Source organism: Balaenoptera acutorostrata, chromosome 17 (genome assembly GCF_949987535.1).
Source record: "Balaenoptera acutorostrata chromosome 17, mBalAcu1.1, whole genome shotgun sequence".
NCBI classification, from domain to species: Eukaryota; Metazoa; Chordata; class Mammalia; order Artiodactyla; family Balaenopteridae; genus Balaenoptera; species Balaenoptera acutorostrata.
This window is the reverse complement of record NC_080080.1, coordinates 60,312,368-60,456,546: the sequence shown is the minus strand read 5'-3', so window position 1 is coordinate 60,456,546 and position 144,179 is coordinate 60,312,368. Positions and strand designations below refer to the sequence as shown.

Genomic DNA, 144,179 nt, shown 5'->3' with positions numbered 1-144,179 from the left:
CAGCTGTTAGAATGGCTATTATCAAAAATACAAGAAATCACAAGTGTTGGAGAGGATGTGGAGAAAAGGGAAGACCCTACACTGTGGGAATGTAAAATGGTGCACCACTATAGAAAACAGTATGAAGATTCTTTTAAAAAATAAGAATAGAACTACCACATAATCTAGCTATTCCACTTCTGAATATTTACCTGAAAAATACAAAAACAAAACCAACTGGAAAAGATACATGCACTCCTATGATTATTGCAGCATTATTTACAAAAGCCAAAGTAAAGAAACAACCTAAGTGTCAATCGATGGATGAGTGTATACAGAAGATGTGGTAAATAAATAAATAAATAAATAAATAATCCATGGAATGCTACTAAGCCACAAAAGAGAGTGAAATCACACTGCCATTTGGGTGGGCAAAATGGGTGAAGGGGGTCAATTTTATGGTGATGAATGGTTAACTAGACTTCTGGTGGTAGTCACTTTGTAGTGTTTACAGATGTCGAATTATAATGTTGTACACCTGAAACTTATTTAAAGTTATATACTAATTTTACCTCAATAAAATATTTTTAATTAAAAAAGTGAATATGAAACAAAAAGCAAAAATGTGTCCCCTCAAGCAAAAGACAAAGACAATATATCTTAATTGTGTCTGCCACAAGCAAAATACATTACTTCTCCCAAATGTTCTACTTCTCCCAATACTAACTTCTTCCCAAAAATGAGTTAAACATGACAAAAAAGAAATATTGTCATGTAACAGATATATAATTGGTTATGTACATGTGCAAAGAGACGGACATTTTGAGTTCCCTAATGTGTGTGTTCCCATCTGAAGCTGAACAAGGTGAAACTCTGCCTTCTTGTTTCAACTCTCATACTGTAAACAAGTGTCCATTTCATGATCTGCTCAGTATCATGTTTTCACACTTGGGGGTTTTTCCTTGATAATTTTGCTATTTAAAATGGCCTCCAAGCACAGTGTTCAAGTGCTGTTTACTGTTCCTAAGTGTAAGAAGGTTATGATGTGCCTTATAGTGTGTTAGATAAGCTCTGTTTTGTCATGAATTATAGTGCTGTTGGCCATGAATTCAATATTAATGAATAAACAATGTATATTAAATGAGGCGTCTTTAACAGAAACACACTCAAAACAAGGTTTGTACTAATCAGATGATGGATATATTGTGACTGGAGGCTCACAGGAACCTAACCCTATGTTTTTCCTGGGGGCAATGGCTCAGAATTGACTAATTCAATGCTCACACCAACATAATATTATAGACTATAACTACTGTAAATAATGAGGACATACATATGGCAAAGGTACTTTTTTATAATATATTTAATTTGAAAATAATTTCTTCCAGGCTGTGATTATCTTTCCATGTTCTTATCAATGTCTTTCAAAGAACAAAATGTCTTCATTTTTATAAAGTCAATTTACATTTTTTTTATTTATGGATTATGTTTTTGGTGTCTTATCTAAGAAATCTTTGCCTAACCTAATTTCACTTTCTCCTCTGTTTAGTTTAGAAGTTTAACAAGTTTTGGTTTTATGCTTAGATCTATGATCAATTTGGAGTAAATTTTTGCATACAGTTCAAGGTATTAATCAAAGTTCACTACATGTGGATATATATTTGCTGAAACAATATTTTTTTGGAAAAGACTATCCTTTCTCCATGGAATTGCCTTTGCAACTTTGTCACACATCATTTAACCATATAAATGCAGGTCTATTTTTGGACTCTATTCTGTTCCTCTAATGTATTTGTCTAACTTAATTCTATCCTGTTTGTTGTAACTTACTAAGTCTTGAAGTCAGGTGATATAAGCACTCCAACTTTTTTTTTTTTACAGAGGTCATTTTGTTATTCTAGATCCTTTGCCTTTCTATAGGCATTTTAGGATCTGCTTGTCAATTTCTAGGGGAAAATAATGCCTGCTGGCAGTTTGATTGGAATTGAATTGAATCTGTAGATCAATTTGCATAGAATTGACATATTAACTATACCCATGTTATCCTATCCATTAACATGGTACATCTCTCTATTTATGTCATCTTTCATTTATCCAGCAATATTTTGTAGTTTTCAGGATAAAATTCTTTCATATCTTTTGCCACATGTACCCCTAAGAATTTCCTGGTTATCATGCCATCTCAAATGATGCTGCATTTTTTTGAATATTTTGGTATCCAGCTACTCATCTTCTATGTATTAATCTTTTATCCTGGAACTGTGCTAAAATCACTTTTCAATTTTCAATATAAATTAGTGTCAAAGGAGGAATTCTAAATGATAACAATATGCAAAAATTCAGAGTGACTACAATGTGCACATTGAAGCAGCACAAATGCAGTGTCTTGACAATACACACATTGTCAGAGGATGAGAAAAGACAGTGAGTTTACAAAGAGATTTGTTAACAAAATACAAACAGAAACATACTTTCATATGATGGCTGAATACATGATGAAGTGAGTCATGTGATGATTGAGTGCAACAATTTTGTTTCCAAATTGTGATAGTTCATTAATAGTTATTAATGAACAAATTAACCCAGATTGTATATTCAAGTCAAAATCAATAATATCCACCTTCAAACACTGATTTATTTACATGATAAGCTTTTTTTGTCAATCAAAATCTAGCTCTTGCAAACTTAGAAAGAGAGGAATGTCAGACAAGAGGTAGTAAAATCTCAGAAGGAGCTACCTTCAATAGTGCTACCAAAAGACATAAAATCAGACAGAAAGGGAGGAATTGGAGAGGGATAGCAAGACAGAGATACAGAAAGATAGAAAAAGTTCTACTCTGACTAATTGATTTTGCGGGGCAAGGGCAGGATCAAAGCTTCCAATATATTAAGCCTGAAGTAATAATGGTCCCTGAGTTATATACATATTTTCCCAGGTCACCTATTATCACATAGTTTCACAGAATCATCACCTGTAAGAAGGGAGGAATCTACTTTCCAATCACCTCTATGAGAGGAAAATATATAATCCCCTACTATTCAACCTTTATTTGTGGCTTTACTAGCCAAAATAGCATTTGACGTGATTTGAACTTGAGCACTTTACAATATAGACAAGAGGAGAATACAGTTCTAGGATTTCCCTAGGCAATCTGGATACAAATCAACTAAGTCATTTTTTAAAGTTAATTAAAAATAAAGAACACAGAAAATCCACAAGATGAAAGACATCACTTAAAATCGGTTAGGGCTACAGAACAATAAAATAAGATGGACTGAATAATTTTCTGTATTTAGGAACATCATTTTTTCTTTATAGACATATATTTTATTGTTCTTCCCACTTTTAAAAAGTTCAAGGTTTTGTTTTTTATGTGAATTTTACACTTGTTTACATGCTTATTTATTTAATAGAAATCTGATCAATTCTATACATGTAAATAGTTGTACACTCCAGTTTCTTTCCTTCAAATTTAGAATCAGTCCTTATATATTCAGATATTCTTCTTCAGCATGGTAGGTAGGATACAGTTTTATAAACTAAATTAGAACTTCTTGATCCTTGTTGTATACCAAATCTCTAAGTGCCTTTCAAAATATGCTCATGTCCAGGTCTCATTCTTGATCAATTGGTACAAAATATCTGGGGGAAGAGTTTGGACATAAGTATTTTGGAAAAAAAATTTGAGTTGATTTTTTTTTTAACTAATTATTTATTTATTTATTTTTGTCTATGTTGGGTCTTCGTTTCTGTGCGAGGGCTTTCCTTTCTAGTTGCGGCAAGCGGGGGCCACTCTTCATCGCGGTGCGCGGGCCTCTCACTATCGCGGCCTCTCTTGTTGCGGAGCACAAGCTCCAGACGCACAGGCTCAGTAGTTGTGGCTCACGGGCCTAGTTGCTCCGCAGCATGTGGGATCTTCCCAGACCAGGGCTCGAACCCATGTACCCTGCATTGGCAGGCAGATTCTCAACCACTGCGCCACCAAGGAAGCCCCTTGAGTTGATTTTTATGTGCAATGATTAATGTAAATCTTCAAGACCAACATCACCTATATGCATTGTCATCCATGACAAATTACTTGTTGGCTTATGCATAGCCTTATATCTTGGCTTAAATAACATATGAGGAAGGTTGCCTCAACAGGTGTCCTATAATGAAATCCAGATACCGCTAGGAAAATAGTAGAATGCAGAGACCTGACATGATGAAAACTGGGAGGATATGTCTGAGAATCTTGAACCCAGGATCCTCTTTTTTAACCTTGTGGAATACTTTTCCACTTGCTAGAGGAGAATAGCCTCCTTTCTCCTAGAAAATAAGTAAAGACCGCACATGAGTTGAATACCTTACCAAAAGATGCTTGTTATTTTCTTAAACCACCCTAGCTCCCTTCAGAGCTTCCAGGCAATATTTAGCATTACAGCAGAGCAGGGAAATCATTTCCCTACTAGGGGAAAAAAAACAGTTTAGTCAACAAATTATTGCATGTCTTGGTTAATATATATACAGTCAGAAACTAGGAGGAAATGAGAAAATAATAAGACTGAGTAGTGGAGACTTTATAGACATGGTAATACTCTTTTATATCTCAGAATTTAACCTGAAGTTGAGCTTAATACAATGTGAGAAAGGCTTCTTCAAGCTTAAAGATGATGGTAATGTGCAGTAAATGACACAAGATGGTAGATCTGCCTTGGCAGAGAATTGAGGAAGGTGTCAGAAGAGTCAAGATGGTGGGTAAATTAAAATAAATGTGTTACACAAGAACAGAAAATCCACCATGGGACCATGATCCCCAGAAGGGCCCAAAATGTATTTCCTTCACTAAGGCAGTAAAAAGCACACCAGTGAAAGGGGCATGGTCATCGCTGAGAAACCCAGTGCAGCTTGTCTTTTCATACTAGGGTTGACAGTTGATGATATTGCCACATTATTGGGTCCTTAATGTGAATAAGGATGATAGATTCTTGGAATAGTCAGAGGCCCAGTGTAAGAGGCATGTAAATATCAGAGGCAACATGGCTATAATTACCATAACAGGAAACAAAGCCAGAATAGTACTTTGGCTGAAGACTTCTTTGGTATTTACTAATAAAACATCATGTTCCTAGATGTGAGATAGATGGGAAGCAGAATACAATATTTCACGATTTATATAACAAAAAAAATCAAGAGTTGGCAAGCAAAAGTTTGATGTTATCCAAATAAAATATGAAAACCATTCACCTAGCTTCCAGATCTGTCATTTCTCATACTCAGTGCTCATCAATTGAAAGGAGTCTAGAGTCTCTTGAGAAAGGATTCTGTAAAGCTGTGGCAAATATAAACAATAGCATGTTCAGTCTTTATTTTCAAATGGACTGGTAGTAATTGCACGCAGGAGAAGAAGAATACCAAGATCTTTTGAGTTCTACTGAATACAATAGACTGACTGATAGTAAGAGAACTGAAATGTCATTATAGTCTTCAAGTTAGAGTGTGGCTTATGGAGACAGACAATAAATGGAATTCTGACCTTACAATATTACTAATTGGTCTGTGGACCTATACTGTGGGCATTTTTTCTGGTTCCTGGATTCAAAATTGGGAGAGATATACTTACTGGATGACATATACCTCAGGTTAGTCCTCAGGTATGGTACCAGAAATGGTCAAAGGGAAGTCCATAGAACTTCCCCTTGCTCAGGAAAAATATTGTCACAAACTATATGGTATCCAGATGGAATTGCAGACATCATATACTGAAATTCTAAAGATTTATAGGTTTCTGGGGTAGTGATCCCCTTCATATGCTCTTTCAATACAACTGTACCTCTGCTGCAAAATGAGCTGGACTGAGGAGATTGACAATAGCCCACCATAAACTTGATCATGAGGTAGCTCTAATCACAGCTGTTGAGTGGATATGTCATTGTTTTCGGAACAAAACAACACAGTCTCTGATACTTGATATGTGACCAATAATCTGGTGAATGTGCTCTGTTTAATCCCCATGAACAACAACAACAAAGATAATCAAAGAAGTTTGCATTTACCTTCACATGGGAAGGAGAGCAGTATACATTCACTGACCACCGCAAAGCCGTGCGGACTTATCTGCTCTTGCGCTCAGTATACTCTCAAAGACATTAATTATCTTGGTATGTTACACCTGTTATTAGACTTTAAAGCACTTAGTTCCTTTAATAAGATAAAAAAATTTTAATGATTTTTTAGCCCAACTGCTGTCCTTTGAGAATTTACAACATAAAGCATACGTATTTCTACAAAGACAAATGAATAAGAGAGCATAACTCTATCTTCTAAGCAAAACCCTACTCAACATTTCCTCATTGTCTTACTCATTACCACCCTAGCCCAAACCACTTTCCTCTCTTGCCCAGATGAATAAAATACCTCCAACTAATCTAAACATTTGAAGTCAAACCTTCAGACAGGTGCCAGAGTGATCTTTGCAAAAGGAAAATTAAAATACACCATTCGGGACTTCCCTGGTGGCGCAGTGGTTAAGAATCCGCCTGCCAATGGAGGGGACACGGGTTCGAGCCCTGGTCCGGGAAGATCCCACATGCCACACGGAGCAACTAAGCCCGTGCGTCACAACTACTGAGCCTGCACTCTAGAGCCCGTGAGCCACAACTACTGAGTCCGCAAGCCTAGAGCCCGTGCTCCGCAATGAGAAGCCACTGCAATGAGAAGCCTGCTCATTGCAACGAAGAGTAGCCCCACTTGCCACAACGAGAGAAAGGCCACGCGCAGCAACGAAGACACAATGCAGCCAAAATAAATAAATATAAATAAATAAATAAAATAAAATACAGCATTCATCTACTCAAAACCTTCAATCATTCTCCATCCTCCTTAGAATAAAATTTAAATAATTCACCATGGTCCTGATGTCCACCTTCACTGAACTCTTCTACTATTTCCTACTTCTCTAACTTATCTCCTACTACTCTCTCCTGATTTAGCCTTCTTTAGCCACATCCTTCATTCCTTCAAAAATGAACCAAACTTGTTCCAATCTCAGGGGTATTGCGCTTACTGTTCTCCTTGCCTGGAAACTGTTGCCCTAGATTTTTCATGACTTATTCAATTATTTTTTTCAGGCCCCTGTTCATATGTCATCTCCACAAATAGACCCTTCCTGGCCCTATCTATATTATGCACAGCCTTTTCTCGCCATATATTCCATCGCTTTTTATCCTCTTACCCTGCTGTTGAAGTGATATTATATTATATATTTGTTTATTTTTAAAAAATCTAATCCACCTTCTAGAATATGAGTTCCATGAAGGTATGAAGGTATTGTTGATTTTGCGGTTCATCACTGTATCTCTAGGGCCCAGGGTAATGCTTAGAGCAAAGTAGGTGCTCAATAAACATTTGTTGAATAAATGAAAGAATTAAGGTTATTCTGTAACAAAGTGAACACAGTAGACTTAAAAACTTACATAGGCTCATATTCAACATAAACTTAGACAAAAATAAACATGATCCATTTATGTTTCACATGATATTTTGTTCTTGTCTACAAAAAATCCTTTGGCTAGTATGATGATTAGGATTTCAGGATGGAAGATATCCCTTTTCCCTTCTGAGTTCCTTGTTGAGGAGGAAAAATACAAGAATCATCAATGTAACTTGGACCAAAGCATGAGTCATTAAAGACTTGAATGAGCATTCTAAAATTTCTAACCTAGGACTCTGAGAAAAACTACATTGGAGAATATGGCTTGGTTAAGAGGCTAAGGTGGAGTTCTCATACCTACAGCTCTGACTCTATGTGTTGAGACCCACATTCCTAGGTGTTTTATTTATTTATTTATTTATTTATTTGGCTGTGCCGGGTCTTAGTTGCGGCACTTGGGATCTTCATTGCCACGTGCAGGATCTTTAGTTGCATCGTGTGGGATCTTTAGTTGTGGCGTGCAGGATCTTTAGTTGCATCATGCAGGAATCATTTAGTTGCAGCATGCAGGCTCTTAGTTGCAGCATGCGGAATCTAGTTCCCTGACGAGGGATCAAACCCAGGCCTCCTGCATTGGGAGTGTGGAGTCTTAACCCCTGGACCACCAGGGAAGTCCCCCTAACTGTTTTTAAATGATGATTGTGTGTTGGTAGAGCAAAGTCCATACACACACCTCACGTACCCAATAACCAGCATATTGAAGGAGACTGTCGGTTTCTGCCAAAGTAAGCCATGTCAATTTCAAACATTTCATTCTCTCTTCAAACATGTAACATACCCCAACTCCAAACTTACTTTCAGAAGATGACTTCACTTTCTAATTTATAGAGAAATAGAATCCATATGACAGAAACTCTCTCAAAATCTTTTACCAGATCTGTAACTTTCCCCATATCTATATACATTTTCTACACCTACCTCCTTCTTAAAGTAGACAAGGTGTTCCTTCTCAAGTAAATGACTCAGGTTGTGATTTGAATCTCTCTCCATTTGGTTTCCCAAAGAGACTTACTTCATCATTTAACTGGTCTGTGTTTTATGTAATATTTTCAGTCATTTCTGTTAGATCTTTCCCAAATCCAATATGTTCAATTCTATTCAATATTTTAAAAAATAAATAAATAAACTATTTTATTCACATATTCCTTCTTACAAACTCCATTCCATCTTTTTTTTCTTCCTTAACAGTCAAGCTCCTAAACAATTAATTTTATTCACTGTCTCTATTTCCTTCTCCTTATTCCTCCACATACTGTAATCTGGTTTAAACCCCTTTCCCTCCATCAAAGGAGATCTTGTTAAAGGAACTGAACCCTATAGACTTCTGTCAGTCCTAAATCTCAGAAAACTCACCACTGGTTTTCCTCTCTCTTCTGCTTACAGCAGCCATCTTTTAGTTTTCTTCTGTAATACCAGTTCTCTTGATTTTTCTCCATTCTGGATATTTCTTCTTCATCTTCTTTTCAGGCTCATCTTTCTTTACCAAATCAATAAATATTGCAGCTTCTCAGGTCTCAGTCCTAGGCCATCATCTCATGCTCCAGTCTTTCTCCCATATGATTTCAGCCACCCTCATGATTTCAATTGTCCTGTTTAGTGATAACTCCAAAATGTATACCTCTAGCACAGATTTGTTCTCTAAGTTCCATATATCTATATCCAGCTGCTTATTCAACACCTCCACTCAGGTAAGATGCTTAACTAAACATGTTCAAAACCAAAGCCATAACATTTTTAGCCCCCAGATCAAATCCACTACTACAGTTTTCTTTCAGCAAATCACCATAACTACTATTCAGCAAGCCAAATATCTAGCAGCACATCTCAGTCTATCTCATTCCCCGTAGAAGTCTGGTCAATTTTACCTCCAAATTACTCTCAAATCTGTACTCATCTATTTCCACTGCTTTTACCCTAATTGAAGTCACCCACACACCTCTCACCCAGAAAACTGCAGAAACCTCTTAACTCATCTCCCCACATCCACTTTTGCCTCCTTTCAATTTGTTTTTCATGTTGCACCCAAGCGATCTTTTCAAAATAAAAACCTAACCATGTTTCTCATTACTAAAACCTGTTTTCAAAGACTTCCTCTTACTCTTAGGGTAAAAATCAAAGTACTTAACATTCCCTCTACCTACTTCTCTAACCTCATCTTGTGCCTATAAGCCCCTTACTATTTATGCTTCAAAACCTTGGGCTTTCCACTTTTCAAGTGCACCATTATCCCTCTTGTTTCACAGATATTTCCTCCCACTTCACCCAGTCAGCTTCAACTCATCCTTCTTACCTTATTTCACTTGTCCCTTCTCAGGAAAGCCTACTCTGATACTAGCACCCTATGTTAGGCATAGTATATGGTAAGCACTCAATAAATATTTGTTGAATAAATATATAAATAATACATAGACATACCAGATAACAGGAAACAAGACTATCTGCCAAACCTGAGGCAGAAATGAAAGAAAAAAAGCAAGGTGACATTTCCTGAAAACGCTTAGGTACAAGGATCCCACCACTAAGTCAATAGTTCAAAAAACATCAATCTCGGACCAATTACATACTGCTCTCTCAGAGAGGATTAAGTATGCACTTGGAGCTAGGTGCTAAATTTTTGCAGTTTCCTTCTTTTCTAGGATGAGGTAAATTTTTGAGTGGAATGCACATTCTTCTCTTTAATAATAATTATTATGATGATAATTCTCATCTGTTGGGGTGTTCTTGCCTGAAAGTTACCCCCAAAACCCAACTAAAATAGTCTAAAATGTAGAAAGAATTATTTCACAAAGCAAAAATTAGGGAATTTTCACAGTTAATATAGTGGTTTTGAAATATCATCAAGCCCTGGAATTGTTCTATCTTTCATTCGGTCCTATTCAGGGAGTTAGCTTTTTGCCTCATGAGACGGCACCAGGAAAAACAAGATATATATATTTATATAATAATATTAAAGGTTGAAAAAAGAAAACTCTTGCTTTTTACTCTTACTTAAGGAGCAAGAAAGAACTTTTCAAGAAATCCTTCCACCACTCAGAAGACAACCCCCTCAGGCTTACTGATCAAAATCATGTCACAAGTCCATTGCTGAACCAATCTCTAGAGAGAGAACAGAATAATTACAATTGGTTAGGACTAATAGAGCTTCACTCCTAGGGCTGGAGAAAGGTCCTGAAGCACATGGCCTGCTGTCAACTGAGCAAAATGAACACTCTTTTATCCAGGAAGGGGGAGATTGACAGCGAACTCTGCCTGCCACCCTGTCATTTAGTGAGGAACCCCTATGAACCCATTATTCTACTGTATTTAATGTGCATCTTTTATAATCCTAACAATAACCCAACAAGACTGGTATGATTTTTACAGATGAAGATATTGAGACTCAAAGGTTGAGCTCTAGTACACTAGGTTATATAATTAATGATGTGGGCAAGATTTAAATGCAGGCCTGACTGACTTAAAAATCTGTTGTAAGGAATAGCACGATGATGATTACTCACATGTCTGCTGAAAGCATATTATCTACACATTGAGATTCCAATAATAAAATTCTAATTGCTGTTCACTAAAATATTCAATTTCAAATACTCCATGTTTACTATTCAATAATCAATGTCTCCTAAAGTTTCTGACACAAAGATAGGTGCTCATAAATATATGTTAAATTTTTATATTAGACATATAACACTAGGTTGTTTACTTTAAAACTTAGGCAAATTACATAACCTCTCTGTGTCTTAGCGTCCTTATCTATAAAAAGGTTTAATAATAGTAGCTTCCAGTTCATAGGTTTATTGTGAAAAATAAAGGAGCCTGGTACAGAGTAAGCGCTCAATGTACATTAACTAATATCATTCCCAATTCAAAACTGATGCCTAATCAGTATTAAGAACATTAGACAATAGAAAAAAACAATTAAAGCAAAATAAAATCAGAATTACCTCTTTTTTTTTTTTACTTTGTTTGATGACTTTTCAAATGTGTTCTTTGAGATATGTAACCAATTTTTATTTATAACAACCTTTTATAGGTTTAATATAATAGTCACATTTAAATGGCCCATAGTCTTTTTCCAGGTTTATTGAGATATTATTGACATATAGCGTAAGCAAATTTAAGATGTGAAATGTGATTTGATGCATGTATATATGGCAAAATGATTACCACAATAAGGTTAACACCTCTATCCCCTCACATAATTACCATTTTTTTTGCGTGTGTATGTGTGTGTGTGGTGATAACATTTAAGTTCTACTCTCTTAAGTTTCAAGTATATAATACAGTACTGTTCATTATAGTCACCATGTTGTAATTAGATCCCCAGAAATAACTGGAAGTTTGTACCCTTCCACCAACATCTTTCCATTTCCACCCTACACCAAGCCACTAGCAACCACTATTCTACCCTCTATTTATTTGTGATTTCCACCTTTTAGATTCTGCATATAAATGATATCATACAGTATTTGTCTTTCTCTGTCTTATTTCAGTTCCCATAATACCCTCAAGGTCCATCCATGATGTCACAAAAAGCAGGACTTCCTTCTTTTTGATGGCTGAATGATATTCACATTTTCTCTATCCTTTTAGATGACATGTAGGTAGTTTCCCTATCTTGGCTATCGTGAATAATGTTGCACTGAACATGGGGTTGCAGACGTCTCTTCAAGATAGTGTTTTCATTTCCTTCAGCTATATGCCCAGAAGTGGAATTGGTGGACTCTACGGCAGGAGTCAGCCTGGTGCTGGGCAGCCAGCTCTGGGGCTCAGGGTAATGTCTGGCACTCACTTCACTCTTCTTCTCTCTGGATGGTATCTCTCTCCTTGCTGGCTGCTGGGGCTTGGGAGAGAGGTAACGTGAGTCGTGAACCTATCTTTCCTACCATCTTCATTGTATCCTTTCATATTTCTGTGCTTCACCCAGGTGCTGTAATCCCTTGCCTGGAATCCTTGGCTCTTGTGAAGGTATTTTCTTGAGCAGATAGTTACTCAAACTGATGTTTCTGGCAGGAGAGAGGGGAACTTTGGAGGGATGGGGACAGGTAAATGAGTGGTAGAAATTCCTACCCCACCAGTTTTTAGCCCACACTTTTAAATAGTCCTCGTTTTGAAAGCTGAGAACTAAGGTAGCGGCTAGAACACAAACTACTTCCCACTGCCTAACCAAACTCTAACACTTTATTCAATTCAAGATATATTCAATTTCAAAAGCTTTTTTTTTTTTAATATGACAAGGATTTTGAAGTGAGATCTTGCTTTTCATCAAGCTTGTCTCTTCACCATGAAGTTTTGGCTTATTCATTCTAACTCCATATTCTTTTTAGTCTCGGTTTTCAACCTGTGAGTTTGTCTTACTTTATCCAATTCTGAGTGGGCAATAACCTGCTTTATCAGGTTTACTGAATTGAAAAATCAATAAAATACACAGTGGTAAATCTTCCCAGACAGGATAAATTCATAAACCATCATAGACTCTCTGCCCCATGAGACAGCCCCAGCATAGGTCAGTAATAAGAACCACTTATACCTGAATGCAATAAAAACATTTTCACTGACCCTACAGAGCTCAAGGCCCTTCTATTTCTTCCACTATAAGTGAGGGTAAAAACCCAAGTCAGATAAGTTCATAGGAATTGAGAATTTCAACACATCTTAGAAATCATTAATTCCAGCCCTTTCATTTCATAGATAAGTAAACAGTATCCAAGAAATTAAACCACTTGTTCAGTTCTGCCAAATAATTAGTGATAGAAATGGAATCAGACTACAAGTCTCTCAGTTTCCGGGCAAGCACGTTTTACTTTTTCTGGGTTTCCTCTCCACAAAAACCTCTTTTACAATAAATAAATAAATAACAAATTCGGGTTTTTTTAAACTTATATTTGCTTGTGTGTTTTTTCTTGACTTGTATATATATTTTTCATACATTCACAACAATTCCCTCACCAGTGATAAAAAGCTTCACTTGCCATGGAATTATCTTATTATTGCTCTTCAAATAACTCCTCTAAAATTGCTTTAAAGCCATTTCTGCTATTAGAAGGTGTATACCTCTGACTATAAAATAGGTTTTTTTATTCATTTATTTGACATTATTGAGAACCTACTCTATGCTACATACTGCAATTGGTGCTTGGTGTTCAGACAAAAACAGAGAAGTAGTGTTCACCCTTATAGTAATGCAGGTCAAGTGAGGGAAACAGATAGATACTAAAATGATTATCATAAAAGTAAATACATGTAATAAAGAGTCTGACTCCATTTTTGATGTTTGATTGCTGGCAGCTTTCAAGACGACCACTTCCTCTTCCCTTTATGTCCCACATCTGGGCAAGCAGATACGAAAGCTCCAGTATTTCCTCCTTTCTTTGATGCCAGTGTGTGTGTGTATATATACATATATATATACATATATATGAACCAGTGAAAAATATATACATATATACATGTATATGACTCTATAGAGGCATCTATATTATTTATAAGTATTTATATAGTATAAAAATGAAAAGTGTCAAAAAGAGAAATGGATTTAATTTTTAGCAACCACTCAATTATTCCAGAATATTTACTGAGTACATTTTATGTGCTAGAGACAGTACTAGATATTTGCAATTAAACAATAAACAAGACAGATGTTGCCCCTACCCTTACACCCATTCCCACACATTTTCCCCAGATTTCCACTTGTATAAATTAGAAAACTCAAGTAGTTCTTTTGGAGTGTAGCTACCTTTTTGTGGGTCACACTTTACCTCACCACTAAGGGCCTGTTGGGACTCGAGTCTAGTTATAGGTCTAGAAGCAAAGAAGGACGGTGAGGATGGGTTCTGAGGAGAATCAGCATTGTCTTGGATGGCAACTGCCTCAGGGAGGCCATTACATTCCCTCAGGCAATGCAGAATTAATCCCCTCAGACAGAGGTGGAAAGCTGCAAACCACTGGGGGAGGGATGCCCCTTGCCATTGAGGATGGGGAGACCTCTCCCACTGGCACAGAAGACTAATCATAATTTAGGGCTCAGCTTCACGAGGGTCTTCCCACAGATCCCCAACACAACTTGAAGAATCCCATTTTTTCCCAATCAATGCTCTAACTTTAACAGTAGACGCCTTAGGAGGCTGGGAGCTCAACTTGAATTTCAGCAATTTCAGCCCTGTGGTTGTAGGAGATAAGGGTCTCCTTCAGAGCACTCATGGAAGCTCTTAGGTCATTTCTGTGGCTTGAGTTGGGAAGTCAAATACCTGAACTCATTCTTTTGTTTCACCACCTTGTCCAGTGGCATTAGTAGCAACCAACTAATGTCACTATATTACTTAGTTTTCCAAAATGCTCAAAAGTATCATATATGGAGTTACTTAGCTCCTTGCTTCTTGTAAGTGGTTGATTAGGAGTAACCAAAGCAGATATTTTGCATATCTCTAAACAATTCAAGTCAAGGACTCTCAGTGCTCTCTACTGCTGGAGATAGAGTCATTAGCATCTAATCAGATTAGAGAGCCAATATATCATACTATTACTGAATGTCTTACTCTTTGTGGGTATATTAGATTCCTCCATGTGTCTTCAAAAGATTCTTAATTATAACAGAGTCAATAAAATTTTGCAAACCTATTTCACAAGTTCATCAGGAAGTATTTATTTAGTTATTTATTTATTTGGGGCTGTGTTGGGTCTTCGTTGCTGCATGCGGGCTTTCTCTAGTTGCAGCGAGCAGGGGCTACACTTTGTTGTGGTGCGCGGGCTTCTCATTGCAGTGGCTTCTCTTTGTTGTGGATCACAGGCTCTAGGTGCGAGGGCTTCAGTAGTTTTGACACGTGGGCTCAGTAGTTGTGGCTCACGGACTTAGTTGCTCCTCCGCATGTGGGATCTTCCCAGACCAGGGATCGAACTGGTGTCCCCTGCATTGGCAGGAGGATTCTCAACCACTGTGCCACCAGGGAAGCCCCAAGAAGTATTTAAATTACAGTAGAACTATAGACAATCAAAGGGCATGATAAGAAGTTTGATAAAAATGTTAAACTCTGTTTTCTTTTGAATCAACAAAGATTTGTACAATTGTTTGTTGTATTGTTTACTTTGCTGGTCCAGTGAATTTGGCAGAGAAACAGTAAACAAGAGATTTTTATTCATCTATTTATCAAGACAGTAATGAATTCCCTTATTGCTTCAGGATGTAAAGCACGTTTCCTGTGAAGGATTCATTAACAAACACATGTATGCTTTTCTGCTCTATTGACAAGCTTTTAAATGTAAAGTAAGAATTGTCCTCTAAAATTTATATTTTGATTTGACAAAGAAAAATAAGCTATTTCAGGTTAAAATTTAAACTTATTTTCAATGATCTTAAGGTCAGCACACATATCCATCTAAATGATACTGTGCTTGTCCATTAGGATAAGTAGGAATAAAATATAATATCACATGCAAATATTCACAATTAAATCATATATATTTTATATAGATGAGCACAGTTTGAAACAGCATAATAAAGGAAAGATAGATAAAAGATGGTAAAAATTATTTGTCTACAATAATACTATGAGTTTTATTTTCCATTAATTGTTTCATGTTGAATAGGAAAGTGTTTTAAAGTTTTTAAGTTTGTTAAAAAAGCAAGTCAATACAAGAAAACAATCTTAATGTAAACCCCAGATGGCAATATAGATAATAAAAATAAAAATAAGAATATAAACAAAGTATAATATAAACCTCATAAAAATTTAACATCATACAAATTTATCATATAGAGTCTGTTCTCTACCAAAAAATTTTAATGATTGGAAATTGAATAAACATGAATTTGAATCCATCAGGACATATAGTTAAACATCCCTTGGGCAGAACAATAAACTTTTCTTAACTTTATTTATTTTCATCATCCATACAGTGATATTAATCACTCCAACCTTAAAAGACTGGTGATTAAAATACATAATATATATCAAACACCTGATTGATAGTAGTCGCCTAACAGGCACGGTTCCTTTTCATTAATGAGGATGCAGCATGACTCAAATATTTTAAAGTAGAGAGTCCATTCTCTCTTGTATTCATAGTCATTCATTCTTTTTATCATCCTTTCATGTACTTATTTATTTATTCACAGGTGTTTCTAGAGTGCCTATTATGTGTCAAGTCCTGTTAAAGACACTGTGGAACCCTGCAGTGTAGAAATGCATTCAATATAAAATTTGTTGACATATCCTAACATGCCCTAAAATCACATTGTGGTAACCCTCTAGAACTAGAAAAGAGGAGGAAAAAGAATAAAATTATTCAGATGAATATAAGATTTTAATAAATGAGATTCATATAATATGCTTTTTAAAAATATTTGTCTCCAAAAGATATCAAAGCTCTTTAAAATATAATAACATAGTACAAATAATTTTAGTGGTGTGGAAAATGAATAATATCAGCTGAAAATATTAGGGAAACTACAGAGGCAACATAACCTCATATATTTCTGTATAAAATTTAGTATAGATTCAGCCACAAATTGTAGAAACCTCAACTCAAACTATCTTAAATTATAAGGAAATTAATTACTTTACATAAGAGGAAATCCAGAAATATGGCAGCCTTCTAATTTGATTGACATATTGGATTAACAATGCGATCGAAGAATGTAGTTATTTCCATTTTTTGACTCTGTCATTCAGCCAGTTTTTACCTGTTGACTGTCAGCAGACCTCTGCACTACCTTTGTACTCCACTCTGTGTTGCAGGGGCCTGGAGGCCTCAAACTACATTTCTAAGGTACCTATGTCAATTGGAGCCCCTGATGGGGGATTGTAAAATGGGAAGAGAAGGAAATTTATGTGTCTTCTGATGTTGCTTTTTGCTGTAGCAACATCCGTAAGTGTGCTTTGAAGACAACTGACCAGTGCAGAGAATTCCAGGCTTTATTGGCATTTGTGGGGTTTTCAGCAGTGAGGTCAACAGCACAGGCTCTTGTGTTACTGCTCCGTGGCACTAGCACTGCCTTCAGCAAATGGCTGGGAGGTGTAGGGTCGAGGGCTTCAGCCAAAGGGTGAGAGCAGCATTCTGATATGCGTTCCCACTTTCTTCTTCCTTTTGCTCCTCCAGCCTTGCTCTTTCTTTCTTTGCTATTGCAGTCTTTCCAATGACTTGCTAATTAATTTCCTGCATTAAATCCTCCTCTGTTTGAACCTTGAGTCACTTCCATTTTCCTGACTGGACTCTGATTCACAGAGCCAGCTTCAAGGATGACTTTGTCCTTAGGCTGCAGCAAGATGACGAGAGCAGTTCCAGGCATCACTCCGGATATGACAATCTTCACAGTTTAAAAAAAAAAAAAAAGCTCTTCCTGCAGCTCTCTTAGGATCTTAGGAGTGAGGACCTTTTTCCTAGAATATTCATACCAGATGGCCCTTCATGACACACTGGACTGTACTGAGTCTCAAGCTGTGTGAGAGTAAATTATGCTACATATAACAGACCCAAAATACATAATATGTCTCTAGAGGCAGATTTTTTTATCTCTCTCACTTAAGCATTCAGATGTGGACAGTTCAAGACTAGTACAGTGGCTCTGATGTTGTACAAGACAGACTCTAGTTCAGCTTCTTACTTCACTGTGCCTAGGATGTGACTCTGATCGTCATAATCTGAGATGACACTCCAGCCTTCATAGCCATATTGCACCAGGATAGAGGAAGTGGAGAGGAAAGAGCATCGTCCTCACTTTTAAGGACACGTCCCAGAACTTGCACAAGTCATTTCTGCTTATGCGCTATTGGCCAGAACATAGGAAAAGATCTTTATTATGAGTATATTTGTGCCTGGGTAAAAATGGGGAATTCTATTAAGGTATAAGAAGAGAATAGATATTGTGGGAAAACTATTAGTCTCAGCCAATCTTCCTCTTTAGCCATTCAAATATCAATATGCATCCTTCTTTCTACCAAAAAGAACGTTTTCAGGGCTTCCCTGGTGGTGCAGTGGTTGACAGTCTGACTGCCAATGCAGGGGACACGGGTTCGAGACTTGGTCTGGGAGGATCCCACATGCCGCGGAGCAACTGGGCCCATGAGCCACAATTACTGAGCCTGCGCGTCTGGAGAATGTGCTCCACAGCAAGAGAGGCTGCGATAGTGAGAGGCCCGCGCACCGCGATGAAGAGTGGCCCCCGCTTGCCACAACTAGAGAAAGCCCTCGCACAGAAACGAAGACCCAACACAGCCATAAATAAAATAAATAAATAAACATAGAACAAAACCTGTTTTAAAAAAAAAAAAAAAAGAACATTTTTCACTCTTTTCCTGAGAGAAACAAGCACCAAGCCCTATGACAGTAGTGCATTCACCAAGAAATCCAGGATCCCTTCGTGATTCAGTCATCTCCACAAAGTGCAAATGTAACTCCTCACGGGCCAGTAATCTGTAAACTAAAGCTATCTGCTGCCAAAACAAATAATGCACAGTAAAAGTTCACATTTGGAAAAGTTCCACAGTAATTTTAACCCTGCTGGGCAGTGATAACGAACATGCTCTTCTCTGTAAGTAGAATCAATTCCTTCGTTGACTCCTTTCTCTGCAAAGAACTTTTTGTTCATTATCCTCCATAGTCCTACTTGACATGAACTTTAAAGAGAAGGGTATCCTAGAGACTTTCATGGGCCATTTCCTGCTGGTGCAAGTTTAGGGACCAGACAGTATTTCAAGTCAGGCTTGGGGGTTCTTTGTGAAACAAGTCCATCAAAAACTCGATAGAGTTGAGGTTTGTTTCCTGCCAGCCCCATGTGTGAGTTACCACTGTCAAAGTTTTCATCTAGTTATAACTATTCAGCCTCACAGCTGTGGTTGTGCGCTGACTGATCTCTGTGTGGTGCTCATTCCATCCTATCTCAGCTCTCGGGGAGCCCTCTCAGGGTACGGGTTTGGGTGGTGTTTTAGATGAGGTCGCCCTTATACTTAACACAGAGCCCACAAGATTCTTCTGTGTGCCAGTAGTTTATTTGGGAGGTCTGTTGGCAAGGAGCAGACATGAGGGATTGGAGACTGAACAGGGGAGAAAAGAAAGTGGTTTCACTAGAGGCAAGGCCGATGACTGGTTTTATGTGTGACTTTCTAAAGAACCTCATGAAATGATTCTCAAAACTTGTCAGTCTGAGGAGACATGGAGAAGCATTCAACAACTGGCTCACATCTCCTATTAGTTTAAGGTCACCCCAAATTTCCCCAAGTTGTAAGGCTGAAGGGGTTGCCACTGGGGTCTCATGCCAAAGAGTTAGAAAAGCCCTGGGGCAGGAAAAGAAAAATACCCTGTACATGCTTTGAGGTAGGGTACTGTCAGGCAAAGAGAGTTAAAGCCTGCACAGGATTTTTCACTATAGCTTTGGCTATAGTCAGAGGTGAAGTTCAGAGGAGGTAAGGCGAAGTATAGGAGATGACTGGGCACATGGGAATGTATTGTCCTTAATCTAGTCTTTAGCGTTGGAGTGGCTTCCACTGTCTAAAATATAATAAAATATAAAGAAAGATGCTTGAAAGAGACTTGCAGTCACAGTCAAATCTCCTGCAATGGCTGCTGTTCTGCAGCCATGTCTTGTCACCACTTCCGTTTCAAGCAGAGAAATAGTTGGATTTTTCTACCCTGCATGGTCCTAATTTACCATAGTCTCAATCAGTTTAGATTACAGGCCACAGGAAATAGCACCTCCATTATTAAAGCAACATTTCCTTTCATCTTTGTTTGCAGGTTGGTTAACTCTAGCCTGAGTTCATCTCTCTTCTAAAGACTATACTGATAGCAGCAAGAAACAGCAATACAACAGCATTCTGAAATTTCCTTCCATATAGGAAATGCAGGTTAAGCCAGTCCATGGCTGCCCTTCAAAATATGGGTAGCAATAGTTTTACCGAGAACGTTGCCTCAGCATAGCAAATCTTACCAACTCTCCAGGAGACCGCACGGGTTACACAGAGCAGGATTGCCGGGTAAAGAGAAGAGGTCTTAACGTCTGGAAGAGGAAGAATGTCTAGTATAGGAGACACAGATAAAATGATTAGTGAGGCCAGAGGAAAACTAGGAATGGGGGTTGTATCAAAGCAAGTGCTTCAAGGAGGGAGTGATTGTGTCCAATGCTCATAACAGGTTGTAAATTAAGTTCTGAGAACTGACTATTGGGCACAGACAAACATAAGGGATAGTGATGGGAAATACTTCTTCTGAAAATAGGTGCCTAGACTTCATGTTTTTCAGAGAATTTCCATCCTTCCCATAGAAACTTTCTACACAGTCTCCTTAAAAATAGAAAAAAAAGAGCCCTTGCTTTTTAGCATAAAGGGGATGATTTCGAACAAACAGCACTAACTGACAAGATTAGTGAAAAATTAGGTCAATCCTCAAACCTAATGGCCTTATTTACTTAAAATATAATTTCAAAAGTTTCATATATTTAAAATAAAACTATTGTTTACTGAAGCGTTTTGAAAAATAAATATGTGCAAATAATGGGAAAGAGCATCAACTTCTAACTGTTAAAATTATAAAATCATTAACGTAATCTACATAAATGTCACAAGAACCTTGTCAATACTCAGAAAATAGGAGTTTTAGTAATAAGTAATTTTGACAGCTTCATGAAGAAAGTCAATGAGTAATCATGATCCTAAATTCTAATTTTCTAATATTCCTCTAAGTTCCTCAACCGTATTGTGATATGCACAATCATTTATTTCACTTCAATTAAAAATGACTATCACCACTCAGTATTTGGAAAGGAAGGAGAAATATGTCACTACAGGGAGCCTAGTCAAAGAAGTATAGATAAGATTTCTTGTTGATGTTATATACATATATAACTGTACATTACATTCAAAAATTACATATATAATAACAAATTATGGCAGACTTTGAACTGGACCTTTAAATGAGTATGATTTAGACAGTAGAGCTTCCCTACCAAATGCAAATAACTCACTTGAACTCTCTTTTTTGTAAAGGACAGACCAATTCTTCCAAGGGGAAATCTTGAACTCATTAGATATATGATATTCATTATAATTAGTTTCATTTAACACCACAAAAAGGACTTGATCAAAGGTTATTTTACTCTCTTCTTCCTCACTGGATGATTAGCTAAGTTCATTTTTAAATGGAAGATATACTCTAGATATTTAAATGTAGGGCATCTCTTCCTTTCAAATCTCAGAAAGAAAGGTGTGCTTCAGTTTCCCTACAGAAAGCTCTAGTATCTTGCCCCTCTTTTGAAAGAGGAACTAATCCTTCTATCTCTATTCTTCTTTGTCTTCTTCCCTTCATCAGCAATGAGCCTCTTTATCATTTTTGTCAGCCCAAAGAATAATTTTTCTCTTTCCAGGCCATTCAAATATTGTACACTACAAAGTAAATGGAAATAGCTTTATTTATAAAAATAAAACATCTATGGCATTAGTTCTTAAAGAGTATAAAATTTTGATCCCTCATTCCAAAAAAAAGTCTTCTTAGCATTTAGGGTTCAATGAGAGGCAATAAACAAAAATGTTTTGGTGACTCATTTGACATCTTTACTAATAGGTTTTAATTCATAATGGTGAATATCAGACATATTTGTGTTAGGCAATTAAAATTAAATTATATCTAGACATATTTTAAATTACTGTATTAACATTAACAATTAATCTTAGAACTCATCGTGAAGGTAAAAGGTACTTTTATACTTTATAATGAAAAAATCAATAAAATGTGCCTTTATGCAGAGAAAATGTAATTATACTACCAATTAATGTTAACTGGTCACTTTTTAATTGAAGTATAGTTGACATACAATATTATGTTAGTTTCAAGTGTTCAACATAGTGATCCAACATCTAAATACATTTGAATTGGTCAAAATGATAAGTCTAGTAACCATATATCACCATACAAAATTATTACAGTATTATTGACTATATTCCTTATGCAGTATATTGCATCCCCATGACATTTATTTTATAACTGGAAATTTGTACCACTTAATCCCCTTCATCTATTTCTCCCAATCCCCTATCCCCCTTCACCTCTAGTAATCACCAGTTTGTTCTCTGTATCTACAAGTTTGTTTCTGTTTTGTTTTCTTTGTTTTATTTTTTAGATTTCACATATAAGTGAAATCATACAGTATTTGTTCTTCTCTGTCTGACTTATTTCACTTAGCACACCTAGTACTCTAGGTCAATCCATGTTGCTGCAAGTGAAGATATTTCATTCTTTTTTATGACTAAGTAATATTTCATTATATATATGTGTATATATATACCACATCTTCTTTATCCATTCATCTAGTTATGGACACTAGTTTCTTCCATATCTTGGCTATTATAAGTAATGCTCCAATGAACAGAGGTGTGCATACATCCTGTCTTATTAATGTTTTTGTTTTCTTTGGATAGATACCCAGAAGTTGAATTGTTGAATCATATGGTAATTCTATTTTTAACTTTTGGGGGAACCTCTGTACTGTTTTCCATAGTGGCTGCACCAATTTACATTCCCACTAACAGTGCACAAGGGTTCCCGTTCCTTCACATTCTTTTCAACACGTGTTACTTGTTGTCTTTTTGATGATACCCATTCTGACAGGTGTAAGGTGATATTTCATTGTGGTTTTGATTTGCATTTCCCAGATGATTAGTGATATTGAGCATCTTTTCATGTGTCTTTTGGTCATTTGTATGTATTCCCAAAGCAATGTAACCCCTATCAAAATACCAATGGTATTTTTCACAGAATTAGAACAAATAATCCTAAAATTTGTATAGAATCATCCAAACAAACAAACAAACAAAAAACCTCCAATAGCCAAAGCTATATTGAGAAAGAAAAACAAAGCTGGTGGTATCACATGCACTGATCTCAGACTATACTACAAAGCTATAGTAATCAAGACAGTATGGTATTAGCATAACAACAGACACATAGGTCAATGGAATAGAATAGAGAGCCCAGAAATAAACCCACAGTTATGTGATCAATTAATCTACAATAAAGGAGGCAAGTACGTATAATGAAAAAAAGACAGCCTCTTTAATAAATGGTGTTGGAAAAACTGGACAACTACTTGCAAAAGAATGAAACTGAATTATTTCCTTATACCATACATAAAAATAAATTTAAAATGGATTAAAGACTCACATTTAAGACCTGAAACCATAAAACCCCTAGGAAAAATACATAGGCATCGGCCTTAGCAATATTTTTTTTGGGTCTACCTCCTCAGGCAAGGCCAACAAAAGTAAAATTAAACAAGTGTGATTATAGCAAACTGAAAAGCTTTTGCAGAGAGGAGAAAACCATCACAAAATGAAAAGGTAACTTACTGAATGGAAGATTTTTGCAAATGATATATCTGCTAAGGGGTTAATATCCAAATTAACTAAAGAAATCATACAATTTAATATCAAAAACCCCCAAATATTCCAATTTAAAAATGGGCAGAGAACCTGAACTGGTCACTTTTTAAAGTGTTTGATACAGTATTTAGATGCATTCTTTTTTCATTAGCCTTGAATATCAATACTCTTAACATCTCCATTTATAAATGAAGAAATTAAGGAATGGAGAAATAAATGACTTGTCTAAGGTACAAAGCTTATAAAAAACAAGATTATATTAAACCAGACCTCTCATTCAGATTCCTATACTTTAATCATTATGGCATACTGCAGAAGATTAGAGACAGAATTTGACATTGAAAGCTTAGATTCCAGTTTCTAATGAGACTTCTTCGCCATGCCTTTATGTCTAAGGGAAAAAAATCTGGTCTGTACTGCCATTAATGATAATACTACTTTAGAGAAATGTTCTGGAGGGAAAGGATATTATTCAAATTTATTTAAAAAAAATTTTTTTTTTTTTGGTTTGACTTTGTTTGTTAATTTTCTCATGCTAGGATGGGAGGGCCAGCAAAGCCTAAACTAACAATACCAAATGTACGTGTGTGTGTGTGAGTGTGCATGTACTTATAAGTATGAAAATACAACTTACAAGAAAAGGCAAGGCCAGAATCCATAAGGCTAAGGATTTTGACTTTATCTTAGATGCAAGAGAAAGCAATTAAATGAAAAGATAGTTTCATTTAAAAGATAGTTGTGTAGATACTAGGCTGTTCAAGTAGAACAAAGGAGAAATGGTAGTGGCTAAGATGGTGGAAATGAAGATAAAGAGAAGCATTATATATGTGATGAGAGAGAGAGAGAGAGAGAGATGAGATTCCAGAGGACCTAATGATGCAGTCTATGCAGAAAGTGAAGAAAAGTAAGGAATTGAGGATCATTCCCAGGTTTTTGCATTGAGTTAGCTATTGTGTGAATCACAGCACCATTCACTGAGGAAGAAAAGATTTGCAGGATGGAACAGTTTGGAAGAAGGAATAATTGAAGTTTCATTTTAGACATCTTAATTGTAGAGACGTCAAGCAGTGTTCCTCAAATTTCTCCAATGAAAAGAATCACCTGGGGATCTTATTGCACATATGGATTATCACCTTTTCTGCTAGAAATTCTGGTTCGGTAGTCTGAGTTGAACACAAAGTACTGGATTTTCTCACACTGCAGAAGAAAAAAACCACACTGAAGGAGGTGGGAAAGAGCTAACTTAAGTCACTTTGGAAAACAGTATTTTAATATACTGTAATTAACCATGCACAATATATACTGAAAAGCTAAAGACAAAAAGAAATGTACACAAATATTGAACTTGTTAGTAAATTTATTTTTCACACGTGTACGGGTTAATGATTTTTAAATATTTTATGTGTATTCCAGAATTGAGCAAATGAATAAATAGACTGCAAATAATGAGAATCAGGTTTCTAATTGTTAAAGAAAAGAGTTACAAATAAGGAAAGGGTAAGGGAGGCTAGAATAAACCCTGTGGTGTTGGATTGGAATCAAGGTATCAATTTGAATTCATATATCAATTTGAAGTTATATATATATGTAGGTAGATAGACAGATGATAGATAATGTGTGTGTGCACACGTGTGTGTGTATGTATACACACACACACAGATAGATAATATGAAAATAGAGATATTTGTATATTTGTATGTATTGGTATATATATTTTTAGCTCTCTCTGCTGAAAATGCAATGAGGTAGCTTGGATAGCAATGGGTCCACCTCATACCAAGATTCTGGTTTCTGAATACCATTATTAATGCAAGGAACAAGAACTCCATGGAGAAATGACTGATTCAAGGCTGAGACAGAGGAAAGTAAAAGATGGGTCTGGAGCGTTTTGTGGTGCCAGAAAGTAAGATATTACTCCAAAAATTGTATGGCCATGTAGGAAAAATATAGGAGACAGCTTGAAGGAAAACCAATGACCAAATATAGAACACTTTGAGAAACAAAATAATTAATGATAGTAATAAGTTTTAACCCATAGAATAAAATAAATATCCACAAGTTCACACTGATATATGTATATATATATAAACAAATAACCAGATAAATACATAAATGAAGGAGAAGAACAGCTCTTTCTTATAGTCAAATTATAGTTAATAAATGTAGAGGGAATGATGGGAATAGAAAATGAACAATCATCAAACACCACAGTAATTGGTGGAGCCAAAAATTATTGATGGTTGCTAAAATTAGTATGGGAAAATTAAACAAGAAGCAGAATATTTGAACAATCTCAAATAATTACAAAGGGAAAAATAGTAGTTTTGCAGCTATCATTATAACTAAGTCATCAAAGTTAGCATCACCAGTAGTGAGACATGCAGATTTTTTTGTAACTCTAATATGTACTGAAAATGGCATAACATCTCTCCTGAAATGTTCTTGTCAAGAAATACATATCCTCAGTCTAACCATGAGAAAATATCAAACAAACCTATTTGAGAAAAATTCTACAAAATGACTGGCTAGGATTTTCCATTAGTTCAAGGTCATAAAAGACAAAAAAAGACTGAGGAACTATCCTAGATTAGAGAAGAATGGGGAGATAAGACAAGCAAATGCAATAAGGGATCCTAGATTTGAATCTGGACCACAAGACAATAGGCAATATTTGAATACGAGTCTATAAATCGTTAGTAGCATTGTGACAATGTAAACTTTCTGGTTTCAATAATTATACTCTAGTAATATAAAATGTTGACATTTGGGGAAGCTGAGTAAAGGGTATATGGGAACTCATATTGTTATGTTTGAAGTTTTTTGATAAATAAGATTTGATAACACAGTTTTATAAAAAGTTTGGGCATTTCTGAACCTCTTTTTTGTTTCCTTATGGAAGAAAGCTGCTTGTTTAGGGTTAATACTAATTCAATGGGGGTAAGATTTACACAGGACCAACCCTAACATTCATAGTGTGTGGCACAGGAAACAACTTTGAATGGCCATTTCAAGGAACAATATACTTAAGTGTATACAATGAGTAAAATGGACGAACTACACAAATTTATGAGTTGAAAAGCCATAGAATCATAGAATTTTCTCACTGTAAAGGCTCTTACTTTTCCAACTGCTTAACTTCAACCTCTGTTAAAGCACTTCAGTAACAGGGAGTTCTTGAGTTTAAAATGCAGTCGGTCCATTTTATAGTTGAAAGGTTCTACTTGTCAAAATATTCATCCTTTTATCAACCTAAGCTTGTCTACTTGGTCTAAAATCTTCAGTGTGGGACAGTCTAATCCCTTTTACATAGGACAACTCCTAAAATAGTTTAGAGCGACCACCTACTTCTCTCCTGGTCTTGCTTCATCTCATCTATTCCCAGTTCCTTCAGTTACTTCTTATATAACAATATTTTAGATTCCAGACACTTTACTGAATTCATCACTTTCTTCAGTATGATAACTCATTTGCTGAACGTGATACTTTAAGCCTAAAAGGATTTGTTTACTGTTTTCTGTAAAGAATTAAAACATAAAATGTCCAATCAACCAATAATTCTTCACCTAACATGATTCATATACACCAATTGATAAGGAAAATTTAAAAATTCAAATTACTTCATTCTTAAGGAGTGATCATAGTATATACTTATTTATAATGTGCAGGAAATATGAATTTTCTTTCTCTGCCTCTATAACATTGCCCTCTTGCAGGGTACAGAGGATACTCCATTGATGCTGCCTAATGATGTGTATGTGATATCCTGATATTTACTAAGAAGTTAGACATTCAAGAGGATTTTTTGTTCCCAACAGACATACATATATGAATCTTTATTCTCTATTTCTTGTTTGTTTCTCACTTTTATTATTCATCTATTGGCACTTAAGAGCATTCACCAAACTGCATCATAAACATCAAAGCAGATTACTTCACTTCACCTTTTATGAGATTATTATACTTATCAACCAATATTTGAGCCCTTAATATGGGCAAATCATCTTAGCCTGTTAAGCACAGAGGTACAGAGCATGGAGTTGAAAGGGCACACACCAAAATTTGAACAGATTACTTAATCTCTCTAAGTCTTCATTTTTGTATGTGAAAAATGAGAATAATTACAATGATTGAACTCATAAGGTGGATGGTAGAAAACATCTAGGTGCTACATGTAAAGAGCTTGTTTGACTACCTGGCAAAAATATCCATTCTTTATTAACATGATGGTGATGATGATGATGGTGATGATGATGATGATGATGAAGCTACCAGCAGGTGCCCTTATTAGGTCAGTAAGAATGGTGAATAAGCCACAAGATCATGTCTGTGAACATTTGCATTCTAAGGCTACACTGCCTTTGCCTTCCCAACTCCGGCTCCACTCCTCATCTGTTTAAACATCTCCCAAGATAGCTCAGGTCTTCTCCTCTCTGAAGCTATTCTGAACTACTCCTCTAGAATGAACTTAAAATACATTGCTTGTACTTATATTAACTTATATCAAGTACAAACTTCTGCAGTGGAATGTATTATGCTTTACTGCAATTTTTGTCTCTATATCAACTTGCAACTCTTTTGAGGAAAGAAACTGGGTCTTATTCCTAGAAACTAAAACAGTGCCAAGCACATAAGTCATAAATGTCTAGTTCAGCACACTGAAGTTATTTTTTCTAGAATGTTAGGGAAAACACTTAAGGGAAAGTCAGATTCATTGTTGTTCACACAGTCCTAAGAATGGATTTTCTCATAACGTGTATAATTCTGTATGAAGCAAGTGAAGATTAATCAATGGCAGGTTTTCCTTTATTTATATTTATATAGTCTTAAACTAATTTAAGAAAAGCCATCTCGTCCTTCTGAGTTAAGTTACAAACATTAAGCATTTTAATATTTAAGTAAGAGTGAGACTAGCTTTCTTCACAATTCTGTGTTCTCATATTTTAAAAGGATGTCAAAATTTAAACTTTTTTGACTATCATATTCTTCCAGATTCAGTTAAAGTGTGGTTCTTAACATAATCCCAAGTTTTGAAGCTAATGGAAGAAGGTTAAACATCTAGTGATTTCAACGTCTTTTGGTCAGCCTCAACATTTCTTCAAAAATAATTCCCATTGACCACAATATCTACACTTTCAGTCTATTTTTCCCTAATAAACACAAGAAAAAATTCATGGTGACAGTTCCAGATTCATCCATGAGGAGGCAAACATGTCTCATACACACAATGAAGGGAAAACTAGTAATAAACTAGTTACACTGGGAAAAAAAATGGACATGGAGTCAATAGCAAGATTTGGCCCATATTAGAAAGAAAACAGTGATACATATCTGTTTGAAGATAATATGTTTGTTTAATTTTTACATTTTACTCCTATTTTCAATGCCAGAGGAAGAACACCTGAAGGATGGAGCTAGGTGTAATAGTCAAACAAATGTGTCTTTAGAGAAAAGCAAAGCACTTGAAAACATTGCAAGCTCTGTTAAACTTATTTGTAGTCTAACAACTTTAAAATTAAAAGTAGTCTTGTAAAATGCATTTCTGAAAGACTTTATCAAAAATGCATACCTCACCTCAGATAATGTCACTGAATTAAGGATCAAGAAATTACAGACAGGAATTCAGCTGAAAGAAACATGGAGAATTCCTGTGTAACAGGGTGAAATGTGGAGGTTCTAGCTGTGTTTGCTCTTACCATACCATTATCAGTCAAGATTTTGAGTTTTGTGTTCCAACATACAGTTAAAATCAAGTGCAGTGCTCAAGGAGTAATTCCTCAGTTCTCTGCTTACCCTGATTAGAGCCCATGGTCTGTCATTAGAATCACTCTTGCATAGACACTGTGAAGTCCCTTGGCCCTCACTCTCAGTCACATTGGCGGTGCAAAATGCCAGCCCTAGTGAAATAGAACTTATGCCAATTCAGCATCTGGGCCAAACAACTAAACATGGCTGGAGAAAAAAACGAGCAACCTTTCTAATTTGCCTCATTTAAATTCATAATCATTTTACCCCATGTGAACTCTTAGTACTTACTAGAAAACTGATCGCTTAATCAATTCTCTTTTCTTCTGTCCTAGAGAACAATTTCATAACTCCCCTTTCTTTACATCTATAACATGTCTTCCTTTAAATTCTCAGCTGCTTCCTATTTCACTGAGAATACAGGAGGGATCAAAATAGAATATCCGTGAACTCCAAACACCAAGTCTACCATCCTACCTGGATCTATCTGAAACCCCATGTTCTGTCTTCCTTCTTCCTTTGGCAGAAGAAATGTTTGTCCTCTGTTCTAAGGCCGAACCCTCTGCTCTGCACTGGATACCTCCCCTCTTGCCTAATCAGGGATTTCTCTTCTACTGTGTCTCCTCTTCCCTGTATCTTCCATTATTTGCTCTCTACCAGATGCTCTCATTATCATGCAAAGATCGAATACCTCCCATCTTAAAGGGAAAATTTCTTCCCATATCCAGTTCTAATCTTTGCCCCATTGCTCTGCTCCTCTTTATAGCAAAACTACTCAAAAAATATAGCTCTACTTAATGTTTCATTTCTTTATCTCCCACTTACCTATTTTTGTCCTCTCCACTCCATAGAAACTATTCTTCTTAAGGTTATTAGTGGTATCTATTATATGTTGCCAAGTCCTATATTAAATTATCAGTTCTCATCTTAATCTACTAGTAGGATTAATAATAACTCCTTCTTCCTTCTAACACCTACCACTTGGCTCATGACACAATTCCTCTTATCTCCCTGCTCACTTCTTATATCCTTTGCCAAATCCTCTAGATAATGGAGTGTCTCCTGGCTCAGTCTTTCAACGTCATGTATTCTCTGCCTACACCTACTTATAAAGTGATTTCATCTTTAAATCTAAAGACTTTAAATACCATGATGATTTACCGATTTTCATCTACAGCCATGATAATCTCTTGCTGCTGAATTTCAGACTAGTATATCCAGTTGTCTACTTCACATGTCCACATATGCCATCACAAATTTAGTATGTCCAAAAACAAATTCTTAATCCTCTAAAGTTCTCTCTTGACCATTGCCTAAAAGACCCTAAGTGATTTTTCACTAACCTAGCTTTCTAACCATATCTTCTAACAATTTCCCCTTTGATCATTTCACTACAAACAAACTAACCTCCTAGTCTCTGGAACACATCAAGTATAAGCCCAACCACCTGCATACACCAAGCCTCTTTTTCAGTGTATTCATACCGTTTGCTCCCACACTTGTTTCAAATCTCTGCTCAAATGTCCCCTGACCACCCTATATACTTGCTCTAAACCTTGCATCATTACGCTGCTCCTTCATGGTCCTTCCACTAACTAACATGCTATATTTATGTATTTATGGTGGTCTCCTTCCACTGGAACATAAGATCCATAAAGAAGAGATTTATTTGTTCACTCCTAGAGCCTAGTGCTCTAGTGCCTAGAACAGCAGCACATATTAGACACTCCATCAATATCTGCTGAATGAATGAACATCAACTTGCCTGATGACCAAACACAGTTCATTGAAACTTACTTTTTAATCAAATTTAAATTTCCTCTTCTTATTAGCTTAAATTTGATTTGAAAAGTTGAATATTCATTTTTATAAAAAATGAATAATTATAGAGACATAATTCTTTATAAATACTATTTAATAATCTATTCATTACAATACAAAAGTTTTCTTCAAAGTATACCTTTCTCCAGAAGGGATTTTTTGGTTTTCTTAGATTCTTTAAAAACTTAAGGTTAAAAAATTTAAAGAGCAATGCCTAAGTACATTGTTTTATTTCATGACTTTCACATGATGATTTTTTTTAAAAAGGGTTTATTTGAGAATTACTTACACCACACTATTGAATGTATCATATGCCATTTACCAAGCATCTCACTTAAGTAAACATACATTTTGCAATTAAATCTAGAGTTCCAATTATAGAATACTACCTATATTATATAGATCTGGTATTATATGTCAAATCCTTACCAGTAAAAACAAGGTGAATTCTTAGCGATGTCTAAAGAAACAGTTACTATTCTGTTTGTAGTCATTTCCCTTCTTCCATTTTCCTATTTCTGTTACAGATATTCAATATGAAATATCAATCTTCATATGAATGATCATTTTCTTGTACTCTTGTATCTGTGCTTTCATATTAATGCAGGAAATTTTTAGTCCAGCTATAATTACTTGAATGCAATTCTATTTCTATTACTATAGCTTTGCCATCCCTGGACTACATTTGTGCATATTTTACATGATATACTTTCTGGCCTCATGGAAAGGGTAGATGTTTGTCATAAAATTTTAAGATTTCTGTAGAGTATGATTAATCAACCTAAGCTGAGCAGCTACCACTCACACACACACATACACACACACACACACACACAGGTACTATTATTATAGAAATTCCCCTCCTACCCTTTCTCATAAGTCAAAATTATGTAAAACAATATTGATTGTCATGCAGTAAGTGCCCAATTCTTTCCTAGTAAACTAAGTTCAGCTTTAGGCAGACCCCTATGTAGTGAAGAGGGCAGGAGACCTGGCAGTCAGTGGATGACAGATGCCTGGGCCAAATCACCCTGACAACTCCTCTCCATAATAAATCTGAGAAGCTAATCTCTGCTAAATTGTTAATGGCTGCTAATCAGATACTGGATACATGGTTACCCCTCTTGATAGTATATTTGCATTTAAATGAGTCCTTTCTGGAAGGACTCCTTAACCCAAAGGAGTGGTTCTAATGCTGACAGCTTCAGGCACCCAGGGCCTCTGGCTCAGGTTTTCATATTGTCCTTTGCAGAGACCCATGATATCATTAGGCCATTTGATCTCTAATTCCAGAATATCAGAAAGGAATTACGGCCGACCTCAAAGTCATGATCCGAAGATAGTTTTTTAAAAAAGGGCTGTTCAATGAAAAGTCATAGATTAAAAAACTGATCTATTTCACCTCACCCTAGCCACTATTCATTAAATTAAATTATCTGGCATACTGGTGTATGTCAAGTTCCAAGCAGATAGATTCAAACCCTACATGTTGATGTAAGACATTTCTCATTTCATTTTTTTTCTTTCTATTTCCCCTATGTCTCTCTCCATGGTATATAATCTGAAGCAGTTAATTCCTGCCATTTAATATCTTTAATTTTTGTTTTTTCCCAGCACCATCAACACTGATTGTCTTCTGTGAGTAAAAAGCACCTGGCAAGAGTACTTTCATGGATGAAGGAGACTGAATTATCATGAGAAACTATCTATACCTCCAGTGAGTCTGGCTTCACAGAGTGAAAACTCCACAAGGAAGGACAATCCAATATGTTATGTAACTAACTGTTCCAAATCGCCACACTTAATCCCCACTGTCTCAAACAAATTGAAAGAAAAGATTAAACATCTACTTTCACTATTAAGGACAAGCCTATTTAATAGCCATTGCTCTCCTTATTTCAAAAATGAAACAAAGTCAGGCTGTGAATGGAAGGATCCAATCCCCAGTCTGTTCAACTACAAAACCCCTGACCTTCAGGGTCATCCTTGTCTTCCTCTCATCCTCCGTCAACCTTATATGGACCTTTACCTCCAACACTGATACCTAGCAAATCCTTCCACTAAATTATAAATTATTAACCATAAGGTTTAGCATGTTCTCTCTTCCAAGGTATTTAGAACTTTAAAGGAGAAAGAAGCCTGCCCAAGTGGATGAAGCTAACACTTATCAAGCATGAGCTCCCAACATATGCACCAGACAATTTCACATCATCTCATTATAAACTGACAATAATCTTTGTGAGGTTGAGATCCTAACCTTCTTTTTACTGTGGATCCCTTTGACAATATGGAGCAGCCCATTTAAATAGTCTTAAAATAACACTTTTAAATTCATAAAATATAGAGAATTTCAAAAGAAACTAGTTACTATTTTTTAAATGCAGTCATTAGAATATTTTAAAAACCAAATTTGTGATATAGAAACTAATGGGTATTTAAACTCATTAAATAACAAGATATAACAGAGACTCTATTAACTACTATACTTAAAAATAGTGATGTTGGGGAGATGGGTTAACAATTCTGATACATGTGTACTGAAATTGAACAATTAAGTAAATAGATGGTGGATGGTGGTAGCCACATTTCTCAATATTGAAGTATGAATTTACAGATAAACGAGAGGAGAGAGCTAAAATAATCTCAGCGTTAATGGATTACAGTTGCAGACATCAGTATACATTCAACTCAATATAGATATAGATAGTTATATATAGAAATATTTACTGATATGTGTATATACATGGGTTAGTATACATATATATTTCTTTGTTCTCTCAGTTAAGAGAGCCTAATCAAATAATACCCCATTAGCAACAGCACATCTAGAGCCCAGATCTTGGTTTCTATTACTACTCTCCAATAAAAGGAATCAGGGCTCCTCAGAGAAATGACTGATTCTAGGACTGGGGCAGGAAATACACAAAATGAGCCTGGAGCATCTTGTGGTACCAGAAAGTCAGGAAGTGTTAAACACACACACAAACATGCATGCTAAACACATATACACACAGATACACACACACACACAAACTCACACACCCCAAAGGAAGTATGTCAAAGAAGCATAGGCGCCAAAAGAAAAAGCTCCCAATGGCCAAAGCTGGAACAATTCAAACAACAAAATAAAGTAGTATTGGATTATAACCCAAAGGATAAAATAGATATCCATGAGTCTATACTGATATAAATAAATATCAATAATTGAATAAATTAATATTTAGGTGAAAATAGACAAATCTGTGCAGAAGAATTCCAAATGCTTTATGTACATACTCTGTCCTCAAGGAGGTAGAGCATAACTCTCCACTCTTTGGGTTTGTGCTTCACATAGTGACTTCCTTCCGACAAGTGTAGTGTGGAAGGGGTGGAGGAGTAACTTTACAGTGGAGAAATCTGAGACACTACCTCAGCCAGGTTATCAAGGTCAACATCAACAGTCAAATCACGTTGATAGTATGTACCCTTGACATGATGTTATAAAAAAGGCACTTTATCTGGTTGTCCTCCCAATAAACCACAATCCCAGTCTTACCATGAGAAAAGCATTGGACAGATTACATTAGTGAGGTATGCTACAAAACACTGGATCACTGCTCCTCAAAACTGTCAAGGTTATCAAAAACAAGAAAAGCCTGAGAAACTACCACAGCCCAGAGGAGCCTAAGGGGGCTTGATAACTAAATGTAATGTGGTGTCCTGGATGGAAGCCTGAAATGGAATTAAGGACACTAGGCGAAAGCCAAGGAAATCTGAATAAAGTACACTCTGATTAATATTATTGTATTAATATTGGCTCATTAATTGTAAAAACATTACCACACTAGTGTATGGTGTCAATAATAGAGGAAATTGGGAATGAGATATATAAGAACTCTGTATTATCCCCTTAATTTTTCTGTATATCTAAAACCATTCTAAAATATATAGTCTATTAGATAAAACAGAAAAGGTAATGATGATTTGATTGTAACATCAGAGTAGTGATACTTTGAGATATATATAAAAACTGCCTTAGGAAATTGTCTGTGACATCGGCTGGTGATATAGTCACAGGTACTCCTAATATTATTGTGGTTTGTTGTCTGCATTTAGATTTAAAGGAAATGCTAAATACTCAATTCCAGTTAGAGGTTAGTGAAATTAAAGATGTAATATTCCCATCCAGATTCCACATACACTTTGATACATATTAAGAATCCCCTGCTCTTTGGTGAGGTCTAATGTTATGAAAGTGAAACTCAGAGAGATGAATTAGGTTGTTCCAGCTTTCAAAAAGCCCGCATTCTAGGGTCAAGAATTCTTACTGAGTCTTGTTGAAACTGTTTGCTACACTACCTCCTAATTTTGGAACTGCTAAACAGAGAGTTGGGAACTCTTCCTAGATTAAAAGTACTGCCTTGGGGGGGCTTCCCTGGTGGCGCAGTGGTTGAGAATCTGCCTGCCGATGCAGGGGACACGGGGTCGAGCCCTGGTCTGGGAAGATCCCACATGCCACGGAGCGACTAGGCCCGTGAGCCACAACTACTGAGCCTGCGCGTCTAGGAGCCTGTGCTCTGCAACAAGAGAGGCCACGATAGTGAGAGGCCCGCACACCGCGATGAAGAGTGGCCCCCGCTCGCCGCAACTGGAGAAAGCCCTCGCACAGAAACGAAGACTCAACACAGCCATAAATAAATAAATAATTAATTAATTAATTTAAAAAAAAAGTACTGCCTTGGCCTTGTGCAATTATACTGTTTAGGTTGCTGGACAAAACCAAGGATAAAACTGGCCTGGACCTAGTGATGGGTAATTCCAAAAGCAAGCTGAATGTGAGAAGTTCACTCACAGAGAACCCTAGTGTCGAAGAGCCTCTCTACTTGGGAATGGCTCAACACTGGGAAAATAAACCCTGGTTCAGCTTGGCCTTTTTTCCCCCTTAAGTCCGGAAACTGATGATCTGGTCAGCTTAGGAGAGGGAGGGAGGGAAGGAGGGAGGGAGGAAGATGAGAGAGAGAGAGAGAAACCTGTTAATAGCTGGTGCCAATGTAAAGAGAGAAGGAAAGGGCTTATTACATACGTATATGCTAATATTATTCCTAAAGCCAATTCTCATAAATCCTTCGGGAAAGAAAGAGATGCAGCCATCTGTTAATGTGGCTTCAGCTTCTTTGTTTCCAAATGTTACAGCTGTCACCAGACCAGCCATTCCACTTGGGGCGGGGCCGGGGGGTTAGAGGGGGAACATCTGTCCACTAAGGACACCACTAAACAGCAACAAAATCTTGGGGCGACCCCTCTCTCTTTCCTCAAGTGCTTTCGCTAGCCGGTCCTACTTCCCCACTCCTTTGGGAGTTTCCTGTTCCATTACGTAGGCAAGAGGGCGAGAGGTCCCAGCTTTCATAATTGTGAGTGGTTTGGCTGGGTGTGTACGTGCGAGTAACTGTGTGTGTGTGTGTGTGTGTGCGCGCGCGCGCGCGTGTTGGGGGAAAGTGGAGCTTGCTACAAGGGGCTTAGAAAAACTAGTCGCCAATTTAAAATATTTTCGGAATGTTTGAATGATATCTTAAAAGCTAATCCCACTCTCAAATTCAGCGAAATGAACAATACAGATAAGGAAAGATGAAGAGGGTGGAAAACCCACACAGCGGAATGGAGCTGTCCATGCCGCGGGAGTGACAGGGGAGCGCTCAGAGGAAAGGCGCTCTGCAGAGAAAGTCACTCTGGCTCTTCTCTCTCGGTCCACCAGCCGGCGACGCTTCTTCTGTAAAAGCATTCTTAGAAAATAACCCTAACACCGGGAAGGGTAGCGATCGTTGAGCGCAGTTTCCAGGAGCCGGTCCCCGCAGCCGGGAGAGGTCCCTCTCCCCCCGCGGCTGGCGCGGAATGTGGCGATCCGGCCCGGGGCGGGGGATGACTTCATGCGGCCGGAGCTCGGCGGCGGGAGCAGCTGCTGCAGCTGGCAGGTGGGGTGGGGGCCGGCCGAGCTGACCACGCACAGACCCGGCGCGGCGGCACTGCGGCCCCGGGGCAGCCGGCGCCGGGGACATGCGCTGATTCGATCCCTCCGGAGAAGGTAAGCAGCCCGGCTATTATTAGCCTCGGCCACACTGCGCTGTGCTTTCTGCTTGGTTAGTAATGGGGTTTGTAATACAGAGGGAAGAAGGGGAATATCCCTGCTGCCTTCCGCAATGGGAAAAGGAGCAACAACTGGAATTGAAATGTTAATCAGCCAAGTGCTTGAGATTATTGGAGGAGCGGTGTTACTGGGCAAACAAAGAAGGCGGTCAGCCTCTGTAATCTTAAAATAATCAACCATTGCTATGCCACACTCGCTTAGATATTGAAGAGGATTCAAAATGTAAAATAATTTGAGTTGCACTTTTACGTTGCTTCCTTCAACCTTCGCTTGGTTAATTTCTGGTTCGCGAGCAGCAGGTTATTGTCAGCAGCCTGGAGAAGTAATAGGAAATCTTCCCTCTCCTTTTGCCTTCCTCAGTCTTCTCCCTCTCCAGTTATCAGAATGGGTCTGCACATTTCAACGTCAAACACTCACTTCAATCCTGAACCTTTAGAAAGAATCTCAAATTAGAGGAGAAACTTACCTCCTGGAGTTCAGCTTGGGTTGAGCAGCACTTGTCCCCACTTCTCCCTTCATTTACCATCTTCTCTTGTCAATCATTTCATTGATTCCCCCCTCCCCCGGGGATGCTGTGCCCATTCACAAGCCAGCTCTTGTCAGCTCCTATTCACCACCTCTGTTCCATGACTGATTTTTCAAGGACCCAGAAAGGGCATTGCCTTATACCACGTTTGGACTATTATCTGTGTCCTTCCCCAAAATGCATGGCATGAAAAATCCTTTAAGCCCAGTACCAACATGGTTTCCGATAACTCCCTTCATTGTAGTCACTGCAGCTACCAGATGGGTTTCGAGGACAGCAGAATCTGTTGGGTGTGAGAAAGAGGGCTATACCTACATATTTTGCTCCATGTGCATAAGAATAGGTGGAAGTAGAAATGCAAATGTCAGTCTATCCCGTTTTTCTTGAAGCTTTTTTAGTCTGGCTAGGTTGTGAGACACCCAGCTGGGTAGGGTATGGGGCAAGTCCTCCTGCAAAAGCAAGCAGTGTGTTTGTCCTAGGATTCCCCCAATAACCTCAAAAGAGTTTCCAGAGAGGCTTTTCCCACAGGCAGTCAGAAAGCCAGGGGAGGTGTCCAAGGTAAACCTCAGGTTATTTGGGCATCCTCAAGTTAGTCTCCCCTTTTAGGGGTTCTGACCTAGGATTTCCCCACAAACGCCTTGCTGCTGAGCTCAAGTGCCCATTCTTGTTGCCCACCTAGGGATGTACATTTGAATGATATTCTGTGAAATGGTGAAGATGGCTATGGTGGGGATTGCAAATGTGCCACTTCACCAACAGAAAACAGTTGCAATAAGCCAGACTGTGTGGTGTCTGTGTGCCAATATTCCATTTAAAAAGAGATTTGTTATCTTTAAATCTGAAATTAAAGAGACAGTTTGACTCAAAAGGCCATGGATTTTATTTTAACAAATTAAAATAGGAGATCAATGAAAAAGAGGGCCAGGATTTATAGCTAAAATAATTTACCTCCACTTACCTTCTTTTTTAAATATTGCTTTTAGACCAAGATACTGGTTCTGAAAAATCATGTTACTTCTATTATATATCATTATTGTTTTTCTGATTACAAATTCTCTATTTATAAATACACTTTGGAAAGATTTGAGTTGGTTTCTTTGTCTCTATCTTCAGTATATGAGGCAGAAGGAGTGGAGGGGGGTGGGCAAATCCCACTCCAAATGGCCCACTCCAAGAACTGTTCCCTGGACCATGCAAACCTTTGGACCGAAATTTTTTTGGCTTCTTGTTATTATTATCTTTAACTGTGGTTTGGGTTTGAAATATTAAATTTTGAAGATTCTAAAATTTTGACTCAGGCACACCAACTAGAAGAGAGAACAAAGAACAAGAATAGCAAAACTGGGCTTCCCTGGTGGCGCAGTGGTTGAGAGTCTGCCTGCTAATGCAGGGGACACGGGTTCGAGCCCTGGCCTGGGAAGATCCCACATGCCGCAGAGCGGCTGGGCCCGTGAGCCACAACTGCTGAGCCTGCGCGTCTGGAGCCTGTGCTCCGCAACGAGAGAGGCCCGCGCATCGCGATGAAGAGTGGCCCCCGCTTGCCACAACTGGAGAAAGCCCTCGCACAGAAACGAAGACCCAACACAGCCAAAATCAATCAATCAATCAATCAATCAAACATACGCATCTGATACAAGATCCTCATTTAAAAAAAAAAAAAAAAAAAAAAAAGAATAGCAAAACTATTTTACCACCTTTCTTACCTAATTGTAAAATATTTAATTATATGAATAATGATTCTGAATAATAAGTGAAAAACATATGAAAATAATAATTCATTTTTAAGAAAGTAGCCCAAGGTTTATGAAATACAGCTTAGTGCAATTGATCTTAAGTATAGTAAAAATTTCTGTAATTTTAAAAGGTTTTTATGTTGAGTATTAGTACATGAAAATATGCTAATGATGGTTAGAAATTGAAATGTCTATTACTTGGTTTCTGAAGAAACTGAATTATTTGGCAAGAAATGGGTCAGGATTAGGGGACTGGAGCTGCCAAAGCTGGCATCATACCTGCCAGTGATTTTATAGGTGAGATGAATGCATTAAGTTATGGATTAGGGCTGGAGAAACATTTGGGGGAAGAAAAAAAACAAGATAGAAAATATAATTTGTTATTTTAGTGCAACTAAGATAATTAAATTTAAGGTATTTCAGAATTTGGACTTCATTATATTTAAACAATTTCTGAGGAAAGTTTCTAAATTCAAAGCCCTAGGTAGAAATAGTTGTATGATTTCCTAACCGAAACTGATTTATAACTCTATTTCCTTTCTTAAAAACGTTTCCCAGAGAAAGGAAAAATTAATTGCCCGGTGTTAAGGAGGAGGAATACCAAATAGAAGGATGTACACTATTAGATGCTAAATGAACTGTAGGAACTCTTTCGTAGACTTGAGAAGATAGAATTGAAATCAATCTGTTGCTTTCCAATCACGTAAAAAAAAAACATTTAGTCTGGTGGGTGGTCAGTGTTATCAGTAATTTAAGACTTGAGTACAGATTTAGGATTCAAAGTTGCCCTCTCCTTACAAAAGGCATTTTCTGGTGCTGCATTACTGCCATTAGCTACAATTGAAATAGACTTATCCTGAGATTTTGAAAAACGGAAAAAGAAATAGTAGGATTAATAAGGCTTTACCTCCACTGAGAATGGGTAGAAAAAGTGCTATTTTGAAAGTTATCAATGGCCTCTTAATTGCCAAATTTCTGCGCTGTTTCAACCTGTTCTTTCTTTTTTTTTTTTTAATTTTTTTTTTTATGAAAGGATTTTCTTTTTATTATTTATTTATTTATTTATTTATTTATTTATTTATTTATTTATTTATTTATTTTTGGCTGTGTTGGGTCTTCGGTTCGTGCGAGGGCTTTCTCCAGTTGCGGCAAGCGGGGGCCACTCTTCATCGCGGTGCGCGGGCCTTTCTCTATCGCGGCCCCTCCCGTTGCGGGGCACAGGCTCCAGACGCGCAGGCTCAGCAACTGTGGCTCACGGGCCCAGCTGCTCCGTGGCATGTGGGATCTTCCCAGACCAGGGCTCGAACCCGTGTCCCCTGCATTAGCAGGCAGATTCTCAACCACTGCGCCACCAGGGAAGCCCCTCAACCTGTTCTTTATGTCTTTGTTTTTAAGTTCTCTTCTAAGTTCTTTTTTTAAAATTATACTGCTTAGTGTTTTATTCACTAAAATAGCATTTTTAATTGAAGTATAGTTGATATATAATATTATATGTTACAGGTGTAAAGTATAGTGACTCAATTTTTAAAGGTTATACTCCATTTATAGTTATTATAAAATATTGGCTATATTTTCTGTGCTATGCAATATATCCTTATAGCTCATTTTATAATAATAGTTTGTACCTCCTAATCTCCTATCCCTATATTGTTCTTTTTTTAAATTAAATACTTGTGTTTAAAAGTATTATTGGGCTTCCCTGGTGGCGCAGTGGTTGAGAATCTGCCTGCCAATGCAGGGGACATGGGTTCGAGCGCTGGTCTGGGAAGATCCCACATGCCACGGAGCAACTGGGCCCGTGAGCCACAATTACTGAGCCTGCGCATCTGGAGCCTGTGCTCCGCAACGGGAGAGGCCGCGATAGTGAGAGGCCCGCGCACCGCGATGAAGAGTGGCCCCCGCGTGCCGCAACTAGAGAAAGCCCTCGCACAGAAACGAAGACCCAACACAGCCATAAATAAATAAATAAATAAATAAATAAATAAATAAAATTTTTTAAAAAAAACTTGATTCCTTTATAAAAGTATTATTAATAAGTAATATATAAAGAGATATCTCTGTATCTAGTTTCTCACTAATCCCCTTAAATTACCTCATGACCCGCCTAGAACAAGTGATATTTATTTCTAGTTTCTGCCGCATGATATCACGACTGTATGTCTTCATTTGTTCCTTTCACTCACCCTGCTACACGTTGAAACCTTGCTCACACCATACACTGCCTCTTCCATGAACCCTTCCCCATACCCACCTTCCTTCTCATTTCAGATGTGTTTCTCCCTTGTCTAAATTCCTATGGCACTTTCTATTTTGGTCTATCCTTTAGTTTGAACATGATTTGCTGTTCTAAAGTAACCCTAGAGAGCAGAGTCTTTGACTAACAACTTTTTATTACCTGCAACTCATAATACAGTGCCTAGCTATGTATATGCAAAGTAGATGTTCAGCAATTTGATTTTAGTGAAGAAATTAGTTATTCTTTTCCAGGGGTATATATCCACCCACTGTAATATCCAAGTTAGGCTCTAAATAATGTGTGCAAGTACATTTTAGTTTGAAGTCCCTATATAATAATATAGTGAAAGTACATTCAAATAGTTATATTCAACAAAAGTTATTGTGAGCTTACATGCCCTTAAATGGATATTGGCTCATCCATATCAAAAAGCATAGTAAGCATTACAAAACAAAACTTTAAAGAAGACGTTGTACCAGCTTTCAGTATGCTTTCATTCTATTGAAAACAAGTAAGCAGGGGAAGGTGTCTTGCATAAATAAGTACTAGTTTTAAAGCACTCTGCTAGGTACTTTCATCTGTGGTATATCATTTCATCCTTCTACTATATGCTAATTTTACACTGAGACTCAGAGATGTTACCTAAATGGCAGAGATTCTTTCCACATTAACATGCTATTCTTTGAAGTGTTAATGAGTGAAGGAAAACTATAAAAACATAATCAGAGTAGTTTAAAATTGTTTTCTGATCAGGCTTTCCAGTGCTTTTTAAACTTTTGTGTCTTAACATCCCCTTTAATAATTCAATAAAGGCTATGCATCCACTCCCCAAGTACATACACAACACACACACATAGAATTTTGCCTATAATTGCAGGTGTTTATGGACCTAATAAAGCCCTCCTTTGCAAATGCTTTAAGGACATCTACTCTGGGCTCACTTTTTTTTTTGCTTGTTCTATGCTTAATATTTATTTTTGTACCTGTTAAAATTAAACAAATTGTTATCTGTTATAGATTGAGATATAAACCTAAGCAGCTTTGTACTTTACAACTTTTCTTTTTGCATTTTTGTATTCTGTCCTCTCTCACACAAATATACAAATTTATATAAATGAGATCAAATAATACTTTTTTGTGATGAGAATGCTTAGAATTTATTTGTAGCGATTTTCCTATATATCACACGTCAGTGTTATAGTCATCATGTTGTACATTATGTCCATAGTATGTATTTATCTTACAATTGGAAGCTTGTACCTTTGACCATCTTCCTCCAATTTCCCCTCCCCTGACCCTCTGTCTCCTGTAACCACAGGTCTGATCTCTTTTTCTATGATTTTTTTTTTTTTTTTAGGTTCCACATATAAGTGAGATCATATAGTGTTTGTCTTTCTTTCTCTGACTTATTTAACTTAGCATAAAGCCTTCAAGGTCCATTTCTGTTGTTTCAAATGGTAGGATTTCTTTGTTTTCTTATAGATGAATAATATTTCAGTGTGTGTGTGTGTATACATATGATATGTATATATCTATCTATATATAAAACAACCTCTTTACCTATTTGCCCATCAATGGGCACTTAGGTTGTTTCCATGTCTTGGCTATTATAAATAATGCTGCTATGAACATGGGGGTGCAGATATGTTTTTGAGTTAGTGTTTTCATTTTCTTTGGATATATTCCCAGAAGTGGAGTTGCTAGATATATGTAGTTCTAGTCTTAATTTCTGAGGATCCTCCATACTGTTTTCCATACTGGCTTTACCAATTTACAAACCCACCAACAGCACAAGGGTTCCTTTTTCTCCACATCCTCACCAGCATTTGTTACCTCTTGACTTTTTGAGGATGACTGTTCTAACAGGTGTGAGGTAATATCTCACTGTGGTTTTAATGTGCATTTCCCTAATGACTAGTGGTATTGAGCATCTTTTCATGTACCTGTTGGCTTTTTGTGTGTCTTCTTTGGAGAAATGTCTACTCAGGTCCTTTGCTCATTTTTTAATTGGGTTTTTTTTTTTTTTTTTTTTGCTATTGGTTTGTATGAATTTTTAATTTATTTTGGATATTAACCCTTATCAGATATATGGTTTACAAATATTTTTTTTCCCATTCTATAGGTTGTCTTTTCAATCACTTTGTTGATTTGTTTTTGTTTTTACTTTTCTTTGCTGTGCAGAGCTTTTTAGTTTGATGTAGTTCCATTTTATTTTTTATTTTGTCATTTGTGTTTTCAGTGTCATATCCAAAAAGTCATTACCAAACCCATGTAATGAGCTTTATTCCTATGTTTTCTTCTGGCAGGCAGTTGCATAGTTTCAGGTCTTAGATTTGAGTCTTTAATCCAATTCAAGTTAATTTTGTGAGTGGTATAAGATATTGGTCCAGTTTCATTCTTTTACATGTGAATATCCAATTATCCCAGGGTTCCCTTGTATGTAACTTGTCAAAGAGAGAAAAGATCTCTTGCTGGTGTTAAAATTCTTTCTTTGTTTTTGACTTTTGATGATTTAATTGCAATGTGTCTCAGTGTAGCCCTATTTGAGTTCAACATATTTGGGGTCGTTTGGGCTTCATGGATCTGGATGTCCATTTCTCATCCCAGGTTTGGGAAGGTTTCATCCATTATTGCTTTAAATATACTTTTTTCCCCTTTCTCTCTCTCTTTTCTTCTTCTGGAATTCTCATAACATGAACATTGTTTACTTTATTGTGTCCCATAATTTCCAGAGGCTTTCTTCACTCTTTTTTATTCTTTTCCTTTTTGTTCCTTTCACTGGGTAATTTCTAATGTCCTATCCTCTAGTTGGCTGATTCTTTCTTCTGCATGGTCAAATCTACCTTTGAAACTTTCTGTTGAATTCTTCAGTTCAGTTATTGTATTTTTAAAATCTAGTGTTCCTGTTTTCTTGATGTTGCTATTTCCTTGTCAAACTTCTTGTCTTGTTCATGCATTGTTTTCCTAATTTCACTTAGTTGTCTGTGCTTTCTTGTAGTTCACTAAACTTCCTTAGGAGGATTATTCTGAATTCTTTGACAGTTCATAGATCTTCATTTTTTAAAGGTCAGTTATTGGAGTTTTATTACTTTCCTTTGGTGGTGTCATATTTGCCTAATTTTTGTCATCCTTGATTCCTTACATTGGTATCTGTATATTTGAGTAATTGGGCTCTTCCTCCAGACTTTACTGGGTATTATATTCAGTAGTAGTAGTAGATGGGGCTATGAATTAGTTCCCTGGCAGAGAATCAGGACAGGGCCCAGAGCCTGTATAGTTCATTGTTTGGGAACCCAAATCATGCCAGAGTGTGCACTTAATTCCCTGGTCAGGTGAGGACACTAGTTTTGCCCTGCAGATGGGGGAGGCCATAGGCTGTGCTCTCTGTTCAAGTGCGACTGTATGTAGGGCTGTTTAATGGGCTGTACAGCTTCCCATGTTCTCTGGTTAGGTTCCCCAGTTGGACATGCTGAAGGCTGTATTCAGTGATGAGTAGGGCTATAAATTAGATTTCCTGCCTGGGTGCAGCAGGAGAAGCAGCTCTAAAGCCAGTAAAGCTCTTGTTGTCTTAACTCAAGCTGATCCACACCCCAAGTTCTGTGGCTGAACAAGGCCACTGGCTTGGCTTTGCAGACTATCAGCTCTGCCTACCCTTCTCTAGGCTTGAGCATTGCTGGGCCGCACAGTTTCTAGGAGTTGTCACCAATCCTTCTAGTCAGATGGGCCAGGAAGACACTCTCCACAGCAGATGGGATGGGGCTAGTCCCAGTTCCTTTGCCTGGGTGGGATGAGGAGGGGCCACTCCAGGCTACTCTTAATTTCTCAAACAGCCTCCCCAGTTGGGAGGAGCTGGAGCTACTCTCAGCCTTGGATATGAATTAATCTCCCTGCCTGTACATAGTACAGGATCCCTCCACACCTGGTACTGGCTCTGCTTTGGGGGTAATGAGCTCTGGCTGCCTGCCTCTTGGCTGGAGCACAACTGGGCCAAATAGCTTCCAGGATTTATTGCCAGCCCTTTTGGTCAGATGGCCAGAAGACACTCTCCACAGTGGGTGAGCTGTAACTCTGCTCTTTCCCTGGGTATGGGCAAACCAGGCTCAAGGGCCAAATGCGTATCGGGTGGATCTGTACCCTGCTGAGTTCCCTGGTTGTAGTGTCCCGCCAAGCTGGATCTGTAGATAAGCAAAGATGCCAGTTGTGATCACTACTTGGGCACTGCAGGTATGAATTCCATCTGTCATAATCCATGTGCTGGCTGTTGCATGCCCCTTCCCCCTTCATCACAGTCCAACTTTCAGTGGTCAAACCCTGCAGATTCCCCTGCAATCCCAGTAGAGCAGATTAGAGCATTGGCTCCCACAAAGCAACCGCAATGCTATTGGTGGTGCTTGCTGTCCCCCAGTTCTCTTCTCCTACTGGAGGAACCAGAGGTTCAGGGGAGACCTCACCCATGGTGCTCCACTGGCCTGGGGGAGGGGCAATGAGGTCAACGTTTAGCTGCTTCTCTCACCCTTCTAATGTAGTCTGTCTTGGTCTCTGTGGTGCACGGGGGTGCTTCAGCCTCACCTCCATGTTCTAGGATTCTCTCAAATAGTGTCCTGTTTCCAAATAATTGTTAGTTGTTCCTCCTGGGGGGGGGGGGTGGGGGTGGAGCCAGGAACGACCTTGGTGATGTCACCCCACTCTGGGCTTACTTTGACAATATGTGTGTCCTTTATAGCCCAGACATTTCTGGTACTTGAAATGAGGTTCTCCTTTTATTGTTCTCCCTGCTTTAGGACCTAAAATGGGAGCTCTTCATTAGCACTGGCACAAAGGCAGCTGAGATGACTAGGAAGCAAGTGCCAAGGAGAATAGTGAGTCAAAGAACCTTGATTCATGGAAAAGGAATCCCAGAAGGAGCTCTAAACGTTACACATTCCAAATGATTTATTCAGGGTATTCCAATCAAAACCATTTTTACAAAAAAGAAACAGTTCTCAGACTTAGAGTACTATACTGCCAAGTATGTAGAAGAACATTGCCAGCAGTTGAGTGGTGTGGTCTACTTTGAAATATATTCAGTTTTCTTAGGATGGACATATGTCTACTTCAAAGTTACTATTTCTTTCTAATAATGCTGTCTACAGTAATATATTTGCTTTTGCCAAGTTAAGAAAACAATGACATCCCTCCCAGTTCTAAAACAGTTACCAGCATAAAAATACATTAAAATTTTTAGCTGATACTTAAGGAAACCAGTACTAGCTAGCATTCCTACTGATGCTAGTATTCAAAGAGAGGCGTGACAAAACCATTAATCTAGAAAAAACCGGGTTGGAAAGATGGAGAGAAAGAACTCAAGAGGACTACTTAAGCTGTTGCTTTCTTTACATGTCCCCAAATATGATAATAACCATATAAGCTCCTAAAATAAGTGCAGTTTTATGCAAACTTCATAATACGCCTAGTATGAGGTAAATTTTTACTTTATTTTATAGTATACTTTTATTTTTTATTTTGGTAAAATGTCCCATAACGTAAAATTTACCATTTTAACCATTTTTAAGTGTATCATTTATTGGTATTAAGTACATTCACAATGTTGAGCAACCATTACCATTATCCATTTTAAGATCTTTCTTATTATCCCAAACAGAAACTGTACTCACTAAACAATAACCCCTTATTTCTCCCCTCCCCTCAGCCTCTGGTTAACTCTATTCTATTTTCTGGGTTTATAATTTGCCTATTCTAACTACCTCATATAAGTGGAATCATACAATATTTGTCCTTTTGTGTCTGGCTTCTTTCACTTAACATAATGTTTTCAAAGTGCATCCATGTTATAGCATGTATCAGCATTTCATTCCTTTTTAAAGCCATACAATGTATAGTGATTTTTAGTTGCAAAACACTTTTAGTACATTGTGTTTCTATTATATTAATGATATCTAGCATATATCACTACCATATTACCCTTAGTAGATGCCCAGTAACGTGTACTATGAGTGAGCCACAATTTCATTCAGTCAAAACCCATTGATAAACATTTATTAAGTTCCAAACAGTTTTATGATTTCAAGAAATGGGGTAATGGACATAGAGGTTCATGTCTTTATGTGCTGGAGCTTTTACTTTTGATGGAAGAATTCTTGGAGTGGCATGGAATGGTATTGTTGGGTCAGAGATTATGCAGAAACATTTATAATTTGAATACATACATTGACTATTAAAAACCATAAACTTCTTCAACAGATAGTATTCCTGTATTTTACGTTACCATTTATGACTATCTTAAAAATGAATGCAAGTAATATAAGGGAATCCATTTAATGTGATTTGAGCAAGGAAACATTCTCACTTTTTTCATTTCTAGTTCATGGAAGAAAATTCCTATACACAAGTATTGAAATATTTCAAGTCTCTGGATCACACATTTCATCATTTCAAAAATATTACAGAGTACATCACGGATGTCAGTCAAGTCTTGTAACAACAGTGTAGAAAACTAGTAACATTTATAGCTAGTTTTTTTTTTTAAGCTTCAGCAATGGATCATTTCTATCCAGCCTAATCTGAAATTTTAATTAGATTAATTTTTAATCTAAAACTATTTTTAGTTCATATTTATGTACCTGCATTATGGTAAATCTTTTATTTTGTTGGGTTTTTTTCTTAGTTTCTCTTTAGAGTATTTTTTACAATTTATTTTGAAACAGAATAATTAAAGCCCAAAGATGAGAGTGTCTCATTTAAGCTAAACTAAAGAATGCTGGAATAGCTGAAGTATGAACACAATTGGCAAAACTTTTCACTACCCTCCTTAAAAGAAGACTGTTTTGATTTGCATTGTCCAAGAAAGGAGAAACAGATAACTTGCTGGGGATTGCATCCTGCTTTACTTAAATTAGACATTAACAGGCTAAAAGGGCAAGGATGAAGCAACATGTTTATAACATATTTTTGAAAAGCTACTTAAAGGTGAAGGGTTGCAAGAACACAGACAGACACACCCTAGACATTTCACAACAATATTTTAAGGTATGCCTTTTCTTTGGTTGATAGGTATGGAGGGACCTATTAATAAACATTTCTCCTATTTACTTTTGTCTTTATTGCTGTCTGATCAAACCCTCATTAAAAAACAGACATAAAACAAATAAGCGTTCTGACTGTTGCCTAAATAAGCAACAACAAGCTCACATCTTAAACAATGGACTGCAATGGCTATGAGACTGAGGATCCTTGGTCATTGCAACAGTAGCAGCAACACAACCTGTTTTGTTCCTTCTGTTGTATACTGCAGAATCTGAGTAAATAGAGAGAAGTCAGTGATACCTTTAGTGCCATTTCTTACACTCCTCTCCATGATCTTTCACACTCAGGTTCTCTGGTAATCGCAATGTAGTGAAAAACAACCAGGATGCTAATACCCTCTATCCATTCACAAAACTTAATGCTCCTGAGACTTGCAGAAATAATGTTGAATCTGAATTGGTGGTACCCAATAGAGTCACTAAGAATAATCCGTCAAACTCACCAAATCCAAATTCAGATTTAAAGGCCATCAAATTTTAAAGATTACGAAGATTTTCAGATTTCAATATTTGTTATATATGGTCATATGTAAAAATTTAGAAAAGTAAAATTATATGTATAGGTTTCTAATTATAAGCTATATTCACTGGAGAATTAATGCATTTTTAAAAGGATTCATTATGAAAAGATTACATTAGCACTTTTTTTAAACCACTACCCTCAAAAATAAATTGTGACAAAGCATTGTTCATCCAAGTTTATCTCTCCTCTCAAGGAAGTGAGTTGTTCTTGGGGAAATAGCTTTCATCTAATTTGTGCTTTCCTGCAGTGGATCAAGCTGAAATGAAATGGGGATGACATTCTTAACTATTATTACACGCCCACATTTACCAGAATTACCTAATGATCAGTACCGAAGAGTTTTATAATAAATAAATATGTATGTACTGAGAGTCTCCACTGATAAGTTAGTTGAGACATGGCTGGTGATCCCATAGAAGAGATATCTAGATTATATTTCTTACATCATCTCCATATTAGAAAGCAATCCAGGATTGCAAAGCAAGGCATGAGACAGTAGCATTTGGTGTATTTTATAAATGTTTAGATTTCTAGGGAGCTTATTGGTATTATATATTATGGTAAGCACTCAAACGTAAACTGTTACTTTAAAATAGTAAAATATCAAGAATGTAAAAATTTCTGCAACTTAAATGGTCATTTTGGTATTTGGCTTTATTATAGGCATTTGCAAGATATTTATTAAACAACCAAATGAACCAATACCATTTAATTTTGAAAACTGCCTTCCTAATACAAAAGAATTGGTATTCTACACAAGTTCCTTATGATTATTTTTGTAGGTGTGGTGGGAATGAATTATGGATGGCACTACCCTTTCTCCTGTTTCTTGTCTGAGGTTTTGGCAAGGTGGAAATTAGAGGTGATGGACCTTAAAGTTTGAGCAGTTCAAGACATTCAACCAAGCACAGTCCATTTACCCAGGACAAGAAAACATATGACATTACTCTTCTTTTTTCAACCACAATGGATTTGGACTTTTAGAAAATTCAAAATGCAAGATACAGATTTTATTTATTTATTTATTTAAGTTATTTATTTATTTATTTATTTATTTATTTATTTCTGGTGGCGTCGGGTCTTCGTTGCTGTGCATGGGCTTTGTCTAGTTGCGGGGAGCAGGGGCTACTCTTCGTTGTGGCACATGGGCTTCTCATTGCAGTGGCTTCTCTTGTTGCAGAGCACAGTCTCTAGGGCACGCCGGCTTCAGTAGTTGTGGTGCAAGGGCTCAGTAATTGTGGCTCACGGGCTCTAGAGCACAGGCTCAGTAGTTGTGGCACATGGGCTTAGTTGCTTTGCGGCATGTGGGATCTTCCCAGACCAGGGTTCGAACCCGTGTCCCCTGCATTGGCAGGTGGATTCTTAACCACTGCACCACCAGAGAAGTCCAAGATACAGATTTTAATAAGAAAATATTAGTCAACAGTTCTCTTATCTCCATGTCTTTTTCTATCTCATTGATTGTGAAGAATACAGTCATAGAGAAAGCAAACTCTACATCAATTGAAAATGTTTTCCACCTGCATGCATGTTATAGTGGATGTGTAACATCTTCACAGGGTTTGTGAAATCACTATTTCACCACAAAAGTTAAATATGACACTAAAATGATCTGACACTAATTAGTCCACTGAAAAAGGGGAGGAGGATTGGCATCTTGGTTATCGTTTAGAAGAAAAAAAAATCATTAACCTGTTAGGCAAAATACTTGTCTTTAAATTATCCCTTAATAAATATAATAGAGGGCTTCCCTGGTGGTGCAGTGGTTAAGAATCAGCCTGCCAATGCAGGGGACACGGGTTCAAGCCCTGGTCCAGGAAGATCCCACATACTGCAGAGCAACTAAGCCCGTGCGCCACAACGACCAAGTCCGCACCCTAGAGCCTACGAGCCACAACTACTGAACCCCGCGCGCCTAGAGCCTGTGCTCTGCAACAAAAGAAGCCACCGCAATAAGAAGCCCACGCACTACAACAAAGAGTAGCCCCCGCTCGCCGCAATTGGAAAAAGCCTGCGCACAGCAACGAAGACCCAATGTGGCCCCAAAAAATAAATAAATAAATATATTTAAAATAAATAAATATAATAGAAAATGAAATAAAATGGCAGTACAGTGTTATGAAAGGAAAGCAATTGGGTTGATCTCAAAGTGAGTGAGTATAAAAATCAATGTTTTTTGTTTAGTTTGTTAATAATTTTATTCTTAGAGCTCTCAGGCAGCTAGCTTTTGGTCATTTTTAAGATCAGTCAAAAAGTTCTAAACATTATTTTTAAGGTATGCTGATCACTAGGCCCTCCTCCCCTCCTTTCTCTCTTTCTTTTAATTTTTAAATTTATTTTAGAGAGTTTTGGCTACCATTTATGTTCTAACCATGTTTTTCAGGAAGTGAATTTGAACTTTGAACCTCACCTAGTTTGAATCCTACCTCTATTGTTTTCTATCTCTATGACTTAGGGTAAGTTAGTTAACCACTGTGAATTGTTTCTGGATATTTAAAACAGGAAAATCACAGGGTTGTTGCGAAGATTAAAGAACATAACATAAAAGGGAACTTATTGCAGTGTTTGAAACATAGTAAGGGTTAGTAAATATTTCCAATTTTTATCTTTCTAATTCTCGTGAGCAGTTTACAATGAGACCTCATTAACACAGATTTTCCCTAAAATTATGAACCTTTTCCTACCCCTCTCCATTTTAAACCAAACCTTGAAATGATTGAACCTCATAGGAAGATGTCTCAATGCAGGTAATCCCAGTAGCAGGAGAGGTTGAAGCTACCACAATGCAAAGTTGTCAGGCTCTGATCTGGCAGTAGCTGTGGGAATTAGACTTAGCTTCTATTTTTAACTCCGCAAGGAGGTGATTGGATGACCTGGGAAAACTCAGTTGGCATCTTATTTTCTTTCTGAATTTCTTTCTGTATCTTATTTTCTTTCTGAAATTTACCATTTGTCTAATCACTCTTTTCACTGACTCATTATCAGAAATGATATCAAGGTTGTTGAATAAGGGTGTTGATTTCAGAAGTAATGTTATAGAAAATGGGAATTGTTCCCTTTCTTAAAAGCAATAGCTGACAATTTTATTTTTTTCTGATACAGTGTTGAAGTTCCTGGGAGAGGGCAACTTTAATTTATAAGGAGTTGTTAACATTCACTTCCTCTAACAAAAGCCTTTAAAAGTAATACTACTAATTATCTGCCTTGTACCCCAATCATTTTTTTTTTTAATATGTAACTGTTGAAGTTTTTTAATGTTAATCAATATCATTAAGTTGTCCAAAAAGGAAAATTAATCTGTTACTCCATTGTACATCATATACAAAGGAATCTTCTTGGTATATGATATCTTTTTATTTTACTGAATCTCAATGAATTTAGAGAGTACATGTAAGAATTTTAATATTCAGAGTCTTATTCATAAATGTGCGCTACTGAGTAGATTCAATCACTAGCAACACCTTTAAACTGAAATCAAAAATAGAGCCTCAATTAACGTGAAAACTTTAGTACCAGAAACACCTGCCTATAAAAACTGCACTGTTAGTACACAGACAAGCTTTAGTATGATAACAATTTTGTTGGCCTTAAAAAGCACATAATTTTACATTTTTTTCTTATTTGACTTTTTATCATTATGTGGACCATTTAGGTTTAAGGAAACAAGTACAAAAACTGCCTAAAGCCTTCCATTTAATATGTAAGCCATAGTTGTCCACAAGAGAGAATTTTGTGGTGATCAACAACTCTAGCCAAATCGGCAATAATTTATTTCAGTTGGTAGAGTCTAATCATGTGTACCTAACTATGTTCTTCTAAGTAAAAAGTGTAAAACGTTTTCAGTAGTAAGTTTGTCCTGAATTTCCAAATCAATTTTTTAAATCCCTGTTTGAATACTGAATTCATTAGCTATTCACCAAAGGCTTGAGGCATAGATTTTGGGCATAGTCTGCTTCTCAGATGAGATGTAGCAAACAGTGTAAATTCCTGTTTTAAATATACATGTGCATACACGTATACACATATATTATACAAAAATTTATTTACAGACATTCCCCGACTTACAATGGTTCGACTTAACGATTTTTCAACTTTACCGTGGTGCGAAAGTGATACTCGTTTAGTAGAAACTATACTTTGAATTTTTTCAAAGTACACTTTGAATTTATAGTAGAAACTATACTTTTCCCAGACTACTGATATGCAGCATGATGCTCTCTTGTGATGCTGGGCAGCAGCAGCAAGCCACTCCTCCCAGTCAGCCACTCGATCACAACTGACACACTTACAACCGTTCTGTTTTTCACTTTCAGTACAGTATTCAATAAAACAAATGAGATATTCAACAGCTTATTATAAAATAGGCTTTGTGTTAGATTATTTTGCCCAACTTTAGGCTAATGTGAGTGTTCTGAGCACATTTAAGGTAGGCTAGACTAAACTATGACGGTCGGTAGATTGGGTGTAGTATAAGCATTTACAATTTATGATATTTTCAGTTGATTATGGGTTTATCAGGAGGCAATGCCATAGTAAGTTAAGGAAGATCTATATTTTATGTGTATTATATATATTAATTATATTTAACCAGTTATGTGTGTAAATATATATATATGCATATATATGCATGTATATATATATCTGTTTTCATGAACATTTGCCTTCTATTTCAAATATTTGATTATATTTATTTATTTTTTATTTTTATTTTTTTATTTGATTATATTTAAAATAAACAGACAAGTTCTTGGAGAAGCATTTGAAGAATCTTTTTTTCCAGAGTCAAGTTTTGCAAAGAAAACTTATTTTTTCACTAGCTGTTTATTTTTCAATAGTTAAAAAAAATTTTTTAAATTTCAAAGTGATTCTTTAATATATGAATACGAATATGTATTTACTTCAGGTGCTATATATGTTATTTATACATATGTGTATTTATATATATTTAAATGTTTTTAAACCTGATCTTACTGGGTTATAACTACTATCCAATTATGTGAGAATAGTGATATTGTTGCCTTTCAGCTTGGAACATGCTTCTGTTTCATTTGATTATATTTTATCCATTAAGTGCTCTGGCCTTCCATTAGCTCTTTTGCTTTGAGGAATACATTTTATAGTGCATTAGAAATATTCTTCTATATTTCATGCCATAATTTTCCAGTGTCTCACAAAATCCTAATTTGGAATGTTCTGACTTGAATAGTGTTTCAGAATAGAGACTTGCCCCTTTTGGAATCATCAGATCTGTTGGTTAGGTACAGTATTTCTTATTTTTTCTGTTGGAGAAAGGGAGGAACGAAACTGCACTATGGAACTTTCCAGTTTTTTTTTTTTTTCTTACGCTTATACCTAAAAAATGCACTCTTCTAGTAAAACTAGAAACATGAGAGTGGCAGTTACATAGTTCCAAATTAGGACAACCTAATATACTGTAATTTTTTCAAGTAAGAGAATAACCCAGGTAGTATACTATTAACTAGATTTTTAAAAATAGCCATCTGTTGATTAATAATTCTATTTTTCTTCCATTCTTAGTTTCATAACATTTTTACACAAAGGTTTATATTAACAAATGCCATCAGTTGTATTGTTGGTTCCCTCCTGCTTTCTATCTGATTAGTTCTATAATTTAAAGATGCTTAAAGTCCAGACTTCTCAACTAGAAAACATAAGCACAGTAAAAGCAGTGTTTTTAAAATTAATTCTGGAATATATTTCTCTTGATGGTAAAGACATATAAGATTACAGATGTGTATATGTTTGGATGCTTTATAAATAAAAGTAATACGATTAATCATGTATTAATTTATACTACCAGAAATTCCCTCTAAATCCTTTCTAGGACACAAATATTTATGACATTTCTATATTGTTCTCATTTTATTATTTTAATGAAGTATTATACAGGTAGTATTTCATAAAAACACTGCATCAATTGTAATACTAGTTTAGGAATTTTAATTTGGTATGTAAATATACTAACTTCTGTTGAAATTGCTATAGCTTTGGGTCAAAATTAAATTGAAGGTTATTAGTGTTATTATTCTTGTTTTTATTAGCTGCTGTCTCAAATTAATCATAAAGACAAATATATCCCTGGCTTAGAGTTTCTGCACTATTAATGACATACCGAGATGTCTCTTGGGTATCAGTAAATGATATATTTTAGAGCATAACTTATGAAATGACTTGCCGGTTGGCAGACCACCTTTGACAATAAAATATATTTGACAGTCTACCTTTGCAAATTCATTGTACCACACAAATGTGATCTTGGTAATTGACATATGACTATTTAGCTTCAATCATTCTCCATAATATTCCTATTACCAATTATTAACAGAATAAAGGGGAGATAACAATTCTATAGTATTTATTCAGACTTTTATTTAAACTCAGGTATAATCTATATTTCTATAGTGCTTTTTTTATCTAACACCTCACTTAAGTAGAAGGAAGTGTTCTAGAGGTTTGTTATCAGCTTTTAAATGAAGTAATCTTTATCTTTTATTTAAAAATACTAAAAAAAGTTTCATGGTCTTTAATTAAATATAAATATTGGAATTGTCTATGAAACTTTTGAAATGGTCAATCACATAAAAACATAGGGATATCCTTTAAAGCAGGGGTCCCCACCCGCCCACCCTGTTGGTGGAAAAATTGTCTTCCATGAAACCGGTCCCTAGTTCCAAAACAGTTGGGGATCACTGCTTTAAAGCATATGAATTTCTAATATATTTATTTAGGTTATATATGCTGAACTTTTTTTTACATATAGCTCATAGGTAACCTTCACTATTAAGTATTTTATGATGCATAGAATCGGAAACAATACAGAAACTAACAAATTAAAATTGTTTTTTGTAAAATGTCAAGTGAGAAGAGAAGAATGTTAAATAATAAATACAGCATATTCACAACTTGGTTTTGAATATCACACACATAGAGAAAAAAGACCCAAAGAAAATTTAAAAATTATTTAACAATGGTTAACTCAAGAAATAAGAGAGTCAGGGTGACCTTTACTTCCTCGTTCTCATTCTGTATTTCCAAATTCATTGCAATATGTATGTATTACTTTTAGAACTGTTTAAGAAGAAATGTGCCAGTTTGGATAATTTTTTTTTAACATCTAAACATTGCCGAGTGTTGTTAAAATGTTCAATTTTTATGTAGCTTTCTGGAAGATCTAGCTGGCCATAAAAAAACTGAATATATTAGAGGAGGGGGAGTTTTCCCTCATCTTGAAATAATAATGATAAATAATATTTTTAAAGCATTAAATAATTTTCAAAGCATTTTTATATACATTTTCTCTGCAGACCATCCTAACTCTCTAGAGTTGGTAGAAAAAGGATTATACTCATTTTGCCCAGGGTGGGGTGTTGGAGGGTGGGAATTGAAATTCATGAACTTTAGCAAATTGCCCATTTAAGCCGTGCACAGTTATTAAGTGGCAGGGCCAGAATTCTAACCTGTTTCATGCCATGGCCAATCTAGTGCTTTCCTCTATGCTGTAGGAACTGGACATACTTAAGAGGTAAGCACAAAAATGGAAATAGGTCTGAATCTTGCTCTAGTTACAAATCTGCCGATAGACCTCACTGGAGCCTGAACCAGGAAAATCTATATGAATTTCTTTCTTCAACCCAAAGAAATGGCCATGTTAAATAATTCCTAGGTTTAATTTTAAAAAATCTATACTGTCTTTTTTTACCATATTCCAGTTTGTGTATCTTGTGTCTATCAACTTCTCCAAAGAACCATGTTTCCTACCTAAAGGACTGCATTGCTTAATAAACTAACATTGACAATTCTGATGCTAACCTGAATTAAATAATATACCAATCATTTATGAGATCTGCCTTAGTATTTTTACGCTCCTGAAATATCATCTCTATAACCTGCTTTTTAAAATAGTCTGACACCTACCGAGTACTCTTTCACTTCCTACAAGAAATCAAGAAAAAGAAAGCATTTGTGTTTTTAATTTTAGTGAAGGGTTCTTGATTTAAGAATTAGTCATTTACTTTCATTTGAATTTCAAGTGTGCCTCAAGTACTTGAGGTCCTTTCTGTATGACTTCTCCAGAGTTTTCACATATATATCAACATTAATTTCATCTTTCACTTGGGATTAGTAAAAGAAAAGTTTTATTTACTACTATTTCTTAGTTTTCTTCATTTCAGGTATTCAGTGCCTTGTCAAAAATAATATTATAGTCTTATACTGTTCATTGATAACAGATAATGCCAAGAAATTGTCATTCTGGTTTTCAGTTAAAAAAACAAAATGAGAAACTAAAGAAATAATTACTATAACAATTTTTTTCTCCATTTAGCTAATCAGATATTCACATCAGTGAGTGTTAGATTTTGAGACTATGAATCCCAATACTAAATGTTTTATATATTCAGAGAAGTGAAAAATAATAATTATTATGCTTCCTCTGTGCTAAATACTGTTTTAAAACCAACTGGAATCCCCCCTCACAACAATCCTAAGAGGTAGGTACTCTTATCACCTATTTTACAGATGGACAAACTGAGGCACAGAATGATTAAATGATTCATGGTCACACAGCTGGTAAGGCGCAGATACAGTATTTAAAATCAAGTCTGTTTTTGTGACAGTCCACATTCCCAACCCCTGTAATGAAAGGGTGTGATCCCTACTATTTGCTATATACCCATTTACTTACTTTGCAGAAAGAAAGGGAGGGAGGGAAGAGGAGGGAAAGGGACGGAGGGAAAGAGGAAAAGAAGGCGGAATGGAGGGAGGCAGGAGAATTGTCAAAATTCTGCCAGCTTATTGATACTGTGTGTTATTTCTTATAATAAGGTTGAAATTAAGGACTTGTAGAGATTTACATAGAAAAAATAATTTTAAATTTCCTTAAGAGAAGTCTCTGGTAATATTATCAGATGGAGACAGCAAGTGAATTTCTGTTTAATTCTATTCATAATTAAAATGCTATAGCAGGCTCATATCTGGAACAAACACAGTTCTGGTAATTCTCATAGTAATAATTCTACATTTTCTTAAATTTGGTATCATTTTTTTCACCTTCAACACTCTCAGCTTATTTAATTTTAGTACCTACTCTTTTTCAAAAGTCCATAAATTTTAGTTAGGCTTAAATCATAGGAAAATTGAAGAAAGTTTAGAGCCTGTAACAGAAGGAAACCACCCCCTTCCCACCCCGAGCCCAGCTCTGTCCATTTCTATCAGAGCTACTCCACCAAGAAAGGAGGAATTATTCTGATTGGTCAGATTTATGACACATTCTATTACATAGGGTGACTGTGTTTGTTTAGAGGTACACAGCAACAGTTCCCACATTTCTTCTTGTCCGTTGCCTGGTCCTGTGAAAGCAGGTAAGTGGAGTGAAGATCCTCAAAACCTAGACCTCAGTCTCTTGTTTCTGTTCCATTCCATTCACCAGGGTGAGCTTAATCCAGCAGAAGAGTGAGCTCTCCTGTGTTTCACTGGATGTTTCCATGCAGATGAGTCAAGTTGCATTTTGAGCCTGGAAAATCTTGCATGATCTCTCATCAACTTCTTCCTTTTCTGAGTATGCACTCAGAAAATGGTAACATGCCCCCAGTAAGCCTTTACCACAGCTCTGACTCAGGGTTATTAGGAAGTAATTCCAAATCTCAGACATGTTCTGTATTTTAATCAACAGATAATTTGTATGTATAGTTAACATTTACTCTGGATTATTCACGTGTTCTTATGCAGTTGGAACCTATTTCTGTCTTCATGTGCTTAAAGCTAGGATGAGTATGGATTTTAATCAAGATAATTTAGAAATTTTATTAAGTGTTTCTTATGTGGCAGGCACTGTTCTAGGTACTGGTGATAGAGTGTTAAACAGAGTGGTTACAATCCACACTCTAAGAAAGGGTACTTAACATTAAAATTCAAATAGGAAAGATGTACAGAAATCATACGCAAAAAACAAGAGTCAGTTTAATATGCATGGTTGGCATTTTGGGGATAGAAGAAATCTAACACAAGGAGTTTTACAAGACTGATGATATACAGTCACTTCAGTTGAACTTTGTTTTATTTAAAACAAGCAACTATTTTTCAAACCAAGTAAAAAAATTATTGACAGTAATTGTACAACTTTATAGCTCCTTATTCAGTAAAGAGAGGGTGCTTTGACTTATGATATGAGGCAATTTCAGTATTTTGATAAACTAACCTTCAGCATTTTAGAAATTAAGCTTTTTCATTGATGGAAATTCTAATATTTGTCCATCAGTTTTATTTCATGCCTCCGAAATTAGATTAAATTTTCCAATTTTAAATGAAAAACTGGCATATTATCTGTTGACACTACAGTTCCAAGTTTTATCATAAGAAAAGGTGGGTGAGAGGAATCCCCAGCTCAAAATCCTATCCAAATTTGAATTCTGAAAGTCTTTTTTTGATTGATTAGTAGATGTTGGTATCACATTATTTGCAATGACAGAGGACATTGTCAAGTTGTTATTAGCATTCATTGCAGCACCGGCTTCTGAGAATGTAGTAGTTTTTTTTAAACCACGTTTTCTCCTCTTGATCCATGACTCCAACTCTAAAAATATCTTGACTCATTCATACATCATACATTCAAGAAATAATTACTGATCGCATATACTATTCCAGATACCAAGCTGGTCACTAGGGAGTCAAAATGACTAAGGCACAGGCTTGGCTGTCAAGGAGACCCCAATGTAGTGAACCTTTGCTTCTTACTCTTCAAGTGGCATTTATCCTGTGTAATCAGAAGCAATAGAGAATTAAGTAGCATTCATATTGTAATTAAATGTAGATTGAGCCAGATGATTTTCAAAAATCAGGTTTAATCAGAGATAGCGCAAGAATGTTCTTTGGGATTTTTCCTTGATGAGCATTGTTAACTATCCTTGAGATGCAATAAGAGAAGTCAATGAGTAATTTATCAATTTGGTTTCCTATGGGAACCAAGATGAAGGACTTTATCTCCTTTAGTCATTGACTTTCTACAGAGATAGCGAAGGCGCTTCAACTTTCCCAGACAAGAAATCACCAGTAAACAGCAATGATGGTAGATGTGGGTTATTTACTACCATGGGGTTGAGAATATTAGTGAGCTGCATTTTGACCACTTGTCAAACATTTTGACATCTTGGAACAGAAAGTGTTACTTAAATATAAAAAGCATTTTCTGTCGAATTGCTGTTAGTCATCCCTATGAGGAAATGACCTATTAAGTAATAGATCGGGAATAAGATTGATTTCTGCTAAAGAGTCCTTAAAGTAGCTACATGTTTCAATTTGTGGGGTTTTTTTCAACCATTTGTAAGTTACCACAGTAAAAACTCCATATAAAAAGCTACCTGAATTTACTTTCCAGCATTCTTTCCTGGGCTTTCTATATCTTTCCCCCTCTCCCTCTCTCTCAGATCAAAAGGAGAGCAATGGGTCTCAAGCTTTAGCGAGAATCAGAAGGCTTGTCAAAACAATGATTTCTGGAGCCTCAGCTGGGAATTTGCATTTCTAAAAAGTTTCTAGGAGAAACTTCTGCTGCTGTTACATATTTGATGAACCACTGCTCAAGTAAAAGGAATGGGAATTTAGGAAGTAGAAAGATAGAGAGCTATGAAAAGCTGAAGTCAGCCTCTGATCTTCACCAGGCTGCCCAAGCTATTGGGAAGATAATCACTACTGCCCCAGGGAAGCGTATTGAAAGTCACACCGATTAGAATGGGCATCATCAGAAAATCTACAAGCAACAAATACTGGAGAGGGTGTGGAGAAAAAGGAACCCTCTTGCACTGTTGGTGGGAATGTAAATTGATACAGCCACTATGGAGAACAGTATGGAGGTTCCTTAAAAAACTAAAAATAGAATTACCATATGACCCAGCAATCCCACTACTGGCACATACCCAGAGAAAACCGTAATTCAAAAAGACACATGCACCCCAATGTTCATTGCAGCACTATTTACAATAGCCAGGTCATGGAAGCAACCTAAGTGCCCACTGACAGACGAATGGATAAAAAAAACATAGTACATATATACAATGGAATATTACTCAGCCATAAAATGGAATGAAATTGGGTCATTTGTAGAGACGTGGATGGATCTGGAGACTGTCATACAGAGTGAAGTAAGTCAGAAAGAGAAAAACAAATATCGTATATTAACACATATATATAGAATCTAGAAAAATGGTACAGGTGAACTGGTTTGCAAGGCAGAAATAGAGACATAGATAATGTATGGACACCAACGGGGGAAAGTGGGGCAGGGGTGGTAGTGGTGGGATGAATTGGGAGATTGGGATTGACATGTATACACTAATATGTATAAAATAGATAACTAATAAGAACCTGCTGTATAAATAAATTAATTAATTTAATTTAATTTAATTTAAAAAAAATGTAATTGGCCCTCCTCTGAGTAAGTGATTGGCCGAGGGCATCATGTAGAACACTCTTGACTGTCCTACTCTTAAGCCCAGGTTTGCAGTGAATGAATCATTTAACCTCTCTTTGCTCCAGTCTTTCTCAGATTCAAAATAGTAACGGTAATTTCCCTTCCCTCTTGTTAAAAAACAAGACAAAACAAAAAATACACAAATCCTGATGGTGCTTTCCCTGTGTGGAAAATTCTTTGGATTTATCCATCTATTACTCTGATGTAGTAAAGAAGAAATTTAGCAAAATTTCTCTCTGTCCATAAAGATTTTAGGCTTTTAAGCTTAACTCTTTAGCAAAAACTACCAAATGCCTATTCTCCACTGCCTGGGGCTAGACATTTCCTTGACTCTGTCTAAGACGTGGGGAGCCACAAAGGAACAAGTACTTAAACAGACTCTAAAAAGCCCTACCTATTCTGCACCCCCTTCACCACCAGCAGCTCTCCAGTTTATCCACTGCTCTTCTCACTCTTTCCACACCAGGAACACCAGCCTCTTAGCTTGTACTTTCAACACTCAATGTTCTCCCATCCCAAGGCCTTTGCATTTATGATTTCATCTTCTGGAAATGTTCTAGAAAAGTAATCCATACACATATAAATAGAATATGATACTAGAGGTTATGATAATAGATAGGATATGACTACCTTCAAGTCTCTGGTCAGATGTCACCACATCAGTGAGACCTTGATCATCCTATAAAAAACAACTGTTGTGTATCCCCATGCAGGTGCACACATTAACCTACACATGCTCTATTCCATCTCTGATATATTTTTTTCCATATGTTTGTCCCCATCTGCCAAACAATATATCAATATTTTGGTATTGGTTTATTTTCTGTCTCTTCCCTAGGTAGAATGCAAATTCCGTGCAAGTTGAGTCATGGTTTTTTCACTGCAGAACCTACAACAATCACTGGCACATAAGAGTCACTCAATAAATATTTCTAGAGTGAAAAAAAGAAAGGTGATATATCCTTACCTTAGATTATCCACTGCAAATTTTGGTATCTTTTGCATTACTTGCTCAAATGATCTTATACTCCAGTCATACTTACCTATTGGCAGTTCTTTAGAACCACCATTGCTCTTTATGCTCTCTTGCCTTTTTTAAAATTTAATTTTATTTTTTTAACATCTTTATTGGAGTATAATTGCTTTACAATGGTGTGTTAGTTTCTTCTTTATAACAAAGTGAATCAGCTATACATATACATATATCCCCATATCTCCTCCCTCTTGCATCTCCCTCCCACCCTCCCTATCCCACCCTCTAGGTGGTCACAGGACATATATACACTCACTACCAAATGTGAAATAGATAGCTAGTGGGAAGCAGCCACATAGCACAGGGAGATCAGCTTGGTGCTTTGTGCCCTCTTGCTTTTTAAATCTTGCTGTAGCCTCTGCCTAGAATGTTCATTTCTGAAACTTTTTTGTTGTCTTTCACACTTCTACATTTCCTTCAAAACACAAATCAGGTGTTCTGTTCTTCAAAAATATTTCATGATAAACTCGTTCTTTCTCTGTGTCCTCCTTCCCACCCTGGCACCCTGTCCTGGCACTTATCTACTCATTATGTTATACTATTCTGTCCAGTTGAAACTCCTCCCAGCTTTACCAGAGACCACTTGAAAGCAGGGACTGCTTCTGACATCAAAAGCACAATGCCCCAATGCCTGGCATATGACAGCTACTCATAAATGATCAATAAATGAACAACAATCCACCTTATTCTTTTTTCTTATCATAAGAAGCTACTCTTCATTGCTTTAAACTTCTAAAATTGCCCTGAGGGATATAATAGTAATGAGTGTTCCTGAAAATCAAGAGAATGGGCACTTATGATAAGTAGCTTGAAGATCAGCCAAGTAAAAACTGGAATAGCTCTCAAACAAGGAAATGGAGTGAGGCATTCAAGCTCCTTTAGGAGTAGCAAGTAGCAGTGATGCCGGTGTTCACGCTGCCATGAAGAAAACCACTGCCAGGTGAAGCTCCTAACACGAGTAAATATGTAGTATCTCTGAGGTATGTGATAGTATGTGATAGTAGATCATGACAAAACTCTTCAGCAACCTTGTTTCTGGATTTTACCTCATCCAGCATCACTTGGTGTATGTTGAGGTAATGCACAAATTTTACTAGGTAATTAGTCTAGGAGTTATTCCTCTAGGGTAGAAAGATGCTATCATCTTACTCCAATCGTGTTGCTATAACAAAATACCACCAACAGGGTAGATTATAACAACAGCAATTATTGCTCACAGTTCTGGAGGCTGGGAAGTCCAAGACTGAGGTGCTAGCATGTTTGCCTTCTGGTGAGGACCTTCTTCCTGGTTCATAACCTGGCACCAACTCCCTGTGTCCTCACATGGTAGAAAGGGCAGGGGATCTCTCTGGAGCCTCTTTTATAAGGCACTAATTTCATTCATGATGGTTCCACTGTTACGACTCAAGCACTTCCCAAAGGTCCACCTACTAATACTATCACATTGGGCATTAGGGTTTCAACATAGGAATTCAACATATAAAACATTCAGACCATAGCAGATACTTGGGAGTCGAAGCTTGTTCTAAACTTTATAGCTGGGAAGACTGTGTGAAGGTAGTATGTGTGGCTGAGTCATGCATGTCTGAAGATGATAAAAGACCCATCCCAGCAGAAAAATCCTACACACAACTGAGAAACCACTGGGCATTGTGAATGACTGTATGCCTTGGCAGAAAGATGTTACAGCTGTTCCTCCTCACATCTGTGAGTGAATTATGCATGATATTGCAAGAGGACTTTTTAAGTATGAGCAATTTGGAGCAAAAATGACAGAAAAGAGAAGTGCAAAGAAACAAGGTGAGTGAGTATTAAAAGGCAGAAGTGGTATATTGGTAGGCCTGGAAATCAACTGTGAGTGATTTAAATTCATTAAATGTAGCATAGAAAATGTACAAGAAGAGGTTGACGGGATCAAATTAACAGGCAAAATAAACAATTTTCTCAACAGCAGCATTTTTGCTGTATCAAAGTAGAAAGCAGTCCATAAGAGATTGAGAAAATGAGTATATCTCTTCATTCCTTTGTCATGTGACAAAGGAATAAAAGAATTCCTTTGTCACATGACTAGATCTAAGGTGAAAATTAGAACTTTATCTCAATATAAGGAGGCAGTCATTCTTAGGAAATAACATTTAAATTGAACAAGAGAAAGGAGATCAGAGGCATGAACCAAGAGATAAGAACTTGCCTCACTTATTCGTAAACTATGGGGCCCAACTGTCGGACAATAATCAGTATCGAGGCTGCAGAGAACAAAGTTTTATTTGGGGTCTTAATAATTGCAATCCTGGAGACACAGATTCAGGTAAAACCCAAAGATGTTCTGTGGAAGAGAAAGAGTCAGGGACTTATAAAGATAAAAGGTACAAAGTTGTTAAAGCTGTCTGGCAGGAATTATGATTGACTCTGACGCAGGAAAGGAAATATTTGTCCTTAAGGGATTCTCTGTCACAAGTTATTTTAGGGTAAGGGTCCGATAAGTATCTTGAGTTTCTGGAACGTGGGCAGATGCTCTGGATGCCTGTGTCAAAGCAATAGGTAGTCAAAGTTCAGATTCCATCTCGGCTGAGATGTGCCTAAGTCACACTTACTCAGCGGCTTCCTCAGAGGCTCCATTTGAGAGACCTCTCCCTACCAATACTGACTCCATTTCTATTTTCCTTTCATACAACTTACCTTCACTCCTCAGATTTGTTGGGAACTGATAAGCATATTCTCACCATAGTACTTGTTGTCGCTCACTTGCATTAAAGTGTACCATATCCAACATCAATAACTGATTATTGAGTTTTGTTATATTTTTCTCAAATTCAGAGTTATTTATTTTAAAGCATCAGTAAGCAAACTATGGCCTACAGGTCAAATCTATTCTTGGGCTAAGAATGGTTATTACATTTTGAAAAGGTTGTAAGAAAAGAAAAAGAAAAAAGGAAAAAAAGAAAGAATATGTTGTTAGAGACCTATGTAGCTCATAAAGACAAAAATATTTATTACCTGGAGGGCTTAAATTTAAGGGGATAAAGTTGATATTCACATTCATTATATATATATGAATATAATAAATATATAATTAATAACAACTGAATATAATAAATATATATAATGAATGCAAAGCTTTATATATACACAGTTAATTATAAGAGAACAATTTTGTCTTACACACTGTAGGATTTCACACCCTAAAGGGTGAGTTTCTAGATAAGAGAAAGAGAAGATATATATTTACCAGTTCATAGTTCATTGAGGACAAGAAGGAAGAGGATTGAGGCAAGTTCACTTCATTTTTGCAATTACAACATTACAGAGAAAAATGAAGTAAAAAATGTGAAACAGAAGCCTGATTGTGGAAGATGCATGAAGGGAATGAATAAGGCAATGAAAGGGTATAAACTACTTTGAGAGCTCTGATACCAGGAGGAAAGTGGAAAGTAGTAATGTATGTCCCTGCAGGTATTTGTAGATTGTCTTACACTCTGAGATTTCTCTGCTGCTGCCCCTCCCCTAAACAAGTGTCAGAGAGGATTGGAGCTCTATCTTCACAGCTCTTGCTGACTTTTCAAGAGAAACATTGTACAGATAGACCCACAAACATACTTAAATATATATCCACAGCTCTGTTGGACGTGTAGTATTTAGCTTCTTCGGTCTGTGTGTGAATCACTTCTAACATGCTTCCCCTACTCCAATGCCCATAGGGTCACCAGTTTTCAACCTGTTTTCTCTGTCCTATTAAACACACCTCTTTTTCTAGAAGCTGAATGGGAAGGAAGACCCCCCTTTCAGTCGTTATCTTCCTCGAAACTGTTCATTCTAAACGAATTCTCATATTTCCCTTCTGAATCTATCTACCATCTCCCTGTATGTCCAAACTCCTCCTGATAGACAAATTTATTGAGCAAATTTATTGACAAATTTATTGACAAAAATTACTGTTTGTCAGTGGCATTTAACCCTCACAAATATTATCCACATTACACAGTTAAATATTGAGACTTAGAGAAAGTAAGAAACTTGCCAAAAGTTGCACACTTAACAAGTGACATGTCTAGGATTCAGGCACAAAAGATTTGAGCCCAGAGGCCATGCTCTTAACCATGAAGTTAAACCCTCTAGGAAGAAGTTAACACCTGTTCAAGGGAAATGGAGGGTCTGATACTAGCTCCCTTATTTATACCAGCCGCCAGAGGGGAAAGTTTAACAGAAAAGTGTTCCCATTTAATTTTTCTATTTCTTTAACCATTGAATTAAACAATAACACATCCTTCTTAAATGTAATATCTCTTTGATTCAAGCTTTCTGATTATTTCAGAAACTTCAGTGAATAGTTTATATCTTCATAACTTTTTTCTTTAATTTCAGAACTTTGTGAGAAGGATAATGCTATTTTCTTTTAAGTGATTAGATAATTTGGTAAATTCCTATGCTAAAAAGTATACTTATAGATATCTATATCTATCTTTATACTATACTATATATAAATTTCTATGTATTTAATGGGTACTTTTGTTAAAGCATTGTAAAAAACAACTGAATTGTACACAAATTAATACATCATTTTTCTCAACATTGACTTAATGTGCACTATAGTTCATATTTTTTTCTGATTAGTTCAGAATTATCAAATTAGAGAATTATCATTTTGAGACTGGTTTTTACTAACTCTGACTTCCATGTTCCTAATGAATAAACTAAGCTTTATTTATCCTTAATATTTTCTGACCTCTTCACTTCAATTGAAACCTGGATTGTTTCAAATGATTCCCCTACCATCTCCACCACAAATTTAGCTTTCTCTTTCTCTAGTATAAGAAGAGCCAGCCGGCTTCTTACATTTATGCCACTTTCTGATTATTAGTCTATAATCTCTGTATTCCCCTAATTTTAACTTACTGTTAGGAAGTAAAGTTGGCCCTCTCTCTATTCAAACCACTCCTGTATCCTCCAGAACCAGTGCCCACTTATACTTTCCTGAACGAGGTCAACTACAGTTCACCAAGCTTACCATTTTTTCATTTTAATTAATTAATTAAAAAAATTAATTTTATTGAAGTATAGTTGATTTACAGTGTGTTAGTTTTAGGTGTACAGCAAAGTGATTCAGTTATACATATACATATATCTATTCTTTTTCAGATTCTTTGCTCATATAGGTTCTCATAGACCAAGCTTACCATTTTTATAGTTTCATTGCCTGTCTTCATCTATGCCATGACCTCATTTCTCATTCACATCTCAAAATTAAACTTTCAGAACTCTATTGCAACAACGATCAGTGGTCTAATGAACTTGTATAAAATGACCAGAAGTTGAAGTATTGTAAGCATTAGTAATATAAAAGTCCAACTACTGTCTGTTCTGCAAATGAATATATGTTTAATACTAAAATTTGTAGTTTCACCTTGGTAGTGTGAGTCTTTCCAAAATTTATTACATTCCTATTATATGCCAAGCACTGACTTACTCTTTGATTTCATTTTTCCCCCAATTTTGTTTTCCAAACACAGAATGACAACTTGGTGAAAAAAATCCTGTGGTGTATACCAAATACCAAGATGTGCATCCTCTGCCCATCCTCATTTCTGTATTCCCACTCATCCCATCGTAATTAGATTCTGCCACTTTTCTCCTCAGCCCTTATAATAGTCTCATGTCTACTCACTTCCCATCTCTTCCCCACCTTTTAGTCTCAAATACAGTTCATACATACAGAACATCACCTGAATGATGTTCATAACTGATGGCTGCTTGCTTTCTTAAGAACGCTTAAAAGATGCAGTGTTGGAAGAGAAAGCTGTCACCACCTGCTGACTTGTGCCCAAAGTCTCAGAGGCTGAAACTTCTGCTTTCATAAATGGGGAGGCCCAGCACACAAGTGAAATGAAGAAGTGCCATTAAAGAGCTTATGAGCCTTTTAAAGACTTCCCAGGAAATATACACACACACATACATGTACACAAGATGTTCAGACTGATTTCAGAGAAATTCTCAGAGACCTCATATGTCTTGAACACTGAGTAAGACCTCTGCTTCCAGACATTCTAAAATTTACTCTTGAATAATGCAACCCCGAGAGCTGTGTACTTGGACCAAATTACTTATATCCCTTATAGTATTATTTCTGGCAAATTACCCCATCCACTTTTGGCTTGCATAACAGATAATTACAAGAATTTCTTTTCTATCTATTGGTAGAGGTCCTCTTCCATCACATCCTTTATACAAAGACTATATAAGTGCACATAATGTCTTACATATTATTTCATAGGGTTAACAGACACTTGGTGTCCAATGTAGAATAACATGGACTATGGGCTAACAATGTTCTATAAAGAATAAAGTAGTTCTTTGTAAACTAGACTGTTGATATATTTCATACACACTCTGTTTCCCAGTTATTCTCTCTTATCATTTAATAAATTCTTTTGATGTCTTTTCTGTATCATTTGTACTAAAGTGAAACAAAGCAAGATGTTTTTGATTGTTCCATACCTGGACAAAAGTGTTAGAGTGGAAGCCTAGAGGCTGCTATGGTGGTAGCAGTCATAATGAAAATGAGAGAACCCCTAAATGGATGTGGTTTTCCTGCTTCAATTACCTGGAGATTGTTTTCCAGTGCTGACACCAGGATGTTCTGAATTTTGCTTTAGTGAAAGGAATTAGTGTTTCCTCTACAATTTTAATTATAATTTTGTTTCCTCTAAAATTGCTATGTAATTTCATTGACCATTGAATTAATACAAAGTGAACTCCTTGGCCTGGCCCTCCAGGCACTTCAACTGTTCTAACCTATCACTGCAGCTCCATCACCTCCCCTTCTCCTACACATGGGCCTGTGCTGCCACCAAACTGCACAAACCTCTCTTCTCTCAAGTGCTGGGGAGTTTTCTAATCTCTGTGTCACTTTTCATTCTGCTGATTATGTCAGGAATTGGATTTTCTTAGATGCGATGCATATTAAATCTACTTTACATGTATAACATGCTTATATAGTTAATAAATTTGACAAAAAATTAAATGATACCTAATGATGACTACATTATAAAATCATATATATATATATATATATATATATATATATATATATATACATGCTTTTTCATATATATTCATGTCTTTCAACACTATTGCAGCAACGATCAGTGGTCTAATGAACTTGTGTAAGATGACCAGAATACATGATATTTAATGGATACAATCTATATTTAATTTAATCAGATCCCTATTACTAGCTATTTGTCTTCAACAAGCCACAGTCACACACCAGCTCTCCCAGCTCTTGTGCTACTCCCTTTGATCTACTGGTTGGAATGAAGGCTAATTACAGTCACCAGATTAGGACCCATTCTACATCCTCATAATACTTAAAATATGCTTGCTTTATGTTTTCCAGGCCATTGCATGTGGTACTCTCTTTGCCTGGAGTTCTCTCCTTCCTCCGTACTTCTACTTGCCACCACTTCCCCATGTAATGACCCAATTTGGAGAAGACTTGTTTCTGCCCTTCTTATGGGTTCCCTTAGTACCCTATTCTAAGTTCTATTAATTCACACTGCATTGTAACTCTCTGTTCATTGTCTTACTTCATCATTGTGTCCCCAATGCCTATACAGCACCTAACGTTTGGAAAGTACTCGAATAAATGAAAGTTGGTGACATTCAAATACATGTATAACTGGTTTAGAAGAGTTAAATGATAATTGTTATTGAAAGTCATAAAGATACTTACGCCTTTGACCCAGTAATACAGGAGTCAAAAATTCAAATACTTTCAGGGTCAAGCAAGTAATCTAAATGTGCAATGTTGGCCTGGGGGAAGACAATGGGGAATACAGGTTACTGTACTTGCCTTACCTAAACACATTCAGATTTACACTTTTAAAAATACTGTCAATACAAGCCAAACAAACCATAACCCTTGTCTCATTCTAAAGAAACAATTCTGTAGAGGAAAAAAAATATTCATAATAATGTTATTTGTGAATCTATCTGTAATAAGGAAAAAAATGAAGACAAGTAGCTAGTAATAGGGATCTGATTAAATTAAATATAGATTGTATCCATTAAATATCATGTATTCTTTAACATTAAAATAATCCCCCAATTGTAATATATGAAAAATGCTTTCGTTATTGGAAATAGTGAAGGAATAACACAAAACCCTGTGTTTGCTGTAATTGCAACCATGCAAAAATGTACATCCTTGTTTTTTAAAAAAAAAGGATTATGCAAAATGAAGATAACTATGTTAGGGTGCTCAAAATAGAAATGATTTTTTTAAAGTTCAGCATTTAATAATGCCATCATTTTTCCAATCCCAGTCTCTGGAGAAGACTTTGGCAATATCTCTTGGAGTCTTAGAAGATGATACCTAGCAAGCAGAACCAGGTTACTTTGGGTAAAAGCTGAAGAATATGAATTGTGGGCTGAGCTACAAATAACATTGTCATAGCAACCTCCAAAGATTTCATAGAAAAGGCATGGCTTGGATTTCTCTTTTTTTTTTTTTTTTTAAGGAAAATGACTAACAAGGTCCCTTTTGAAACAGTTCCGATATAGTGAGGGATAAGATACAATAAGTTTGATAAAGAGTTTTGTTGAGAAATTGGGATAAACTGGCATAACCTTGAGATCAGAAGTGAGACTCCCTAGTGTAGCCTTAGCACATTATTTTGTGTGTGTGTATTGATTAGTTTTCAGTGACGTAACACTTATGTGATGCCAATCTGCCTTCCCTGCAGATAATAATTATTTATTTAATAATAAAATATTAAGAATAATATAATAATTCTATAATGATAATAATGGTTATTGTAAGTAAAAAAGTTCAATTCTCCTTGTTAAGAGACATTTAATATATTTCTCTGATTCTTTATAAAGGCTTGATTATCTGTTCTCAGGGTTCTTCTGTGATACTATATATAACCTCCTGGAAACAGAGGACTGTGGAAATACTGATAGTATCAATGGAAATCATGGTAACTTCTTCCTTGGAAAGGGCATATTCCATCAGTCTCATTGCCTCATTTGTTAAGCTGAATCGCCATCCTAAGTGACAGATCTTTTCAGTGTCCAAACTTCCTGCAAGGATTTATGTATTAACCCCATTCTGTTTGAGTTTAGATCAGGAGTGTCCCATAGGTTATTTTATGAACCCAGGTTTCCTGTAGTTTGCAAAAGCTGGCCCAGCCCACTGGCAGAAAATCTGCTTCTGATAGCATAGTCCTGTGGTAACAACTTTGGTATCTTGCACAAATAAGCAGCCTTGATATAGGTCCATGTGGTTACGGAGGAAGACATTGTCAGTAATTACTTTTACAGGGGAAATTCTACTTAGCAATTTTTTTCCAGTTCGAGGTAAACATGTAAATCTGGGCTTATCATAAATAGCAATATATCCAAAGTATCATTCTCATACTACACACAAATTTTTGACTCTAGCTTTCTGTGTAACATTAAAAAAACAAACAAACACAAAAGCATAGTCAAATCACCTATTACCTCAAAATAAGGAGCTGTGTGGCAGCATCAGGAAGCATAATGAGTTAAGCCAGAATTAACAAGTAGCAGGGCTGAGTGTGAAACCCCTGCAGTTCAGGCCTTATCATTGAAAGTGGCACCTGATTGCCCTTACAAGTAATACCTGTTCACTCAGTTTTTGAAACAATCATATATATACCATAAATATCATGGTTCTGCTAACCTCTTTTGTATGTTTTCTGAAGCCACTGGTAGAACTAACCTTTTTAACCATCTGTTGAGGACAGAAGTCACGTTATAAGTCAAATGGAACTTTGACTTCTATTTCCATTTCTAAACCTTTGACCACAAAATTAAACCTCAGATTCTTAAAGAAGAATTCAGTCTTCTGTGTAAGTGGGATCTGTCCACTTATTCATTCAACATTTACTGAGCTGCTGCTTCATGTAGACTGTACAAGTGGTTTAAAAAATGTTTGAGGAGATTACTGTCTCATTAGCCATCCAACTAATCATCACTCATGCTGAAGCTTTGAATCAGAAAAAAAAAAAAAAGAGTTGAACCAATATTTGTTAAATTTTGCACACAAATAGCCCTAAGGAGCACAGAAGAGAAGACTTTTTCCATTGAAAAAATGTATGACTTTTCTGAATAAATTAATATATATCTTAATCATCTATGCTTCAAATGAGGAAAAAATTAATTTAACAGAATCATTCTGTAAAACCCCTACTGCTTTGAATCATATGAAAAGTTGCTAATTTGAGGCTTTCAAATTTAAAGTCATAAGATAAGTTGAGCAATTAATAACCTTGAAATTTAGGAAAGTGACTGACATGGACTAGCCAGAACGTTTTTTACAGTAATTTGATTTATAACTCTGCCCTAATCACTCTTAAAAATCAGCTAGACAGTAAAAAGTTCTCTACCTTCAAACCTCTTGATGAAGTTTTGCAGATTAATCTGAATGGGTTTAAAATGTGATGAAAGGATGGAGAGCATCTAAATTTAGTTTCTCTGGATAGCCACATGCAAAAGAATGAGACTAGACCACTATCTTATACCATACATAGATATCAACTCAAAATGTATTAGAGACTCCAATGTAAGACCTGAAACAATAAAACTCCTAGAAGAAAACATAGGCAGTATTCGCTTTGACTTTGGTTTTAGCAATATCTTTCTGTATATGTCTCCTCAGGCAAGGAGACAAAAGCGTAACTAAACAAATGGGACTATTATCAAACTAAAAAGCTTCTGTACAACAAAGGAAACATCAACAAAATGAAAACCTACCAAATGGGAGAAGATATTTGCAAATCATGTGTCTAATATCCAAAATATATAAAGAATTCATACAACTCAACAACAAAAAAGCTAACAATCAAATTAAAAAATGAGCAGAGAAGCTGAATAGATATTTTTCCAAAGAAGGTATATAGATGGCCAACAAGCAGGTGAAAAATGTTCAACATCACTAATTATCAGGGAAATGTAAATCAAAACCACAGGGAGATATCACTTCACACCCATTAGAATGGCTATTATCAAAAAGACAAGAAATAACAAGTGTTGGAGAGGAAGTGAAGAAAAGGGAACTCTTGTGCACTTTTGGTGGGAATGTAAATTAGTGCAGCCACTATGGTAAATGACATGGAGATTCCTCAAAAAATTAAGAATAGAACTATCATATGATCTAGCTATTCCACTTGTGGGTATTTATCCAAAGAATACAAAAACACTAATCTGAAAAGATATATGCACCCCTGTGTTCATCACAGCGTTATTTAGAATAGACAAGATATGGAGACAACCTAAGTGTCCACTGATGGATGAATGGATAAAGAAGATACACACACACTTACAATGGAATAATAGCCATAAAAAGATGAAATCTTGGCATTTGGGACAACATGGATGGACCTTGTGGGTATTATGTTAAGTGAAATAAATCAGATGGAGAAAGACCAATACCATATGATTTAACTCATATGTGGCATATAAAAACAAGCAAAACAAAACGAATGAACAAACCAAACTGAAAAAAACAAATAGATACAGAGAACAGAGTAGTGGTTACCAGAGGAGAAGGGGGTGGAGGGAGGGCAAGATGGGTAAAGGGGGTCAACAATATGATGACAGATGACAACTAACCTTTTGGTGGTGAGCACACTGTAGTGTATATAAATGTCAAAATATAATATTGTACACATGAAACTTATGTGTTATAAACCCATGAAAATATAAATAAATAAAAATTTAATAAATAAATTTACTTTCATTAACTTATGAAACAGCAACATACTTTGCCCAATTTACTTAGCTTCAGAATTTTCATTTGTACAATTTGAACCAGAAGAAGTATCTTTATTGGTCTATTTTTTTTTTCTAAAATTCTAAGACTAAATTGTTATTACAATGTCTTCATAAAATTATTAATAGAATGCTTTCATAATTATCTCACATAAATATTTAGATAAATAGCTATGTAATAGCTGAATTTTCTCAAACTGTTAATGTATTATTTCTAAAGGTATATTTCAAGTTAAGAAGGATTAAGCTGCACAGATATAATGTTTAATGATATTTCTCAAGTGATAAGAACTTACTATCAGAAGCATGTAATATACTAGTACCCTCATTATGGAGTTCAGATTCTCTCTTCAGCAGAAAATGCTCAGGGCATATGTGAGTGATGATTTATTTTTTTTTCTTTGCCTATATTCCTATAGCAATTCTTATCATGATCTCATTGTGTAACTGCATTTAAAGTGTGCTCTTAAGCATTTGCCAATTAAAGAAACTCAACATAAAGACCCAAAGACCCCATCTGAGTTTGCTAAGTGGTGCAGTGTTAATAAAACTGTGGCTCATTGGAATCTAGTGTGTTACAGGATTTTTTGCACACTTAGCTCTTCAACTGATTTGGTTTGGATTCTAGTCAAATTACTTGGTACCTTGGTTAAGTGGGCTTGTGAAAAATACCTGATGTATACAACCACTTCATATGGAGCTAATAGCTATGTGTTTGCTAAGTATTTTATGAGAAGAAAAGATCAGAGAGCAAAGAAAGCTGGATTTCCTTAAAAGCACTGAACTGTAACATGTATGTAAAGACTGGTAATTACTGGGCAGAAACAGGCCTGCCAGTAAAAGCCAAATATATGCAACTCCCTTATTTTGCTGAAAATCTGTCCTATTTTCATGTTAAATTATATATTAAAAGAATACTGCATTTTTCTATAATGATGTTTTTATAATATAGAGGGTATGTTTCTGACCAAAGACTCTACATCCACAATATATGATAAAAGCAAAGATATAATTATAAAATATCATACTCAACTCATTTAAGTAGTAAAGTATATTCTAAACCTCATAATGGACAAATATAGGCACTGTGAGGTGTCTGTATAAGTCTCTAATATATTTTAAAAAGGTATATATCATGTTCAAACCATATTTCTACTATATCTTAAATTATAACTATATAAAATGAACACATTAACTTTAATTACCACTTATTTACACTAATATAAGTCTGTTCCCCAACAAGAAAGATGTACATATGTATATGGGCGTTTGTATGAGTTAGATAACTGGCATCTTTTTTTTTAAATTAATTTATTTATTTATGGCTGTGTTGGGTCTTCGTTTCTGTGCAAGGGCTTTCTCTAGTTGTGGCAAGCGGGGGCCACTCTTCATCGCGGTGCGCAGGCCTCTCACTATCGCGAACTGGCATCTTTTTAAAAACTGTCCAGGAAAGTTTGAAGTAATGAATTTTCTTGTAACATGAGGAGGTAATCAAACTCATTCTCCCATATTTCCTTAATTCTAAGGTGCCATATGTCGTATATGTCCTTAAGTTAGTGAAACTTTTTTTGGAAAGAAAAAGCAAGTACAGCAAATGCGCACATTAGAAGGAAAATTCTGGTTTTATAAATTTTATAATGAAAAAAATGAAAATGGAATACATATTTTTATTTACCTTAGAATTAAATTTGAATTTAAGCTTAATTTCTACAGTAACCTTTAGAAATTTTTATTATGCAGTCTTTCTTGATGATAATTTGTAATTTGCTATGATTGATTTAGAATTTCCAAATTTCCATCCCTTTTTAGAATTCAAAATTTTGGCTAAAACCATCAATTATTTGAAATCCTCTCTCAGTCTAGACTGAGCATGAGGCCAGTACCTGAGCTGATCCTCTAGAGAGCTTCATGGAGAGTATAATAAGGGGAGCCCTTGTTGAGTAATTTATAGTTGATTAACATCATCATGAATTGCTCCCAACTTTATTCATGATTCTGAACCCTTGAGATCATTGAAATACCAAAAGAATGAGTATAAAGCTATTAGGACGAGTGGATACTTGAGCCTACTCACAGTCTCTTTGAGGCAGAGGCTCATTTTGTGCATAAGTGTAAAGAAATATATTTTTGGAAAAATAATTCTAGTTCCAGTTAGAAGATGGTGAACTCAGAGATTTCATTTATCACTGCTCAAAGTGTTTAGAGCCATTGAAAACATTTCCCCCTAGACATTGACATGATGGACTTATTTTAATCAGCAATTACAAAAGTTGACCAAGTGCCAGGCATCAGTGAGTAGATTATTGGGCAAAAATCAGTTTTTTCCCCTTGTACAAAACCTGGATGCATCCTGTCAAAGGACAGACTTAAACAGGCAAGGGAAAGTTTATTCAAAACTATTGCAATTGGAGAGAGAGATTGGACTAAACTCTGCTGAAATAAAAGGTGGGAGAGTTTATCAATTCTGGAGTGAGCTAGTGGATTGGTACTGGAGGACATTAGGAGGAGACTGGTTAATGTGATTAGGCCATCTGTGTTTGCTAATCAGCACTTATTGAAGTTAGACTCTTGCCCTCCCACAGAGAATGTGATGCTATCTTTCTTGATGATTACATTCCAAAAAATGGCTCCCATGTCCTTGAGAAAGATATTCCTGGGTTGTAAATCTGGCAAGATTACTAGAAGAAGATTTACGTGTCAAAGGGGTGAAAAAAGAATTTGCATGTTTTTTAGAGTAAATGTTCTAAATAAGGGGAGGTCAAGGGCCTATAATTCAGGAAGAAACCTGTCTAAAGTTTTATATTAAGCTGAAAGGAATGTTAAGGCTGTCTTGGTCAATGTAAACCTTGAACACAGGTACAGATGTTTGCCAACTCTAGAGAAAAGCCTACAAGTACAGCAAGCTCCTTTACCTTTAATCTCCCATCCTCCCTAATCTGATTTAGATATTTCACTTGTGTTGTCACAGGCTTACCAGTATCACAGAATTTATCAGGTCAAATTGCAATTTTTTGTCTGTTTACTACTCTTGACACTAGACTATAAGGTACCTGAGAACAGGGATCCTGTTTACATTTGTAACCACAGGACCTACTGTAATTCCCCTTACCTCAATTAATGCCTGCTAAAATAAACTGAATTCTAAAAAATTAACAGAAAAGTAGCTGAGATGGGAAATAAGAATGTGGGAATTACAAAAAAAAATAAGAGCCTTTAGTTTAGTAAAATGAAGATGGTAAGGGAATATGATCAGAAGCCACATATTCCTAGAAGGTATGAAATTTTCTAGTAAATCCTAGAAAACTAGAAGTTGGCCACACCCAGTGAAGATAGGAAAGAGGGCTCATATTTAATGTACACTATATGGTAGACACTATGTTAGCATATCAAATTTAATCCTTTATCTGTGAAGAATGCACTGCAAACCCTATTTTATAAGTAAGAAAACTGATACCTGGAGGGGCCATATACCACACACAAAACAGTGAACCAAGATTTAAACACTCACCTTTATGGCCCCAAGTCATAAAGCTATTAAACTTGGCTGCCTTAAACATAAATTATAAATTATAATAGTTTAAGTTTTAGAAGAGAAAAATGATCAACACTTTTAACTTTGCATATGAGATGATATCCCTAAGAAGGCATCACCCTCAAAATATAAATAGAATCAATAAGTATCAGATGTATCTTTAAATACTAGAGACAAGCAAGGCTGTAAAGAAAACTGGTGATGTTTGGGGGTACCTTCCAAAACTTTTGAAGGCGGTGTCACCACAAGGAGACTCTGTCTCTTGGTAGCACCATCAGCTCTGCTTCTGGATTGGATGGATATTGAGATGACATTAGAAGTGCTCTTCCCTTAGAGTTAGGACATTCTCTGATTCTTTAGTAATGAAATACCTTTGATTCTTTGCTTTATCACCAAAAAAGATTGTTTAAAGGAACAACATTTTTGTTTTTCCAGATGCATACTGGGAATGCTATCTACTAACTCTCACTACATGCTAGAGATATGATGGTAGTCCCCTTATATATCCCAGTATACCGTACAGAAAATATTAAGGCTACTGGCATCAGTCCCATATGGTTAAATAAACTATTTAAAGGAGGATATTCCTGAACTGGAGAGGGATGTCTGGGACAAGAGCAAGCAGGATGGAGAGGATTTAATCAACAATTTAGTTTTATCTGGAAGCCTGATAAAATTCAAATACCCATGTCTCGCTTACATGGGACTTATTTTTCAACATAATATGGCTTGACAATATTTCTTAAGAATTTAGGATGAGGAGGAAAAAATAATAATTTAATCTAGTCAATAAAAGGAATATTGATGTTCCTCATATTTCTTTGAAATCTTCTGGTAAATTTCTTGACTTGTCATCTGACTGATTTTTACCCCTTCCTAGAAAAAAAAGCATACTGGGAGGAAGTAAGACCTAGTGCTTTTCTAGTGTACTCTTGGCATTCTTCCAACTCTTCTGGAAAACATCATTCTATCACTTATATTCCTGTAGAACTGTAAGTTGAAATGAAGAACCTTCTTACACAGCCTCTTAGACAAAAGTATCACGATATTCCTAAAGAGACCCTATCCAAACAGACATATTTAAAATAATTATTAGTTCATCATTATGCCCCAACAAGACTGCAAGGTTGCTTAGCAACAGAAGCAGGCACCCTTAACAGGAACATGCATGGATGGGAACAATGGTGAAAAGTGATCGAAATCTTACAAAGGCAAATTCTTTGAATTAAATCTTTGTGAAAAGACGTCATGGGGAAAATGAGTTTTTTAACCTAAGAATTGTTTCCTGAGATTGATACATTATTTCATAGCTAAACATCAACCACTTCCCATAGAATAGATAGAACAATGGAACTTTTAGTCTTTACATAATTTAGGGCACTTACAAAACATTATTTATCAGTGTTAGCTTGAAAATGAATATTTCTGTGTTGTCCCATTATCTTTAAAACTGTACAGATTTATATAAAGAAAGGAAGTTACTTACAAAAATAAATACTACAAATATATTTGATTAACCACATGTTTTATTTTTATGTCATACATAATTAGACTATAAAAAACAAAATTGTATTCTTTTAAATTTGAACAAGATATAAGTATATATATATATATGTATATATATATATATATATATATGTATACATACATACACACAAACATGCATTATCTATCTAATTCCCATTTCCAGTGAAAAGAAAAGAAAAGAAAAGAAAAAGCCTACAAAGCATTGTCTCTTTGGGACTCCTAGATTGACTAATTTTTGACTAGTTTGACTGAATGGGCTGATTTTATACTACAATACCTGTAAAAGCACTAACTTGCTTCTGTTAGTAAATGGAAGAAAATCCAGTACATATGGGCTCTCTTGATGCAATATGTAAACACCCAGCAAGTTTCAAGAGTAAGCTCAACATCCTGGCAGAAAACCTCAACTTTGACCCTAGTCCCATCTCTGGCTTGGACAATTCACTTAACCACCATAGACCTCATATTCCTCATCTATAAAAGGAGGCCTCCAAGATTATTTTCGGCTCTAAAATTCCTAAAGTTCATGTCCATCAACTCTAAGTAGCATCACTCTTTTTTCTCATAGAAGAATTGTTTGTTTTACTGAATTGGTTATTTGACTACTGTCTTTATGTAAATATTAGAAGTAGCAGGCTTGTTCGCCAATACATTCACGTATCAGGCAGAAAATTTTCAATACTGGCTTTTTGTTTGTTTGTTTGTTTCTTCATGTCTGATTGCATGTTGCAGAGCTGATTTTTGGTTTCTGGAAGTTAAAAACATGCAGGTGCAGATATAATATGCTGCAGCCATTTATATCACCAGCCATAATGTTTTAAAACAACTGGCTTTTTTGCATAGTCTTTAGAAGAGGGTTAGATGAGCACTTCTGTTTTCCTTTTCTTGAGAAGTTTTATAACAACACCAAAAGGTCATCTTTAAAACGTCAGACAACATTAACAACAAAATCTTGGAAGACAGCCAGTCCACCAAGGAAACAAACCCAAAGGACTATTTACAGATGCAAACCTTAAAGAAGCAACAGAACCTGAGAGTTGGGTGAGGGCAAGGGAGAGAAATACTTTGTAGCAAAGAAATACTTTCAAGAGATGCCTCATGGCATTGAACTGTTGGAAACCAGTAGCAGTAAACAAACCTGACCCCCATCAATTGCTAAAGGGCACATTCATCAGGAAGTTGGAAGCAAGAAGTCTAAGATCCTGAGTCAGAGAAGCAGAATCATGAGCCACACCCACACTGGGTTCTATTTGCTATTGTTAAAACAAAGAGAAGTTGATGTAAATATTTGAATTGCAAGGAATTGAAAAAGTGGTTTTTAATCCCACTAGTTGATGCCAGGCCAGGTTTTTGATTATACAACTGAGGATGTAGCTCTATAGTCCTGATAGCTGAGTAGTACAGAAGATGCTGTTTTCTTCCCACAAAAATACCACTTCTACTAACAATTCTAAAGGGAGAGAAAGCCTCTAACAGAGAACACATTAAAGGAGAGTCACAGTTATTTAAAACCAGAAACTTAATATTGATGTAAGAAGCAAGTAGGTTTAGGAAGAGAGCAAGCTACAGAAATTGATAAACGCTTTGCACTTTTAGTTGAAATTTTTAAAATTATGAACAGAAATGGAGGATCCTCTGCAATTTGTATTTTATCCAGTATTCAACTAAGTGGCCTATTAGTTGAGTAGGATGAAAAGTATCTTGCTGGCAAATGTGGAAACTAATACTGAAACAAAATTATAAGGCAGAGACATATTTTTGTAGCAAAGGATTTCACCAGCTTTGTCAAGGTTGACACCAGAATCATATTATAGTTATACTTAATATAAATGTTAGATTATGAAATACATAAATGTATATTCAGGAGAAATAGTCAATAAATTGTACATAATGTACTACAGTAGTAAATGTTAGGTTCTTTTCAATGAATACCTTATAGTGTTTTTGCGATCTTTTTAAAGAGCCTAGTTTTTAAATAAATACTATTTCAAATTTGGGAAACGAGAAGTTTAAAATAAGATGAACCAGATTTCTACAATCCATTTTCTGATGCTCAAAGTGGGCAGACTGCAAAATGGAGCATGGCTGAGGCCATGTGGTAATCTGTGTGTTCCTTGCACTGTTTGAATTATATTATACATCCATAATATTCAGGGGCACAAATCACTCATAGGTTATGCTTTTTAGGCAAACTTTTACACACGAATAACAACTAATTAGAATAGACCTTAAGCAAAACCGTGATGTTTGCTTGTTTCATCAAGCTCCACTTTCTGAGTTTCCCCTGGGAGTCTGTCTATTGCTCTGTCTTCTCTATTCCCTAATACCCTCTGCAGAACCCTCATGCCCTCAAGTTCTCTTCCCTCTTACACATCATCAAAACTTGCTTTTGGATCATTCAAGCTGAGATAAAAATGACTAAGATCTTAAAGCACAACCAGTATTTGAATTTTAATGGGAAAAAAAGATTTAAGGTAAAGGGATGAGATTCAGAGACAAAGGGAAGAAAGTTGAGTGCCAACCATCAGTTAGTAGATGAGAAGACATTTTTAGGCATCAAAACTTTTCTGCATCTCTAATCATAATACTAATTCTGCAAGCTATATGGTTGGAGAGATGCAATCATATGAAAGGCTCAAGATACCAGAAAATAGAAACAAAAACTATTTCTTCTTAGTTCATAAATAGGGTGTAGGTTTACTAAAGAGGGCATTAAAATTGCTCCCTGTTTCCTGAACCCAATCCAGCCAGCAAGGGAAAGGAGTTGAATAATGTGGCATTTGAGTTGGTTAATGGCAGGAGAATTCAGAGTGGAATTACAGATGTAAAATGGATATCAGGATGTTATTTGTGTGTATGTGTCCATTGTGTATGTGTATAGAAGCCACCTCTGTCATCTAGGAAAAGACATTTAAATCTTCCAGAGTTATTAATTCACTGAGAAGAAACGATAAACTTCAGCATCATTTTGTTGCTAAATTGGGTCATATTTGAGGGATGAATCAATAACAATGATTTCCTTGAAAGGTCTCTCAAGGCTATTGATTTTTTTATGGCACTGGTATGCAAGGGCGTTGTTCTGAAAGGACACAAACAGGTAATACTATCTTTCAAGAATTTTGGTAGTAGTAGTTGAGCAAAAACCACAACATGATAGAAAGCACTTAGTTTTCTTTGTCTCATATACAGAGTTAAAATTAAAAAGTGAAAAGACCCTACATTTTATCATTTTATATTTAACACTTATCTACATAAGTGTTAAAACAAATTGATCTTACTACCCATTATGATTATTAAGGTACCAAAAAAAATTCACTTTGAAAACGATTCCTGAATATGGATACATTTTGTATTCAGAATCACATGGAAAAAGAAGCCTCTTAACTTACATGGGCCAGTGTCCCATAGTTATTGATAATTATTCATGGAAAATAAATTAATTTTCTAACATTCCATCATTTGCTATTTTTTTAACAAAAGAGGGATTTTATTGTTCAGCACAGGGAAATATAGCCATCTTTTTATAATAATTAAATGTAGTATAATCTATAAAAATATTGAATCACTATGTTGTACACCTGAAACTAATATTGTAAATCATCTATACATCAACAAAAAAGAGGGATTTTAGTTTTTTTATCAGCTGTTCTGTTCTTTGTTAAGAAGTGAGGAAAAAACCACTTACTGATTCCAAGGAAGTCAGATTCTTGATTTGCCTGATGATTATAAATATGAAAAAAGTGTTCTCTACAGAACAGTAGCTCTTAATCAAAAAAAGGCCGGCTCTAACATATTCTACAAAGAAGAGTGTGCCAAGATATAGAAATCCTTTTTGATTTTTTTGAAGTTTAAACAAATAGTGTACTCTGCATGAATTTTATCTTTCAACTAAATCATTCTACTGTGGAATTTATGATGCTATAGTACTAGTTTACGAAGAAAGTGTAGTAGGCTTCACATATCTCCATATCTTATATTGATGGCATTTAAATTCTAATACCAAACTGTTATTGTTTCATAAACTAGGAGAAAATTGCACTGATAACAAGCAGGAGAAGCTGGCAGAAACAATAGATTTTCAACTCTTTGCTTTCTATTGTTTGTAAGCCTAATTACCCTAGTTGACCAATTAATGACAACACATGACAAAATTTTCCTAACTGCTAATTAATTAGCTCTAATTTCACTAGTTTTGTTACTGCTAAGGCTTCCACTAATTCTACGTGTGAATGTCTTCTTACCCTACTCATCCTATTTTCCTCTTTGAACTTCCCCATATGTAGAGAACCCATTTGATTGACTTAAGAGTCAGAAGATACTTATAATCAGAGAAAAAGCAAAAAAGAATGACTATAATGCCAATTAGTATAACTATTAATTAGAAATTATGTTTTGAGGATTTTCAGACAGAAGAGGGGTAGAAATGATAATAGTTTAGTTTTAGGAAAGCTGTAGTACACAAATATAACCCCAAATCACACCACAGATAATTTTCCAGGAATTTAATATATCTGATATACACTCAATTTGTGCCCATGAATGGTGAGCAACTAGAATTAAAGGAGAATCACATAGTTACATTTCTGGACAAATCAGGTTATCCGAATGATGTAATAATGGCAGTTTACCTCAATCACTTCTTAGGCTTTCTTATTTACTATGCTAAATGTTAAATGAGATTTCTGAGTAAAAGCATTACAATGACTTCAGCATTGTGGGACATGAAACACAGTGAGAACTCAGAGCAGGGAAGGAAATAAGTAAGGTAAGAAGGAAAAAGAAATGAAAGAGCTGAAAGATGTATTACTTGGCTGTCAGGTGTTAGGAGAGTTTATTTGTGCTTTTTCTTAATCTTCATAATGCTTTTGTCAGAATGGTAGTAACATACCCATTTTTTTAGATGAGTGACCTTTAACTACAGGTTGCACTTGATTGTCTGCCAGGTTTTCAAGTCTGTGATGGGGACAGTAATGTCAGAAATTTCAATCCCAGTCAAATCAAGACCTGGTAGAAATACCATTATGGAAGTGCATAGTTTTGACCCAAATTTGACCACATTAAAATGTTGTTCTTTCTTCTCCAGGATGATAGTCTATATTTCAAGAAGAATTGTAATTCTTGCCCCATAACAATTTCTCTGAGTTCTTTGTGCCAACTAAAGCCTTTGATTGATTTTCATATTAGTAAAGCCCTGGAATTATTTGCAAAATGCTATGAATAGTTATCTACTTATCTAATTATTTTTAGCAAAAAGATGCAGAGCTGTTATCAGATTCTCAAAACTCAATCAGATTACCTAACAGTTTACATTAAATGAGGTAATGAATACCCCTTCTGGATCCAAACATTATAATATTTTTAATCCTTACCGTGGTCCCTGAAACGTCTATTATCTCTAATTATCAGTAAGGGAACTGAGGCGTAGTAAAGTCTAAGTAAGTGAGAGGTCTGGAATTCAAATCCAGGTCAGTTTCAGTCTTGAACACCACTAATTCTATAGCCTACACTGCATTCCATACTCTCACTGTAGATAATCAATAAATGTTCATTTATTTCCTTTACCCCAGTTGGGGACAAAGAACATGGGTGTGTGAAAGAAAGTACAGATTAGTTTTAATGTAAATGCTAGTCAGTAGTTACGGAATATTCATATTGTGCTAGGAGTTGAGCATTAAGTACTTTACAGGCATTCTTTTATTTAAAATCTCATATATATAATACCTACCTTAGGAAGTAGGTAATATAAATGTGCCAAGGTGATTGAAATAACGTGGTCATGTACAGGCAATGAAACTGGGAAAGAGTTTTCTGGGCTGATGGCTGAATTTTGGCCAAGACATTAAGGGGAGAAGGGATGAGCACTGGTGGGGAGACTGAAAACTTATTCATCGTAGGGAGAAAGCACTGGTGTAAGCATTGTACTGCTTGCTCAAGAACTGTTACCCTCATAACCCGAAAACTGAGGTTTTGCTGAAAGCTGAAGGCAGATTTCTTGCAGTGTGAAAAAAAATTTACTGATATCTATTCATCTCTTCATGTTTGAACATGACTGTTTTGCAGATTTGTTGAAATGACTCAAGTTCTCTTTCAGATCTGGACTAAATGTCTGTATCACAGCATTAGGGCCCATGGAGCAGCATTTGCAAGCCCACACTCACCCCCCCCCCCTTTTTAGTGTTCTGCACTCTGGAAAAGCAAACAACAGCAACAACAAAATCTTATTTCCTTTTATCTATAGTTATTATTAATCTTGTCAAGAAACCCAATTTGATATATTTATGCTAAAATATAAATGAAATTTTTCCAGTTTTATTGAGATTTAATTGATATATAATATTGTATTTGTCCAAGGTGTACAATGTGATGATTGATATATATATATATATATATATATATATATAGTGTGAAATGATTACCACAATAAGTTTAGTTAACCTTAATTCACATAATTACAAATTTCATTTTTGTGATGAGAACTTTTAAGATCTACTCTCTTACCAACTTTCAAACATAAAATACGGTATTGTTAACTGTAGTGACCAAGCTGTACATTACATCACCATTACTCACTTATAACTGGAAGTTTTTATCTTTTGATCATCTTCACTCATTTTTCTCACCAGCAACCCCCAGCTCTGGCAACCATCATTCCATTCTTTCTATCATGAGTTCAGTATTTTAGATTTCACATATGAGATCATAAAGTATTTATCTTTCTCTGTCTGACATTTCATTTAGCATAATGCCCCCCAAATCCACCCATGTGGTCACAAATAGCCAGATTTCCTTCTTTATCATGGCTGAATAATATTAGGTTGTATGCACCCCATTTTCTTCATCCATTCATCCACAAAAAAAACACTGAGGTTGTTTCCATGTCTTGGCTACTGTATTGGGTTGGCCAGAAAGTTCATACAGTTACTGAATACACTGTTCAATAAAACTTGGTGAAAATGAAAAATGTGTCTTTTATTTTTACTTAAAATAAATCTTTGACAAAGCCAGTAGGCATCCCTTTGAGTAATGACTTATATCACATTGAAATATTTTAAACATATGAACAGTAATAGCTTAAATGACAAATGTTACTAATATTGACACAATTTATCAAGGAGAATATGTTAGAATATGTTAAAATGCAGATGGACAGTGAAAGAACGAATATAACTTTTAACTAAATATTGTCTTGATATTTAGACCATTGGTTAAGAACATAACAGGTTTCATCCATTTCAAGAAAGCAGAATATTTGCAGATCACTTAACATTTACTAGGTATGTTCTCAGTCTAGAAGGATATATTTCATTTACATGTGTCATTTAATTTAACCACATCCCTCTGTAATAGATAGTGTTATCCCTATTTGCAGATAGGAAACAGGCTCAGAAAGATTAAGAATGTTACCTAATTCTAGTAAGTAGCCAAACCCAAAATGATCTAATTCAAGGGCAAAGCTCTTTCTGACACATCAGTGTGGGTCTTTATCTCTTTGAGAATTGTTGAACATTAAAAGCCTTCTTCCAGGTAAATGCATAAAGAAACAACATGAGCAATGATATAACAATACAAGTCTCACTAAATAATTGGTGTGTTTGGCCTTGCTTTTGCTGATAGATCTTTTTGCAAAATTGCTTTTCTCTGAGATAGTGGACTTTAAATATTTTCTTTGAAGACTTTCCTAAATTATACCTATCAGAAAATTACTTTGCTTTAAGGCTAAAGAAAAATGAAAGCTTACTTAACTACACTTAGGTGCCAGGGTCATACTATGAACTCTACACCTGCCAGGATTCACACTAAGATAGGGTGGCTCCACAAACTGTCCATAGTACTGTGATTTCTTTCTGATATTTTGAAGTAGAAATAATTTAGTAACTATTCACAAAAGAGAGAAACACTGTTTCTTGGTCCTCAATATCATACTGCTGTAGGCTAATTCTCTCTCTCTCTTTTGTTGCCCCTTAGTACAGAGAGTGTGTTTTGGGGACCCTCCTTCACAATCTTCTCCATTCCAAGAGCATCTTAACATAAATCCAGGACTTCTCAACAGCCAGTTTTGCCAGATGGTCTTAAGGTTGGTTGTACCCGTATATGTATAATCCTGAACTTCTCAAGTAAGGTCCTTATAGAGCATAATGGCTAAGAGAATTGGTGCTGATACCAGACCTGAGTCCAAATACTGCCTATGCCCCTAACTAGCTGTGTAACCTTGGAGAAGTAACTTAAGCCCCTTAAAGGGATCAGATTTCTCACCTGGAAAATGGTATGATAAATGCATCTACCCCATATGGTTAGTGTGTAAATTAATGTAATTTGAGATGGTGCATGTTAAGCATTAGCACAGTGCCTGTCTCTTGTTAGTAATACCTGCTTTTATTATTAATTGTTCTCTTTATATTCCCAGTTTCAGCTAGGTGCCTAACATATAATAGTTGTTTAGCAAATATTTACTGGATTGAACTAGCTCTGAAATTTAAGCATTGGGTCAACAGCAAAGTAGTCATCCCACCATCATTTCTCTCACAGAAAGGGAGAATAGATGGAAGCCAGCCATCATACTTTCTTTTCTTATTCTAAACTTCCCATCCAGCCCCAGCAATAAAATAATCTTCCTGAACCCCAACAATTTCGAGAATTTTTCAAATCACACTATTTGAAAATAGTTGGGTTTCCCTAATCTAATATGTCCCAGGACCCCAAGGTCACCAAGCTTATATTAATGAAGTCTAGTTAAGATAAATGATTACAGTTAGTAAACCAACTGCTTATGAGCTCATTGGGCTTTTTAAAATTTACTATCTGCACTTCATAGAGACACAAGTATTTTGCTTTTGTAGGACAGTCAACAGTCAAAGTAGTCTTTTAAAAAGCACAAATCAGATGCTATTATTGCACTGCTTCTAACCTCTAAAGGCTATCTATTGTAAAGAGATTAAATTTTCAACTACTTAGCCAGGCTCACAGAGACCATGTGCTCTGGTCACTTACTAAATCTTTCCCTGACCTTCATGGGGTTCGAGGCACAGTTGTCTTTTTCAGTCCCTCAGATGCAACAAGCTCTACTTCTTGCTCTCCCAGCTTTAGATTGGCTAATCCTTCTACCCAGACAAATTTCCCTCTGATCATTAAGGTCTCGGTTCAAACGCCACCACTACTATCTTGACCAAAGAGACCTGCCTCCTCAGTGCATCTCCATCCCATTGTCCAGTCGTATTTCTGTCACTGTACAAAATTTATTTACATGTTTACTCTGCCTTCCTCCACCACTGGACATTTGCTTAAGAGCAAGGACTTTGTGATTTGTTGCTCACCACTGAATCTTCCAAAGCTTGCATAGAAGGTGTGCAGGAAATGTGTGTTTAATAAATGAATAAATATGTGAATGAAAAAAAACTGTGAAACACTAACACAAGAATATTTTTCTTTCAAAAGAATAATGAAAAATAGTTTCATTCAATAAGAGTCATTCTTAGTTACTGATACATGACTTAGTAGTTCCCATTCAATTTAAAATGTTCCATTTTTTTCTGATACTTCACAAGTCATTAATTAAATGTTGTTCACTTTTAAGGCCAATCTGTGAGACATTATTTAACTTGTCTACTCTAAATTTCCAGCATTAACTCAGGCAGGGCTTCACCAAGTACTGATCATGTGACCTTGGCCTCTCATTGCCTCAGTTTTCTCATTTGTAACATGGGTATAATAATAGGCTTATTTCATAGGTCTATGAGGAGGAAAACCTCACATATATGTGTGTGTCTATATATATGTATTTAAACAGTGTCAGAATAGTGTCTGGCACATGATAAGCATTATAGAAGTATTGACTGCTGCTACTAGTACTGTTATTATGAGAACTAACTGTTGAGAATAATCCTTCATATAGTGGTTTATTCCACTGAAGATAAAGGAAACTAATAGAATATTTAGAAATCAGATTAAACACAGAAAGTCAGTAAAATATACCAAGACAGAAGATGATGAGAGTGTAAAAGCATAGAAGAAAAAAAAACGGTTTTTGTTTCTGTTTTTCTTTTTCTTTTTTAAAGAAGGAAAGAGCCTAGAAATAGGACAAAAACTATTCCTTGGCTATACTGACATGGAGATCGCTGGTGACCTTCTTAAGTAAAATTTGAGGACAGTGGGCAAAGAGATTACGGTGAGAGAAGTCAGATGGATGTAAATTATAGAGTAAATGGGATGTGAGGAAATGGAAACAATATATGAAGATAACAATTTTGAAAAGTTCAGACATGAATTGGCTAAAGAAGATATGCAGGGATTAGGGGAGGAGGGAGGCTTTCATGTTACACGTATAGTTTTTAACATTTTAAGTAGGAGTTACTAGTCTAGAATGAGGTTGAATTTTGGCAAGAATCATTCATAAGCAGTAGATGGGTTGTAGAAAATGCAGTGCTGTGAAGTACTTGAGAAGATGAGAGAAAATGAAATGCTATCTGTAGTGCACATGGCCTTTTAACTTTAACTCCTGTAGTAAAAGGGAATACAAAGATCAGTGCAAATGCTAATGAATTAATGGATTTGGCAGTGGACTATTTACTGACTTCTATGTTCTTAATGAGTTATGAAGCACCTCACCAGCTCAGAGTGAAGGAAGTAGAGAGGATGGAGGAAAATTTGAGGAGGGTAGGTAAAGCTTCTAAGAAAATAGTCCTTAAGGAGAATTAGAAAGAACTTACTGTAAGTCAGAGCAATATTTCCAGTCTTGAAAACCCATTTGAAGTTAGTGATTATTAATTTATTGGAATACCAATTTGCCCTGCCACATGATTTTTCTCCAGCTACCTGGATATAAGTTACACAGAGGCAGAGAAGAGTGAGAGATAACAATTGAGGGAAAATACAATTAGTATTTTTTTTACCTTTTTCCACTTCCCCGCTCCAACTCTGGGCAGCCTTCACGGACATGGCTTCCCTCCCAGCCTCCAGGAGCACTCTGTTATCAAAGAATTCAAAGAAATGGAACATAGGTTTCCAACTTATTAATTTAGCAAGATCGAAAATTATATATAATGTCTTCTGTTGGCAAAGATCTTTGCAATATAATTTGGTTCCATCTTTTGACAAGTAATTTGGCAATGTCTAGCAAGATTAAAATGTTAATAGCTTTTTACACATTAATTCTAATTCTGGAAGTTTATGCCAATAAATAATTTATAATCCAGAAAATTATTATATAAAGATGCTCATTGTCATGTCATTTGTAATAACAAAAAATTGGAAACACCTTTAATTGTTAACAATAGGAAAACAGTTTAGGAAATTATATCCACTTAGTAGAAAATTACACAGTTACTATATTATAATTACAAGACGATGGAGCAAAATAGAATAATGCTTAATAAAGAAAGAATGAAGAAAGCCGACCTAAAATTGTGTCTTCCTTATGACATAATTATGTAAACATATGAATATTTATTAAAACTTAAAACCAAAATAAAGTTTTAAAAGCTCTGTACCAGTAATGGGGATTTTATGTTTGTTTCAAAATATTTTTTAACATGACTCTTATAATTTTGTTTTTTCTACTCCTTTTCGTAAGACTTTCTGATTATTACCTCATTTTTCATTTCACAGTTTCAAATAAAGTCAGCAATTTTATCATCAGAGAAGATTAGACTTATTTGACAGTTCATAATTCCAAGTTATTTGGTATAAAAAGACCATATGCACTTGTAGGTGCTTTCAAAATAAAATTTCGAGAATTTTTTTTTTTTTTTGCTTAGTCTTTCCTAGTATGGAGATTAAGCAAACTACCTAAAATTGCTAGCCATTCTTTTTTCATTTTTCTCATTTTATTCATTTATCTTGCCCTTCACAGAAATGATAACAAATGAGTCTGCAGTTGCATCTGCCAATTTCTTAAATCCTCTATTATCCACATTATGAAATCATACTAATATGAATGCTTCCAGTATTTTCAGAGCTCTTTAGTTATTATACTTTAGCATTCTGTATGAAGTATCTTATGTAAGTGTAAAATTTAGACTCAACTTCTGGAAGCTTTTGATTTCTTAGTTCAAAAGTGAGAGATCCTTAGTTCAGCCATATGATTAACAATTACTTGTATAGTAAAAAGCTCCTAAATTATTGTTTTATGGATACCTGGCAGTTTTCTTGCCATTTCTCAGAAGTTCTCTATTAAACACATTCTCTCTCTTTCCCCCCCACCTCGCTGTCTCACACACACACACACACACACACACACACACACATTGTGATTAAAAGCACAGACTTTGGCATTATGAAGTCTAATGTTCTATTTCCAGTTCTGTAGTTTCTGGGCCACTTCACTTTAGGCAAGTAACCTAATGTCTCTGAACCTTGTTATTTTCATCTGTAAAATAGAGATTACAATTATATCAGACAATCCTCAAAACATCCGTAATGATTTTAGAGTTTCAGAGTCAGGTACAAGCAGGCACTCAGTAAATGGCTAGTGCTTTTATTACTTTATTATTATTTAGGTCTTGGTTTTCCTTGAGTCTGTGAGTCCCCATAATGAAATGTAATTTCCAGTAGATTGAGTAACACCTGTTTTCACCAAAAATTTTAACTGAGTTCATTGCTTTCTGTGCAACCCAGATTAGTTTTCTGCCTTTTTTTCTGTGCCATATGTAGGTGTTCAATAGATTTATTTAATAAATGTATGGATGCATGAATGTGTAGATGAATTTTTAACTGCTTCTTTCTGAGAAGGTAGAACAAATGTGACACAGTAGAACAGATAAGAAAATAGTCCATGGAAAAAATGGCAAAGTCACGTATGTGCCCAGGGCCAGCCTAAGAAGACTTGCTTTTTTTTTTTTAAGGAAAAATGTGTTGAATAGCTTATTTTAATTATTTTTAAAAGTTAAGTACAGGGATTTCCCTGGCTGTCCAGTGGTTAAGACTTCGCCTTCCAATGCAGGGGTTGTGGGTTCAATCCCTAGTTGGGGAGCTATGGTCCCACATGCCTCGCAGCCAAAATACCAAAACATAAAACAGTAGCAATATTGTAACAAATTCAATAAAGACTTTAAAAAGTGGTCCACATCAAAAAAAAAAGTTAAGTACAAAAATTTGCTGATGATTTCCATATTTAGCGCCAATAAAAATAATGTGAGATTAGCTGTACTAAAACAGAATTTTGAGCTACATTCACATTAAGTGACATTTTATAGTCTAAATTTATGGAAAACTTCTGAGATAGCTGATAAAAAGTAAGATGGTGAGTGACCTTTGAGCAGAAAAAGACAGAAAGAGAAATGGCCTTTTCTACATTCTATTGTGCCTCTAAGTAAAATGCTTGGTAATCTAGCTACAAAGCTATATGTCATTTGGCTTTAGGCACCTACTGTGATTTACCTTGTGAAGATCAGATTTTGCCATGGAGAGGATTTGTAAAAGTATCACATATTCCAGTACCATTGGCAACCACAGCTACCAAAAACTCCAATTTAAATTGATGAACCTAATATCAGATGATAGTATCATTTCCTTGTGGGTGTTTTGGGAAAAGGTGGGTAGGAAATGTATAAAAGTGAATCCTTTATTGACTGAAATAACAATTCATCATTTTGAAAACATAAAATACATTAAAGTTGTTATAGCATCATGCATTAATATTTCACTGTACTTTAGACATTGCCTACAATCAATGTTTTCTGCCCTTTGAAACAGAGTCATGCTTGTGGTATGCATTAATCATATAAAAGACTAAACACTGAAAAGAAATTCAGCCTTTAAAGACAATTTGCTTTGATTTATTCAGTGGGTTCTTCCAAAAAGTTAATACCAAGAATTATTGCTTGTTGAATTGGAGTTACAAATTCTTTCAGAGTTACTTAGTATTTTCTTTAATATCAGTATCAAGGAAGGTAAAGCAAATTTACATATTTATTAGGAAATACAGGCACATAATCATAAAACAAGAAAACACAACTTTTTTATAGACTTTATTTTTTAGAACTTTTAATTTTATAGAACAATTGAGAAGATAGTATAAAGTGTTTCCATATACACTATACCCATTTCCCTCTATGATGATCAACTTATATTAGTATGTTACATTGTTACAATCAATTAACAAATATTGATACATTATTGTTTACTATAGTCTATACATTAGTCCAATTCCTTAGTTTTTACCTAATGTCCTTTTTCTATTCCAGGATTTCATCCAGAACATCACATTACATTTAGTTGCCATGTTTCCTTAGGCTCCTCTTGGGTTTGATAGCTTCTCAGATTTTCCTTGGATGACCTTGACAATTTTGAGTAGTTAGGTTTTTGTAGGATGCCCACTACTGGAATTTCTTTGATGCATTTTTCATGATGATATTGGGATTATGTGTTTTGGGGAGGAAGACCACAGAGTAGAAGGGTTATTTTGTCAGATCACATCAAGTGTACAAAGTATCAATATACATTATGAATGCTGAGGTCGACCTTGATCACCAGGCTGAGGTAGTGTTTTTCAGGTTTCTCCATTGTAAAATTACTGTTTTCCCTTTTTCATACTGTACTTTTTGGAAGGAAGTCAATATGCTCAGCCCACAGCTAAGGAATAGGGAGTTATGCTTAAGATGGAGTACTACATAAACTATTTGGAATTCTTTTGCACTGGAGATTTATCATTTCTCCCTCATTTATTTACATATCCAATTATTTATTTATATCAGAAGAACTCATGGATTTTTACTTTATACTTTGGGTTATAATCTAATTCTACTTTATTTACTTTGTTCCTCAAATTGCTCTAGTCCTGACCCTTGTGAACTCTTTTCAGTTGGCTCTTGTGCCACTCTGATGTATCCCCATCCATATATTTTTTTTTTGGAACTTCCTTACTTTCTGACACTATAAGATGGTCTAGGCTCATCTTGTATATTTACTGCCCCAGTCCTAGAATCAGCTATTTCTTCAAGGATAACTAGGTCTTTTTAGTGGAGAACGGTATCAGACAGCAGGATCTGGGTGTGGGGTGTGCTAATTGCTGCTCGGATGTCATTGCTTCTAGATCTCAGCTGACAGAGTAAAGAGATAATATGTGTGTACATTACCCATGTATATGCACATATCTATAAGTATCTCTCTACATAACCACGTGTATTAAGGTAATATGAAGCAATATTAAGCTGAACATGAATGTATATTGATGTTTCCAACTTTAATCTGTTACCACATAGATCATTTTAGCCTCATCTCTTGCTTATCTTTAAATTTCAACTCCAGCAAAACACTTGACTTTTAGAAGTATGAAAATCAAATTGTAGCAACTTTGGGAAGCCACATCATCTAGCAGAATAATTCTTAAAGGGAAAGGTGTATATCATCAAATTTTAATTTACAGTCAGCAGTACTTTTTAACATCAATAGGCCTCCAGACCTCTGCTTTCAAGAAGATGAAGTAGCCCACTTCTCCCAGGTTCTCCCACTTAAAACTAAAACCCTGAACATAACAACAAACAAACATAGGAAGACACTGAAAGGTGGAAATGAGAAGGCAGACTTAACTAGGGACTTTGGGACTTGAGGAATAACATGGTGACGAGTCCCCTGTGTTTCCTGTTGCTTCCCATACATCCTGGAGAGGGTATTACAGGAACCCCCAATCAATAACCACCAACACAACAAGAGACAAAAAAGCTTCAAAAAAAACCCTGTTCCCCCTAGCCAAAGTATGAGGAAAGGGGTTGCTAAAGACAGAAAATCATTTGGGCAATAATATACACACTACTCGAGCCAAGTGCCAGTGGAATATTGCACCCATCCCCTACGTCCTGTGGTTTCAGTTGGACCAAGCTAGGATTTGATCTTCCACACCACCCCACTCCTGCCCTCCAAAAGAGGCAGTGCTCTGATTCCCCACCAGGGTTGTTTCAGTGTGGTCCAGTGGTGAGCTGAGCCTCCACCCCTTTCCATTAGCAAAGAGACTTTAAAAGGTGGTGCCTGACAGGCTAGTTAACACTGGGCTGCCCTCACACAGTCGTGGGGTCCAATGGTGGGACTTAGCCTCCGTCTCTCCCTGACATTAATAATAACAGGATGTTACAGGTTGGAGGGAGTAGACACCCCACTAACCCTCAACACATGGTGTCAGTGAGACCCAATGGGGTGCTGAATCCCCATAACCATCCTGAGGCAGTAAGACAGAATGAGATGGCACAAGCAGAGCTAGATGGCAGTTCTTTTCCTCTTACCCTGGTGTCAGTGGGGCCAGCAGGTAGCTGACCCTCTACCCATACCCGGCATCAACAAGATGGAATGAAGTGGGAGGAAGGACAGCAAACACTTCACTTCTCCCCTCCCCTGGTGTCAAGAAATCTACTGGGGAGATGAACTTCCACTCCTACTAAAAGGCAACACAATGATATTAATGTTCCCACTTTTGGGGGGAAGGTGTCAGAAGGGCCAGTAGGATAGCTGAACTTCTACTTGATCTGTCTGCAGTGAGACAATGTAAGTGCCCACTTTTGCTGGGGTATTGTCAGTAGGGCCCAATGGAAAGCTGTATGTAACCCCCCAGTCCTCATACTACACCTCAAATAGGATGACTTCCTGCTAAAAAGTAATAATAAAATTAAATGGGATACAGAGTCGTATAATAACTCATGATGTTTAGAATACAATTGAAAAATACTCATGACACCAAGAACCAGGAAATCACAGAATAAATGAGAAAAGACAATGAACATACACCAACACTGAGATAAAACATCTATTGAAATTATCAGACAAGGATTTTAAATAAGCTGTCACATAAATGCTTCAATTAGCAATTATGTGTTCCTTGACAGAAATGGGAAAAGTAGAAAATGTAAACAAAGAACTAGAAGTTATAACAATGAAAACAAATGAGAACAGTACAACTGAAAAATACAACAATCAAAAAACTTTGCTCAAGAGTAGAGTGGAGATTACAAAGCATAGAATCATGAACTTAGAAGAGATCAATACAATGTACCAAATCTACAGAGAAAAATAGACTGAGGGGTAGAGATGGGAGAAAGAACAGGATCTCAAGAACCTGTAAACAGTAACAAAAGCACTAACATTCATATCATCAAAGTTCCAGAATGAAAAAAGAGAGCAAGTAGGACTGACAAAGTATTCAAAGAAATAATAACTAAAAAGTTCCCAATTTTTTAGAAGACATAAACACAAATTCAAGAATCTGAGCAAACCCAAAGAGGAAAAACACAAAGATATCCTTGCCAAGACACGTCATAATTAAACTTCTGAAAAGTAGAGGCCAAACAAAATCTCAAAAGTGGACAGGCAGAAACAATGCATCACTTATTGAGAAACACCAATTCCAATGACAGCATATTTCTTGTCTAAAACTATGGAGTCAGAAGCATTGACATAACATTTTTCAAGTACTAAAAGGAAAGAACTCTCAGCCACAAATTCACACATTTTATATCCACTTTCTTGTTTGACTTATGTTAATGGACTACTAACTCATCTTTCTATATCCGGGACTGCCATCACCCTTCTCCAAAAATCTAGTCACAGTATTTCCAGAGTGATCTTTCTGAAAATGAAACAAATTTTTCTTATAAAAATACCTGATTGTGTTATGAAACTTTTCTCTCTTCTAAGTTACCAGTTAAAATCCTTCAATGGATTCCCATCTTTCTTGGAGTAAAATCTCACATCCAAACTCTCTTTGTCCTTTTGGGCTGCTGTAAGATTATACTGCAGGTTGGGTGGCTCATAAACAACAGGAATTTTTTCCTCACTGTTCTGGAGGCTGCAAGTTCAAGAATAGGGTGCCAGTATGGTCAGATGAGGGCCCTCTTCTGAGTCACAGACTTCTCATTGTATCCTTACATGGCAGAAGAGCTTAGGGAGCTCTGTGGGGTCTCTTTTATAAGACCACTAATACCACAATCATTTCCCAAAGACCCCACCTACTAATACTATCACCTACGGAAATTAAGATTTCAACGTGTGAATTTGGAGGGGAACACAAAGACTAGACCATAGCACTTACTATACATACATGGACCATTCATGATCTCGCTTCTACCACCCTCTCCATTGTCTTCTTTTCTTACACTCTAGTGAGCATTTCTTATACTGATTATGAATGGAACTCCTTTCTGGACTGATCCTTAACCATTCATTTTCTGGCAACCATGAATTTATCTTCTCTTTTCCTCAAAAATTCACCCTTCCTTCGTGTTACATATCCATTTCAATTGCCTTCTACAGGAAGCCCTACTGATATCCCCCATATACTACTGTCCACAGCATGAATTAAGGTCTTACTGTGTCTTCCTATAGCACTCTGTAATAATTTTTATGGTAACTACGGATTTTCTTATTTGAGTGTCACAATACATTGAATTCTAGGTGGCACGATAATGATTTTAGTAACAGTAACACTGGTGCCTAGTTTAACCCATGGCATACTTCAGGTGTTCAATAACTGTTTGTTGAATGAGTGAATGAATGAATGAATGGATGGTCAATTTGAAATCTTAATCATGTTACTTTTCAAAAATCTGTTAAAAGATACCCACAGTTTTCCAGAAGATTAGGGACTTAGGATCTTAAACTTGATTTAATAGAGGAAATTTTTACTCATACATCATGCTTAAATACCTCAAAGTAAAAGCATTAACCCAGGAATTTAAGGTTATCCATTTGGACTTGCAAGCCAGTAATTAATATCTCCTTCCCCGACTGTATTAGATGGTTTCAATGCTCCACTCATATCTCCCCAGCACTCATCATTCCAGTATATGCTGATAGAATCATGTGATCACCTGCAATTATCCACCTTAGGGCAGGCCAGAAGTGTACAGGAGTTAATGTATCTGGGTGTAGCTTTCAACCAAAGACAGAGGGGACTGGAAGATAAGTACTTCAAGTTTCTCACCGATTCTTGGGATAACTCTGAGACATGTTCTATAGAGTTTCACAGAACTCCCCTGAAGTACTGGCAGCAGTTCCCTGCAGGAGTAATTTGTTCAGTAATGCACCTCTGTTGGCTTCCTTCCATGCCTCCATTCTCAATTCCCACTCCACTTCTGAGTTTTCTGGAAGCACCTCCCAGATGAACAGTTTGCATTCAAATTATTGCCTCAGGTTCTGCTTCTAGGGGAATTCAATTTATAGCCTCCTCACAATCCAGTGCTCCTTACAGAGCCATCACTGGTACAAGCACCAAGGCATGGCACATTATCACTCCTCCTAAATCCTAATATTTTTAAACAGATAGGAAAGAGCATGACCTTGAAGAGAAAAATAGTTTCTATGAGAATGGCCAATGGATAAAGGGAAGGAGAGACAGTGCCATTTTTTTTCCATTAATGATAGTGTGAAATTTATGGGCAGATGGTCTAACAGGTGTGACTATAATTTGAGAAGCCTGCTCCCTTGGTTACTCAGAAGACTGCTATTGTTATTATTATTGAACCACAACCTCATGACTTTATTGCTTCACTTGATGTAGCCTTTTCCTTTACGCTTAAATCTTTCTAAATCACTGAATTGCAGCCAATAGATTTATTTTCTCCCTGTGGCTCCATCACAAAAAAAGACACACATGTGCACACACACACACACACACACACACAGAGTTTTGTGTATGCCAGTGCTAGAAAAGACAAGCTCATGGTGCATGTATGCAAAGGATAGTGTACATTACAGGTCTCTGTGAAATAGTCTTCTGCAGGTTCCTATGTTTATTTTATGAATAATTAACTTTAGTAAAGTTAATTTCCTGAAGACCTTGATGAAGACTGAAGAAAGGAAGTAAATTTTAAAGAAGAAGACTTAGAAACTTGCCCTTTTTGCCCTCTCTTTATGTCTTAATGAACAAAGGATAACTGGGCCTTTTTTGAAGTCTTTGCTTGAGTTGAAGACACAAAATGCAACCTGTACTCTTATCATAATATGTTCAGTTTATGAGTACACAAACTTATAAACTATGAATTTCCCTAAAGTTATTATACCATTTAGAAGATGTTTGCTTGAAAGTTTACTTAAAACCAAACAATTGAGGTCTATATGTCCAAATAATTTCCTTCTGTCTTGCTGTCTCCATTTCAGTTTCCTGAATTTCTGGGAAGGTCTGGTTTCCCCAAAGGAACGATTTCTGGTAGAAGTCTGAAGGTCTGACCCAAGAAAAAAAATCCAGTATAGCCAATGAATTGAGGACAAGAAGGTTTCCAATCAGGTAGGAACATTTAACCTCATCCATTACAATCACCTTAAGTAAGGTGTGCTGATAGCTGGATATGATTTAACTGCTTGGAAAAAGATGCATATATAACCTACCCCACAAGGAAGCTGTTCTCAATTCCCTTAGAGCTTGTGGTGTTTATCAGAGAGTGCCTTGGGGGAAAATGAATACAATAACAGTATGATGCTTTTTTTTTTCATTTTTAGCTCATTGTTGCCAAGTACACTTGGTGATCTTGGTGCCTGTGGTTTAATTCCAGGAGGTTAGGCATGTGGAACAGCACATTAACCCTTTTTAGTATTTTCTCCAAAGACAAATCATTTTTATAGGTTGTCTCCATGATCTTCTAGTTGCTTATCAAAATTAAGCATCAAGTCTTCTAAGTGAGCAATAGCCCCAGTCAGTGTGAGGAAATCAGCTTGGTTCTTATTGGGGCACATCTTCTTGGTCTTGGCACAAAGTGAGTTCACATAGGGAGTTAGAAGGAGGAGAATGGGGCATGCGAAAGAGGAGTTCTGTGCTCTCATTTACCTATGCATGTTGAAACTCCACTAACAGTTTTATTTTCATTAGCAATTTGTGATAAAAACTTAGGGTAAAGGGAATAATGAAGCTGTCCCATTATATGGCAGGACAAAAGATAGTAGTGACATCAAAATCAGGACCTGTCCATCTCATTTGCAGTTATATACTCAGTGTTTAGCATAGCATTTGACCCTTCATCAGTATTCAATAAGAAGACGCGTGTTGTTGGGGCTTCCCTGGTGGCGCAGTGGTTGGGAATCTGCCTGCTAGTGCAGGGGACACGGGTTCGAGCCCTGGTCTGGGAGGATCCCACATGCCATGGAGCAGCTGGGCCCGTGAGCCACAATTGCTGAGCCTGCGCGTCTGGAGCCTGTGCCCCGTGACGGGAGGGGCCGCGATAGAGAAAGGCCCGCGCACCGCGATGAAGAGCGGTCCCCGCACCGCGATGAAGAGTGGCCCCCGCTTGCCGCAACTGGAGAAAGCCCTCGCACGAACCGAAGACCCAACACAGCCAAAAATAAATAAATAAATAAATAAATAAATAAATAAATAAATAAATAAGAAAATCCTTTAAAAAAAAAAAAAGAAGAAGAAGACGCGTGTTGAATGACTTAGGGATGAATGAATGAATGAAAAAAGTTAATATGGTAGAAAATGTGTGTTATCCTTATATTTTCTTGTGTGTTGACTTCTGTATTTCAAGACCCAGCACTGTAACTGACACACAGAATATAAGCAATAAAATTTGTTGAAAGAATGAATGAGTCCCCACAATTCTACGAATAATTTTAAGACCAACACAGACCCCATATTTGCCAAGATCTATGACAGAAGTATCCAGAGATGAAAGCCTGGATCTCAGCTAGGGGTAGAGCTGACAGAATTTATCTAGTTTTAATAATTTACAGCTCATCCCATTACATTTAGGCATAGTACCTACATGAGCCATACAATTAAATGTGGACTGGAAAAAAATGCACAACCTAGAAGTTGAGAATTATGTTTTATTTGGAGGACATACTGAGGACTTACGTCAGGAGACAACCTCTCAGCTCTGAGGGACTGTTCTGAAGAGGTAAGGGAGGGCACAGGATATTTAGGGGTTCTTGCAAAAAAAAAAAAAAACAGGTAGTTGGAACATCAAAAGATTACTGTTAATTAAAGAAACTAGACATCTTAAGTTAATAAATTTAGCACTTTTCTGTATATGGTGAGATGCAAGAATCTGGTCTCATGGAAATCATTCCCTTGATATGCATTTTAATTATCTAGGGCCAGTCTCCTGTTTTCTCCATCCTGAATCCCCTCAGGGTGCAGCTTTGGGGGTGGCTTCAGTGGCTGATGGCTTGATGGCTCTAAGGTCCTTTGTTACTGATATGGCAGGCTACATTCTTTGTCCACGTAAATGACTTGAATATGGATAGTAAATCTGTGGATTTGCAAAATGTAATTCTTGGAGCATTTTTATAAGGACAAAGTTAAGGGCAATTTCAGAATCACTAGCAGCTAAAATTGCTATTTATACTTTTCCACAGGTAGGTAGTAATCTGCTGTTGCTATCTTCAGTATTCCCAAGGGATAACAAAAGCCATTTAATTCAAGAAAGGAATGTAAAATTTAGCACAATGCAGCTTCCACAAAACCAAACACACAAACACACACCCAACTCTCGCAGATATGAAGTAATAATCTAAAATAGAATCCTGGAATTAATTGCAAAAGAAGAGCAAATGTACTCATATTGGATAATTTTATTCTTTTATTAATGTTTGATATATTTATGTATTTATTAGTAAAATTCAGAGTTGCTATATGGAGAAATAGCTTTGTACCAATATTGTCTTTGTATGTGTTTATCAATAATGTATGAGATTGCCTCCTCTGCTCCTTTTCCTTTATTCTCTTGCAGGCAGTAGATGTAGTTATCAGTTGTTTTTAAAATTTCTAGGCAGCCAAAGGACTAGTATCACTTAAATAAAGAAGGCAAATTGTCCCAAAGTAGGAACAATTTTCCTTCATTATGGAACATAAAGTCCTTATATGAAGGGGGAAGAATTTCATAGCTAAAAGCTTTCAACTACAGAAGATTTATGAGTAACTGTGTATGTTGTTTCAAAGTGGACTCTCTATAATTAATGTCTAGGGGTTATCTTTGGTATATAATGGATTTTGATTTTTTAAATATTATTAGATAATATACAAAAGAATATATTTAATTGTATGTAAGTTATGAGAAATAATAAACTCCTGCAAACACACCACCAAAACTAAGAACTAGAATCAAAACTGCTGAGTCTTCTCTCTGTTCTCTACCCTGATCCCACCTTCCTGCTTTCACCAAAGAAATCACTCTGATCTTGGCTTTATGTTCAACATCCACATAATTTTTATCTGATTTTGCTTATTATTGAGATTTATAAAATTGATATCATACTTTAGTTCTGTGCTTGCTTTTTTTACTCAACATTATGTTTCTAAGGTTCATCCACTTTGCTTTAACTAGTGTTCATTCATTTGTACTACTGTATAATATTTTATTGTATAAATACAAGAAAATGTGTTTATTATTCTATTAATGATATTTGGGTTGTTTTGGACCTATTACGGACAGTACTTCCATGAACATTTATGTTAATGTTTCCCGGTACACATGTGCAAGATTTAACATAAGTAAAAGAGTAGACATACTAAGAGAAGAATTGCTGAGTTGTAGGGAATTCAAATATTCAACTTTAAAAAATAATGTCAAAATGTTTTCCAAAGTTATGGAATCAATTTTCAGTCCTTTTGCTCTATAGCTGCACCAGTTAGAATGGCCAGTCTAGTCTTTTGTTCCTTGTATTAGTCTGCTCAGGTTGCCCCAGCAAAATACCTCAGATTCAGTAGCTTAAAAAACAAGAGATTTATCTTCTCACAGTTCCAGAGGCTGGAAGTCCAGGATCAAGATGTTGGCAGTTTGGGGTCCTCCTGAGGCTTCTTTCCTTGACTTGCAGATGACCACTGCTTTCTTGTTATGTCCTCACATGGCCTTTTCTGTGTGTGTATGCATCCCTCGTATCTCTTCCTCTTCTTACAAGGACACCAGTCATATCAGTTAGGGCCCCACCATTATGACTTTATTTAACCATAATTATGTTTTTAAAGGCCCTGTCTCCAAACAACCACATAGGGAGATGGGGCATCAACATACGAATTTTAGGGAACACAATTCAGTCCATAACAATTTTAATTTGTATTTCCCTAATTACCGATAGGTTGAGAATCCTTTCATTTGTTTAATAGTTGCCTATGTTTCCTATTCTGTGAAAGTCCAGAGGGTATCTTTTGTCCATTTTTCTACTGTTTATCTTTTTCTTACTTATTTCTATTGTTCTTTAAATACAAGCAAATAATCCTTGGTCAGCTATATATGACACAAATAAGTTATGTCATGCCTTCTCACTTTTTTAATGTTGTCTTGTGATAAATAGCAGCTCTCAATTTTAATGAAATCAAATTTATCTTTTAGCTTAGTGCCTTTTTGTTCTACTTAAAATGTCCTTCCCTAGTTTAATGCTACCCAGATATAGTAGATTTTCTTCTGAAAGTTCTAGTGTATCTTTGTTTTATATTCAAGCCATTAATGCACTTACAATCGACTTGTGTGTATTATCCAATTTCTTTGTTTTGTTACGAATAATTAAGTTTTCCAGGACCATTTTGGAATGAATGGATTTTTTAGGTGTGTCTGAGCTGTTCTTGACCATTCACATAAATTTCAGAATTGGCAATCCTGTAAAACCTCTATTAAGTATTTTTATTGTAATTGTATTGTATGTATAAATTAAGTTGGGGAAAATTTACATCATTATGATGAGTCTTTTCTATCCATAAACAAGATGTATCTCTCCATTTATTTAAGACTTCTTTAATATCTTTCAATAAGGTTTTATTTTCTCCATAAATGTCTTGCACATCTTTATTTAGATTTATTCCTAGGTAGTTTTTTTTTTTCCATTTTAAATAATTTTTAAGCTCTCTCTTTGTTCCTGGATAATAGAAATCCAATAGTTTTTTGCATCTTGAGCTTATATCTAGCCATCTTGCTAATATTGTTTATTAGTAAGAGAGAGGATTTTCTTAGCAAAGAGGAATAAATGTAAAATTAAATAAAAATATTATGGGTCAGCTCTGGTCAATAGAACGTTCCATGATAATGGAAATGTTCTTAGTGCTGTCAAAAACTATAGCCATTAGTCACATGTGTTTTTAAATTTTTAAAAGTAAATTCAATAAAATTCAATAAAATTAAAATTTCAGTTCCTAAGTCAAACTTACCCACATTTCGAGTATTTAATAGCCACTTGTGACTAATGGACACTATACTGGACATTGTAGCTCTAGACTATTAGACTGTGAAGCCATGCCATCCTGGGATTTTATCTTTGTCAGTGGCATAGTGAGATCTTTCATGTGACAGTTATTCTGTTATTAAAAAGAGAAGTTACTTAACCTAGTCATCCCTAACTTTTTGAAATAATCCAACATAGCTTTCACCATCCAGGAATTTCTTGAATCATATTTATGTTTCTAAACTATTTCTTGCGTCAAGTGTTCACTTTGTAGCAAGTTCATTGTCCTAAAATGGCACATACCAAAGTATCAAGAGGTTCCCTTATTCCTGATAAGCTGTGATTGGATGAAGAAGACCTTGTTACCCTGCCTATATGATTTTTATTATAATCAGATGTTAATCTGTATCAGTCTCCATATTCAAAATTCACCTTCAAAACTATATGTTATTCACATGATGGTTGTCTTTATTTCATTTAGCTAGCATCATGACCTTATAAATGCAGTTTTGGTCATTTTCTCCTAAAATTTCATATTTATCCGTGTGGAAATACATCTCCTACTTCTTTGCCCTCTTATAAACTCTTCCTGTAATTTAATCCTCATGAGCTTTATTTCCCCTAATTTTAATTACTTAATATTTTGTAAAACATTTAAGAGATCACTGGTACGCTCTTTTTTTCAATCATCTATACATTTAAACAGTGTGTTGCAATAAGAAATAGTACTGGTAATCAGAAGACCAGAGTCCTAGTTTTACCCATAAAAATGAACTACATGTGCATTTAAATAAGGTTTATATAAGGTTATATAAGGTTTATTCTGATTCTAAAATTGTCATGATTATTTAGAAAATTATGTTTGAAATATGACATTATTCAAAACCAATAAAGGTTTGAAATCTATTAAAAATCTACAAAGAATTCAAGTATTTCACCTTTTCCCCTGATTTGATATTAAACTGTAATCCTTCATCTTTCACTTACAGCATGCTGTAGCTGCTATTGACACAAAGACAAAATATAATGTCTAAATATTGTGTACTTGTTTTTTAAATGAATACTTTTGTTTAAAATTGTCTTTTACATAAATTCTTGATTCCCTTTTCACAACTTTTCCATTCCCCATGCTACTGCAATCAGTCACTCATGATAGAAAATTATTCTCTTTTATGTTTGCTAAAGCTCTTTTTAAAATACCAAGTTTCAAATTATCATCAATTCAAGAAACTTTGGAAAATGAACTTCATAATTTCCAGAATGAATATTTTGTTTCACTGGCTACCAGGAGACCATCCTCTCCTAGATTTCTCCCCTCCTCACTCACCATTCCTTGGCAGTCTCCCTTGGTGATGCCTCCCATCCCTCAACGTCTGTTAGAATGCCCTAATGCTCATTCCTGGCCCCCTGCACTCTCCATCTACCCTCACTTCTCATGAGTTTTAATCTAGTCCCATTACTTTAATGGGAAGATGACTTATGACTCCCCAATTCATACTTCTAGCCCTAACCACTCACCTAACCTCCAGACTCCTAATTCCAATTTCCCACTAAGTATCTCCAATCTATGCATAATAGACATTTCAAACTTAGCAAATAAAACTAAATATTTTGCTTTGATCCATCCATTGCACTCCAGTTTTTCCTGGCTCCATAACTCATCCAGTTGCTCAGGCCAAAAATGTTAGATTCATCCTTAAACTCTCACTTTCCCACAATTCCTATGTCCAGTCCATCAGAAATTCTTGCCAGCTCTAACTTGAAAATACATTCTGAATCCACCTACCTCTCACCTTACTCTTGCCATCTTTACTTACTCCAAGACATCATTCCTTGCCTCATCTAATGCAATAGGCAGCCTCTTCCACAACCTCCTTGCTTCTTCCCCTCTTGCCCCAATCCTTATAGTCTATAACCAATACAATAGCCAGAATAATCTAAAAAAAAAACACCATAAATCATATCACATTATTTCGCAAAACCCGTTCCCATCACTCTTAGAATAAAAATTAAACTTTTTACCTGTCCTACTTGCTTTATTCAATGTTTCTTCTGCCCTACTCTCCAAACTCGTTTACTACTATTATTCTCTCACACACACATCCAGATTTTCTTTCTGCAGTGGCTTTCTCAACATCAGGGCCTTTGCACTTGTTATTCCCTAAAACGTGGAAGATTTTAAAAATCTGTAAGATTCCTCCAAGCAAGATCTTAGAAGGTATTTACATTTCATTTTGTAGAGACATTTGGTAGAAGACATTTTTGCAAAAGATAGATACATTTTACTTTGGCAGCTATTCACACATCTAGCAATTTCCAAGTTGGTTAAATAACAAATGTGAATTAATGAAGCTAAAATAAAAGAACTGTAGTTGGTGAGACCTATGTGTTTTAAACCGTGAACTTTGAGGAATTGTAGACATGCAAACTACACCATGGTTTCAGTGTTAATGTGTGAGAATTAGCTAAGGTATTTTCCAAATACTTATTACTCTCTAAAGAGCTTCTGAGCAGGAAATCAAAACAGGGCCTGTGGACCTGAATTTTATCAAGTACCTCAGTTGATTCTGTTGCAAATGGTTTTCAGTCAGCCCTTTGAGAGACACCAAGCTAGGGTATTTGCCCAGATATGATTACCAATGGTCATTCAAGTCACCAATGAGATACAATCAGGAATCAACAAATGACTGAAAAGAGTGACAAAAGAAGAGGATCCAGTAAGGACCAGTAGAGATGCTATCCCAAGCACTCTTGGCTAGGAGTTTTACAAATCCATTCATATAAATGGACTGATAGTTAACAGCCAAATGGCACTGCATATTTTTTTAAGTTGCTGAGTATTAAAGTGTATGGCTAAGCATCATAAGTTTTGTTAAATTATATTTTGGTTGCTATAAAAGTAGGTGTACATTGTGTGTCATAGGTGTAGGGATATAGATGTGTAAATACATGTTGTCGTTTCAGTTCTTCAGCTGATACTTCATAATGTCTTTTTTTTTTTTTTTTTTTTTTAAAGATTGGATGAAAGTTCATAATAATGCAGTTGACAAGAAAATTAGTTATTTCTGAGATATACATTTTAAAGTAATAACTAGGATTATTACTTATAACATTATACCAGAACATATAAGATTTTTAGACGTTTCCTGTAATGTCTGAAACATTTATATTAACATATTTCCATACATATTTCCATACAAATACAAATATAAGATTTTTAGAAATTTCATGTAATGTCTGAAACATTTATATTAACATATTTCCATACATATTTCCATACAAATACAAATATAAGATTTTTAGAAATTTCATGTAATGTCTGAAACATTTATATTAACATATTTCCATACATATTTCCATACAAATACAAATATAAGATTTTTAGAAATTTCATGTAATGTCTGAAACATTTATATTAACATATTTCCATACATATTTCCATACAAATACAAATATAAGATTTTTAGAAATTTCATGTAATGTCTGAAACATTTATATTAACATATTTCCATACATATTTCCATACAAATACAAATATAAGATTTTTAGAAATTTCATGTAATGTCTGAAACATTTATATTAACATATTTCCATACAAATAACCCAATGAAAGTTTAGTATTAGTTGTTTTGTTTGTTTTTTTATACTGCAGGTTCTTATTAGGCATCAGTTTTATACACATCAGTGTATACATGTCAATCCCAATCGCCCAATTCAGCACATCACCATCCCCACCTCATCGCAGTTTTCCCCCCTTGGTGTCCATATGTCCATTCTCTACATCTGTGTCTCAACTTCTGCCCTGCAAACTGGCTCATCTGTACCATTTTTCTACGTTCCACATACATGCATTAACATACGATATTTGTTTTTCTCTTTCTGACTTACTTCACTCTGTATGACAGTCTCTAGATCCATCCACTTCTCAACAAATGACTCAATTTCGTTCCTTTTTATGGCTGAATAATATTCCATCGTATATATGTACCACAACTTCTTTATCCATTCGTCTGTTGATGGGCATTTAGGTTGCTTCCATGACCTGGCTATTGTAAATAGTGCTGCAATGAACATTCGGGTGCACGTGTCTTTTTGAATTACGGTTTTCTCTGGGTATATGCCCAGTAGTGGGATTGCTGGGTCATATGGTAATTCTATTTTTAGTTTTTTAAGGAACCTCCATATTGTTCTCCATAGTGGCTGTATCAATTTACATTCCCACCAACAGTGCAAGAGGGTTCCCTTTTCTCCACACCCTCTCCAGCATTTGTTGTTTGTAGATTTTCTGATGATGCCCATTCTGACAGGAGTGAGGTGATACCTCATTGTAGTTTTGATTTGCATTTCTCTAATAATTAGTGATGTTGAGCATCTTTTCATGTGCTTCGTGGCCGTCTGTATGTCTTCTTTGGAGAAATGTCTATTTAGGTCTTCTGCCCATTTTTGAATTGGGGTGTTTGTTTCTTTGATATTGAGCTGAATGAGCTGTTTATATATTTTGGAGATTAATCCTTTGTCCGTTGATTCATTTGCAAATATTTTCTCCCATTCTGAGGGTTGTCTTTTCGTCTTGTTTATGGTTTCCTTTGCTGTGCAAAAGCTTTGAAGTTTCATTAGGTCCCACTTGTTTATTTTTGTTTTTATTTCCATTACTCTAGGAGGTGGATCGAAAAAGATCTTGCTGTGATTTATGTCAAAGAGTGTTCTTCCTATGTTTTCCTCTAAGAGTTTTATAGTGTCCAGTCTTATATTTAGGTCTCTAATCCATTTTGAGTTTATTTTTGTGTATGGTGTTAGGGAGTATTCTAATTTCATTCTTTTACATGTGGCTGTCCAGTTTTCTCAGCACCACTTATTGAAGAGACTGTCTTTTCTCCATTGTATATCTTTGCCTCCTTTGTCATAGATTAGTTGACCATAGGTGCGTGGGTTAATCTCTGGGCTTTCTATCTTGTTCCATTGATCTATGTTTCTGTTTTTGTGCCAGTACCATATTGTCTTGATTACTGTAGCTTTGTAGTATAGTCTGAACTCAGGGAGTCTGATTCCTCCAGCTCCATTTTTTTGCCTCAAGACTGCTTTGGCTATTCGGGGTCTTTTGTGTCTCCATACAAATTTTAAGATGATTTGTTCTAGCTCCGTAAAAAATGCCATTGGTAATTTGATAGGGATTGCATTGAATCTGTAGATTGCTTTGGGTAGTATACTCATTTTCACAATGTTGATTCTTCCAATCCAAGAACATGGTATATCTCTCCATCTGTTGGTATCATCTTTAATTTCTTTCATCAGTGTCTTATAGTTTTCTGCATACAGGTCTTTTGTCTCCCTAGGTAGGTTTATTCCTAGGTATTTTATTCTTTTTGTTGCAATGGTAAATGGGAGTGTTTCCATAATTTCTCTTTCAGATTTTTCATCATTAGTGTATAGGAATGCAAGAGATTTCTGTGCATTAATTTTGTAACCTGCAACTTTACCATATTCATTAATTAGCTCTAGCAGTTTTCTGGTGGCAGTTTTAGGATTCTCTATGTATAGTATCATGTCATCCGCAAACAGTGACAGTTTTACTTCTTCTTTTCCAATTTGTATTCCTTTTATTTCTTTTTCTTCTCTGATTGCCGTGGCTAGGACTTCCAGAACTATGTTGAATAATAGTGGTGAGAGTGGACATCCTTGTCTCGTTCCTGATCTTAGAGGAAATGCTTTCAGTTTTTCACCATTGAGAATGATGTTTGCTGTGGGTTTGTCATATATGGCCTTTATTATGTTGAGGTAGGTTCCCTCTATGCCCACTTTCTGGAGAGTTTTTATCATAAATGGGTGTTGAATTTTGTCAAAAGCTTTTTCTGCATCTATTGAGATGATCATATGGTTTTTATTCTTCAATTTGTTAATATGGTGTATCACATTGATTGATTTTCGTATATTGAAGAATCCTTGCATCCCTGGGATAAATCCCACTTGATCGTGGTGTATGATCCTTTTAATGTGTTGTTGGATTCTGTTTGCTAGTAGTTTGTTGAGGATTTTTGCATCTATATTCATCAGTGATATTGGTCTGTAATTTTCTTTTTTTGTAGTGTCTTTGTCTGGTTTTGGTATCAGGGTGATGGTGGCCTCATAGAATGAGTTTGGGAGAGTTCCTTCCTCTGCAATTTTTTGGAAGAGTTTGAGAAGGATGGGTGTTAGCTCTTCTCTAAATGTTTGATAGAATTCACCTGTGAAGCCATCTGGTCCTGGACTTCTGTTTGTTGGAAGATTTTTAATCACAGTTTCAATTTCATTACTTGTGATTGGTCTGTTGATATTTTCTGTTTCTTCCTGATTCAGTCTTGGAAGGTTATACCTTTCTAAGAATTTGTCCATTTCTTCCAGGTTGTCCATTTTATTGGCATAAAGTTGCTTGTAGTAGTCTCTTAGGATGTTTTGTATTTCTGCGGTGTCTGTTGTAACTTCTCCTTTTTCATTTCTGATTTTATTGATTTGAGTCCTCTCCCTCTTTTTCTTGATGAGTCTGGCTAATGGCTTATCAATTTTGTTTATCTTCTCAAAGAACCAACTTTTAGTTTTTTTGATCTTTGCTATTGTTTTCTTTGTTTCTATTTCATTTATTTCTGCTCTGATCTTTATGATTTCTTTCCTTCTGCTAACTTTGGGTTTTGTTTGTTCTTCTTTCTCTAGTTTCTTTAGGTGTAAAGTTAGATTGTTTACTTGAGATTTTTCTTGTTTCTTTAGGTAGGCTTGTATAGCTATAAACTTCCCTCTTAGAACCGCTTTTGCTGCATCCCATAGGTTTTGGGTCGTCGTGTTTTCATTGTCATTTGTCTCTAGGTATTTTTTTATTTCCTGTTTGATTTCTTCAGTGATCTCTTGGTTATTTAGTAACGTATTGTTTAGCCTCCATGTGTTTGTCTTTTTTACGTTTTTTTCCCTGTAATTCATTTCTAATCTCATAGCGTTGTGGTCAGAAAAGATGCTTGATATGATTTCAATTTTCTTAAATTTACTGAGGCTTGATTTGTGACCCAAGATGTGATCTATCCTGGAGAATGTTCCGTGTGCACTTGAGAAGAACGTGTAATCTGCCGTTTTTGGATGGAATGTCCTATATATATCAATTAAATCTATCTGGTCTATTGTGTCATTTAAAGCTTCTGTTTCCTTATTTATTTTCTGTTTGGATGATCTGTCCATTGGTGTAAGTGAGGTGTTAAAGTCCCCCACTATTATTGTGTTACTGTCGATTTCCTCTTTTAGAGCTGTTAGCAGTTGCCTTATGTATTGAGGTGCTCCTATGTTGGGTGCATATATATTTATAATTGTTATATCTTCTTCTTGGATTGATCCCTGGATCATTATGTAGTGTCCTTCCTTGTCTCTTGTAACATTCTTTATTTTAAAGTCTATTTTATCTGATATGAGTATAGCTACTCCAGCTTTCTTTTGATTTCCATTTGCATGGAATATCTTTTTCCATCCCCTCACTTTCAGTCTGTATGTGTCCCCAGGTCTGAAGTGGGTCTCTTGTAGACAGCATATATATGGGTCTTGTTTTTGTATCCATTCAGCCAGTCTATGTCTTTTGGTTGGGGCATTTAATCCATTCACGTTTAAGGTAATTATCGATATGTATGTTCCTATGACCATTTTCTTAATTGTTTTGGGTTTGTTTTTGTAGGTCCTTTTCTTCTCTTGTGTTTCCCACTTAGAGAAGTTCCTTTAGCATTTGTTGTAGAGCTGGTTTGGTGGTGCTGAATTCTCTTAGCTTTTGCTTGTCTGTAAAGCTTTTGATTTCTCCATCAAATCTAAATGAGATCCTTGCTGGGTAGAGTAATCTTGGTTGTAGGTTCTTCCCTTTCATCACTTTAAGTATTTCATGCCACTCCCTTCTGGCTTGCAGAGTTTCTGCTGAGAAATCAGCTGTTAACCTTATGGGGGTTCCCTTGTATGTTATTTGTCGTTTTTCCCTTGCTGCTTTCAATAATTTTTCTTTGTCTTTAATTTTTGCCACTTTGATTACTATGTGTCTCGGCGTGTTTCTCCTTGGGTTTATTCTGTATGGGACTCTCTGCGCTTCCTGGACTTGGGTGGCTATTTCCTTTCCCATGTTAGGGAAGTTTTCGATTATAATCTCTTCAAATATTTTCTCTGGTCCTTTCTCTCTCTCTTCTCCTTCTGGGACCCCTATAATGCGAATGTTGTTGCGTTTAATGTTGTCCCAGAGGTCTCTTAGGCTGTCTTCATTTCCTTTTATTCTTTTTTCTTTAGTCTGTTCCGCAGCAGTGAATTCCACCATTCTGTCTTCCAGGTCACTTATCCGTTCTTCTGCCTCAGTTATTCTGCTATTGATTCCTTCTAGTGTAGTTTTCATTTCAGTTATTGTATTGGTCATCTCTGTTTGTTTGTTCTTTAATTCTTCTAGGTCTTTGTTAATCATTTCTTGCATCTTCTCAATCTTTGCCTCCATTCTTATTCCGAGGTCCTGGATCATCTTCACTATCATTATTCTGAATTCTTTTTCTGGAAGGTTGCCTATCTCCACTTCATTTAGTTGTTTTTCTGGGGTTTTTTCTTGTTCCTTCATCTGGTACATAGCCCTCTGCCTTTTCATCTTCTCTGTCTTTCTGTAACTGTGGTTTTTGGTCCACAGGCTGCAGGATTGTAGTTTTTCTTGCTTCTGTTGTCTGCCCTCTGGTGGTTAAGGCTATCTAAGAGGCTTGATGGGAGGCTCTGGTGGTGGGTAGAGCTGACTGTTGCTGTGGCGGTCAGAGCTCAGTAAAACCTTAATCCACTTGACTGTTGATGGGTGGGGCTGGGTTCCCTCCCTGTTGCTGTGGCGATCAGAGCCCAGTAAAACCTTAATCCACTTGACTGTTGATGGGTGGGGCTGGGTTCCCTCCCTGTTGGTTGTTTTGCCTGAGGCAACCCAACACTGGAGCCTACCCGTGCTCTTTGGTGGGGTTAATGGCAGACTCTGGGAGGGCTCACGCCAAGGAGAACTTCCCAGGACCTCTGCTGCCAGTGTCCTTATCCCCACGGTGAAACAGAGCCACCACTCGCCTCTGCAGGAGACCCCCCAACACCAGCAGGTACGTCTGGTTCAGTCTCCCCCAGGGTCACTGCTCCTTCCCCTGGGTCCCGATGCACACATTACTTTGTGTGTGCCCTCCAAGAGTGGGGTCTCTGTTTCCCCCAGTCCTGTCACAGTCCTGCAATCAATTCCCACTAGACTTCAAAGTCTGATTCTCTAGGAATTCCTCCTCCCTTTGCCGGACCCCCAGGTTGGGAAGCCTGAGGTGGGGCTCAGAACCTTCACTCCAGTGGGTGGACTTCTGTGGTATAAGTGTTCGCCAGTCTGTGAGTCACCCACCCAGCAGTTATGGGATTTGATTTTACTCTGATTGCGCCCCTCCTACCGTCTCACTGTGGCTTCTCCTCTGTCCTTGGACGTGGGGTGTCCTCCTTGGTGAAGTCCAGGGTCTTCCTGTCAATGATTGTCCAGCAGCCAGTTGTGATTCTGGTGCTCTCGCAAGAGGGAGTGAGAGCACGTCCTTCTACTCCGCCATCTTGGTTAATCCCCCTAAACTCATAATGTCTTTGTAACTTCTAAATGAAGGACCTCTTCAAATATTGTTTAGAAAAAAAAAAGATACCTGTTCATCCCTGTCCACCTCCCTTTCTTCATCCCCTTCCTTGTCCCTTCCCTTTTTTTTTTTTTTTTATATCTTTATTGGAGTATAATTGCTTTACAGTGTTGTGATCCCTTCCCTTCTTGAACAAATTAGTCCATTAAGTGAGGTAAAATAACCCTTTGTCAGCATGGGGGAGGTGGGCATTCAAGGAACCACATGACTTGGCATTGGGTCTCAAAGTCTGAGAAAGGGGAGAGGATGTCTGCATAAGGGAGCCTGGAGTTGACTGCTGAAGTCTGATTCGTGTGAAAGGGCATCCACATGAGGAAGTGGCCTTGGCAACCACTCTGTACAGATAGTCATAACCCGTGCCAGGTGGAGAAAATGTGTGGGATGGGAAAGAGGCAGCTACAAGAATTTACTTAAATACAGGAAGATTGATCAAATAAGTAAGGATATTAAGGATATGGTAATCAGTGTTTTTTTAATATCTGTGGAGGGAGTTAAAATATGAAAAGGGCAATGAAATGAATGAAAGGGTGTTGAAAGGGAATGGAGGATGTTAATGTGAACACATGATTTTCAATATAGAGACATTATAGAACTAAACATAGACAATATGTATGCATATGTTTATGAATATGTGTAAATGGTTATGAATATGTGCTTTCATATGTGTGTATGTATATATGTACATAAATCCCCTAGCTCTGCCTATTGAGAGTACCTGGGACCACTACTTCCCAAGAGCAATGAATACACCTAGTGTCCAGATCTTGGTTTCTAAATACAGCTCTCCAACTGAAGGAACTAAAGCTCTTTGGAGAAATGGCTGATTCTAGAGCTACTACAGGGAAAATATAAGATGACCCTAGAACATATTATTGTTTCAAGAAGTAAGGGATCAGCCATAAAAAGAAACAAAATTGAGTTATTTGTAGTGAGGTGGATGGACCTAGAGTCTGTCATACAGAGTGAAGTAAGGCAGAAAGAGAAAAACAAATACCGTATGCTAACACATATATATGGAATCTAAAGAAAAAAAAAAATGGTTCTGAAGAACCTAGGGGCAAGACAGGAATAAAGACGCAGATGTAGAGAATGGACTTGAGGACACGGGGAGGGGGAAGGGTAAGCTGGGACGGTGTAAGAGAGTGGCATGGACATATATACACTACCAAATATAAAACCAATAGCTAGTGGGAAGCAGCTGCATAGCACAGGGAGATCAGCTTGGTGCTTTGTGACCACCTAGAGGGGTGGGGTAGGGAGGGTGGGAGGGAGGGAGATGAAAGAGGGAGGAGATATGGGGGTGTATGCATATGTATAGCTGATTCACTTTGTTATAAAGCAGAAACTAACACACCATTGTAAAGCAATTATACTCCAATAAAGATGTTAAAAAAAAAAAAAAAGAAGAAGGGAGATATCAAAGAATAATTGGGAAACATCAAAGGATATAGAAGCCAAACTGAAGGGGTTTCCACTGGACAAATCTTGAACAATCTAAGCCTCAAAATAAATAATGGTAGAAACATATTATAGTCAATTGAATAAAATAGGAGTCTATGAGTTCATACTGATTTAAATAATTAAATTGAATAAATTATGTTTGATGAGGAACAGGATATTTACATAATTACAAAGTGCCTTACCACAAAAATTATTAATAATGAAGGAGAAAAACATAACTTTACAATGGAGAAGACTGGGTGATAAACCTTAATCAAATGAGTAAAATAATATTCCAGTAAGGTTACAAGTTAAAAGTTTGCCGAAATTGTTTGATAGGAAGCAGTGAGAAGAACAGAGCTTCACCACTGTGTTAATCCTGCCAGCTACACATATCCTGAATAATGATGAGACAAATACAAACAGCTAAATCCTACAAAATAACTGATCCATATTCTTTAAAATTTTCTAGTTCATGAAATTCAAGGGAAGCCTGAGAAAATTTTCCAGATTAAAAAACTAAAGAGACAGGACAACTAAATGCAACATATGACGCCGGGCTGATCCTTTTATTATGAAGGACATGATTGGGATAATTGACAAAACTTGAAAGGGGTCTGAGGATTAGTAGCACTGTAGTAATGTGTCAGTGTTAATTTCCTGATTTTCATGATTATATTTGGATATATGTTTGTAGGAAATACTAGAGGATTTGGGGGAGACATTGCATTGTGTTGGCAACTACTCTCAAATGGTTTGGGAAATAAATTATTTTTATTGTCATTTCAACCTTTTTTTAATTTTTGAGATCGTTCAAAAAAGGCAAAGAAAGAGAAGACCCATGAGTCAGGTAATCCTCCTTTTCCTGGCGACTCACATAGTTAAAAGCTCAGTTTACAATGTGGTCAGCTTTTCAGTCTATTTGTGCTAATTTCTGTTACTAACAACATAGCATCTTATTTTCTATTTGAGGTTTTTGGATTTTTTCCTAATTATGCTTTTGCTCTTTACTCTATCAAATGTCTATGAATTTGATAAAGTCCTCGGTATTAAAACAAAATCAGTAAGATTCATAAAAATAAAAATCAGTTCTTGGAGAAATTTATAAATTTCTACCTGCATTCAAATTGGAGTAAGTTGGCAAGAAATTTATAAGGGAAAATACTATAAGGAGCACTCCCATTCAGAAACTCAAAATGGTTGCATGTGTTTATCCTGTAAGAGGTCTGTGATGAAACAGCAGGATGAAGGCTATATGTCCAAACTTAAATGCAATCTTTTAAATCACCTTTCATGTCAGGCCATGTAAGAACTGGGTAATTCAATAAGTAAATTAGAACAATTCTTATTTTCAATAATTTCTTAGGTCAACACTTAGAATAATGAAAAACGTATCTTTAACTCCAAGAAATCTGGACAGTTATTAGTTAAAGCAAATGTGTTGTCCTACTGGCCTACACCTGGTTATAAACAGCAGTACGACTTCAGAAAACCCTGGACACTGAGTGGACTTTCTAAATATAGCTTTTTCTTTCTATAAAGATGTTTTACAAGAATGCTATCTTTTGTGAAAATGTGGCCTTTATAAAGGGTACACAGACACTAAGGTCTGTGACTTTTAGACCTAGAAAAGATTTGAAATATTTTCTTAGCCTGGGAATCCACATTTTAGAGGCATAGAAAGAGAAACCCAATGAAATTAAATATTTTGCCCACCATCAAATGGCAAACAAGTAATAACGACAGCACTCAAGACTCTGTCTTCTAAATCCATTGAATGCAGCATAAATAGATTGCAATAACTGCTTATTTTCATTGTCCTCAACACCACATTCCTTCTGTGCCTTATCCCTCTTCTTTTAAGAGGGATGACAACATTATCTGCAAACTTTATCTATAACTAATTTTTTTTTTAATTTTGCTGTTTTGTAACTCATTTTTGAAAAATTCTGTTTCTATGTTGAAAATGTGTAAGGACATTTACCTTCTTTCTTGAAACACCTCTGCCTGCATTTATCACATTTTATTGTTGAACTATTGTGTAGCAATAAGTAAGAAAGCACATCTAGTAGAGGAGATAATGTCAGAGGCAACAAGGTGTGTGTATGGGGGGGGCGGGGTTAGAGTTGACATACCTTAAAGGGAGATGAGGAGAGAGGGAAGAGAATAGAAATTTTATTTATTTGAAAAAATATGATGGCAAGTTAGACAATGTTTGGCTAAACTTAATACAATATAGCTTTCCTTAACTTAAATTTCAGGTTAACTTCCACTCTTTACATTGCCACAGACTAGGGAATAAACAAAGCAAAAAGATTTTTGTGTACCACCATTTTGTGTTAATTTCATAAAGATTTCTACAAGACTTTTTAAAAATAAATTGAAAAATGAAAGTCTTGTCTTTAGCTTATTTTCCCTGCATGCTTGCACTTTAATAAGTTGATAAATGACATTTAAACTCAATAGTTATGATTAATTCTGTCCCACAATTTTTAAAAGCACTGGGGATTGTGTGCGCATGCATGCGCACACCTTTACAACCAGTAAAATAAAGTTCTTGATCAAAAAATTATTATCATTTAGACTATTGAATAAAATCAGATATGATAGAGGGGCCAGCTGTTGGTAGGTTTAAAAGTCACCCTAGGTGATCAATTCATGCAGCAGTGTTGCAGGTCTCTCTTTAGATGAAGCACTTAGAAGTATAACCAAGCATGGTTCTTATTTCATATCTGAGACCTGTTTTATTTAGAGTTCTTTGGCAAGTGCTTGCTCTATGTGTTTTTATAGTCTTTGGTTGTGCTATAAAAATATCAAAATTGTGAATTAACAGATATGCAAAAGTGAAATCCTAGAAGATAGGATAAACATGAAGTCCTCTAATTATCACTCAGATAAGTTTCGTTGACACAGAACTGGGAATCAGATAAAGACATTAATAATTCATAATGCTGAAATTAAAATCTTCTAGTTACAGTACAAAAGAAATCCTAATTTGTACCACAAGGTAATGAATTCAGTACTTTTCATTTGTTAAATATTTGCTTATTACCCTGCACCGTGCATATAACACTGTTCCAAAATTTGGAGGACAAACAGGAAAAACAGAAACTCTCTACTCTCAAGTTGTTTATACTGCAGTCAGTGAAATTTCTCTACTTTGAGATCTTTTAATTCCTCAGTTCATTGTAACATCTTCTTCAGATGAATTATTTTTTATTTGTTAAAACCAATGTTTAGCACTTTTAAATAGTTTCTTCAATGTTCCTGATAGTGAAATAGAGTCATAAAGCTAATTTCCAATACTAATTACAGAGTTGATAGGAGAAATGCTCAAGATTGATAGTAAAGTGGTTTCGATAATCTACAAAATGTCGTGAGGTTTCCCAGATAACAACTTGTCTCCCAGACAAAAATGCACTTATTATTTATATTCCAAGCTTATAAAAATTTTTGTATTTTAATCATATAGAGATTTTACAACATCTTTTAATTCACATTTTAAGATATTTTGTTCAGTAGATTATCTCATTTTAAACTATTGATTTATATATACATACTATGTAAATATTAGTATATATTTCTCAATGGCTAGATTAGTGCTTTCTTAACTACTTAAATTTGTTTAATTCATATTGCTGTTCTTCAGCATTTCTTTTACTCACTGGAGCCTATCCTACTGACTTCAAAAAGCCTGAAAAATCTGAAAATCCCATTTAAAGTAACTGTATGGAAAATCTTTAAAATAACATATAATAATGGTAGAGAAGAAGAGTATTTCACATTGTGCTGAAGATCATTCCATTAATAAAGAGATTAATCAAGAATGCTAACGTTCAGACATATAATAAAAATGAAAAACATTAATCATAATACTGAGCAATGACACTTTCAATAAAGGGAGATATTAAATATTGTATAGGAAACTAGTATCTGCAAAGCAGATAAGTTGGCAATGATTATACATATATTTAAAATATGTTGAAGCAGTCATAGACACAGTTTTTCTTTTCGGCTGAAAAGAGGCATATTGAAGTGTTTAAGCACTACTTCAACTGGAATAGATATTTAGACACTCTACAGAAAACACATGATTGCAGAAGAGCAGATATTAGCAGGTGTGTGAATGTGTATGTCTTTAATTAATGCATTTTTATCCATTCAAAAAGGAGAAGAATGCCAAATTTACTTTAAAGGTGGCATTGTGTTATGTTAAAGTTCCATTCTTAGACTTTTGCTGCTGTTGCTGTTCCTTTAGTATTCACCAAAGAGTACCGTCCTGTCATTTATCCAAGTTAGAAATCTAGAAGCAATCCTAGGAGTCTCATTATAGGGTCCCCTACCTTCATGCTCCCCACTCAATAAGTAACAAATTCTTGGCTCTCCTATATAGGAAAGCTCTCTCCAATGTACGCCTGCTCTGTCACTCTCCAGGTCCAGCATCTCTGCCTCAGCCTCCCATTGAAGTCACTTCTAGTTCATTCTGTGCAGGGCCATTTTTAAACCTTCCTCAGTCCTAGGCAATTGCCCTTTTAGAAGCTTTACCCTAAATGTTATCAAATGCATTAAAATGTGCCCAAGTCACATATCCAATATAATTTATAGATAACTATATGAAAGCTGAGTAACATTGCTGTTGTAGTAATATTAGTTGAAAATATTAATTACACAAGTTTTTATCTCAATTTTGCAGATTTGTTTTCATATTCTGGAGCCATTTTTTTCAGGTGTCAAACAATTTTCTAAGTCCTTCTCAAACTCCTATTCCCTAGTGAGTGTGCTTTTACTGTCACAGGGTTGAACAGCCCAGACAGCAAGATGTCTGAAGATGAAGACCATCACATGGATGAGTAAATCAGATACGTGGAAGTTGGAATGCAAAGTGTTTGTAGAAAAAAATATACAAATCAAGGAAGAAATTGCAGTGTCAATTAATATGATGTATATCAGATGATAGTATTAAAAAGCCAGGTTCTGCAGGGATGTCAATAAAATATCACCCTACACAGTAATGTCTCAACACCACAGTATGTGAACTGCTTACATATTAAAAAAAAAAAAAAATAGGGATGGCAAACCATCAACAAAAAATTAAGTACAGTATGTTCCAAAATGAATGTTGGAAAATGGCAACTGGTTTTGTAAGTGGTTAAATCACCTATCAGTTTCATGACAATATTTCTAAACCTTTAATATTCCATCTTTAAAACTGAGATAATGAACATTCCTCTTTGATAAATTTGTTGATGAATTTAAACTATACAATTCACATAAACTTCTTAGTGTTGTATCTGGCAAATACTTGATATTTTTGTTATTATTGATAAATAATTAGTAAACAATAGCTGTTTTGTTATTATGGTCATTATTACAACTTAGAACAGACCAGAAAATATTACTGAGATTGATTTGATCTTTCATTGTGCTTTTAAAGATGGAAAAGTTAATAATGAGTTATTCTGAGAAGAAATGTGTCGATGTTCTAATGTCCTTACAAAAACTAAATATTTATTGGATGTAGAAAAAAATAGTCTTAGTTTAATGAGAAGGTATAGATTTTAAAAGTATCTTTCCTCCTTGGACTCATAGAGAGCCAGAAAAGGATATTAAACAAAGGGTTTAGAAAGCATAATATAATAAAGAACAGCACCAGCTATGGACTCTTAATGCTTTTGTGGTTTTGATGTGAATAACCCCAGGTCCCTATTCTGACATCAGTACTACCACTCACTGTGTAAGACATGGTCAAGTTGATTAACCTCTCTCTGTTTTAGTTTCTTCATCTGTAATGTGCAAGTAATATTACGTGTCAGTTGCCAACCAGCAGTACTGCTTCAGCTAATTGACTGTCTCAGCAGGGATGCTGCAAAGATTAGCTAATAAGTGATTTATAAACCTTTTGAAATATTAAATAAATGATGTAAAAAGACTTAACAAAAGAAGGACAGAACAAATCATTCCATGCATTAATTCGCTACTTTAGTCATATATATTTTATAAAAAACTTAAAAAGAGGTAACCTTCCATAAAGTGAAAATAGGATAGATTACTTGGAATTCTAGAGTGCTTTTTGTTGCTGTTATTTTTTAAAAAATTTTCTGTCATAACTAAGAATACACAGAAGAAAAAGTGTATTAGAGGAAATGATTAGAGTTCATCTCTTTATATTGATGATAAGTATTATGAGACAGGAAAAAAATGAATAAGAATAAAGAAACATGCTTTCTGAGCTATCAATACTTTTCCTATTGACAATGGGATAACCTTGACAAATTTACTTTACCAATAAGGATCATGAGTATGATGTTTGAAAATAAATCTACAATATACTTTTTGCAGATGTAAGAACAACATACAAAATCCTGTGCCAAGCATTCTGAGGGGACTCAAAAATCAAAGACCCAGATCTCAAGGAACATATAATATAGGAAGAAGAGCAACATGAAAATAATTAATTCTTGCATAGTGCCAAATTAAATAAATATTATAATAAATTTATTTATTTTACCTGGAGATGGGGAGGTGTTGTGGCTTATAAACTGGGCTTGAAAGATGAGGAGGATTTTGTTGTCATTGGGAGAGAAGGTCACTCCAGGTTGAGAAAAACAGCATGAGAAGACCAATAAGAGAACACCAGAGATATAGCAAGTGTTTGCTATGATCTAACTTAGTATACATGGGAGAGATAGTATAGGGAAAAAAGCTAGTAAGTTAGGTTGGGTTCACATTCCTGAGAGCCATGCAAATAAAGTTACAACTATGTTTTGAGGGTTCCCAGGAGCCACTGAAGAATTTTGAGTATTTTATGTTTAATAAAGTTAATTCTGGCGAACGTGTAAAGGGTAACTTGGAAAAGAATAAGTTTAGATAAGTAAGTAGTTAGCCTATAATTGCAATTGTCAAGAAAGAGATGATGAAGGGAGTGACCAAAGAACGGAAATGAAGAATATTTAAGAAGCATTGAATGGATAGAATTAAAACAATGAGGTTTCAGAATTGATTAGATGGGAAGAATTAGTGAGATGGAAGTAATTGAACACAATTCTAAGATTTCTATTAATATCATGGATACCTAAGAAAATAGTAGTAATATACACTAAAACGATAAGGATAATAAATAGTTTGGGGGGGTGGAGGTAGAGATGCAGCAAAGAGATTCCATTTGAACTTACTGAATTTGAGTTTTTAAGGACAAACATGGGGGAATATCCCATAGGCAGTAAAAATTCCCAAGCTACGCTTCAGAAAAATATCAGGCCCCCAAATTATAGATTTGATAGCCATCTATACACAGTTGGAAATTAAGACAATTGGGGTAAATGAGATTACCAAACAGAACATAAAGAACAAAAGAGAGAAAAAATATTATTTAATAGTTAAGTGAGGGAAAGAGCAAGAAGAAATATAAGAAGATTATGAGGGAATCAAGAGTACAGTAACTATCAGAGCCAAGGGAGAAAGATGTTTCAAGAAGAGAGGAATACAATGTAAAATGTATACAATTTGATATAGATGATTACTGTGAAAAACCTATTGAATTTTGTGATTAATCTGTAATGGTTTTTCTCTGAGAAAACAATTCTGGTAAATTGATAGATATGTAAGTTAAATTGCAAAGGAATTAAAAATAAAGCATTGTAAAGGATGCAGGAAAATTAGTATCTACCTCTTTTTCTGTAAGTTTGAGAGTAAATGAAAGTAAAAGGTGAGTGACAAAAAGAACAGAGCTAAAAGATGAAATATATTTTATAACAGGGAAAATGTAAATAATTTTATAGGCATTGGAGAAGCAGGGAAAAGAAAGACTCCAGAAGCACAAGGCAGGATTGAAGGAAAAATAATAGGAGAGAAGATAGAATCAAGAGCACCAGTCAGGTATTAATGTTGGCAAAAGGACTCAAATAAAAAGATGGCAATTTTGATGTGATGATAAAGAAACAGCAATTGAAGGAATTTATATAGGATGACCTTGACATTCTCCATAAAGTCATTAGGCAAGATTTTCTATAGAGCGTAAGCAGATGAAATACAAGTGAGACTTGAGAAACACAAAACAATGAAGACATTTCTGTTTTTAAGGATGGTGAACGGGTCAGCCAGAAATCAAGAAAGGAATTTATGAATAGCTTTGAGGTCACTTGTTGCCTAATTAGACCGTGAAAATATTTTCTTAAGATAGCCTGCGCTTCTGGCTTTATAACATTTTTAGGCTTAGATTTCTCATTACAAAGGATTTGAATCTGGGCTAAAGGAAGTTTCAGAGAAGAAGTTAAGTAATAATACAATTGACTAGGTCATGAATTTTCAAAAACTATGAAAATGTGCCCATGTCAAAACAAGGAAAAATATATATATAATCTTGAATGAAGGCATAAGGATCGCAATTATCACATAACTGGGGATCAGAGATGAATTGATGAATAGAGAGAAGATTGAGAAGAATAACCATTAGTATCAAATGTTAGAAATTTTTGAACTTGAGAATTTTTATTATACACTGAAAATCAGGGAAGAAGTGAAGAATTCCCCCCAACAAATGTAGATGGGTTATTATTTCTAGTAGTATTAGTCAAAAACTTACTGTGAAAACCATCAAAGACTGCCTATTTTTTCTCATATTAGGCAAAATTTATTCTAGCAATATTTTGTGATTAAAAAAGTCAGTGCCTTGGATTTAGAACAAAAGAGGGTTTGACTTTGCAGAGTTAATATGTGTTGGCATCATTCTGTGATACAACTCAGTATATGAGATTACTTTTTTTTAAGTGTGCTTTTGATAGGACACTATTCAAACTCTTCTAAAGGACAATTCGTGTCCCATTATACCAAATGGCATTCTAGAGCATGCAATGTCATGATCTGGTGCAGGATTTATAATTATGCCTTAACAGAGGAGACTTCTGTGGAAATTTTCAAATTGTTGCTATTAACAGGGTATGGTTCTTGATTTCTTCTTTGTTGTCACTTACTCCAAAATGTGACTAGAATATAGCCCAATTCAAGGAAAAGGGGAACTAAGGTAGCATCAAGTTCTGGCACCCTGTCCTGAGCTCATGAGACTTAATTTGAAGCCCTCTGATTTGTGAGATTTTGGGGGTTGTTCTTAGAAATAAGCTATTAGATTGTTTGTAAGCCTGAATTAGATAAATAAGTAATATTCTTATACAGGAAAAGAAAAGAGAAAAAGATAGATAGTATTGTACTTAGCATGGAAATAGCTGATGATTTCCAGAATATTTTAGGAATCAAAAACTTGCTTAGTTAAGTTCTTTACAAAAGGGTTCCCTTCTATAATCCGTAGTGTTTGTCGGATAGCTTCCTGTTACTGTGTAGATCAACAGTTCTCAAAATTTGGTCCCCCCAACTCCTGCATGTCCCCAAAACCCTTTCAGTCATTCCCTGAGATACTTTCAGTGGATTCACAAGTTTAAAATAATTTTCATAATAATACAGATGCTATTTACCTTTTTCACTTGGCTGCCATTTGCACTAATGGTGCAAAATCATGGTGGGGAAAACTGCTGACACCTTAGCATGAATCAAGTCAGTAGCAGCAAACTCTACTAGTAAGCCTGGTATTCTTCACTGCCACACACTCAGAGTTAATATTTGTAAAATGCAAGATGTACCTAAGAATGTACTTGATTAAGGAGTAAAAATATACTAATTTCGTCAAATCTTGACCCTTGAGTAGAGGTCTTTTTAATATTCTGTGTGATGAAATGGTAAGTCAGTGAAGATGTACCAAATTGCATGGTTGTCTCAAGTAAGTACTTGTGTGACTGCTTGGGTTGAGAGCTAAATTAGCCACTTTTCTCATGAATCACCATTTTTACTTGAAAGAACAACTGACAAGCAAACTGTGGTTTTTTCAAACTTGGATATTTGGCAGAGATTTTCTTGAAAATGAACAAAGTGAGCTTGTCACTTCAAGAGAAGCAAAATCCAACTGTATCTGTTGCCAATGATAAAATCTGAGCTTTCAAATAAAAATTACAATTTTGGAAAACTTATTATCGGCCCCTGTGAACTTGTCAGTTTCTCAATTCTTAAAGAATTTTCTGTTGAGATAGGTGGCATTACTAACAAATGTGATATTGTATAATGAAATAAGCTACTATTTGGAAATTTTGCATAACCTAGTGAACCAATATTTTTCCAAGTGACCAATACCTGATATTTTTAAAAATACACATGGGTAAAAGATCCATTTAAGGTGCAAAGTAGACAATAGATTTTAATTAAACAGTAAGGGAAGCATATTGATATGGTTTTAGATTCCACATTGCAAAATTTAAAAATCCATAATTATCTGAAAAAGCTATTAAAATTCTCCTCACTTTTCCAACTAAGAAATCTGTGTGAGGCCAGATTTTCTTCATATACTTCAACTAAAACAACATATTGAGACATTGAATGCAGAAGCAGTTATGAGAAACCAGATGTCTTTTATTAAGCCAGACATTTGCAAAACTAAGCCAGAGAATTTCAAAATGTAAAACAATGCCATTCTTGTCACTATTTTATTTTGGCTTTGGAATATATATTTCATTTCACTAAAAATATATTATTTATTGACACGTAATGGGCTTGTTATTTATATTTTAAGTGAATTAATAAATATTTAAAATTTACAGTCTTAATTTCACATATGGTAAATATTGGCAGATATAACTATATAAACAAAATCTCATTCGGGTTCTCAGTAATTTTTGATAATGTAATGGATATCTGAGACCAAAACGTTTCAGAAACACTAATGTAGACCAAGTCTTAAGCACATAGGAAACTACTCAAGGACTTTTAGCAAACTTCACATGATTTCATAAAGTAACAATGGAGAAGTCATGTAACTGCATTTGTAATAATGGTAGAGGAAGAATTTTCCTTCTCTTTTAAAAAAAAAAAATCATACCATTTATATTAGAGAGAAGACTTCAGTGCCTGCTGATGACATTCTCTCCATTCTTTCTTCCAAGTCTGTGAGTCTCATTTCATGTGTCCCCATTTACAGGAGTAAAATTAGCATGTTATCCAGTCACCATTTGGCTCATGACTCAATGTCACTATAAAAATCATTTAAGCAGCTTCCTAGACCCAACTTCTTTTAGAATACATCTATGCGGACGCTTCAATTTGTTTAATACAGGAGACGTAAGTACATACTTTTTCTAGCCTCTTGCAGTCTATCTAAATCTATAAATTATGCTAGGGTGAAATCTGGTTTATTCTCTCAATTTGTGTAAATGATATTTAAAAAGATAAAGGGCATAAATAAGGGAAAGACCAACACAAATTATGAATCTCAGTTTAGAAATCCATTATACAAACAAAACAATTTTAGAATACCAATATACTGTTTCCTTTGTTAAAGAGGGAGAAAGTGAGACTTTTTTAAGAAGGGGGAAAAGAAAGCAAGGTTATTTCTTAGTCATGAATTTTGATTAGATTTTTAGATATCAATATTTAGAAATGTATGCTTAAAAATGTAATCTAATTTTAAATAGTACAGTACTTAAATAATAAAATGTCTTTTCCTCCCTCTAATCAGACTTTGAATATTAGTATAATTAGCTCTTGTATATAACTAGATACAAAAAATAGCACCATATTATCTTGTTTATATCCAATACTACCATTTTTTCATGTCTAGAAAATTCTAATTATAGCAACATAAGTAGGAAGCTTTAGTGAAGAGTCTAAGCCCACTTTTGGTAAATTTTTCCAAGTTTTATTCTGATTAGTTTATTTTGCATAAGGCCAGAATGTGTGCTAAGTGCTACTCTATTAAATCTCTACCAGCTGCTGACACTTATTAGACTTTTTTTTTGACTTTTGTCATTTTTGGGTGAACATCTGTCAGCCATAGTCATTTGGCAACAGTTTCCCCAGAATTTCTAAGCTAACTACAAGTCATTATACAGTGATTATATTGGTGTAAAAGTTATTTCCAGTCTCTGGTAGTCATATCAATAAATTGAAAAGCTGTGTCAAGATGTTTAGCTGAAAGGAAAAAAACATAGCTGCCATGCATGTAAAAATTACTGTTTTTGAGCACCTAATGGGAATTCATTAAGGAAGTATAATCATGGAGAGAGAGAAAAAGATACAGAGTTTATAACATGTATATGTTTTGTTTCAAAATGTAATTATATTCTTCATGCATGTATTTAAATATGTGCTATTTGTCAGCTATCTTTCTTTTTACTGAAAATTAAGTTTATTGTCTGGAGAAAACAAATCTAATAAAAGTGAAATACTACTTTATAATAATAACTATTATAATAATAATTATAATGGCTACCATAATTGAATGCCCAGTACTTTCTATGTTACCTTAGAGGTTTACAATAAGATGCACATCAATCTAGCAAGTATATTTCATAAATGCTTAAGAAGAAAAGGAGTTTACAGAATAACCTATTCTCACAATTCTCATTATTGTCTTTCACTCAATCCAATTGAAATCTAGATACACACATTTCAAAGGTGAACACAGTATACACATACATCTCTCATAACCCTGTTTCTTCTTCCATGTGCTCATTACTTAGGAGTACCCTAAATGAAAATTCAAATTAAGTTTTTGGCTCCCCTCTTATAAATAGAATTACCACCGTCACAGAAATTAACATTCCCAGTTATACAAATCATAACACAGTACTCCTTTTAATTCATATCTTCTCATGGAAAATGTCACCACTTTTTTCTCTCTCACTCTGATATTTCAAATCTTCTTAAAACTATTATCAGCAAAGTGAATTAGATGTAAACTCCCACATACACGAGTATTATTATGACAGTCTACATTTTAAAAAATGACAATGGCAAAAAACAAGGAACTTTATTGCAAAATACAGTGTTCTTTATGCAAAACCCACAGACCTGGGTTCAAGTCATAGTTCCGTGTGTTATTTAGCAGTCACTTAACATCTCTGACTTATTTTCTTCAAATGAAAATGAGGATATTTTTGCCTACTTCATAACATTGTTATCAGATGAGAAATAATAGCAGTTGTGCTATTTTTAAAGCCTATGTTTTAAAAAGCCATAAAGAGACTAAGAATGAAAGACAATAACAATGACTTTGAGATGAGCTTATTCCTGTAACCTACTTCGCCTTCTTATCAGATATATTTGATAGATATAAGAAGGTCAATGACTGATTCTAAATTTCCACAAAATGTGCCCTTATTTCAAAATGTGACCATAGAAAGAAATCGGTAAAGATATCCAATTCTAAATCTTTAAAGTAACATAGAAACTAAGTACTGCGTTGGTTAATGGTAGTGGAGTAGGTAATGAAAATATCATTATAATAGCACCGAATTCCTTCAAGGTCAAAAACTTTATGCAAATTCGTAGCTTACTCACAGACAGGCAACCTGGTAAAACAGAAAGAGTGGACTGAGATTTGAAGACCTTCATTCCAACCACTTACTTAATTAACTATGTGAAGATGGGCAGATCACTTGAACTATCTGGTCCTCAGATTTTTCACCTATAAAACCTTCCAGAGTTTTAGGATTTGGTGATTTAGTATAACCCAGGGATAGGGAAATTCTCTGTGGCTACTGATGAAAGGTGATTAATGTATTTCTTCCTCATTGTTCAGTTCTATTCAACATACTTTTATTCAGCACTGATTATGTGCAAAAGGCTCTACTAGGAATTCTATGTAGTTAAAATATTAACAAAATGCATTTCCTGTCTTGTCAGAACTTGTGATCTGTCTAGAAGGAGAGGCAACCATGATGCCAGTTAGAATTTTAACGCCTTGTACCGGCACAAATCAAGGCCTGTGGGAGTGCTAGGTGAAGAGATAGGGGAAAGAAGACAAAGAGAAGATGGCATTGGCTGAATTTTGAGGGCTAAATCCATTTCAACAAGCAAGTTTGTCAGGAGAAGGCATTCCAGGTTGAATAACAGACTTGAGCAAATGCACCATCAGAGAAGCTCTGGGGAAACACTGTGCATTTTTCTGTAGCATACCAAGTATGAGAGTGAGTGGTTAAAGTTAAAGCAGCAAAAGTGGGTTCTTTTCAGATTGTGGGAAAACTCAGCAATAATCCTGGTAAGAGTTTTTTCTATGTTTTACAGAGAATAAATATGAGTGACATCAAATAGAAACCAACATGACCTAGCAGATGATTAGACATGGATATCAAGTGAGAGAAATAAGTCAAAATATGCCCCAACACAGCGTATTAATGAAGCCAGTTTTCTCTATTTATGTGTTTTGTTGTTGTCTTACTTTGTTTCATCGACTTTGAAATGTTTGTGCAAAACCAAGTGGAAGTCCCTATTCAGCAGGCAGTTGCTCTTGTGTGTGAGGAGCTTGGGAGAACACTCTAAATAGCAGATGCAGACTTTTGTATTATCCATAGTGAGGAATTAGAAGCATTGGGATTAGATGAGTTATTCAAGTAAGTAAGTAAAGAAGGTCAATGACTGATTCTAAATTCCTACAAAATGTGCTCTTATTTCTAAAGGTGACCCGAGAAAGGGAAGTCTGTAAAAAATACAAAGGTCAAATGGGATGGAACCAGGATAGTAAGGTATCATGAAAGCTAAGAAAGTGACAGTTTTTTTTTTTTAATCAGTACTTACCCACCATGTGCCAAACACTGTGTTAGTCTCTTGAGATACATAATCCAAGTAAATTCTCATAATCTTGAGAACTAAGTATATTTATCACAATTTATAGATGAAGAACTGAGTACAGAGGGATTAGACCTAGCATAACAAGTAAATGGAAAGTCTAGATTCATATACAGATAAGTCTGATTCCTATAATTAACTTTAATTAATTAATTAATTCCTATAACTTTTAATATATGCTAGGGGAGAGTTTCAAGGAGAACGTAACTGGCAGTGTCACGTGAGCTCAAACAGGATAGACACTCACAAGAACATTTCACACTAAGCGGTTACTTAATGTTAATACAGATCATTTCAGTGATCTATGTGAAAGTAGTCTCTGTAAAACATACTATACAAAGGCCAATAGAATAGAAAAATTCTAAAGGTTGCTTCAAGGAAAGTGAGAAAATAAAAGTAGTTGAACCCTTCTGAGAAGTTTAATGAAGGAAAGAGAAGGTAGTGCAAAGATTTATGAATGTTGAGGAATGGGTATTTGGTTGAATGGTTGGTTCATTTTTTTTTTTTTAGTAAGGAAAGACTTGAACATGCTTATAAACTTAAGGGAGAAATCCAGAGGAGAAAGAAGACTCAAATTATTGAGAAAAAAATGGATGGAGAAAGATCCTACAGGAGGTAATAGGAAACAGAATCAATAGCATGCCTTAAAAAGAAAGCAGCTAGTTTATCTAGAAAAGAAACAATAGTGATTTACAGAGAAATGTATTTGAGAAAGGAAGAAATGTAAGAGAACTTGCAGCAGATGTCCTATATCTTCTCCAAGAAGGAAGATGCAAAGTCACCTCTTGAGGCAGGTAGTGTCTGGTTGTGTGGACTACAAAGGGTTTGGAATCCTTCCCACAGAGAGAAGCCATACGGAAGATTCAACTAGAGGTGAACAAAAGAATTTCCGTTCAACTCAGAGTGTATACTAATAATAGAGTAAAAATGTTTAGTTGAGCCAATTGGCACAATCTTGTGACTTTTTTGGTAACACTTATCCACCCAGTAATGAGATCAGAGAAAGTGTACCGTGCTGTTTCCCAGGTGAGGCTTAGGAAAGTCAAGGTGACGGTAGAGCAAAGGGACTTCTTGATGCTAATGAGAAGCTACACGAAACGGTGGGCAATTGATCCAGACTGGGCCTAGAGGAAACTAAAACAAAAAGGGTTAAAGGAATTGAAGATATGACCAGTGTGAAGAACAGATTCATTGTGGGTAAGAGGAAAAGAAAAAAAAATTGGTGGTTATGGTCACAGAAGGGAATTTCCAAATCCAAGATTCTAGAAATGATATAGTTTTGAGTGATCATTGTTTTTACACTTTCACTTAAAGTGTCATTAATGATTATGTCATCCAGCTGTCCTGCTTTACTTATTAGAAAATGGAAGGTCAGGAGGTCAAGTGATATTCTGTCACTCCATGACCCAATGTCAGGGGCAGGATTAAATCCAGGATCTTCTGAGGAGCATTTGGAAATTTTAAGTAACATGGTAACAACCATTAAATCATATTCCCATAAAAAAGAATGGTGGATATAGTCAAGTGATTGGAACCATAATACAGTCACAGTAAAGCGTGCAGTATTCATATATTTCCTATTTCAAAACTTGTATTGTGCTATTCCTCCCTCTTTCCTCTTTTAGCTTCCTCTTACAGAAGAGAGAGTATAAAAGTTTTCCCCAGATTAAATTAACAGCTCCCTCATTATGCACTGGGAGAAGAACTAAGCTTTAAGGAAAGTGCTACTGACTGCCATCCTGGATTTCACTGTAAATGGCATCAATTTATTTCAGAGTGACAGTGTGCATGTCCATGATAGTGTATGGGTTCTACCATTGTAGCTTCTTCCACATTTCGTATATTTTGAAAAGATTCCTTTCTCTTGATTATTGGCATGAGTTTTCAATCTTAAACTAGAGTAAAATTTAATTGGAATGTTTAGGAATAGGAGGGAAATTGTGCTACTTTAAAGTTCTGTTTAAACAAAATTAATCCAACAGAAATTCATTATTCATATCTTAGTATTCATCCCTCTTTTGACCTTCAGGAAAGAATATGAGTTTTTAACATAGAAAAAGAAATTAAAGATTTACATTTGACGATCTTTTGTTATTACATGTATCTCATGTTCTACCTTGAAAATATTTTCTTCATTAAGTCTTTAATTAAGTATGTGTGTTACCAGGTTTGTTTGGGGAAACTCACTTTCATTGAGTCCTTTGTAATTTTGAAGACTTTATTTCAAAGTTTCAGTCAAGAAAGATTATTCCTCTCAAGGAATGACTCACAAAGGAGGCAACAAGGGAGCTGTCCTCCTGGACTGGGGGCAGTATTTGATCACTGGCATTGTTTAGAATTGCTGGTGCATGATGATAATAAAAAGCAAACTGGATTTTGGTCAATTTCATTATCGTTCTTAGGTTCTCTGCAAACAATGCCCTTGCTTACCACTTATCTCTAGGATGGAGCACTTCCACTCCACCTCCCACCACTTTGGTATGCTACTGAGCTCAAGTTCTTCTTTCTGGAGTTGAAGACTGACTAAAATGGTATTAGAGAAGGAGAATTTTATGATCTAAACCGGATGTCCACAAACTATGTCATGCAGGCCAAATCTGGCCTTATGCCTATTTTTATAAGTATAGTGTATTACTTTTATTTAATGTATTCTCTTTGAGTACTTTTGTCCTACAACCATTGAGTTGAGTAGTTGGATAAAGACTATATACCCTCAAAGCCTAAAATATTTACTATCAGGCCCTTTACAAAAAATGTTCCCTGACCTTTGATCAAGAATCAAAGCATTACTTGCTTTGTGGACATGTAAGCAAGACAGTTATTTCATATCCATATTATAGGCCAGTAATTTAACAAGTGTCTTTGTTAAATGTTTACCATTGACCAACATTATATTTACCTATTAATTTTTCTCTGTTTTGTAGCTCCTGCTATGTGGATATTTGTTAGCAATGACTGATGTGGAAACTACATATGCAGATTTTATTGCTTCAGGAAGAACGGGTAGAAGAAATGCAATACATGATATCCTGGTTTCCTCTGCAAGTGGTAACAGCAATGAATTAGCCTTGAAATTAGCAGGTCTTGATATCAACAAGACAGGTGAGTCGTTTGACATCCATCTCTATGAACATGGAATGATTTGCAGCACTTCGCTAAGTAGGATTAAGTCATGAAAAAACACCTTTGAAAGTAACCTAATAGAAAGAGTTATAAACAGTCTAAGGCAAGATAAAAGGCAGGTACTAATCTCTTAATCACTCCCACTCTGTTTTCAATGACTGCACCTTACAGGGTTTCCCACTCAAATGCAGAATCCTTAATCTGATTTTACTAATGCAATCAATGAAACACATGAGTTTGTTTTTTTTAATCCTAATCTCTATAAAAGCTCTGAAATATCTTATGTAGAACATTTAACAAAGTTGGAGCTCCTACCTTTGACAGTTTGGCCACCTGTAACATTTAATAGCATTAGATATTTAACAAGATTCACAGATGAGTCTGACGAATCTCGATTCCAAGAACCATTTCAAAATAAAAGGGTCTCCAGGACCATTTTTATTGAGAATGGAAGTAAAATAGTCTATTACATAAATAAGTCTTAGGTAAGAAGTTCTTTTAGTTTTCCTTTCATGATAGACTGAGTTTGAAAAATTTGTCTTACTATTGGGCCTCAAACTCCTACCCACCAAATCTAACTTTACCAGTGAAAAAGTAAAGTAAGTTTGACATGTCAAAGTACTTCTGAATCCCCTGATGGTTCTTCCATCCATAGCTTTTGCAAATATCAAAGCTGAATGTATTTCCCTGAAAAACACTTGTGCAAAAAATAATCTTTAAAAGTAAAAAGGAGTTCACAATTAAGGAACCACAATGTTATATATGTGAAAAACACTGATCAGTTTCTGACTCATGGTAACAGCTTGATAATTCTTTGCTATTAGAATTTTCAGGGCAAAGCCTTCCAGTTATTGGAAAACTGAGTCAGAGTATATATATATATATGTTAATGAAATAGCTCAGCAACATTACCTTAAAATACCTACTGACAGAACTTTATTCAATGACTACAGATCAGCAGGTCATAGATTGGTCTTTTAAAACTCAGGTTGAAAATAAAACTTTAATAATCACTTCCATGGAGTATATAGACTGATGTATATTTTAGGTTTCGTTGTTTCTCTGTTACTACCAGGAGTTAATTTTCAAAATAGCTCTGAGAAAAGCTATAGGGAATTATTCCAATTTGGTGGCATGAAGTAAGTAAATATATTTTTTTCTGCAATCTTTGAGAATTTACTAATCTTTTTCATAAAATTTGTATTTTATATGAATACTCTATTTTAAATAATCTGCATTAATTTTAGCCACCCTTACTATGAGGACATTTTTATTCATAGTGTAGTTTAATTTCTTCTTTTTTTGTTTTCACTGAAATTAAGACTCATTAACCTCAAGACCTTTCTTATACAAGAGACTATAGTATCTTAACATAGTCTATTAGACTATGTTAAAATTTAAAAAGGTTGACATTTTATATTAATAAATAATTTTATATTTTATATTAATATGTTATAATTAAATAATTTTAAATAATTCAAATATCTTTATGCTTCCAGATATATTCTTTTTCAAATATTTCTACATGTTAATTACAATTCTGTAGACCCTGAAAGAATTTTCTGTTTCTCTTCAAATCACAAAATCCAGAATAAGGCAAAGTATAAACAGCACTGACTTTATTTATTATTCGAAGTACAAAGAACTAAAAGTAATAACTGTACAATCAAAAGTCTAAAACATAAAAAAAAGACAACTGTACAATGGCAAATTAAATATCACTAGCTGAGAATAGTGTGGGACTTCCTTTGTAATTCCTGAGTATTTCAGCTTCTATTTTAGTTTATGCTCAACAATATTGTTGTCCCATGTTTATCTTGACTTGTTAACAAGCATCTATTTAGCCACAGCTCTGTGTTTGCAGCATTATTCTGAGCCCTGAGAAGTATCCCTGGATACCTAGAAAGTCCCAAGCCCCATGGGAGTTAAGATACGCATCTTGTATTTATGCCGTCACTTTCATCCTTAATATTCTACCGTCTTGCATCTGCCCTAATATGACTTCATTCCTTTGGTTGACAAGAGCTTCTCCTATTTATCAAGTTCTCATTTCATGCTAATCTATACATCTCAGATTCAGGCCATCTTGGGGGCTTGTTCATTTCTCTAATAGTGAAGATAGTACATGAAAATTCTATATAATGCATCATGATATTCTTGGAACCCCTTTAGAACAGAATATGATTTTTATGATTTTTATGTGGAAAAACTGCTTTTAATTTCCCTAAAGTATGGTGCATGGTGAGGTGTCTTGTGTGTACTTGTTAAGCGTAAAGGAGAAATTACCTTCAACATTTCCATCTAAATAATGGACAGCCTACTTATCTCAATTAATTTGAATTATGGTAATAAACTCTTAGCAAAATTTAATATAACACACATTATTGCAACACCCCCAAATACTTTGTCCACTAAGCCATATTGGTCACTTAGTAACAAGCTAACACATGCAAATATTTGAATCTTTGAATCAAGAATTGCCTGCAGCTTGCACCCAGGTAAAGTGACCTAATATGGAGAGAAAGCATTGTTTAATTTTAGTGTTGCTATGGCTGAGATTGTTGCTAAGGGTGCAGTTATGAAAGTGGTTTTATTGGATTTGTACATATGTTCTGTAAGGGCAGGCCAGAGGCCATCATGACTATTTGACAAGGGACTAACCAGCTGACATAATGTCCTTCCACTGTTGCTTTTAATTTAAATTAATTAAACCTATGAGAAGTCAGCTAGGTTATCATCAAGTGTTCAGAATAATGTAAAATGTAATTTTAAAATATTTCTTAATATAAGATAGTCAGGCATCAAAAGGTAAACTTGTTCCCTACTTCTGGTTTCTTCCTAAAGACACGTATGATTTCTGCAACCTATGAAAGTACAAGTGCCATGCCATGACCTGGCCATGAGATTTCCCAGCTATTTATCAGAAGCATAGAGCATCACTAACCATTCTAAAAATTCAGTTATTATTTTGTTTTTGAGCCATGCTGTTCCAGAACCAGAATTAGTCAGCCCTTGAAACACTTAAGCTGTTTTCTTGATGGGGAATTGATTACCAAGAAAATATACTTGTCTCTATGAGAATTTCAGACTTGAGTATTTCTGAAATTTCCAATATGATATATATACTGAGAGTCAGTAAATATAAGCAGTCATTTTTATTTTGCCTTTATCCTTTTTTATGTCCCTAACAGAAGGTGAAGAAGATGCACAGCGAAATTCAACAGAACAAAGTGGGGAAGCCCAGGGAGAAGCAGCAAAATCTGAAAGTTAACACTCCACTTTGATCGATCTTCATCAACACCTGACAATGTCTCAAATCTCCAGGCCTGGCTGGAATGCATTTATTTCCAAGAGTGAAAAGGGGGAAAAGAAAATGGCTGTGCTGCATTGCAGGAACCTGCTTGTTATGTTAAAAATGGGGGCAGAGGCTGTGGCTGCAGACAGACTTTTCTCTACCTCTGGCATCAGCAATGGTTGAAATCATGTGGCTTGTGTTTGGATGTCATTTTTGTACGGATCCTTTCACTTGACCATATGATTAAATGCTTGTAGAGAGTAGCACCGACCTAGATGATGATTCTTCCTGTAGCATCTGGCCCCTCACAATGTCAGAGGATTTAATTATGTCTAATCGCAAAGGGTTGGTTGAACCCCAGAGTTTAAATATCTCTGGCCCAAGTATTCACCCAGTAAAAGAACCATCCAGAAAGCACTGTTTTTAGCATTATGTATCTGTGTGTTCCTGCTGTGTTATTTACACTGTTTTGTATTATACAATATAGATGCTCAGCACTGCCCCCTTCTTTGATTGCTTATGAAAAACAAAAATGATGTACGTTACTGTGAATTTTTATACTACTCATTTTTAAAAGGGCTGCCTAAAAATTCTGCTCCATAGTGTGGTGGTGTGCACAGGACAGAACACACATTTTTTAAAACTTAATCTTTCCCCTTAATTCACAGCTGATGAATTAAGTCTAACAGATTCATCAAGGCTCCTTTGCTTATTAGACAGGCATTTGAAAATATCCATTAATGTGAATATTACCTGAATTCAGTCTGTTTGGTGTCTACACAGACCAGAATTCAAACTGCAAATTTTGTCTTATTCCCAAGTGGAGAACTTTTTCCAACGAATATTTTTATTTCCAATTATGAGAATTTTTGAGAATTGGGGAGGTGGGAAAGAGAATACAAGATAATACTAAGCATGGGAAATATTTTCTTCTATGGAATCAAATTTATCACAGTGCTGTATGATACTATTAAAATTTGGAGGACAACTTATCGCCACGGAGCAGCAAAAGATGTAGAAAATGATCTTTCAATCATGTGGACACCAATCACAAAAGTAAAGCCCTTGTGTTGTGTTTTTCATGTCTTTTTTCAGCCCTATCAGATCCAAATGTTATTATGCACTTTCTAATGTTTGTAAACTTTTACTAATAATTAGTGTGAATTACATTCTGATACAATAATAATCATCATTAGAAGCTGACAAAATCCTCATTAATACTGTTAGTGGCCTCTGCTGTGTTTTGACATCATGGTTCTTATATGGAAAGTTTCTATGAGCTGTGTAATCCCACTGGTCAGTATTATGAAATTATTTCTCAGTGGTAATATATAAGGCACCAGTAATATGCCAATGGCTCATGAATTACTGGACAAATGGCAGGCAACAGGAAGACCCTTTGCAATAAAGACCCCACTTAACTGTCCTTGAGGTCTTAGATACAATCCCATGTGAAGTAGGTTAAGCAGCGTTTCAACAGATAATCTATATGGACATACCAGGAACTCAGCCCTCCTTTGTAGTTACATAAAGGATGAAAGGTAAGTCTGCCCTCATCTCCCTTTACAGTACTTTTTGAATGAGTGGAATAAGGGCATGGGTATCACATGGTCCTCAATCACATATTACTAGAAAAAATGTTAACAGTGTGAGTCTTTGAGACAATAGGAAAGATTAAATTTTAGAGTACTTCCTTCTGCTTAACCCAGTAGGATCCAAAATGTCCAGTTAACATTCAAACAAATCCACCTATTAATAGACTCGCAAGTGGGAAAAGAGGTTCCTGGGGCTATTTTAGACAGTTTCTGCTAGACTATTTAGCACATCCAACCCATACAATCACTTTTTAATATCCTTATTTATTATCCTCATAGCTTTCTTGTGATTCTAGGTAAAGTTCTCTTCATCCTTAAAATTGTGGAATTCCAAACTGATTTCATGTGATTCTGTAAAGTTTAGGACTAGTGTTGAGTATATGTGGAGGATTTATATTCCTGTGTGATATACTATTATTAATGCATGTGGTATCATGCCTGTCTTTGAATATATAATAGTTGCTAAATTGTGAAGTCATATGGAGCTTTTGAATTATTTTTGACCTCTTACTGCTACTTTGTCTACTATATTCAAATCCAGAGGTATTCCCAAGCCAGAAAATAAAAATCAGCTTTCCAAAACATTCACATCCTACAAATGTTGCTCAGCAAAAGTTCATAGTATCTTCCAAATTTTATCATAATATCTTTTACTTGCAAGTCAGTAACATACAAGGAATTGAATTTTTAAGGAGAGAAAGAAAGAGTAGAAAACTAAGACACTGATTTGATAATACACATTGAATTCCTGTTAACCAACTGACTTTATGCTATTCACTTCACAGCACATACTATCCCATTTAATTCTCAAACAATTCAATTAAAGAGGTAGCGTTATTCCATTTCACAAATAAGGAAATTAAGGCTCAATAAGGTATAACTTTTACAAGCTTGAAAAGCTAATAAATGATGAATAAAATTTGAAACTGTGTTTATCTGTCTCCAGGGAGGTTTCTACTGCACACACCCTAAAGTTGAAGCCAGTTACAGAGCATGTTTATCTGGAAGGGAACTTTTAGAGATGGACTAGATCAGCCTCCATATTTTAGAGGAGGAAACTGAGTCCCAGAAAGGGCAATTGTTTTTCTCAAGGTTACCTAGATGAGCAATGACACAGATGTGAGTAGCACTTTTATCTAAAAAATAATAATAATAAATTTAATTTCACCTTATTTTTTTGTGGTATACTTCCCAGAAGACATTTTTCTGACATGGAGCCTGTAAACTTAGCATGGTTCAGACTTTTTATGTTCCATGCTACTCATTTTGTTTAATTAACTAGAAATTGAAATTTTCCGTTTTTCAACTTACTTGCAACAAGTGTAAACTTTTCAAATTTACCTTTTATCAATTGTAAGTATCCTATGCTGACATATTGATATCATAAATTCATAGAAATGTTTTTCCAACAGATAATAGACAGGTAGCGTCCAATTTTTAGGCAATATTCCCAAAGCTGTGTACTGTAAATGCCCAACACTTGAGTCTTACTCAGGCACAGTGGAAATACACCGTTTTAGAAGATGACTGATAATGGCTATTTCTCTTCAGAGAAGCATTAAGGGGTAAAGAAATGTAACTGCGGGCAATAGAGTTTCTGAGTGAAGCCAGTAGTAATAGGGTGAAAATGTATAGCCATAGGTGAAAACAGGAACGGATCTATGTTTATGACGTCTTAATAGGGCCTAAATTGTTCTTTAATTACAAGTGGCAGTCTCTGAAGTCATTTGTGAGCTTGTATGACTTTTGTATTTAGCAATGTTGCATGCTCACATAATTGATATTAAAAGTAATACATTTTTCTGAAATGTACACAGTCTATTAAGAGTATTTATTGAACACACACTATGTACTTGATGCTCGGGAAAGTGTTGCAGGTAATAAAGGAGAAAGCCAAAGCTCAGCCACCCTTTGGTGGACACACCCAGCATTCCAGCCTCATTTTTCCCGGCCTCTACTCCAAAACTTTTCACCTCCGTTCCACCCTGGTAGCCCACTTCCTGGACTTTATCACCTACCAGAGCCATCCCACCTCTCAAATATTAAACTCCAATGTCACTCCTGTCTTCTTACCTGCTCACCTGTAGGACAGTGATTTTCAGTCAGAAGAAAGACAGGTGTTTATCAGTACCCCCTGAAAGTTTTTACAATGCTCTCTCCTCCTCCTGCACACACAGAGATATGAGCACTCTCTTCTCCTTGGAAACATTCCCTGGGATACTTTCATATCTTTTTTTTTCCCTCCTACCCTCACCTCCACAACTTGAGAACCACTTATCTAGAAGAAGTACAAGGCTTCCTGATCCACCCAACCTGTTCACTGAAAAACTTTAAAATGAATCAACAAAAAGGAGTGCTCACAGACACACAGGGTTTTACTATATCAAGGATAACATCTTGGAATAGAGGAGCAAAGAGTTTAACTTTTTTTTATCTTAGTGTTGCTCTCTTTTCAAAATATTACTGTTACCACATACAGGCAGTAAAGACCAAGCAGAGACCAAGGCAGGGCTCAGGAGAAATCAAGCATCAAATAGCACTCAGCCTGGATCCAGGGAAGGACTTAAGCCAAAGAGGTAAAAAAGGATGTAGATCTTTAAGTTCTTCTTACTCAGGTCATGAGGATAAAACACTACATAGGGATTTGGGACAAAATACTAGCAAACAGTGCCACCAGTTTGCATTAGCCTCTCATGTCTCTTCTTGTAAACGTTTTGCATCTGTCTAGTCCAGGATATAGGAATTTGGGGTCCTGGCCATCTCTCATTGTTAAGTCAAAATTAAAAAAACACCTGACTATCAACCATTATCTTTCTAATTTGCACCACATTTACTTCCTGACCATAACAAGATGGATATTTTCTCAGCAGCTCTCTTCTCAGTCTGGAATCCCTGTTAATCTTTCTCTTCAGTGCTTTCAATTTCCTTGCTTTCTCGTCTTTCTCACACTCTTGTCCGATCAAAATCAATCAAACCATCTCTCTTTGCTTGTCCTCTGGATGACTGTAAAAAGTTTATAGCAATGTTTATTCATTGTTTACAACCTCAGTTTAGACATAAGTGCTGCACAGCTACTTTTTTCATGTCCCTGGGGACGGAGGAAGTTTTCCTCTTCCTGTCTAAGATTATTCCTTCATCTGAGGTTTTTAAACCATTTTCTTTCTGACCTTAACAGGAGATCTGTTAATTATCCTTTCCTCTTCACTGACTTTACCCTTTTCCGCAAATGTGCTCAAGTTCTCAAGTTCCCCTCTTTCCTTCACTACTTGTTTCCCAAAATAACAATCTACGCTCCCTGTTTTCATGCTTCTCCTTATTTCTTATCCTTTTGCAATTTGACTTCCAGCTAAATTTTTTTCATTACCAATGACATCTTTAGTAGCTCCTGGATTCTCAGTAATTGTCACTGAAGCCCTGGCCAATGTGGAAATTAAAAAGTGATGATGTTACAGAGATCTCAAGCTTCACCTAAAATCAAAGTTAATGATTTTATAATTTTGATTGATATTAGTATGGAACAGTATAGTTGCATAATAAAAGCCTTCTTATGGGTGGAATCTACATATCCCAAGAAAAAGTCTGTTTTCTCCTCCAGGTTCATATCTTCCATTACGTATGTATGTGTCCTTTCTCTCTGACCACATTCTCCCCATAATGTTTCTTTGCTACATTCCCAGATCCTACAGTGTTCACTTCTTCATAGGAGTGGTTGTTACATGTATAGGCACTAACCTAGGGCCCATACATCCAGAGATGGGCGAGATTATCTTGTGATGTTTTAGAGTTCTCTGTTTCATTATACCCTGGGATGACTGTCAGTGATATTACCAGTTCCTCTAAACAGCAGCCACATACAAGCAAAAACACCTAACATCTTCGTACCCAGTCCCACTCTAATTCTCTGAATTAGACCTAGATAAATATATCAATCCAAGTGATGAAATATAATGGATAGTTTATATATATTTTATTAGCCTACCCTATGTATGGCATTTAATCTTACCGTGGAATTTTTTTTTTTTTTGAGATGTTTCATTTGCCTTCATTATTTTTTCCAGGTGTTTTAAATTTAGTTATCTTTTGTCCTTTTCTCTCTGGCAACTCCTCACTCTCCTTGACTAGTTCTTCCTTCTCTACATCCCCACTACCTCCCTGGAATTCCATCCTTTTTCCTCTTCTCCAATCCCACTCTTCACTCCTCTTCCACTCCAACACCATCAATCACCATATTTACCATGATGAATCCCATATCCCAGGCCCAGGGATTTTCCTAATCACCTGACCTATTGGATAACTCAACATGGATTTCCCAAAAGAGTCTTAAAATTCAACATTCAGACGCTAAATCCAGTATATGAGACCATTCCCACGCCTGCTTTCCTTCATATGCTACAGATCTCATATAATGGTAATACTGGTTCCTCAGCAACCTTAAATCAAAATTCTCAGACTTCTCTTAACTCTTCTTCCTCCAATTTTTTTCAGCCCATCAATTCTAATTTTAACTACTTCTTGAAACTTCCCACTTCTTTTTGTCTACACTTCAACCCTTTAAATCATCTCTTATCTAATATAATGTCTGAGAAATGGCCTACCTTGTCTGACACCCTTTCTATCCATCTTGCAACCAGAAGTATCTTTCTAACACATAAGTCTGATGGTTTCACTCCTCTAATTTAAAAAATCCTTAAATTTAGCCAGACAACACTTTTTGGTATAAGTGCCATATTTTATTTTTATATAACTCCTTGCTCTGTGTAGCTGTTTTCCTTTGCCTAAGATGTCCTTCTTCATGCTTGTTGGCAAATTGTCATTGATCCTTTCACACTATGCCTCACTTCACCCTTTTTAATAGAGCCTTTTGGACTTGCATCCCCATTCCAAAACCCCATCCTGGGAAATTAACTGTTCTATATACTTTGCTCCCCTAACACTTGGTCTGCAAACATATCTCACTAGACCATAGCAATTTGTTTTCATGTGTATTTCTCCAACTAGAATATGAGTTCCTTGAGGGTAGCAGCCCTCCTTTATTTATCTTTGTATCCTTGTTGTCTATTAGATACTCAACAAATATTAATAAATAAATGTCTGCCCCCCGAAGCTCACAAATATAGTTGAGAGGTTTACACACAGATCTATTAGGGGGAAATGCAATTCAGAGATAAAGTTAATGTTTGAAAATAGTAAAAGCTACATAATATTGCATTACAGAAGATAAACACTTGATTTCTATCACTTTTTTTCCTAGTGTGTGCAATAAACTATTTTTAAATTTGATCCTCAAACTCTATGCTGCACATTTACACACATACACACGAAGATTTGATACGACTTAATGGAGATGAGCTGTTTAATGGTACAATATAGAAATAAATGAGCAAGTCAGAGTATGTA

The 144,179-nt window shown here is 35.7% G+C and overlaps 1 protein-coding gene across 7 annotated transcripts; it reads left to right on the top strand.

Moving 5' to 3' along the window:
• Nucleotides 1-36,846: 36,846 nt before the first annotated feature.
• Nucleotides 36,847-140,594, top strand: PKIA (cAMP-dependent protein kinase inhibitor alpha). 7 transcript variants are annotated; one of them, XR_009005824.1, is made up of 5 exons: nucleotides 36,847-37,430; nucleotides 44,987-45,054; nucleotides 87,925-88,033; nucleotides 100,033-100,159; nucleotides 133,694-133,716. XR_009005824.1 is itself a non-coding variant. In XM_007185078.2 (5 exons), the coding sequence occupies exons 4-5, from the start codon at nucleotides 133,721-133,723 to the stop codon at nucleotides 137,161-137,163; spliced, it is 231 nt and encodes a 76-aa protein (XP_007185140.1). In that variant the 5' UTR covers nucleotides 37,273-37,430; nucleotides 87,925-88,033; nucleotides 100,033-100,159; nucleotides 133,694-133,720; the 3' UTR covers nucleotides 137,164-140,594. The 7 variants fall into 7 exon arrangements, 6 of the variants coding, with proteins under 6 accessions (XP_057388285.1, XP_007185140.1, XP_007185141.1 ...); XM_007185078.2 differs by lacking the exon at nucleotides 44,987-45,054 and adding an exon at nucleotides 137,084-140,594 and having other exon boundaries at nucleotides 37,273-37,430; nucleotides 133,694-133,871; XM_007185079.3 differs by lacking the exons at nucleotides 44,987-45,054; nucleotides 87,925-88,033 and adding an exon at nucleotides 137,084-140,594 and having other exon boundaries at nucleotides 37,273-37,430; nucleotides 133,694-133,871.
• The last annotated feature ends 3,585 nt before the right edge of the window (nucleotides 140,595-144,179 follow it).

What these genes read in the sequence shown, in the direction of transcription:
- PKIA (XM_057532302.1), top strand. Translation starts at nt 37,276, where the DNA reads ATGCGGCCGGAGCTCGGCGGCGGGAGCAGCTGCTGCAGCTGGCAGGTG. An exon ending in ATTCGATCCCTCCGGAGAAG is followed by an intron (nt 37,431 to 44,986) that starts GTAAGCAGCCCG and finishes GCTTTCTTGTAG; the next exon opens with TTCACTAAACTTCCTTAGGA. An exon ending in TAGATCTTCATTTTTTAAAG is followed by an intron (nt 45,055 to 46,769) that starts GTCAGTTATTGG and finishes TCCCTGCTTTAG; the next exon opens with GACCTAAAATGGGAGCTCTT.